At 33.5% G+C, this 144,179-nt stretch overlaps 3 protein-coding genes across 8 annotated transcripts; 2 read left to right on the forward strand and 1 right to left on the reverse strand.

Moving 5' to 3' along the window:
* Window positions 1-803: 803 nt before the first annotated feature.
* Window positions 804-48,757, forward strand: LOC129233157 (nucleoporin NUP35-like). Of its 5 annotated transcripts, none has more exons than XM_054867226.1 (12): window positions 804-846; window positions 961-1,058; window positions 8,004-8,128; window positions 11,656-11,780; window positions 17,443-17,545; window positions 24,996-25,029; window positions 26,299-26,401; window positions 28,247-28,300; window positions 35,970-36,039; window positions 37,818-37,946; window positions 38,611-38,769; window positions 48,488-48,757. In XM_054867226.1, the coding sequence occupies exons 2-12, from the start codon at window positions 1,016-1,018 to the stop codon at window positions 48,548-48,550; spliced, it is 1,008 nt and encodes a 335-aa protein (XP_054723201.1). In that variant the 5' UTR covers window positions 804-846; window positions 961-1,015; the 3' UTR covers window positions 48,551-48,757. The 5 variants fall into 5 exon arrangements, with proteins under 5 accessions (XP_054723201.1, XP_054723203.1, XP_054723204.1 ...); XM_054867228.1 differs by having other exon boundaries at window positions 807-822; XM_054867227.1 differs by having other exon boundaries at window positions 846-874.
* A 425-nt stretch (window positions 48,758-49,182) lies between these two features.
* Window positions 49,183-67,746, reverse strand: LOC129233159 (glucose-induced degradation protein 8 homolog). 2 transcript variants are annotated; one of them, XM_054867231.1, is made up of 6 exons: window positions 67,595-67,746; window positions 67,400-67,507; window positions 63,733-63,852; window positions 57,719-57,915; window positions 54,320-54,517; window positions 49,183-49,397 (listed from the first exon to the last, which is right to left on the reverse strand). In XM_054867231.1, the coding sequence occupies exons 2-6, from the start codon at window positions 67,449-67,451 to the stop codon at window positions 49,224-49,226; spliced, it is 741 nt and encodes a 246-aa protein (XP_054723206.1). In that variant the 5' UTR covers window positions 67,452-67,507; window positions 67,595-67,746; the 3' UTR covers window positions 49,183-49,223. The 2 variants fall into 2 exon arrangements, with proteins under 2 accessions (XP_054723206.1, XP_054723208.1); XM_054867233.1 differs by lacking the exon at window positions 67,400-67,507 and having other exon boundaries at window positions 67,595-67,744.
* A 550-nt stretch (window positions 67,747-68,296) lies between these two features.
* On the forward strand, window positions 68,297-94,390 carry LOC129233156 (carboxyl-terminal PDZ ligand of neuronal nitric oxide synthase protein-like). The gene is given in 11 exon segments (XM_054867225.1): window positions 68,297-68,416; window positions 71,521-71,592; window positions 77,669-77,695; window positions 77,697-77,762; window positions 77,838-77,896; window positions 84,333-84,441; window positions 85,414-85,561; window positions 86,686-86,778; window positions 87,746-87,921; window positions 93,183-93,332; window positions 93,749-94,390. Coding segments are annotated over 11 exon segments (1,650 nt in total). The 5' UTR covers window positions 68,297-68,308.
* The last annotated feature ends 49,789 nt before the right edge of the window (window positions 94,391-144,179 follow it).

Raw genomic sequence — 144,179 nt, forward strand, 5'->3', positions numbered from 1 at the left:
ACTTTTGTTTATTACATATGTTGCACTTGAATTCTCAGCAAATATGGGAAGAACATGTTGAATAATATTTGACAATTATGCATAAAATTAAATCTCATAAAAGTGCATTGTAACAGAGTTAAATCAAAAATCAACATTTGAAATTCTGCAATTCTAATCATTTGCATATCATGCCCTTTTACATTTCCTGCAATTTTCAGCTCACTCGCGTAAGTCCATCGTGATGTTACAATTTTCACAAACACAGGAGTGTATAATTATTTAAATTTATTTCTTTCTTTTAAAAAAGTGCAGTTAAAAGCAGAAACTGGCAGTGTTAAGCAGTTTTATCGGGCCCCCTAAAAATTCTGAGGGGAAGCTCAAGCTTCCCGAGCCTTTTGGGTAATCAGGACCTATTCAGAACCAGTTTTATTAGTATATCTGCAAATTTCTATCCCTTTCATTCCGAGTTTCAGCAGCAGTTTATTTCGTAGTCAAATTTTTCAAGGGAAAGGGAAGGTGGAAGGAGCTCCTCCAGAATTTCAAAAAAAATTTTGGATGGTATTGGATAAGTCTGTCAGGGGATTTATGGATTTTCGCCGGAATTTTTCCCGGAAATTTTCTTAATTTATTTCTTATAACCCTATTTTAGGTATGTTAAGATCGGGATCGCATTAAATTAATGTTTTGCTCATTGTTTAAAAAACATTTTCAAGTGATTCAGTTCACTTTTTGTTTTACTATCAAAATGAGGAGAGGAGAGACCGAGGTTTTAAATCTCTTTGATCATTGTTTCGAATGTAATGTAATTTAAATGAATAGACATAGAAGTAATGCAGTGAAGTGAGTGAAACCCACAAATCTGAAGTAAATATGCCGGAAAAATTGAAATTTCGTAAAAGCAATATTATTTCGGTTTAGTGTTATAACTTTGTGCATTTGATATTTATTTTCTACGTAATAATAATTTTTTTCTTCTAGTTATTAAAGCTGGTGTGGACGCATAAATAACAAGCTAAGACTCGTTCGACACATCATGTTTCCTCCATTTACTTTTAGTGAAAGTCACCGACTCAATGGTATGTAATGAAACATAATAATTATGTTGAAAGTTTTCTTTTCTTAAATTTTCTTTCCTTTGCCTTATTACTATATTTAAATCCCATGCATGCTTATATTTTATTCATGCTCACAGCAAAAATGACCTCAGGGCTCTTCACAGAATTAGATTTGTTACAGGCTGGATATTTCTGAAGAACAGTAGATATTTTGATACAGATGTGATATACCCCCCATTTGGCGATATCAGATTTTTTTTCACAAAATTGAAATCTTTTGATAATTGTTTAAGCATGGCAACCCTGGCAAAACCAACCTGTGTTTGGCAACCCGAAGGCGGTGTTGGTTAGATCTGTTCAAACTTGTTTACTTGTAATCGGTTCCATGTTGGTTAGATTCTTGTCTTTTTGTGAAATATGCCTAATAGAAAAGCTTATTTTGTGTTGGTTTAAATTCAGTAGTTGTGTTTTAATGAATAAGTATTAGAAATGCCAGTTTCTTCAAACTTGACCATTAATTAAGAGTAAAATCCAACTTGGGGTGTGTCTCGGTAAGGTAAGGCGCCATCCTTTCATATGTTGTGTGTCAGACTGAGTGTGAGGATTTATAGGGGAGTATTCGATAAAAGTACTTTTTCAAATATTGCCAAATTTTGGTGATAAATCTCTCTCTCTCATGGCAACCAAACTCCACTGTCCAAATACTACAGCAACCCTACTATTTTCCCCTTCCCTGGCGATAGACTGCTACTACGAGGATACTACGACAACCCCTTCATTTCTCTGCCCCTTCTACCCACTCTATGGAGCACCCCCTGCCTTTTTTCCCCCACCCCCACTTTTCGCATTTCGGATGGTGGTGCAGTGGTGAATTCGACTCGTGGCCAAATTTTCTTTTAATTAATTTAAATTGTTTTTTTTTTTTTTTTTTTCAAAAAACTAAGAGGATCTTATTGAAAACCCTGCAAGCAGTGAGTACAACTTTTTATTTTTTTTTAAATTTAAATTTGTAATAGTTTTTACAAAACGACATGGGATGCAGTTAAATTCATCCTTTCCAATCATTTTTTTTATTTTTTTTTCGGCCCAGATATAATTAGATTTTGCTCTAATCAGGCTAAACCTATTTGCAACCATGCCGTTTTATTTTTGTGATTTTACGTGTTTACCTTCAACAGTTGCTAAATTTTTTGGCCCTCGAATCCAGACGCTATTTTTTTTCGCTCTGCAAATGAAAAAAAAAAGAGGTAAATGTTTTTTTTTCTATCCTACTTCCGTGGAAAATGAATGAATTTCTCGTGTTTCGTAGTATTTATTTTTTAATTGCATTTTTAAAGGTTTTTTTATTTAGATTAGTTAAATAATAGTGTTTTTGAGGATATTTCCCAAATTGCTTTTTGATTTGATGTGTTTGTTTTAATGTTTTTATTACCGTTTTACTAAAAATATATCTATTTAGTTTTCGTAGCATTTTATTGTATTGTTTAGGGTTTATTTGTTTAGATTAGTTTATGATTAGTTTTTTTGTGCATTAAATTATTTAAATTAATTTCTCTTTTGATAGGTTAATTATTTGTTTTAATGCTTTTTACCGTTTTTTTAAAGAATTTTTTTTTATAGTTTTCATTGCATTTCAATGTAATTTTGAGGGTTTATTTGTTTAGATTAGTTCATATTTAGTGTTTTTGAGCAATTGAGTTTTTAGTATTTATTTCTCGAGATTTAGTTGTTTTTGAACCTTTTGTTTACATTTTGATTTTCCAATTTCTTATATTTCTGTTGCAAAAACTCCATTTCATTAATTTTCCTGTAGGTTAGTAAAAAAACATACGTTTCTCCCCCTTTTTTTCCATTGGCAGAGCGGGAAAAATAGCGCCTAGACTTTGGAGCCAAAAAATTTGGTGAACTTTGAAAAAGGTTCCAAAACGCACTTTTAGCGAGAACTTGCCTATTTATACAATAAGAACGTAAGTTTTTTTAGAATTAAAAAAAAAAAAAACTCTCACTTCCAAAATTCTTAATGTTTTCACGAAATCTCGAGGGTTTCTTGTAGTCTTTAACTTTATATTTAACTCATGTAAGTTTCTTTTACAAAAATAGTACGATTATTCTATTCTAAAAGTTAATTCTTATCGATGCAAAGAACTATTCAGGCATATTCTGTAAACGTGCCTCCTTTAGGTACTGAATTTCTGAAAAAGAGTTTACTCTAACATTTTATAAAAATATGAAGGTGTTATTTTATGTAAAATATAGAAGATATTTTTGGTAGGTGTTTTAAAAGCATTTCTGGATAACAAATTAATGTATGGTATTTTTGTATTGTTTATGTTTGGGATATTCTGTTTAGACATTTTTACTTTCATACATCAAAATTTGAATAACTGAACATTTTTTTTTGGCTGAAATAGTTATACTTTGGAGATGTTTTCCTCTTTAAACATCGCATATTGAATTGCTTTGATCTTTTTTAGTAGAGTATGAGAAAAGTTTTCGTTCAATGAAATGCACGTTGGAAAATAGCTTTTATTTCTATAGTTACATATTTCTGTGGTGAGCTGTGATAGTAATTTGTTAATTTAAGCATTTTAAATACCTTCTAGTAATTTTTCTCTATGTACAAAAACTTGCTGGTTTCTGGTATTTTTGAAGCAAATGTTCCCAATGATTTTTGCTGTGTTTTTATGTTGTTTTTCAGGGTTCGTACGCTCCGGGAATTCCAGGAAAACCGGGAATTGTCAGGGAAAATAACACTGTCAAAAATGTCTGGGAAAAGTCGGGGAGTTTTCAAATTTTGTCCTCCAAACATTTTTTTTTCCATTTTTTCCCAAGGAATTAAGTACCATGAGATCTAGTCTTCGTTTTTATTGTGATTTCACGAAAAAAATTGTAAATTTTTATCTAAACCGATACTGGCACTTAAAAACTGCAATCGAAAAATGAACGTTTTTTTTAACAACGAAAAATGCGCCTAAAGAGCGAAGATTTTCTTACACGGAGTTAGTGAGGGGAACGCATTTCTTTCTACTGCCTAAAGTTTTAGATGGGTTGCCACAACATTCTGTTTGTTTCAGGGTTCGTACGCTCCGGGAAAACCTGGAATTATCTGGGAAAATGACGTAGTGAAAAATGTCGGGGAATTTTCCAAATGTGTCCCCAAAATTTTTCTTTTCCCAATTTTTTCCCAGGAAATTTTGTTTTATGAGATCTAATCTTCATTTTTATCGATGCATTTAAAAAAAAATTGTAACAATTTTAAAGCAATAAAAAAAATGGCGACCCAAAAAATCTTCAGCAGCCGCCATTTTTGGCTCTCAGTAGTTCCCAAGGAAAAAAAAATCAGGTGAACAGGAATTATGCACAAACTCAACAGTTGAGAAGACAATTTACAGCTTCGGAAGCACAACCTGTAGATGGGAGGGTCGATCGGGGAAAATCGTTTTTTTTTCTTCTTTGATCGGAAAATCATTTCAGCTACGTGTGAAACGTAGTCGCCATCTTTGGTCATTCACAAGATGGAAGTAGATACAATCCTAAAATGCCTAAGTTTCTAAAACAAAGCAGAATTGGATGTTTTCTTTAATTGAAAACAGATGAAAATAACAGAAAATTGTTTTTCTATTATTATTATTATTTAAAATAATTTTCTTGAGAAATGAAAAATTTTGTTCTTAAAACTTAATCTTATCCTCACTGCCTCGGACGCAAATGTGATAAAAATTTTTCAATGAATTGTAGTTTCATGAAGATTTATTATTTTTTAATTGTCTTCATGCGACAAATTAAAAAAGTTATTTCTTATTTTTGGGCATAGCCCCCATATTTGGTCATTCCCAAGATGGAAGTACACAAGACTTTTTAAGTGCCTAAGTTCCTGAAAATGGCATTGGATGTTAATTGCAATGCAAACTATTGAAAACAACACAAATTGTGCCTTTTTTTCCGAATAATTTGTAATTTTTTTTCTGGAAAAATGCAAAATTTAATCTTCATAACATTTTTTTGTTTTAGACTCTTATGTGCTAAATACTGACTATTTTGCTTTTATTGTAGTTTTTTAAGGATTATTAATTATTTATTACTACTTTTTTACTACAAATCCAAAAATCTACTTATTATTTTAAATTTTTCACTTTGTCGCCATATTTGATCGTTTGCACAATGGAAGTAGACTTAAACTTCCAGAAACAGAATTGGATGTTTATATCAATGTGTACTATTGAAAATAACATTAAATGTGCAAAAAGTTATGAATTTTTGAAAATTGACTATTACTTTCTGGAAAAGAAAATTTGAAATTTTAATGTAAGCGTCCTTTAATATGTGAAAAAAAAAAAGATTATTTGCATTGGCCTAAAGATCCGCGTATGTTGATTTTTTGTTACTATGCATTATATGGTATGCCGATTGATGCAACAAGTTAATCATATTTATATTGAAATTTAGCTTTGCATTTTGCTCAATATGTTTTGTGTAACCTACTAATAAGAAAATAAAAAGAAGTATTGTAAACCAAAAGTGGATGCTAAAAGGTTGCTGCAGGACTACAGCAAAACGCTATAATATTACGCATGACATCGAAGAAACGCTAAAATAAGTTGAAAGTACTCTGTTTTCAACAAATAGTAAACAAATTAAAACAATTTTGAACAAAATATTTTAAAAAAACTTAAAATTTTGACAGACAAATCAAAGGAAAAGAAAATTCAAGTTTTTTTTTAAATCTAAGGGGAGAAGTTTTAGTTCTTCCGCACTGCTACTTTAAACAGTTTTAATTATTTGAAAATATTACTATTTAAACTTAAACTTTGAATGAAGCGAGTAACCTGGAATTTTCTTAAAAACAACCTGGAAAAGTCACGGAACTTTTTTTAACCAAGAGTGTATGAACCCTGTTTTTATATATATTGTGTTCTGAAGTGCTTTGATCATGTTTTCTTATCTGAATTTTTACTGTTGGCGCTAAAAAAGCATCGCTAAGAACGATGTATGACAAATGTTGTCATACATCGGTTTCTTGGCGACGCTTTCTTGGCGCCAACAGGAAAAAGTCGCCAAGGGTGGGGTATATGACATTAGTTCCGTGCCAACTTCAGTGGCAACTGTGTTGCATGTCTCATATGGTAAACTTAGCTAACTCTCATTTTTTGTGTAGTCCTAGCTTTTTGAGTTATCTTTCAAATGAGTGCTAAAGCTAACTTACTAACGGTACTATATGGATAGAGTGATATTTCAACCACTAATGCGTTGACTCATTGGAATGACCTAAAAAGAACCATTGATATTTAAAACCATTACTTTATGAAAAATTCATGATGTTGTATGATATTTTTTTCTTCTTATTGCAGTATAACTTCAATTTAACAATACCCAATTAAACAATTTCTCGATTTAATGATAAATTTCACTGGTCCGGATTTGACTGCATTAATGTCAATGCTCCTTGACTTAACGATAAAATTTTCCAGTCCCTTGACAATCGTTAAATCAGAGTTATACTGTATATATTTTAGGTTCATAAAAATCAGTTGTTAAAAAGTTTCAAGCTTAACTTTTCTTTACACTCATATACATTCATGTTTCAATATCATACTATGCACAAATGTAAGTTTTGTGTGAATAGAACTCACTGGAAAATAAATACCCTTTTTAGGTTTTATCCTAGTATATATTTTGTGTACCTATCCTTATATGTAAATACCTGTGTATTTTACATCACTAGTTGTCATAAGCGTCGGCACCAAGGACCAAGCAGGTCACCAAGGATACCATGGTATCTTGTCAGCAGAGAAGTGAAAGTTAATACAAAAATGGTTAAAAATACAAATGTGACGACCAGCAACAGGCTTTAGACCCAGTTAGGCTGGTCCTAGTCAATTTATTAGTCCCCAGTGAAGATCAATGGCCCTCTTGAAGCTATCCACCCCCTTGCTCATTAACACCTTTTCCGGTAAACTGTTTCAAGTGCCCACAACCCTACTAAAGTAGTAGTTTTTCCTAATTTCCAGGTTAACCTGAGATTTGAATAGCTTAAAACAATGACCACTCATCCTGCTCTCTGTGCAAAAATTCAATCCATTAACATCTTTCATTTTGATAAATTTAAACAACTGAATCATGTCCCCTCTGACTTTCCTTTGCTCCAGGCTATACATATTAAGCCTATTAAGTCCAGTATTATAATCTAAATCTGAAAGTCCCCTTATTAGTCTAGTTACCCTTCTTTGAATCCTTTCCAATACAGAAATATCTTTCCACAGATAAGGCGACCAAAACTGAACAGCATACTCCAAATGAGGTCTTAATAAACTCCTATATAAAGGCAGAAGAACCGTCTTAGATTTGTTTGCAATAGATCTATTGATAAACCCAAGCAATCTGTTGGCTTTGTTACTTGCAGTGCTGCACTGTTGAATAAACTTGAAGTCCTTATTTATTAAGATAACCAGATCAGATCAATAACATTTTCTGCTTGGCTAATGACTGAACTCTGTAAACGATAACTCATACGCTTATTTCCATGACCTAAGTGTAGCACTTGACATTTCCCTACATTGAGCATAAAGCTCTCATGTTATGGCCTTCAGTTAAAAGTCAAAGTTTGTTGGACGGTATTATACCGATGTACATCTAAGAAGGGAAATTCAAACATTTAAAAATTGCAGAATTGCAGTTATATGTGCCTGAATTTACAGAATTGGTTAGACGAAATTTGTTGAATGAGGAAATGTTTGGAAGGTCGCAAGGGCCTCCTGTGACTTCCCACTGGGACAGCCCTGTACATGTATGGCAATATGAAGCCAACATTTGTAATTTATTTTCTTTCTCTTTGTTTAAAAAAAAATCATTTTTTTTTGTGTATGTTTTTTATTACTTATTTTTGATCTATCACATGACTGTCAATCAGCATGTTTTAAAGTTAATGCAAAGTGAAATTTTCATTTTTTCCCCTTTTTTTATTATTAGAACATAACAGTCCTACCAGTGCAGAGCCTATGACCTTAGGATCTCCTGTGTCAAGTCCAACAGGCAAATCTTCAGCTCAAAATTATCTTCCTCCATATTTATTTGGCGAAGCTCCTGCTTCTCCTGTAAGTTCATTACTTTGTAAAATATATCATGCCATTGTTATTCCATAATATGTCATGCTATTGTTATTCCAAAATATGCCATGCCCATTCTTATTTAAACTTTTTTAAAAATTCATTTTTTTTCAAAGAATTATTAGTAAATTTCTGCTAGCAATATCCTATTGCAGAAAAAAGGGGGGGGGGATAGTTCAGTTTAAAAGAATGAAGCTGAAGTGTTTCAGAAAATTCGTTATATTATTTCTCAAAGATTTTTCTCGTGATAATGTCATAACTCCCTCCATTCTTAATCAGACAAATAAGTAAGGAATCATTTTAAAGTTGTTTCACCACATCTGGCAGAAAATAAAGATAATAAAACTTCATAAAACTATAAGTAAGATATCATTTTAAGGATTTTTTCACTGCCATCAGCAAAAAATAATCAAGTCACATTTTTGCTATTATTGAAAAGAGTACTTAAAACTACGGGTTTTTGAATTTCTTCTGTCAAGTGCAAATGCTTCGCACAAGTCAGCTAGTTCCTTATAATTATATTTTTTTTCAGCTCAGTTTTAATTAAATTGATTTTAAGTAAGTATTTTAAATATTCGGCTGCATTATGTCCTTGATGCAATTATTTTGTGAAAATAAAACATAATACTAGTTGATTCCACATAGAACACCTCTGCTCTAACTCTTAAGCTATTTCATCTCTGATCTGAATGCATTCTGACTTGTTTTATGCTTATCTGATGTAGTCCAGGATCTGACAGCACTTCTGTAAGAAAGTTTGAGTAGGGAGAATTTTTTTCCAAAAATGTTTAGTAGGTTCCTAGAAAGTATTTTGGACTTGAGTGGACATTGGCCATCTGGTCCATTCTCCTGCTATGACGCCATCAAAGATGGCGGCCGCTCGCTCTCATAAATATTCAGCATTTATGTTAATAATTGACCAATTTGACTGAAAATTTGGTCAGTATGTTGAAACTAGAGTTTTTAAGGAAAATAGCAATGTGTTTCAACTATTGCTATAAATTAATAAACGAATATATTTTTCATATAAGATTTAACAACATTACATGAATGTGAAAAAGAAACCAAGTTCGGTCGAAATGAGGTTTGGGGTAGATGGTGTCACTGACAAAATAAGTTCACATCTAAAGGGTTTCCAAGTTCCATAGCAGTTTTTCATAGATGTTGGATTTTCCCATGTTCTTCAATTCATTTAGAAAACAATTTTTTTACTTTATTTGATAATGGATTTTAAACTTGCGGCAAATGTTAGTCATCATTATTTTTTTTTTCAAAATTTAAATACCTTTAATAATGGTTGGGCCCAGTGCTAATTTCAATGGGCAGAAACCTCTGCAACTTGACACACATTTGCAGTAACCCCTGTAAGTCGACATCCAATTGCTATTCTAGTCCAATTTTTGCTATCAACTTTCTTTCATATTAACCTTTTCTCAGAATTTTATGCTGCAATTTCTTGGTCAGCCAATCCTTTTCTGGAAAGCTCTCTTAGAAAATTCCATCTTTTATCCAGGGGAGTCAGCCACCACTCTGTGCTGTTAGTGCAATTCTAAAGGGTTAGTATAAATGTGCCCAGGATAGTCCTCTAACGTAAGAAGGCACCATGACATGTTTTATCAAATAAGTGTGAGCAGGACTTTTTATCTGTAACAGACCTAACTGACAAGAAGCTTTTATTGCTTTTCAAAACTTCCTCACAGGGTATTCAAATAAAATTAGGGATTTTATTTATGCACTTTAATGATTATTTCACTTGTTCACATTGCTTAAATTTTATGATTATTTCACTTGTATAAACTTTAAAGTTTCAATTGAATTTTTCTTGTGCTTTATATTTTTATATCTTACTACTATTATATATGCGAAAGTTTGTCTGTATGGATGTATGGATGTTTGTTACTCTTTCACGCAAAAACTACTGAACGGATTTTCATAAAACTTTAGAATAATATAGCTTATGCATCAGAATAACACATAGGGTAGTTTTCGTCGCGTTATGGGGGGCAAAACCCCCTTAGGGGGGCAATAAAACACAATTTTTGTATAAATTCTCTAATATTGGGATGAAAAAATACTTGCACATATTTACATTATATGTCCATCGAAAGCTCTGATTTTTCTGCTGAAGATGGCACCTGTTCGAAATTTCTAAGTAGAATAAAAAACGAGTTATGAGCTTTTTAGTTCCATGTTCGAAGGCTTTCCTCAACTCAATACAGTATTTAGTGTATCATCTCAACTCCCTGTCGATAGCGGTAATTGTTGTATTGTTGACTATCTTTGCTTTTCGTGACTGTTCTAGGCTTTTCTCAAGTCAAATCTTGAAGTAAGATTTTTGCACAAGATTGACAAATAATACATGATTTGGCTGATCATTTTCCACTTAAACGGAACTTTAATGTAATTAATGGTTTTTATTATTATTTATGCTGATTGAACGCTTACTCATTATCCAATCAACCAGCAGATCGCCAAAATTTCCGTAGCTGATGCATTTGGCAGTTTTTTCAACGTCGCTGTTTTTGAAGCCGAAGACTACGTAATAATGTTTCTCAGCTTTCACCATGTGAACAAAATATCGCCAATCAAAGAATTTTCAAAAGACTTTTTTTTACCGTGTTAAATAATCCAGCAACTAAATTAGGCAAATCCATAAACAGCACAAAAACTACCATTAATTTTCCTTTTTGCACAATTTCAAACAATCACCAGATTTTACAACTTATTTTGGAAACATTTCGGATGAAACTGTTTAGCGCCATTTTATGGTGACCAAAAGTATCTCAGAATCTGGCGACGATATCTCTGTAACGAAAATTAATATCATATCGTTTTACAAAGGAAGGAAAGAAGGGGGGAGAATCATCGAAGGTACCCCAAAACGACTCTCGCAAATTCGGTAAAATCGCACCAAGAGCCCACAATGATTGAAATTTCCCAAAATAGCTAAAGCAAGTATAAGGGGATTACGAGCGCAGCTACTTTTTTTAAATCACTTCGTACTTCATTAGCCATACAGAGAAGGTTTTAGACTCCATGTTAAAGAAAAAGTATCAACAAATTAATCTTTTTAAACATGAGAAGATTAATTTCATGTTTTGGAAATTTGTATATTCTTAAATATAGTGCTTACGTTTCTAAATCAATACTATTTTGTTCTTTATACTTATTGCTATTTTAGTTTTATGGGTAAGGAAGAAATTCGATTTTTAATCACGTCAAAAAGATGTGTTTTAAATTCTTTCACTTAAAACAGAAAACAAAAGCAAGTAACGATTTTTTCTCTTAATTATTACTGACCCAGGCAACGCCGGGTATTTTCACTAGTTTGTAATATAATAGGAATTTGAATCAAAATATTTACTTAAATGTGTATAACGCTAAGAAAATGAATGAAAACTTAGCTAAACAAATTAAAGTGACTTTAAGAACCTAAACTGTGGTTGATTTGAATTCTTAACATTATTTTAAATTAAAAATGTTTAAGTAATGTATATCCTAATTTTTTTATTCAGATTGGATCTCCTGCTTGGAATACTCCTAGGTCCCACAATTTGTCTTTTGCATCAGTGCCAAATCCATCAACTCCAGTTTCCCATGTGAAAGAACAACACATTGCATATCATTCTTCAACGCCTTGGTGAGATGGGCTAAATGTTTATCCTTTATCTATTAAAATTATAAGATTTATCATGATTCCTTTAAATGTAAATTCAATTGCTGTTGCCAACAAATGATGTTTTAACAATGTATGTTTATCGCAGCATTATGTGAAACATCATGGCTCAAATATCTTAATTTGCCTTCAGAACTATGGGAAGGAAATCAGACATGTCATTTTCAATGTTTCAGGAAGGCAGGGCAGAATTTGGAAGTGTGGAGGCCCGGGGGGCAACGAAGGAGTGGAGGCCCCGAATCAGGGTTCAAAAAGATCATCATATTTTCTAAAATATCCGATGCTTTGATATTTATCCGAATATTTTGATACATATGTATATATCCTATATTTTCAACCTGTGAAAGTTAGGATATTTTGTAAAAATTTTATTGTAGGGCCCCCTTTGTTGTGGAGGCCCCGGGGCAGTAGCCTCGCCTGCCCTCTCTTAAATCCGGCCCTGCAGGAGGGGTGGGGGAGGTATACAGGCACAGGGTGAGTTGAATCGAATCTGCCACACAATCTTTACCCGTAACCGAGTTATGGTAGATATAAGGAAAATGAGTAAAAAAAAAATTCTGTGAAAAAGACCGATTTCTGAGATTTCTGTAGGACCTGCACACAAAATAAGTACATATTTGGAAAAAACAGAGTAAATCCTACAAAATGACATTTTCCCCATCAAAATAGTCGCATTTTACAACAAGCTAACAACAAGCTTTTACAACAAGCTTTGAAACTTTGGGCACACTCAGATTTGAAATGATGCCAAAGTTTTCAATCGACATTTTCAAAAACAACCGAATGAGCAAATCTACCAAAAATTGGCCCATTTCACTAGCTTTCACATGATACAGCAAAAAATCATATTGGGTTTTAAGTTAGCAGAAATTCAGGCTTTTGTTTGAAACAGTCGCATTTTTCAGTTTTGAATTTTCTGTTTCACGTAAGCATGTTGCTTTCCTCCCTTTCAGAAAATGATATTTTTATATCAAAATAATAGCAAAATAATAAATATAACATTTTATTAAGTGAAAAAACTCATGAGATAACAATAAGTAGAAACAAAAGAAGCATTACTTTTCCGTGCTTTTCACAAAGGAAAAATCAGTAATAAAAAAGTTACACTGATATCAATGTGTACATTTAATCAATCTTCAAAATTTAGATGCTGAAATTGGTCGCCACCACACCTGATACATGCTCTTGCCTTAGAGCATCGGAAACAGCATTGCTCTAAGTGAAATTTCATTTCTTAATTTTACTGCTGCTCCATCAAGTCAGTTGCGCAATTCCTGCAAACTGGCTACTTCTGTTTTGTATACTCCTTGTTTTAAGAATCCCCAAGGAAATCCACTGGCGTCAGGTCTGGCGATCTAGGGGGCTAAGGAATGGAACTCATACGACCAATCCATTGGGGATCCTGTTCAATCAGAAAATTCCGAACGGCTTTTGAAAATGAGCAGGGTTACCATCGTGTTGAAAAATGATTTCTGCTCTCCAAACCAGGGAAGGGGCCAGGATCACAGTTCTTCTGATGTTGAGGAGTATGTGCTGAACCAAGTAGTAGAAAACCACAAGTGGAAAGTCCACAAGTAGTGGACTTTCACAAAGTAAAGTTATGAAAGCATTGCAAGAAAACAAGTATCACCCTTACCATTTCACACTAGTACAAGAATTGTGCAATTCAGATTTAGAAAAGCGGGTAACTTTTGCAGATGGCTACTAGCCCGAGATATTGAAGAACATCATTTTCTAAAAAAGATACTATGGAAAGATGAGTCGTTGTTCACTAGAGGGGGCATCTGGGGCATCATAAATTTGCAAAACTAGCATCAGTATACTGAACATAATCCTTTTCTAACCTGAAACTCATCATTCCAAACTCAATTCAGCCTAAATGTTTGGTTTGGTGTAATCGAAGATCATTTGATTGGTGTTTCGAAGTAGCCTAACAGGAAACACATATTTAGAGTTCACTGAACTTCATTGCCTGGCTTACTTGATGCTATTCCTGCTCCAGAGAGAACGAAAATCATTTTCCAAGACAATGGAGCCCCTACGCATTTTTCAGATGCTGTTCAGAATTTTCTGGCTCAAGAGTATCCTCTATTGGTATGTCGTACGGGCTTCATACTTTGACCACCTAGACCACCAGACCTGACTTGAGTGGACTTCTTTGTTTGGGGATTCTTAAAACAAGGAATTTACAAAGCAGAAGTAGCCAATTTGCAAAAATTGAGCAACCAGCTTGACGGAACAGTAGTGAAACTAAGAAATGAAATCTCACTTAGATCAACGGTTGCTTCCATTCCCAAAAAGGCAAGGGCATGTATCAGTTGTGGCGGCAACCAATTTCAGCATCTATTGTAAATTTTGAAGATAAGATTGATTAAATGTACTCATTGATGTTAGTGTAACTTTTTCATTGTTGATTTTTCTTTTGTGAAAAGCACAGGAAAGTAATGCTTCTTTTGCTTCTACTTATTGTTATCTCATGTGTTTTTTCACTTAATAAGATGTAAAAAAAATTATTTTGATATAAAAATATCATTTTCTTAAATAAAGAAAGCAACATGCTTACCTGAAACAGAAAATTTAAAACTGAAAAATGCGGCTCTTCGCTAATTTTCCTTTTTTAACGAATGCAGATTTTTACACTGTTTCAAACAAAAGCCTGAATTTCTGCTGAACTTGAAGCCCAGTATGATTTGTTGATGTATCATCTGAAAGCTAGTGAAATGGGCCAATTTTTGGTAGATTTGCCCGATTGTAACTCATACGTTTTTTAAAAATGTCAATTGAAAACTTCGACACAATCTACCATAACTCGGTTATGGCTAAGGATTGGACTTGATAATGGGTGGTTCTATGCTCGGCTTGGGCCCTTCTATCACCCCCTTTCGTATGGCAGATTCAATCGAACTTACCCTGTATATCTATACATATTACATGAATTAAGCATCAGAATACAGATATATGTAAAAGAATTACATGGAAGAATTCTTTCGTGATTTTTAAAAACGAAATGTGTAAACTAAAATGGATCAATCAAAGAAACATGGGCATAGCCAGGATTTCCTTTAGAGAGGAATCCTAGCAATAGTATAGGATTCCTTGCAACCCTAGGTGCTATAAGATAGTGATTTTTAGTTGCCCCCTCCCTAGTATGGACTTGAAATTGCTTGAAATAGAATCGGTAGTTTGAAGAAGGGAACATGCACCTATGTATTGTGTGTTGGGGCTTATTCCCTTCTTAAAACTACCAATTCAATTATAGTCCTCCTCTACCCCTAAAAAAATATGCTATATCTGGTCAGATGAGGGCAGAAAAAGTGGTTTTGTGACTCTTCCTTGACAGTTTTTCAAAATGGACAATAGTTCCAACATTGCAATTTTTAATAATCTTTGGTGACATTTGGAAAGAGCGTGAGAGTTGAAGGTTCTCTTCAAGGGAAGGGCACTTGCCCCTCTCCCTACCCCTCTCTGACTATGCCCATGCACAGAAAGCATTTTTTTCTTACCCCCCCCCCTTTGTGTTTTGTTCTTATGGTTGGTAGATGGGGATATAACAATTTTTGCTGATGATTTTTTTTGTTTTCAGTCATGCCCAAGAACCACACGGAATATAAATAAAATTTTCTGTCTTGGAAACTGGCTTATGACACTGTAAGTGCACTTTTCAATGACGACTGCCTTTTTTCAACAAGGCAAAACCTAACATTGTTTATTTCATGCAAGAGATCCTGCCAGCTTATAACTGTTGTGTCATACTGTGATGGGTTGTATTAGTCAGAAACTTGATATACACAAACTCATTTTATTTACAATAGCACACATCATAACTATAGGCTAGCCCTAGAGTGGAAAAACTTAACTGAACCACATGCAGGACAGAGTTTAAATTGTAGAGGGGGGGGGGGGGCTAGAATATTCTCAATGATTCCATGCTGTTAGTACATTCTTAATTCAGATTAATTTACTTTGCTTTTAAATTCCTGGGGGGAAAAAAGAAAACTACTTTTGATGGAGAACTTAGGGCTGTTTAATGTGGCATTGGATCAACTTTTGTTCAAATATCCTAATAATAAGATAGTTATATTGTCAAATTTGGAACCTGCCACCCAGACTATTGGACCAAATTACACCCCTATGTCGAGGGATATTGAAGAGTGCCAAACTCTCCTGAAAAACCTCAGCACACAACAGCAGCACATTGTCTTCCAATGGATCCCCGGACACTGCAGAGTATATGGCAATCTCGTAAGCAGATATTTGGACCAAAAAAAAAAAAAAGACACAGATAGTACAGCACTGATACCTCTTTTTGCTCCACAAAACTTTGTGTGAATAAATAACTTCAGTAGGTGCGTACCAAGTATGAGTGACACCTGAGACGGTAATTTGTGGTATCACCCCCCCCCCCCCCCGAACTACAAATGAAAAAAAAAGGTTTTAATTTTAAAACATACAAAATTGAAATTCTTAAATCCAATTTAGTTTCAGCCCCTTCAAAGAGTGTTTCACAAAGCAAGCGTTTCCCTCTCCCCATGGTGATGGAACTACCTTTGCTAGAGTAAATATAATTTTGTAAAAAGGGGGGGGGGGGTTCTGAATTTAAGTATCAAAAATTTGCAATTCTACTTAGGGTGTCACCCCCCAGATGGATGACACCCTGTGTGGACTGCCCCCTCTGCCCCTTGGTAGTGACGCCACTGACTTCAGATTGAACTCAGGTTCCGTTGTTTCCTCGAGTTAAAATGACATTCTTGGACAAAAAGGTGCAGGTAAACCTTGTGAAAAGCCTATTGCGAAGTTCAGACTTGCAGTTGACCGCAACTGTCTGAGGAGTCACCTACATGGCATTGGCATTTACGACAACCCATTTTGTCAACTCTCAAAAAAAAAAAAAAAAAAGTTAGACATTTCAAGAAGTGCTTGGCTCTGCATAGTGTCTCTGAAGTTCAGAGGTAATGGAGTGTTAAATGCTACAGACCAACTTTTTCTCTTAAATGAGATGTTGGTCTTTTTCTCTTACCATTTGAAAAAAAATTTAAAAAAATATTTACTGCACATTTGTTCATAAACTTGTTAATATCAGAGAAATTATTAATGGTTATCTTAGAAAGGATTAACAATGTGCCATATTTTGGAAATTATAGGCAATTTTATTGAAAAAAACTTTGTATCTTTTATCAGTGGCATACCTAGCATGGGTGACACTCCAAGTGGTAATTTGTAGTGTCACCCCTCTCCCTACAGAAGCAAAAAAAAAAAAAAAATGTAAACATGAAAATTGTGCAATTTTCAGAAACTAAATTTGTGTAAAACAAAATTTTATGTGAGTTAATGTACAAAACACAAATAAAAAGAAGGGGTTTGGAGGGGGGAGGGTTAGTCCCCGGAAAATTTTCAAATATGTAGTCTTAAAAGTGCATTTTTTGCTTTATATTTTTTAAAAACTTGCAATTCCACTAGGGTGTCAGCCCTCAGACAGATGACACCCAGGGTGGACTGCCCTCCCAACCCCCGTAGTGACGCCACTGTCTTTTATACAAAGCTCCACTCACTATTTAAAATGCAAACCAATCTACTTTCATCTTATAAAGTAAATGAACATTGATTTTTTAAAAAAATTTCTTTGCAGTGCGTTATTGAATTCTTCAAATGTTGCAAAAAGTAGTGGACCACCAACGCAAGGACTTCTCTATTCTGCTTCCACACCTACAACCTCCTTTAATGTTTCAGAAGTAAATGTTGTTTTAATGTTGTTTACCTTTGGTCTGTATCTAGATCTATGCAAAATTTAAAAATATATCATGAGTAGTTTGTTTAGTATTCTGTTGTTCTAAAAAGGAAATAAAGTGATAAGTGTTTTTTTTTTTTAATTGATGCTTTCCTTGCATGAACTGCTCAGAACAATAAATCTCAAAATAAGTAGCCTTTCAAAGCAATTTAAAAATAATTTTTGTTTCAAGGTTTTTGGCGTGTTTATGAATTCAAATTTTCTTCAGGTTTCTTAATATTTATTTATTGATTCATTTACGATTGTTCATTCAGAAATCATTTTTATATTTCTGCCTTGCGGTACTATATATATATATATATATTTATATGTAATTCTTAGAACTTAAAATAAAATATTCTACATTTAGACAGCGCAAATGCAGCTAAAGTGTTAAATGTATATTATATATATCTCATTTAAAGTCTCACTCGTAAGTGGCACACTAGCAAGTGTATGAAACAAAAACAACAAAAAACATATAAGAATAACAACAGTATAAATTGAAAAGCTATGGGAAGTTGAACAATATGAACTTTAGAATGGGCAGTAACTGCTACGTTATCAAAGAGCTGGAGCAGTTGGCATAATATATTAATTTGCAGGTTTCTATAGAGGTCGGTAACGTACATGTCATATATATATACATACATATACATATTTATACGTAAATATATATATATATATATTGTTACAAATCCTGTAAATAGTAATTATTGTAGTAACGTAACCTGTAAATAGTTTCCCGTAATGAATATACAACCCCTTTTTCATATGGCTAAAATATACGACCCCTATTCCCTTTTTGTTCATTGATAAAATTTGATAACGGTCAACGCATTTCGAGGAGCGTGTGGAATATTTGAGAAAATTCTTTTCTGTGTATTTAAGCCGTTAGCGATGGATAAACAGTTAGTTTCGATTCAGATTTCGAACTGAGAAGATTTTTGCTCTGTTTATAGCGAGGCATTTCGCTGTGTTGTTTTCGTATTTGGAAGTAAATACGTGTGTAACCGTTGAGTTTACGGTGTTGTGTGATAATTGCTTAATTGCTGATGAATAATTTAGCAGTTGTTGAAGATCTTTCCTGTACATAGTGTAAATAAATTTCCTGTGTTTTTATCAAGAACTGTGTCTTCATTTCAAGAAAGTGGAAGTCGCACCGAATCCATTACAATTGGCGCCCAAACGTGGGGCTTCTTCTGCACTTTCTTGGAGTAAGTGTGACTTTGGACATTTTTTCATAAAGACTGTTTGAATTTATAGACTTTGTTTTTATGGTGATTACTCGCGCAATGGATAACCAATTAAAACAACTTCTGGAAGCAATTAATGCTGCGAAAAGTGACTTGGCTGAAAGTTTGGCGGCTAATCAAGAGCAATTAAAAAATGATATGGCGGCTAATCAAGAACAATTAAAAAGTGATTTGACTGCAAGTTTTACTGCAAATCAAGAACAATTAAAAAATGACATTGCGGCTAATCAAGACCAATTGAAAAATGAATTAGCGACTAACGAAGAACTGTTAAATAGTGATTTAACTGCTAAAATTACTACAAGTCACGATGAAATGAAAAGTGACCTAACGTCGATGAAAACCATGATGGAGAATCAACTAACCGCCATGGGAGATAAAGTCGATGCTCTGGAAGAAAAATTTGATACTGTGGAAGAGCGCATCGCCAATATGGAAAATAAGTTGGAAGAAGAGGACAAGAAATTGACTTCATTTAAGGAAGAAATAATTAAGGACGTGGAAAGGAGATTGGCGACCGCGGAAAGCAGCTCTGTACAGTTTGGCGCTCCCACATCGGTTGCTCGACCGTCCATTAAACTTGCCACATTTGATGGGAAAACTTCGTGGCAGGTTTACAAAACTCAATTCATGATAGTGGCGGAAGCGAACGGATGGGACTCTGCTACCAAGGCCTGCCATCTTGCAGCATCCCTGAGAGGTGACGCAGCGGACATTCTTCAGACCCTTCCAGACAGCCAGCGCCTGGATTTCGCCGCCCTCACATCTGCGTTGGAGCTTCGCTTCGGTGAGAAGTGCCAGAAAGACTTCAGCCGGCTCCAGTTGAAGTCCCGTTTCCAGAAAACCGGGGAAACCCTGCAAGAGCTAGCGGCGGACGTCGAGAGATTGTCTCATCTTGCTTTTTGTGACTGTCCTGCGGATGTTCGAGACAACCTGGCACTCAACTACTACATCGACGGGGTTCGAGATCCAGAAATCCAGAAAGCTCTACGGATGGCGGATGTCAAAGACCTGAATTCTGCCGTTGTGTATGCGATGAGATACGAGGCCGCCCAAGAAGCAACCCGTGTGGATCGCCATCTAATCCGGACTCAGGAAGCTGATGAGTCTGATTCCAGGTTGTCCCACCTCGCTGAACTTGAGAGACAAATTGGTGACTTGGCAAGACATCTGAGCACCATAACAGCCCAAAAGAAACAAGAGCAGAAGTGCTGGAAATGCGGTAGTGAAGGACACCTGCGAAGGAGTTGTCCGGCTCGCCAAGCTACGCGAGGGAAGGAAATCACCACCACTAGAGCTCTGCAGATTTCCTCTTCTAGTAGTGGCAGTGATGGACTTTTCATTTACGCACATGTAAATGGGAACCCCTGCAGACTGATTGTCGACACTGGAGCCAATGTGACAATCATTAGGACAGATGTGGCTCGTGAATTTGGATTGAAACTGCTGTGGACATCGCCACGCGTAAGTCTCCAGACTGTGACAGGTGACAAGATCGAGATTGACGGTAAAGTGGACTTGGAAATAGTGTTTGGGAATGCCACCTACCATCATACGGCATTCGTCGCTAATATCACGGACCCCTTCATTCTCGGATTGGACTTTTTGAAGAAATATGACTTCACTCTCGACTTCAAGACTAATGAGCTGCACTCGATGAGAGAAGACATAGCCGTTTTCCCTGCAGAAAGTGATGTAAAATCCGCTCATCAAATAATAGCCCAAACAGATTTATCGATTCCCTCAAGGTCAGAATCATTGATACCTGGCTCCCTTGAAGAAAGCAATAGTTTTCGATTTGGACTTATTGAATACCCTAACCTAAGCAATAGCCTAAAAGGAGTGCTGGTAGCATCTACGCTTGTGGACCTTTCTAAGGATGTAATTCCTGTGAGAGTCGCCAACGTGAGTGAAAGGCCAAGGAATATCCGGAAAGGTGAAGTGTTAGCAACTTGTACTCCAGTAAACTGCATCATTAGAAGAATCAATTCTCCCGAGACTGTGTCTTCTGAGTCCTTGACATCGAAGTTAATTGGGAGTGCGCCATTATCGAAAGATCAAAGAACTGCTGCGGAAGAATTGGTGGACGACTTCAAGCATCTGTTTTCATCTACATCGGAGGATGTTGGCCGTACGAATTTAACGCAGCACAGGATTTACACTGGAGAACACCCCCCCTATTAAACAGCATCCAAGACGACTACCGTTCGCCAAGAAGGAAGAGGTTGAGACCCTCCTGAAAGAGATGAAGGAGAATGATGTAATCGAACCTTCATCCAGTCCTTGGGCCTCTCCCATCGTCTTGGTCCGAAAGAAAGATGGCTCCACCAGATTTTGTGTAGATTACCGACGGCTGAATGAAATCACCAAGAAAGACAGTTACCCCCTTCCACGGATAGACGACACCTTGGACACTCTTTCCGGACACAAGTGGTTTTCGACCCTGGACTTGAAGAGCGGCTACTGGCAGGTTGAGATACACCCTGATGACCGAGAAAAGACAGCATTTACAACTGGACAAGGCTTATGGCAGTTTAAAGTGATGCCCTTCGGCCTCTGCAATGCACCAGCTACGTTCGAGCGTCTTATGAAGACAGTGTTAAGAGGACTTTCCTACGAATCCTGTCTGGTCTACTTAGACGATATCATCATCGTGGGACGCAGTTTCGAAGAACATCTGGCAAATCTTAGGAAGGTGCTGCAAAAGCTTAAGGAAGCCAATCTGAAGTTAAGCCCGTCCAAATGTAATTTGTTCCGCCGGGAAGTGAACTACCTTGGTCACATCATCTCTTCTGAAGGTGTACAAACCGATCCAGAAAAGGTATCTGCGGTCAAGAGTTGGAGTCGTCCCGAAAACATCCATCAGCTGCGAAGTTTCCTGGGGCTCTGCACGTACTACAGGAAGTTTGTAAAGGGTTTTTCCAACATTGCACGACCTTTGCATAAGCTGACGGAGAGCAAGCAAAAGTTCGAATGGTCCAAAGAATGCGAAGATGCATTTCTACGACTGAAGGAGGCTTTAACATCAACGCCTATCCTCAGCCTGAAAAATCCTTCATCCTGGACACTGATGCGAGCAACGAGGGCATCGGAGCTGTTTTATCCCAAGAAATTGACGGAAATGAACATGTCATCGCTTACTGGAGCAAATGCTTATCAAAGTCGGAGCGAAATTACTGCGTCACCAGAAAGGAGTTACTGGCCATAGTGAAAGCTGTAGAACACTTCCATCATTACCTCTACGGCCGAAAATTTCTGCTACGGACAGATCATGCCTCGTTAACTTGGCTTTTGAACTTCAGGAATCCAGAAGGCCAGATAGCCAGGTGGATACAGCGGCTCCAGGAATATGACATGGAGATCAAGCACCGAAAAGGGTTATCTCACGGGAATGCTGACGCTTTATCAAGGAGACCCTGTCCTGAGAACTGCCACTATTGTTCCCGAATCGAGAAACAGTATGGAACGACTAGCCCTACCGCCTATCAGGTGACAGTGACTCCAACATCATCAGAACCTGATCCATGGAGTGACGACCAAGTTCGAAAAGATCAACTTGAAGACCCCGACATAAAACCAATTTTGGAGTTCATGGAAAGTGACAGTCGACGCCCTAGCTGGCAGGACGTTTCCATCTTCAGTCCTGCAACAAAAAGATACTGGGCTTTATGGAACTCACTCCATTTACGGAACGGCGTGCTACACCGGAAATGGGAATCTGACGACGGCAAGACATCTAGGTGGCAGTTACTACTTCCCCGATCCAGGATTTCAGATGTTCTGAAAGAAATACATAGTAGTGCGACTGGAGGACATTTTGGTGTCTTGAAAACCCTCAATAAAGTTCGGGAGCGCTTCTTCTGGAGCAAGGCGAAGGATGACGTGGAGAAGTGGTGCCGTTCTTGTGACGCCTGTGCTGCTCGTAAAGGACCGAAGAAGAGAAGCAGAGGGAAGCTACATCTGTACAACGTTGGAGCTCCTTTCGAACGAATTGGGATCGACATCCTGGGTCCTCTACCAAGAACTGCTGATGGGAACAAATACATTCTTGTTTCCATCGACTACTTCACCAAATGGCCGGAAGCATATCCCATTCCAGATCAAGAGGCCACCACCGTAGCAGAGACTCTAGTTCAACATTGGATCTCGAGATATGGAACACCTTTGCAGATTCATTCCGATCAAGGGAGGAATTTCATCTCTGCTGTGTTTAAGGACCTATGTCAAATTTTCGGAATTGAGAAAACTAGGACAACACCACTACACCCACAATCGGACGGCATGGTGGAGAGATTTAACCGCACAATCCTGAACAATCTCTCGCTTATGGTATCCAGAAATCAACAGGATTGGGACAAGAAGCTACCTTTGTTCCTGCTGGCCTACCGCAGTGCTGTCCACGAGACTACCGGATATGCCCCATCTCAGATGCTCTTCGGACGAGAGCTTCGGCTACCTTGTGATCTCGTCTTCGGTCGTCCTCCGGATGCGCCTTCATCGCCTGAGGAGTACATCCAGGATCTCCAGGCCCGGTTGGAAGACGTTCATAACTTCGCACGAGAGCGAATCAACATCGCGGCGGAGAAGATGAAGACCCGATACGACACAAGGTCTACTGGACATGAATTCAACGAAGGCGACAAGGTTTGGTTATGGAATCCCATCCGACGGAAAGGTCTGTCACCCAAATTGCAGTCGCATTGGGATGGACCCTACAAAGTCCTTAACCGACTAAATGACGTCGTAGTGAGGATCCAAAAATCACCTAATGCAAAACCTAGGGTTGTACATTATGATCGGTTAGCCCCATACTATGGCCATAGTTCATGAGTATTACGTAAACAACCATGGTTGATAACATAAAAGTTGTAGATAATTAATTTTTGCTTTTAATGTTTAGTAATATTTCTTGTTATTATTGTATTTTCTGTATCTGTTAGTTATTAATTAATGTGTATATTTGTGAACATGTGATAGAAGTTTGGCACCCTTTCTGGGGATTGTACTGCCCGGGACGTGCAGTCCTTAGGAAGGGGGCAATGTTACAAATCCTGTAAATAGTAATTATTGTAGTAACGTAACCTGTAAATAGTTTCCCGTAATGAATATACAACCCCTTTTTCATATGGCTAAAATATACGACCCCTATTCCCTTTTTGTTCATTGATAAAATTTGATAACGGTCAACGCATTTCGAGGAGCGTGTGGAATATTTGAGAAAATTCTTTTCGGTGTATTTAAGCCGTTAGCGATGGATAAACAGTTAGTTTCGATTCAGATTTCGAACTGAGAAGATTTTTGCTCTGTTTATAGCGAGGCATTTCGCTGTGTTGTTTTCGTATTTGGAAGTAAATACGTTTGTAACCGTTGAGTTTACGGTGTTGTGTGATAATTGTTTAATTGCTGATGAATAATTTAGCAGTTGTTGAAGATCTTTCCTGTACATAGTGTAAATAAATTTCCTGTGTTTTTATCAAGAACTGTGTCTTCATTTCAAGAAAGTGGAAGTCGCACCGAATCGGTTACAATATATTTTTTTTTTTGAGCTGGGATATGTTTGAAATAAATTATTTCTTCAACATCATTTAAAACATTCTAGAAAGGTCACCAACTTTGGATTGAGTTTTCAGTGTTTCCCAAACTCAGAATATTGTGGGGGGAGGGGGACACCATTGTAGAAACCATGAAAAGGTTGGGGGGACCATGAAAAAGTCGCCTTTAAACAGAGAGCCAACTGTATTATTGTAGTTAGAATTGTTAGGACCCATTGCCATAGCACTATCATCATTAGATGGCTGCTGGATCCAGTAGCTACTGGGACATTTTGAGTCAGATGTGTTAGGCTGTCATAGGGGTAGTTATATTTCAGAATGAAATGTGGTCAATTGCAATCAAGTGCAAAAATAGTGCAATCATTAATGATGCCAAACAGTATTGTTTAGAAAATGCTCCCTTCTTCTTCTGTCTTTCTACTCCAAACCTTATAATTGAGAAATGGCACAATAACTTTTTTGTGCCTAACCATAACCTGGTGCTGTTGCTTTTAAATGCGTAGTAAATCTTATGTTCTTCTTTGAGAAAAAAAAATAGTATTTAATTTGGATATACAGCAGATTGTACAGTATAACTTTTACAAAATCTTTCAACTTTTTTTTTCAGATGGGCCCTATTTCGAAAATCACTCAAGACAAAGGTAATTAGGGTCTGACAATTGTTATAAATTTATATTTTGTAGGTTTTTTTATTTTGTGATTTAAAATATATACAGTGACAAAAAAGAAAAAAAAAAAACTCCATCACTTGCAAAGAGTTACATTTTAAAGCATCTCTCCAGAAATAAGAGAATAACTGTTCAGTAAGTTAAATAACTTAAATAAAAGTTATTTAACTTACTGAACAGTTAAGTTAAATAACTTTTGTTAAATAAAAGTTGTGCTTCTCTGGACATGTTTCAATAACAATGAAATCACCCATGCATTTAGGAGACCAGCATCAAATTGAAGAAACCAAAGACGTGTTTTGATCATCTTTCATCGTAAATAGCTGTAAATTTCAGCAATTAGTTTACTTATGTTCAATAATTTTATAGATTTTCGCAAAAGTACCACTTACATTCACAAAGATATAAGCATTTCTTTCAAAGAAGATTTTTTTCACCTGTTTTTCGCTCAGAACATGCAGAGTTTTCTGTCCTGGCTTACCAAACTTTCAGAAAACTTGACAGCATACAAGAGAATCATTGTACTAAAATTTAAAATAAAAACTTTGAGAATTTGATGAAATATGAACGTTTAAAGCAATTAATTTCTCATTGCATGCTCTGAAAGATAGCAATTATAACTGTCAAAATTTCATACCTTATTAGATTTGGCACCTTATAAAAAAATCCAGTCAGCTATCATAAAATTGTTAAAAAAATATGGCGACCTAATGAGCAGCATTTCCATTATGCAACAAACTGTAAGGGATTGTGCAAATTTGTAACACTTGCCTGCAATTGTTCAGTGTGATTCCTGATTGAAAGAACTTATTTGTGAACGATCCCAAACGATTCATCACCTATACAAGAATAATTGAAATACCGCTCATTAGGTCCGATTTTTAAAAGGAATTCTTATATCTTCGTGAATATAAATGATACCTTTACAAAATCTGTAAAATTACTGTACATTTTAAGTAATTTAACTCCTAAAATTTGCAGCTTATACCCAGCTATTTATGAAAAAAAAAAAAAAAAAACATTTTTGGTGCCCTAAATGCATGGGTGATTTAATTTTCGTTGATACTTGTCAGCATAAGCATAACTTCTATTTAACAAAAGTTACCGAACAGTTATTTCCTTTTTTCTCTTGAAACTCTTTAAAATGTGAATTTTTGAAAGTGATGCAGTTTTTTTGTCCGCCACTGTGTGTAATATAAATTATTTTATTTGTTTATTGTTGTTATTTTTATTTTTTTTCAGAAGATGCAAATTTTAGTAGTATCTTATCTCCAAATAAACTGTTTTCTGCCAACAATACAACTTATTTATCACCAGCTCAAATAGATCCTTTCTTTACTCAAGGGTGAGTAAAAATATGTGTAAATTCTTTTAAAAATGCATTAAACTTTCAAACAGTTTTCAGAAGTATGTTGAAAACGTTATGTTATTCCGATCTCCTTTGAAGCATAAATATTTTTTTTAAAATTTAGATAAAATATGCCACCCATTCCTTTCAAAGTTTACTGCTTATACAGGGAGGACCAGGATTAAAATGTTAACTTAATCATCTCTACCTATCTATTGTTTTGGTATATACAGTTTGAATTATTCATTTTGAAAGAATAGGTGGGGCAGTGACATGCAAAGTTTTTAATGGAAAAGAGAAAAATATATGTGGTACCTACTGGAATTGTATCGGCTAAATCTAAAGTAATTGAAATTGACTTCCTTCAGATTACCAAACTTTTCAAAAAATCAAGAGTGCTTAAATTTTGAGATGATATTAAATTAATTGAATACAATACATATACTGTATAAATAAAATGTATTCTGTTTCTTTATTATGTTCACATGATTAAAAGTGTTACAGCAAAGTAAAAATTCTTTAATACATTAGCAGACCTACCAAACCCTTCTACATTTTCCAGAAGCTTTCTGAATTTTAACCCTATCATTCGCATGTAAGAAAAACTCATCTGTATATTTCCTTCCACTTTGGAACCATTGTATTACATGAATCCAACGGTATCAAAAGCTGAGGCAGTTTATTTTCGTCCTTAGACAACAACGTTACAATGGCAGGGAATCTCTCTGGGATTTATTTTGATAAATAACAGAAATACTTATTTCAGGAAAACTAGAAAAATATTTTGAATGATTATTAATCAATATGAAATTGGTTCTTAGTTATGATTTTTTGGTATAGTTGAACTTGCTTATAACAAGCACGAAGGCACCGCAATATTTGCATGTATAACCGAGTGCTTGTAAAAACGGGTTTGTGAAAAAAATCATAAAATTTTATACTTGCTTGCTTTGTTATTTTTATATTTCTGTACAGATCCAAAGAAGTTGGTTATTTGATTTAAACTGTCTTCTTGTCTTTTTCTTGTTATTGGTTTTGAGGAACGTGGGGCTCAAAAAACATTTCCATTTGGAGCCTTGGCTTCAAAATAATTTGAAGTTTTTCTGCACTTTAGAAGCCAAGTATGTCGAGGGCTATTTAACTTCAAATTCTTCATTTGTCGTCATGGTGGTCACTTTCATTTTTTCTCCCCTTCCTCTTGAGTTTTGATTTTCAGCTACAATATCCTTGGAAGTAAATCTCAGAAATGATAACATTTTCTTCAACAAATATGTAATTTTTAAATGCTCCTCTTCTCCGCAAATTTGAAAAAAAAAAAAAAAGGGCCCTGTCATCACTTGTTCTTATGCCTTATCTAACTTTTGGTTGAATTCAAAATGTTAATGGAATTTTTCCAAAAATAGAATAATCTTTTTTGAGGAGGAAATCCACAGACATTTTATAAATTACAAAAAATATTGCTTGCTTTAAGCAAAGTTCGCTTGTTAAAAGCGAGTTTTGTTTCTACAAACTTAACGTTGTACCTACCAAATCTTTTTGATTTCCTCGCTGAATCCGAGTTCTCGTTAAAACGACTTGCTATGAGCGAGTTCCACTGTAATAAGTATAAAAGCGCACTTTTGTTAAATTTTTATAATGAAATGAATAATTTAATTTTATTATTAAAAAATGCTATGTAAAATCTTCTGCATTTTTTAAACTTTTGCTTTTCAACTTAAGAAAAAAAGTTTTATAAAAAATCACAAAATAATTCCTTGAAATATTTAGATTTTCTTTGACAATTAGTTATAAAGATTCTATCATTGATTTGTCTGATTCTTCATTCTTTTTTCACTGTAATAGAGAAGCTCTTAAGAATGGTGAGCAGTTGGATGAATCATGGGTGACTGTATTTGGGTGAGTTTTAATTTGATACTTACAACTATCTTGTTTATTTTGCTTACATGCACAGATATGTATGCTTGTATGTATATATAGACCCGATAATTCAAATTTTCAGTTAGCACTCAATGATCAGGAGCAGGCAGGGGTGTTTGTAATCCGAAATTTTTGGGTTGCCGTGCCCGAAAATTTTGCACATACATTCTAAAACTGAAAAATTATTTAAAAAATATAAAAAACTTTTCAAACAGTCTTTTTCAATGATTTAAAGGATTTTAATATACGTATTTGATGAGTTTTTACGGGTGGAAGGGGGGGGGCGAGCTTCCTCAGAGTTTCTGAAAATTTCACTGTCAGAAAATTTTACTTGGGTCCACTATCACCCCTGGTAGCTAGGCTTGGTTTTAAATATGGGCCCTGAGCAAAACAACATTGGGAACTCCCATGATTCTTGCATTGTAACATTGCCCCCACCCTCTATACATATTACATTATATTTAAGATTAATTGTATTGTATTGAAACCAAGTACACATAGGCAGATTTAGGACTGAGTTCCTGAAGGGGGGGGGGCAGGATTTTTTTTTTGAGCAATATTTAATGTAATCAAGGCTGGATTTAGACTTGACGTCGCCCTAAGCTACTGCAGGTTTTTGGTCTCTATTGTAGTCCGAACAAGTTTTTCTGTCGGTGGCAAAAAAAGGCCACTTTTTAAAGTCTCCCCTCCCCATGCATTATACCTATGGTACATGATGGGAAATGGTGTAGGGTATAGAATGTCCCCAATTTTAGGGGGTCCGGGGGTTTCTCCCGCGGAGGAATTTTCGTAAAATAGATATAAAATTCTGCATTTTGAAGCCTTATAAGGGGCAAGTGGAATTACAAAAATCTCAGTAAAAAATAGCAAAATACTCTTTTACGAGTTACGACAATACACAGTAAAAAAAATTTTCGGGATGGCAAATCAGTGACAGCAGTCCTCAGAGAGAAAAAGCGAGGGAGAAGAGAAGACTATGCATTGTTATTTGCTTACATTGGCTGTCGGTTCAATTGAATTAGTTTTTGATCACGCCTTCTACCCACCCACAAATACAACAATGAAGTAAATACAAAATGGTCAATAGTAAAAAATGATTTAAAAGAAATGGTGTACAGATTTAGAAAGTAGGTACAAGAGTAGGTAAACATGCTGCCCATTTGAACAATTCATAATTTATACACTTGATAAGAAATTAAAGCACCCTTTGCTGAGGAATTTCAAACACTCATCCAATCCATTTCAAGGACTCGAAAACAATTAAAATTATTTAAGGCACTTCATTTGCCCTTTCTAGTCTCTGAAATTAAGTACTAGATTGTAGTTTTACAGTATGTTCTAACTTGGTAAGAAACAACTACTTTGGTTACTTTAAGTTAAAAAAAAAAAAAAAAACTATAGATTTCTTATTGCAACAACTTTTTTTTCAATTACAAGCAGTGCAGAAAACAAAAAGGAATAGAGATAGTGTTTTTTGGTTTTTATTTTTTTCTCATGCTGAACAGATTAACAATATGCAGTAGAAGTAAGATAAAAGCATACAATACAAAAGAAGTTCCAAAATACTTCACTGCATTCGGGATTAAGTAACATGCGAGTCACAAAATTTGTCTCAAGAAATGTGTTACAGAAACGTGGGAAGCATGATTTTTTCATTTTTGAGTCAAGGAACTAAATTAACATATTTCAGAATTTTTCCCTCTACCCCCTCTCATTTGTTATATATGTTTAAATTTATGGTTGGTATCCACATTTTTCCAAATTTTTCAAGGTTTGCAAGCACTTTAAAATAAAATTTATTTTTTCAAGTGTTTTTTTTTTGTTAAGGTACAAATTATGAAATTTTCGGGAGTTAGGTGCCTTCAACAAAGTGGGTGCCCTAAGCTATAGCTTGTTTAGTTTATAGGTAAATCCGTTTTTTTTTTTAAATCTTTGTTTCAGTTTCCAATTTGTTGAAATAACAGTTGATTATTTTAAGTATTGCAGCTGAACACATAGCTCCTTCAGTCAATATATTAACTTATACAGGGGTGCCCACCTAATGGGGGGGGGATCATGGCGCAGGCTGCGGCATTGAAATTTTTAGGGGGGGGGGGCTCTTGCTTTTGGGGAGGGGTCTCCACGATATTGAAGGGGGTGAACCCTTGCCCTTAGAGGGGATGAGCACTAGGGTGGGGCGAAAAATAAAAAGTTTTTCCGATCAACTAGTAATAGTTGCCAAAAGTTGTCTTTGGTGATAGTTAGCAAAAGCGCAAAATTTGATGAAGATCGGATAATATCTTCAGGGGGCGCTGTGGTCACAAAGTTTTATTATAGATTTTTTCCCGGATTTCATGGTTAAAATACGAAAAATAATGCTGTTAACTTATATCATTGCATTTTTTTACTCATAAGATTTATTTATGCACTGAAAGCATATGAAATAACCCATAAAAGTTCTTTTATGTTATTTATTTATATTTCCAGCATCTTAAAAAGAAACAAAAAGTAAAAAATAGTGACTTTTAGGACAATACTAAGTAAAAACTGATGAATTTTACAAAATGTGACAGAAAAATTATGAAAATGCAAATATATTAGACAAATAAAATTAAACAGCACTATTGAAACAATAATAAACAATTTTAAAAATCTGTAAAAATTTACACTACATACGTGATACAAATTTATGTGTCACAGTTAGAGCTTTTACGAAAATAGTCTTTTTTACTTTCAAAGAAAGGCAGTTCCTTTCGAGCCTCTACACGTGCACGAATGAAACCATCCCTGGCTTCTATTCCACTTACGGCCAGAGATGCATCCGTCACCAACTTTACGCAGCGCTCCACAGATTGAGTATGACAAGGAAATTTGCACATGTTTTGAAGAAAATGAGGAACATCTCCGGTTTTCACTAAGTCATGTAGCTCATCCTCAGTTAGTATATTTGTTATAGGAGGTTTTGTTATAAGCACTTCTTCACACTGCCAATTGATCAAGTCGACATAGTCGGAAGAAGAAAAGTTAAGCTCAGGGATGGTAAAAGTACGGATATCATTATTGTTCACAGAATTAGTGTCTCGTACTCTCAAAATCCGACGAGCAGCTAACTGCCGTACATGCCTTCGATCATCATTTAACATCGCCAGCAAGATGTTTTCAGGATGTGCAAAAAAGGCGTTCCGCTGAATGACTGGATCGATGACATGTAACAGGTCGTCTGGCAAATAACGCGACAGATGAATAACGTGCCACAAGTTTCGTGCACCATCCTTGCATGCTGAGTTGCACTTAATTAGAAACTAGCAAGGTGTATAAACTTTAATAACGAATGAAACAAGCATTTTTAAATTTGCTGTTGGATATTCTGTGCCGATGTACAAACGCAAAATCCGACTGGCTGTCGTGAGCCATCTAGAATGACTCAAGGAACCAGGTACTCTTTCAGAAAGGTGTACAGAGCAGTTGCCACTAATAACGGCTTCAAATATTTCCAATAGATATTTCTGGTCAGTACTTAGGTCCGCTCGGTCGATAGTTGGCATGTTTTGAATATTGCACTCAACGGCTTTATATTTCACTATCGGTAGTGATTCGCAGCCTATCAAACATTTTGCCAATAGGACCGCTGAATCCTCGGGGATTAGTACTTGGTCCATCCAAGTATTCTACTAAATGGCGAAGCAGCAATTCGTTGCCATGAAGCTGGCATATTAACCACTGCAATGGTCTGTGAAAGAATGTTTCAAGGCGTAAAATCACGCCACTTTTTCTTCCGGTATTTACTGCAGTACCGTCACATCCGACGGCGCACAACTGAGTAATATCAATTTCGTTTTCGACAATGAAATCCAGTATGCCGTTTGCAATTCCTTCTGCGTTTGATCGATTTGGCGAAATATGTCCTAAGTATTTATTATCTGGCAGCATAACCAGTGTTACATGTTCTTCAATAATTATTTTTCGATGATAACTGCCGGACACAGATTGTTCCAAGAACAATGTACTATCCTTTCAGCCATCAAAGTACAGACCTTGTACATCAGCACATTTTGGCCCTTGGTGATGAGCTTGCAGATTTTTTCTCACTTTTTTACGCTCTCGTTTCACTTTGCTTGGATCGATTATATTTGAAGCTGTTTCAGGAGAAATTAAGCCCACGTCTTCTAATATGGATGATGCCAACGCGGCCGCTGATCTATTCGAAACACCATATCGGTCACACGTTTTAGAAAATTTGTTCAAACTGACTCGTGCTTGCGAAGTGCTTGCTTTATAATTTATAACTATAAATTCAGGATCCTTTTCGTCCGTACCTTCTATTGAATATTCTTTATCAATTTCTGTTTCTTCAGAACCTTCTTCACGGGTATTAACTATGCTTTCCCTCTTCGCTCTTGATTCTTCTTTCTTTTTTCGTTCAAAACTCAGTTTTAATTTTCTTGTGGTTTGAATATCAATGTTTCCAATAAACATTTTTCTATCACCACGCTGATCAAAAAGAAAAAGTTGTTCTTTGGAAGGAACTTTGCGAGTCTTGTCGCAGTTACACGCACTGAAACGGCATTTACAACAAGCGATGTCGAAAAGTTTTTCTCGAGCTTCGGATGAAAATAACTGCATCTTTGCGTTAAACGCATTTGTTTTAACAGATTTTTTGTTCATAGTTTTCTTCAGGTTTTTATATTTGCCGTGAAAATGTCGAATCATTTGAACGATTCGTTTATGTGAAACTATAGGAATAGAGGAACGATGCCATATCTCTTCTAACTTCGTGGCTACGTCTTCTGCTATCTCAGTCACTGTGGGGCTCTTTGGAAGAACTAAACTGTTTCTTTTCGTGTGCAAGAAATAAATAATACTTAAATACATCTTCATACGTAGGTAACACAGAATCAGACAAATTTTTTGGTGTTCCGAAAATGGAATCTTTTAACATTTTCCTTGTTTTTACTTTCAATCCAGCACAATAATCCTTCGAATGTTTTCCGCTCATTATGGTGTTAGAGATGGCGTTTCAATGCACTGAAAATATAAACATACACTGTGCTGTGCACTTGATGCTGTAGAAATGCGTCTGGAACTTTTCTCGGTTAGAGTTCCAGGTTGTATGACGTATTTAAATGGCATTTCACATGATTCTAAGAGCTCAACAGCAGCGTCTCTTCAAATTACAGAGTTTTTACAGCAAAACCATGCATTGCTTTCTTTTAATGCTAACGTTTAGTGACCAAATTTCTTTTGGAAGCTATTCTATATGTTCTTAATACATACATGTCCTTTAGAATTAAAAAAGGTGAAATTAAAGTTAGAAAAAAGCATGATTTTTACATTGAAACCATGATATTATAGGAAAAAAACAATGTTAAAACTTTGCGATCGCAGCGCCCCCTGAAGAAATTAACCGATTTTCGTCAAATTTTGCACATTAGCTAACTATCACATAAGACAACTTTTGGCAACTATTACTAGTTGATCGGAAAAACTTTTCATTTTTCGCCCCACCCTAATGAGCACCCCTGACTTATATACTTGCCCTAATGGTTTACAGTTCAAAGTACTAGTCGTTTTCAGCACATTTCAGTATTCCAGTGATCGCTTTACTACTTGTAATTAGGACTGGGCTGTATCAGAATTTTAATACCGCAATGTATCACTCTCCAAATAGCGATATTTTCGATATATCGATATATTCTTGGGAGGTTGGGGGTGCAAAGGTTATAGCTTAGAGCATAATATATCGATAAACAACAAAAAACATTTCCAAATGTAATAAATACAATTATTTCTCTAATTCAAAACTTTGCTGGATGGCATGCAAATGGTATAGCTCAATGCATGACAAAAGTGCTTCGCAACAAAAAAGTTTTAAATATTCAATTCAATATTTTGTTTAAATCTTTCAATTTGAGCAGTCTCAATAATTTGAATGTACTTTGAACTATATTTCGTATTGAAGTCTTAAATAGTTTATTTTCTGTCTTTTAATAGCTCTTGCTTTAAGATTTTTTACTTCTTAGTTGAGTAACATTAAAGTAAAATACTAATAATAAAGCTATAAATTTTGGAAACTATCACACCATACACCCATTAAGCACACAGAACTATGAAATTTTTCTCACTAGCTGCATTACACGACATTGCTAAGTCTACCTCGAAAATAAAAGTTTCCTCTAGTGACACATGTTTAACAATCAGGTTGAAAAAAGAAGGAAAAAAATAACATAAACATTTCCCGTCAATGTGTAGAAAGCAATTTTATGACTCAAAATTTAAATTTAGACATCATTGGATTTTTTCGTAATCATTGTGGATTTTCTGGCCAAACCCCCCAAAGTAGTTCCCATACACCCCATTTTGATAAAAAAAAACTTATGTGAATTCCTGAGCTTCAAAGGACCGCTGCTCCATGTTTGGGAAAAAATCCGACGAAAATTGGATTTGCATAAGGAAAACCCCTTGTGGGGTGTATTTGCACCCTCCCCCCTTTCCTCATAGGTAAGGGGGGAGGGTGCAAATACATATGCAGGTGGGTGCAAATACAGTGCTCATATTGTTATAGGTTCCCCCTATGACAATTCCTGACCATCAAAGAACCGCTGTGCCAAAGTTGGCAAAGATCCGACGAAAACTGGAGTTGTATAAAGAAATCCCCTGTGGGAGGGAGGGTGGCCCCCATTGAAGGTGCCGGACTAACAGTCCGTCAGCCTGTGCCCCGGGCTTACGGACCGCCTACTGCATGGGGCCTTAAATTTAGAATTTTCTACAAAAAAACTTTTTTTCTATAGATTTTTTTCTCAAATTGAGGATTTTTTTTTTAAATTTTCAAGTTGATTGATGTAAACAATGAAGTTTAATATGATTGTAAAAAAATAAAAATTTTTGCTCCTATGCAGAATTTAGGTTTCCCATATTGTACTCAAAAATAAGGATTTGTTAAAGTTAAATTTTGCATTATATGAACAAATTAACAATATTGAAAGGCATGAAAAATGCTTCTAACACTATTCCCGCTGATTGTTATTAAAATTGACTTCCTGAATCCAAATGTGACCACCGTTTTCCTCGATATCATACACCCACTATTTGGAAATGGTGCCCCCTCCCTATTTTTTTCAGTTTTTGACAATTTTATTGCCATCATTTTGATTTGGAAGGGAGCAGAGCCTTACATTAAGAATGTAAGAATGAAGGCATTCACGGCCAGTGTTAATGATGTTGTGAAATTCCGGGCTGTTGTGTTGTCAAACGTTTCCCAAACGTTTTGTCCGCATCTGCGGCGGTCATGTTCAGCGTTTACGTAGTCGAAGCTTCCAGGGAAGCAACTTCCTAACAACTGATGCAGATTTCGAAGTGTTGTCAATATTTATGTGGGAAGAGCTAGCTTTCCCTTCGTTTTGGGCCAGGATAGGTTGAGGAACATTTGTCCTTGTTTCTGGTTGGCTAAAACTTGACCTCTTGAGAGGTAGCACAATTACTGTTGAGCTACCTTTGAATATTGTTATGAAATCAAGATTATTCCATAAAAGTCCACCAGGTGACATAAACACACAATTGTTTCACTAGTTGTATTTATGATTAACATGGTAATAAAGGGTTAAAATTTTTACTGTTCAAAATTTTCAAGTGCGTAAGCATTTTTGTTACTGATTTGTTCTTCAATTTCTAGGTTCCCTTCAGCATCTAGTTCTTATATCCTTCAACAATTTTCTCAATATGGAAATATAACAGATCATAAGGTATGTTGTATAACAAATTTTCTACAATAAAATAATAGTCTAATCATTTCCCCCTCCCTTTTTATGTACCCTCGTTGTAGAATGTGCCACCTGGTAACTGTGTCATATATGTTGTACTGCTGACTGCTGGCCGCCAAGGCAAGGCTTCAAGTGCAGAAAAAGAATAAGTGAATAAAATGAAAATCGCTAAGAACAAGGTTGAGACTCTATGGAGGATGGTCAAAAACGCCCCAGCCAAACAGCTCCTACAGGGTTTGGTAGGAGTCATTTGGCTGGGATATCTGAAGTCTTTTCTTGGCAGTCACTGGTACAACATCAAACGTGAGCTGAAAGAACAGACATCTTTCTTCACGGTTGACTACAAAGGCGGCAGATTCTACAAAAACTAGGGTGTTTCAAAAATGCATGTAAAAAAAAAAAGTTTCTCCTAGATAACAGGACACCCCTCAATATTTTCAGATTTGTAGATAGTAATATACTCAAAGAATTTTAGCTTCCTATTTTAACTGAAAGGGGGTGCTCAACCCCCTCCCTCAAACTTCATAAGTACAGGGAGGGAAATTAAAAAAAAAATACATTGAACTGAAAAACAATGCTACATATTATATTATACTCTAGTAATATGCATTGCAAAAAAATAATTATTTACAAAAAAAAAAAAAAAGTTGGGAAAATTAAATGTTTCTAAATTTGTGGCATTTTTTATGCTACCGCAAATGTTAAATTAAGGGGCCATTGTGCGCCCTCTTAAAATTTAAGTAAGAAGCTAAAACTTTTACAGCATAATACTTTTAATAAGTCTAAAAAAAAAAAAAAAAATAGTGGGTGTCCTGGACTCTAGTTGAAAAAAAAAAGTTTTTTTTGAACCACCCTAAGGGAGAGGGTACACAAAAACTTGTACCTGTGTTATAATAAATGCCTGGAAAATCATGAGAGCTATGTCGAAAGATAGTGCAAGTGTAGTGGTAGATTTTTGTGCAATATTTTTTTTTTTGCTTTATCTGTACTTGTTCTTTATTCATTTTAATGATTTTTTAGGGCATAGTGTCGCCTGAGAGCAGAAATAAGATATCTTACTGTTGTTTTGAGCCTTAGTCGTCTTACTGTTTTGTTTTGGCTGACTATATAATTTGATCTCTAGTAATGAATCAGAGAAAAAGAAAAAAAAATGCTTGTCAAAATTAATTCCATTAATTTTTTTTTGCTTGTTCATAGGTTTGCTAGCTGCATTTCTAAACGCTATTTGGTATTATTTTAATATACTAATTCAATTCATCATTTAAAAGCTTTGAATCAAAAAAGAAAAAGATGAAAAACTCAAATCTGCAATTCAAATAAACTATAGGAGGCACTAGCCTCTGGCTAACGGCTGCTGAAAGAGGTAAAACCAAGATCAGGTCATACCCTTACGTAGAGTATGACCTGCCCAACGAGATAACTGACTTGTTTCCACTAAGTTGAAATGCTTTACCTCTTTTGCTAATTTCTTAAATCATTGCAAGGTGACATATTCAAGCTCTAGAACTGCAAAACACTCTATTTACGAAATAATTCTGTATTTTTTACTCTTTTCAGAAGTTAGGGATTTCTTAACTGTATAACTCTCATTAAACTTTAAAAAAAAGTAAGGATATTATATTTATTGCAAATTTCTAAAATATGCTTTGTATACCAATTTTATTTATTAGAGGTTACACAATCTGTAATGTGCATTTGTAAAAAACCTAACTGTTCTGAGTTTACTTTTTATGTCTTTCTTCTTTTTTTTTTCTTTTCAGATATCTCTTTCTGGTAATTGGATGCATATAAAGTATCAATCCAAACTTCAAGCCAAAAAAGCTTTGAGCAAAAATGGTAAAATTTTCAGTGGTAATATAATGATTGGAGTAAAACCTTGTATTGAAATGGTAAGTGCATTTTTTTTTTCGTTTCTCTCTCTGTACATAAAAATATGTAATCTTGTACTTATGTTTCGAGAAGATTGTTTTTATGTATGTGTGTGTGTGTGTGTGTTATGTCGCAATGTACACATGTCATGGCATTTTTAGTATATAACTATTTGTTAATCAAAGAATGTTATACTACTATAAAAGTTTTTTTTTTTCAGTTTAAAATGAACTGTTTACAGTTTTATTGCTTGGAATAAAGGTGTTGCTTATTACTCTGAAAGAATTCACCTATTTATTTCATGTGTACTCTTCAACATAAATGGCAAGTGACTTACATACAATATTACAATATATTATACTGGTAGAGCAAAAAAAAAAAAAAAAAAAGATTTGGTAATCTTATTTTTAAATGGGAAGCATTTTACAATTTTTTAAAAATTTAGCACAACAAATCAGATTAAATTATTTTTCTGCAGAAAAAAAGCACTCATCTAATGCCAAAATACTTTTCCCAGTTTTTTAAAGGTTGCCTATTCTTCGTCATGTGTGTTATGTTGCTTTCCATTACTTTTTTATATTTTCTTTGGTCTACATATATATATATATATATATATATATATATATATATATATATATATATATATATATATATATATATAAATTAAAAAACGATTCATTTCAGGATCTCATGGAGTCAACTAAAGAGAATTTAGAAGATACCAGTCTCCTAAAAACACAAGACAGTTTTCTCAACAGCAGTAGCATTGAGCCTTCAAAACCAAGTTTAAAAAACATAAGACCCTTGACGCAAGCATATCAAAGTCCAACAATTCAATCCCAGGTTGTGATGAAGTTTTAATAGTTCTGCCAATTTCTTATTTTCCTCTGTATCAATACAGTAGCCTCTGTTCTTACGCGGGGTTTTGTTCCACGAAAATGCCGTGTAAATCAAAACTGTATAAATCAAGACTAAATAGTAGGGTTAAGGTTCCATAGATGAAAAAGAAAAATACTTTATTCTAGTGATCAGGGTTGGCTTTCTGCCGGCAGAAACTAGTTTTTGCCGTGCCAGTGGCAGAAACTGGTTATAACCGGTAAAAACCGGCAGAAACTGGCAAAAACTTAAAAAAGTCTTTAATAACTCAAATAATTAGTAAATGATATTTGTTTAAGTAAACTAAAAAAATAAACATTATTTCATCATTTAAAAAAATAAAATCCCATGCTAGTAGTGCCCTTGATTTAGTTCAGAAAGGGAATTTTCCAATTACAGTGGCTCGTAGTATTTGTATTAATTTAACAAAGGATAAAAAATCATACAAGGGTGCTTAGGAAATAGGAGTGACATACAGAATTAAACAGGTATTACTGACTGTAATTTGCTCACTTATATGCTTCCTCTAAATTGTTTGTGATTGAAATTATCATGTCATGTGCTTGAAGAAGAAAGTGCCAGAATTTTACTTGCCTAGATCTTGTACCTAATGTCACAGCTTCGCAAAACAAACTGGCCCCATTTCTCAAAACTTATTTTTCCAGTCAAAATTTTACCACTACCCCCAGTTGCTACATGGTGGACCATTTATACAATAGATGAAAGTTTAACTTTTTTAACAATTAATTATTTTTTCCATACATTTTCTGTTGTATATCAAGAATTAATTTTTCATTTTGTGAGTTTTTGCCAGTTTCTGCCACAAAGTGGCAGAAAGTGGTTTTTGCCATGCCGGTTTTAACCGGTTTCTACCAGTGGTTTTAACCACCTCGGCAGAAACTTGCCAACCCTGCTAGTGATAGATAAATGTACAGGGTGTTCCATTTTAACCTGCAAAACCTCTATTTTCGCAATCGTTAGTCCTAGAGGCACACTTCCAGTTGCAAAAATGTTCAAAATCAGATGCGGAGTTATATAAGATATTGAAAGTTTGAAGCAAAAATGAGTCAAAAAATACAAAATTAAACTTTTTTATATGGGCCCTAGGTCTCCTAACTTATATTTAGGGAAATAATCTCCATTGCTATTACTAACACAAAAAACTTGACATTTGTGCGACTAAAACTCAACGAGATTTCAGTTCCAAGTTTTGAGGGACCATACAGATTGGAACTTATCGCCCTTTCCAAAGAATGACAGGTTGTTGAAGTAAAAAAAACCAAGGGATTTATACTTTTCATTGCTATTCAAAAATTCATGCAAATGTAATGCCATGACACACAAAAAAACGCTGCAAAACCTCGAACAATTTAAAAAACCTTACTCTGCATAAGTATAGTTTTTAAACATTTGTTAATTGCTATATTTTCCCGTAATAGATGTTATTGACGGCGAGTGTAAAGTGGTGTAAGTCACAAAACGCTGCATTTCATATTTCAGTGAATATTGGTCGTACTCATTTCAGACTTTTTGTGTAGGAAATGTTTTTCAATGGAAATCATTTCTCTAAATATAAGTTATAGTCCAGTCATATTATTAAAAAAAAAGACCTAAAATCACAAAGCACAATGTAGTTTTGATTTTTTAATATGTTGTTAGGGTCAGTTATGGTAGTGCAAATCTCAGTTTGCAGTTTTCAAAAACCTGTGCTCGCTGCGTAATTCACGAAAAACTGAACTTTTCGGACTTTTTTTAGTGTTTCCCTTATAACTCCTAAACTATCTAACTTTCGTGTGCATACCCGTTTTAAAGCACATTAAATTTTGAATAATTTGAGCTCAAGCTGCTCTCTGTACGACCAACAGCGTAGGAGATATCTTACTTCAAAAATTGGCCATTTTTTACGAAAAATAAAAAAATATGCTTTAATCACATTTCAGGCTAAATATCGACATAAATTCCTACTCTCTAAGAAAAATTGTGGATGTGATGTTACAGTAAATTTAATTGACTTTCATTTAAGCCAAAAACAAAATCTGCAGATTCAATAGTTCATCGCAAAACAAACAAATAAGCGGAAAATTTGATTTTCGAAGAAATGAGATAAAACACTTTTCAAGACAATATGAACAAACCTGTTCTAAAAAAAGGGAAAAGGAGAGTATAATAAGACTCTAATGTATGTTAAATATAAGTTACCTGTGTTAGGGAAACATACCGGTTATGAAGAAAAAAAATAGGCCAATAGTTGACAGCCTTATGAAGGTAATGCAAACATTCCTTCCCCTCTGTATCTTTCACATTGATGAATTTTCGGCCTCGTTTCGCTTTATGACTTTAAAGTTACCTACCGAGTTTTTTTTGAATAGAGAATAATTTTTATATCGAACAAATTTGTAGTGAGATTCAATCATCCGAAGGCGGGCGAGCAGAGAAACAAAGAATGAATGAAAATGAGAGTTCAAATTCGTTTTGCAAAAGAAAATGAAATTGTCCAGGTTCATCATATCAAATGTAAAGCTTTAGTGGGAAACCTAGAATGAAAAGGGCCTCCCTGTACACTTTGGGTGCGATATCATCGAATGACTATGCTTATTGTAAAATCATTCAAGCAGAAAGAATGGAAAATAGGGTCACAACTCGAAACATTAACCAAAATGCTTCCACTTTCTCACTTAGCAGGTTTCGTTTTCAAGGCAAAAAATGCTAGCCTATATTTACAAGAGATCTGAAAAAGGGAATGGATTCAAAGGATTTTTCATGTACACTGAAAAAAACTTCACGGTTTTTGCAAATCAATTCTTTTTGCAAAAGAAAATGAAATTGTCCAGTTTCATCATATCAAATGTAAAGCTTTAGTGGGAAACCTAGAATGAAAAGGGCCTCCCTGTACACTTTGGGTACGATATTATCGAATGGCTGTATTTATTGTAAAATCATTCAAGCAGAAAGAATGGAAAATAGGGTCACAATTCGTAACATTAACCAAAATGCTTCCACTTTTTCACTTAGCAGGTTTCATTTTCAAGGCAAAAAATACTAGCCTATATTAACAAAAGATCTGAAAAAGGGAATGGATTCAAAGGATTTTTCATGTACACTGAAAGAAAACTCCTTGGTTTTTGCAAATCAATAAATTTTCGCGTACTTTGTGAGCATACTTGAGCAATGAACAGGTTCTAATGAAACTAGTGGAGAATCTAAAAGGAGAAATCCATACTTGTAACATGTTAAACATTCAGCTGTGCGCTTTTTTGGCGAGTTTGATGAAATGTGTTCTTGTTAAACTTTATTGGAGAACTGGAATGACTCTGGGACGGTTGTATTGTCTTTGGATACACCAGAACGATTGCACACTAGAGCAATATGAGTATATTTGACTTCTTAACATCAGAGTTCTCCAGAAGAAGCGGTTTTCTAAATCATGTAATAAACGACGCCTCAGTAATAAGTTGCTCTCTCGGTCTGGACTTGAAAGCATTCGGGAGAAAACAAACATGAGAAACAGATTGAAACATTATCCCAACCAGTCATCGAAAATAGTACATCTCAGCAGATCGTGAATCGTGATCGTTGGTGGAGAAAATGTGGATCTATTTTTTTTTGCTGCTTTTGTCTCAAACAGTCAAAATATTTCCCTCCTGAAAAGAGCCAAAGTCCAGTTAGTTTGTAGTCAGCTTTATAATTTTTTTTTCAACAGATGAAAAATGGAATAGTTCTTAGATTCGTACTCTTCACGCAGTTAGTGGATGTGATACCATTTTTTTCCCTTGTCTGGCTAAGAAGAACAAAACTGTAAGGTGTTTTTCAAACGAACCGGTGTAGGGTTGACCAGGCCACCATAGCTTTCCCCCTTGAAGTGAGTTACGAAGCTGTAGAGATGAAGCGAGTTGCTCTGTATGGAAAGGAGGCATCCACCGATATCCTGTGACAGTATTTAGTTCCACCTGGTTGTCAAAGTTGCATGTAATGCAACTGTGAACCGTCTTTGATAGTCTTCAACCAAAACAATAGCTTCATTTAATTTGCATCACAGGTACCGACAAGTAAACAAATGGTTGGCAGAGGAGAAGGATGCCTCATGGTGGAGTTGGTTGAAGACCAACATAAATTTTGAGATTGGTTAATCACCAATCACAACATTCAACTAACCAGCCTTACCCTTTATTTTCTGATTTCTCTCATGTTAGTGCAAGAAGGGATACATGGGAGCATACTGTTGTTGCAGAACTGGTCTTAGCTGCTCAGCTTTGATCAAGCTGTCATTTGAAAAGACTTCCCACAACATCTTTGCCATTCTAATCAACAAAAACGAAAAAAAGAAAAATAATAAAATGAAAAAAATTCGCCCTTTCAATACCTTCTTTTTTTTCCGTTTGGGAGAACAATAGTACCCATCAAAGAGACTAAAAACCAAGATATTAAGTGTAGTTAATTTTTAAGATATGTTTTAATGAAAAAACTAACATGTAAATACAGTTTCTCCTTTTGAAATCATTCTGTTTTCTTTCTTTTGTCTAGATATCTCTTATTCTAATGTGAAGTGTTTTGTTTTTAGTCTTTTGTTGAAAAATATTATCTATTCAAAATCAAACTTGGTAGGTAACTTTCAAGTAAAAAACGAAATACGGCCGAAAATTTATCAATGTGAAATGTATACTAGAGGTGGGCAATGTCGTTCTTTTTAATGATCCGTTCATCAGAGGATTGTTCATTCTTTTGATCCGTTCATTTAACTCGTTCATTTAAATAAATTGCAGGTGATCTCTCTGCACAACATGCTCTCATACATTCGATATGTTTCATTATATCGGTAATAGTCTTCGAAGGAAAAATAACTAAAATTATCTAAAAGTAAGAAAATAAGACTATTAAAAAGGAATCAAAAAACTTTATTCAGGTTTAAATGCATAAAGCAATCATAGTTCATTTTGTAAAATATTTCTCAGTTGCCAAATGGTAAGATATGTTTTCCATCCTAAAAATCGCAGATTCCTTTTCAGCATTTCAAAAATTTAAGTTATTAAAATTTTCCAGCAACAACACTATGTATACTTATAGTATTACCAATAGACCATGTATAGCGAAAAAAGTAACAATAAATACATCTGTAGCTCAGCCGGGGTACCGGATAACTTAATTTAAAAAGAGACCCACCTAAATATTAGGGAGCAATTATTTCACAGTACCGATGAGAACAGAAAAAAAACTGCAACACTCTTTTAAATGGGAAAAAAAATTAGATAGCAATAATCCATTTTAAAATCTTTGGATATTGAATAAGCGACTTGGAAATCGTTATGTAAGTTAAAAATAAAGTCGAATCTATATAGATGGTAGTTGATTGAGATGTTATAGAAAACAAAAAGATGGCCAGAAAAGTGATAAAAGGTATTTTTATAAATAATTTTGGCAACAGAAAGCGTGAGAAGGACTTTAGCAGTTGCGTGGGACAGGAGGTGGGTGTTTGGTCATTAGCCCAAACATTTTCTTAGTAGCCTAAACAAGTTGCACAAAACATTACTAATGGATACATTGGAAAAGTGCAAATGAACTGAAATGGTTAAAGAAAAATGATGAATAAAAAGCAGAAAGGTAAAAATGTTTGAAATGAATACATCGTACTGCACTGAGAAAAAGGAAATTTCAGATGAAATGAGAGTTGAAATTTTGGAGATGCATGCAACTTTTTAAAAGAATGTTTTTATCACAAGTGAATCAATACAATGTGCCACACTGCTCACCGTTCAAAAGAACAGTAGTTCATTTTTTAAGTGAACGAACGGATCCGTTCATTTTAAGGATTCATTCTTTTTCACCCGTTCGTTCATGAACGACACATCTCTAATAGATATACATAGGTACGTAGGGGAAGGGATGTTTGCGTTATCTGCACAGGGCTGTCAACTATTGGCCTATTTTATTTTTTTTCATAACCGCCATGTTTTGCCAACATACATACCTTACATAAACATACATTAGAGTCTTATTATTTCATTCTTTGCCCCTTTTTTTAGAATAAGATCTTCTGTATTGTCTAGAAAAGAGTTTTGTCTCATTTCTTCAAAAATCGAATTTTCCGATTATTTGTTTGTTTTGCGATTGTAAAAGAACTATTGAATCCATAGACTTTGTTCTTGGCTTAAATGAAAGCCAACTAAATTTACTGTGACAGCAGTTCCAGTTTTTTCTTGTAGAGTTCAAATTTATGTTGATATTTGGCCTGAAATGTGATCAACGCATAATTTTTTGCCAAAAATGTCCAATTTTTGGAGTACAATGTCTCCTAAACTGTTGATTGTACAGAGCACTACTTGAGCTTAAAATTTTTCAAAATTTAATGTGCTTTAAAACGAGTTCGCATTTAATATTGAAAATGGTTTAGTTTAGGAGTTAGAAAGGAACGCAGTTTTTCGTGAATTACGCAGCGAGCACAGATTTTTGAAAACTGAAAACTTATGCTTACACTAACCTAACTGACTCAAACAACATATTAAAAAATCAGCACTACATTGCACTTTGCGATTTTAATGTCTAATATGACTGTACAATTAGGGGACTTAAAGCCTGTATAAAAAGTTAAATTCTGTATTTTCTGACTCACTTTTATTCTCACTTCAAACTTTCAACATCTTAACTCTGCATCTGGTTTTGAACATTTTTGCAATTGTGAGTTTGCATCTAGGACTAACGGTTGCGAGAATAAAGGTCTTGCAGTTCAAAACGGAACAACCTGTATATAAGTTTAATGTGTACATATTGAAATACATTATGCACTGCGTGTATAATACAGAAAACATGAATTAACTTAGTGTTTATATAAAAAGAGCTGGGTTTAGTATTCTTTTGGGAGTCATTAACACATCCATGATCACTCACAGCATTTCCATGACTGGATCTTTCTTCACTAACAAATCAAAAAGGTCATTTGCCCATTGTCAAGGAATGGCTCAAAATTTGTAAGCGTTTGGTTGTGCCTCATAAATGCCTGCATTCTCATTAGTAACATTATCCTTTGTCATTTCTGAACGCATTTCTTCCAGTGAGTTGTATGAGTTTAATACCTTTATTTCTGGAAAGAGCTCTGGAACCAATCACAGAAAATATCTCAGTAGCCCAAGCTCACTTATTAGCATGCCAAAATGCAGTTTATTATGTGTTATCTGCCATCTTAAGAGTTTGGATTCGGAAAGAGGGGAAAATTTTATGTTTTCAATGCTGCATTTGCATAAAATAAAAACCCATTGGCATGAACAAAATAAAGGTGTCAAACCTTAGACAGCGTATAATCAAATCCAGGTAAAATAAAACTGCATAAAATAAGGGTCTACTGTATTTTGATAAATAAATATGATAAAAGGCGTCAAATCTTAAATCGTGTAAAATAACACCGAATGAAGTGAGGGTCTTTTGTATTTTATAAAATGACTAGTGGCACCCGCACGGCTTCGCCCGTAATAGAAAAATTAAAGGTCTTTTGGTTTGCCTGTATATTTACAAATAATGTATGGTGAATTTTCTCGCCAATTGGCTTGTACCGACGTTACAGTTCCACGTTATGATAATTTCGTATCTCGCCAATTGGCTTGTGCCCATGTTACGGTTCCACGTTATGATAATTTCATAATTTATGATAGTTTTTTTTCTTAAAATTGGAATAAAAAAGAATCACATCAAATTTTCAAAAAATCACTTCGAGGTGCACACCCCCATGCTACAAACTAACTTTGCCAAATTTCCTGAAAATCGGCCGAACGGTATAGGCGCTATGCGCGTCACAGACATCCTACAGACAGAGAGACTTTCAGCTTTATTATTAGTAAAGAGTATGATAAAAGATACTAGGAATAGTAATTGAATTCAAAGTAATTGATCAACTGATGGGCAATGAAGTTGTCCAGGTGTAATTCATTCTGTTCTACATTATTTGGGGATTCCAGCTGTTCAAATTTGTAAAATGTCAGTAAGCAATTGTTTAAAAGTGAAAAAAAAATCTCATAAAATATGAACAAAATATTTCTTATTTATATGTAACTGAATGATTGAAATTGGAGAATATAAACTTCCACCTGTGATTCACAGGAAATAATCCGGTCTTTCGCCAATGTATATTCCAGCTATATGTGAATGTTGATATTTTCTAGGTTTTTGAGCTTTCATAGTAATATATACATTTCTATACCTGGGAGATAAAGGTACTATGTAAATTTTTTTTGAAAATCGAGATTTAAGCTCCATCTTACTCAAAATTTTATATTTTATTCAAAAGTATGAAGCATTAAGGTTTTGATTAAAAAAAAAAAACTTTTCATTTAATAAGCATATAAATAACAATCCAGTTACATAACTCACCCAAAAGAAAAACTTTAAATTCATCCCCTGGTTAATTCTGTTTTTGTTACTTAGAGCCCTTTGCCTCCTGTGTACAGATACATGGTGATCTCTCATGAATAGTATACATACTCTTTTATGTGCACTTTTCGCTGTACATTTTCTGCTTGGTCCTGGATGTGTGTTTTAAGTTTTAAATATATGCTATATGCTTTATTCTAATAGCAAGCTTAGCATTTGAGAGGCTATCTTAGATAAAATATTTAGAATAAAAAGTATTTATTGATGTTTACTAGGAATTCCCTCCTTAATCACTAAACATACTTTATTTAAGTTAAATGTTATACCTTTTTTTCCTTGGCAATGAAAAGAAAATCATCTTAATGAGATAGAGAAATAAGAACTGCAACAACATTAGTGTTTCAAATCTTATTTACTTTTTTGGTAAAAATATATTAAATGGCAGATGAAGTTTTACATTTGGTTGTTAGCAGTGCTGTAGTTAAGGAAAAATGCGGGTGGACGCCATCCCCAAAAATGTATGATTTTTAATTGCAAAAACAATGCAATTTCAGGGGTGCAAAATATGTCTGAACGCCCAAACAAGGTTCGGGGGAAATTTTTGCGAATAATTAAAGAACAATAATAGAGTAATTTTTTACTAAATACTTTAATGTCATGCAAGGATATCTCACTGAGATTTTAGGAAATAAACTTATAAAATGGATTTAAAAAAAAGTTTTAATTTTTGCAGACTTTTATGTAGGAAATTTGACATTGATTAGGCATATCAAACATATATTTTCACTGAATAATGTATGGGATTGTTAAGTTTCCCCGCTCAACGACTCTTTAAATATGAAGCAATACGGCATGGGGAAACTTTCAGCTCAAAATATTTTCTCCACCCTGAATTGGTTTCAAAACCACTTATTTTTTGGTAAGTTGAGTTCCCTTAGAAAGTGTTTTTTTCTTCAACTACAGCCCTAATTAGTAATGAATTATTATTAGCACTTTTTAAATAACTTCAATAACTAGCTACTTAAACATCAATTCTCATATTTTCTCTTCTATAATTATATTAAGGCAGTTCCTGTTTGTAGCTATTTTTTTTTAGATAAATTTGTAGAATTATCCTGTGTTCACAAAATTTAGGCAAGGAAAAATAATATGCTTCCATAATTACTTGATTCAACACATAAATGATAGCTTATTTTACTATTTTTTTTTTTTTTAAGAATGTAATTCAATGGTTATGCTTTTTAGTTTAATTTTTTTTTTTTTTCAAATTAACCAATGCTAAAATGTTTTTTGTCTGCAATTCTTTATAGCATTTTTATATTTATAATTTCAGGCTCTTCAACAAAAATCTGGAAATATTGTCTCAAAAGCTTTAGAGTACTTATGGAAATCTTGACGAACAAAAATTTGAATATTTCTAATTTGCACCTGTACCACCAAAAGGCTTTTGCATTATCATTTTAATAAATTTTAATATTTGTATTTATCGATGTAATAAATTGGTTCTTTGTGTTATTAGCTTGAATTGTTAGCCACTGTACCAAGAATTTAAATTTCTTCAAAATCATTGTAGTTTTTAAAAATCAATAAAACTATGCAAAAAACCTCAGTAATTCAACATTTGAGAAATTCATGTAACCTTTGCAGTAAATTGATAAGCTACACTACAGACATTGTGTGTTTTAGTTAATATTTAATTTTCATTTTTAGAAAGTTAAATAGAATTGCAATTCCTTGTGGAATATTAAAAAATTAAGTTAATAATACAATTTTAATAATAACGAGTATGAATTGTAAAATGGAACTTTTTAAAAGTAAAACAGATGGTTATTTCATCTAAAATTTTTCTCGAAAGGAGTTAACCGATTTATAAAATTAAGTTCCTAATCCAGTGAATAAAACCATTCAAAACTCAATCATTTAAAAATTTTGTTCTTAAATTCACACAAAATAAATTAATGTTAAGAGAATTTATTTTTATTAAAAGTCAAATATATATATATATATGAAAAAAGCAATATTTACAGCATTTTTAAAACTCAAAGTGTTTATACACTTTAAGTACAATTTTAATGAATACCCATGGATCCATCTGCAATATCTGTCATTTTTGGGTATTTCACTTTTTTCTTTTCTAACTCTTCTTGACTCCATAACATTAATTTCAACATAATAGCAAGTTTTGGAGTAGTCGACTCACTATTTTCCATTTCAAGTATTGCAGCATTTACTTCACTTGCAATCTATAAACAAATACAGGTTATTTAATTAGATTGAAATATTTAACCTTTTTTACTGCTTATGTATACTTAGAATATAAATATTTTATATGTTTTAAAAAGGTTAACAAAATTGACCTTTATTGTTGTTTCGTCATCTCTGAATAGTGCGGACGTTATTTGTAAAAGGTACAACTCAAAATAAAAATACCATATAAAAGTGACCCAGGTGATGAGAAGGACCCACTCAAATATGCGAGCATAATAGTATAAAGTTATATAGAAGAACACATTCAATCTCAGAGAAAATTAAATTTTCTTGATGAATAAAATTTGAAATTGAAATAATAAAATTAAATGTGAAAAAAAGGACAAAAAATACTCATAGTAAGAAGAGGAACATTTTAAGTGCCTATAACCACCAGTTTGAATGCTTAGTAATATTTTAGTTATAAATGGTACTTCCAAACTTTGGCAATTGATGAATGGTTCAATTTTATGAAATCATCCATAAGCACAATCACAGTTACTTCTGTGTCATGTAGAAATTTCAATCATCAAAAGTAATATAGCTTCAATTTAGTCTTTATTAAGCTTTAATTATGCCTTCCATTATCAATTACCACGAGGGATAAAAAGTGGCCAACTGGGCAGTGTAGAGACTTAACTATGTTCTTCTAAGGACCTTTCACTTTTGGGAACACTACTGATAAGCCACTGCTGAATTCCCAGAATCACTTCCTTGCTCCTTGCCTCAGGCTTTGCATCGCCTTTTATTTAATAATGGAGGGCTGTAGCGAAGAATACTAGGTGTCATCCTTCCTCCTTATCGCTTCATGACAAGGGAAGTGTTTCTTTGTCCAATTGACATGTATGTTAAGAAAATTCTACTTCTCTTCCAGCCAGATCGATAAACGTTAAGTTAGCCCTGCCTTTTTTAATCTTTCAATCAAATTCATATTTTTAATAGTGCTTTTCCATTTTGAATTAGAATTAAGTAGGTGCAGTGGAGCACCACAAATCCACCGACCTAAAATCCGCCAACGTCCAAAATCCGTGCCATTTTTTTTTTCCGTTTTTTTTCTGAGCTGCAAATTTCATCTTTTTTTTTAAATTTTATTTTTGTCTAAAATAATCAAAATCACTATTATTTGCTGAAACAGCTGTTTAAGCGGATAATATGTTCTGTTTTATTATTATGCATTATAGGCACGCCAATAATTTTTTGGTCCGAAAAATACTTTTGTATTTTTGCTCAGTTTACTTCATATTTTGTACTACTCAAAAAATAATAAGAAATATCGAAAACTGAAAGCAGATGCTAAAAGATTGCTGCATATTAACAGCAAAACGCTAATATTTCGTGTGACACGTGGCTTCAAAGAAATGCAAAAATATGACAAAAATACACAGAATTCAGCATGTCAAATGTGGATGATTTTGGACATTTCAAATGAAAACAAATGACTTTTAACTATTGAAAATAAATACTAAGTGCTTTCAAACTGGTACTGTTTATTGGTTTTTGTTTCCTTATGGTGGTGGTTACTCCAAGAGCAATTATTACTTTTGGATTTAAAAGTCTTTTAAGTTACAGCTAGTAACAGCTGAAAGAATTAGTTTTCCGCCCCCTCCCCCTTTATAGTTCATTCTTTTTTTTTTCCAATTTAGAAACCAAAACTAGAAATCTATATATATATAAAAATGAATGTTTGTCTGTATGTCATCCATGAACTCAAAAACTACCTGGCAGATTTGGCTGAAACTTTCACCGTTTGTTATTTTTGGTACTGGGAATGTTTATAGACCAGTTCGAAAAAAATCCGATCGATAGTTCCTTTTTTATTCCAATTTAAGTCACAATCCATTGGATAAATACGAATAAAATTATCGGCTGCAGAAATTAATTCGCGTGAAAGATCTCATTGATAAGAAGTTAGCTGTTGCCATTTTTCTTGAGTTTGAACAAATAAATTCTTTCTTTATTGTTTTATGGCTTTTCATGCAACGGGGGGATTTAAAACTTTTTCTATTTGATATTTTTAGCAATTGATTGATCTTGCAAACTTGTACAAAACTGAGTACAAAATTTGAGTATAGTCACGGCTTCACTTGATACCTGGACCGATTATTATGAAAATTGCTATATATATGTATTTTTCCACGGAGAAGGTGCATAATATGCTCATTGAAGCCACTCGCCACCAGGTGGCACTGCAGAGTAGCAACTTCTGCCCCGTTCAACCGATTGTCATGAAAATCAGTATAATGATGTATTTTTTTGTTGGCGTAGCAACGCGCGTCAGGTACAGCTAGTTATATATATATATTAAAAAAAAAAGCAGAATGTCCAAATTTTCAGATCATAGTTTGTTTTTACTTATGTATCTGCTTAGTAAACATTATTTAGCCACAAGCAGAAACTTTTACTTTATATATTCATTGTTTAGATATTAGTAAATGAATTGTTTTTCTTATACAAGCCATTCTTGCTTAATGAAATTGTTACCAAATGTTAGTGACATCTCAAAGTACTTTGTGGTAACTAATGTAAGTCTAATTCAAGTTAAAGTGTGTCATTGGGGAAAGTTATTATGTACATAATTCATCAAAATATTAAGAGAAAAGTGAGTTAAGCTGTTAGATTTGCATCAATTACCAGTCACATGCTCTCAAAACCAGCCTTAGCAAAATTTTGAACTGTTTTCTCTCTTTTTTTTTCTTTCCTTTTTCTTGCAGATGCTAAAAATCCTATGAATTTTAGTTGCTTTCTTTTTTTACCCCCCCCCCCCCTCTTCCCCAATTTTTAGTCCCAATCGCCTCCTTTGAAAATGATTATAAACTATTCAAATGTCCTAGGAAGTAATTCATAAATGTTTTTGAAGTTTTTATTGTTGCGACAGTAAGACATTTGAACCCAGGAATAACAGTAATATCCTACGACTATATCCACTAATGCTTTAAAGCTATAATTAACATGCCTTTTAGTTTCGAAAAAGTGCCCTTATCTCAAAAAAGTGCCCTTTTTTGAAAAACAGCACCCTGCCCTTTTTTAATTCTGGGGGAAGCTCTGAGCCAAGGTTTTACACTTTAATATTTGAAAAACAAATACTAGCACAAAATTAAATTTTCAACTCTATTCAAAAATATAAAAATAATGGAGAAATATTGATTAGATGTTGATTATAATTTCAAAGATTGCAATGTTTTAAAATACAGTAACATCTCATTAGGGTTCATAATTAGGTTCATTCATTAATTAGGTAAGGATGGTTTTGCCAATTTTTGACTCCCCCCCTTCCCCCATGTAAGGGTACATATGATTTTTCAAACCTCTCCCCATATTCTTACATAAGATTCTATTTCGTTTTTCAAAATTTTGTCAAAAAAAGATCAGTTACACTAAAACTCCTTGTTTGATGTAAATCGAAGATTTTTATTTTTCAACAGATAAGTTATATCATTTTATTGCTGTTGCTGAAGCGGTGGTTGGTCCTTGTTACCCAAGTACTTTAAGTGATGTTACGCACAGCATTATTAAACATGCTGCCAAACGTATCAAAAACAAACATCTCAATACAGTTCTTTGTTTAATGTATATAACACTAATATCAGAACAAGATTCAATTATTAAATTATTTATAAAAGCCTTTTTGTCTAAAGAAAAATTTACTAAAAAGTTGGAATTTAGACTTTTTTAGCCTTTTATTTATTTATTTTTTTGAATATGATGCAATGCAAATTAAAAATGAAACCTGCTATACATAGTGTGATTGGTTTATAATATTTTGCACTCTTCATTCTTTGTAAAACAAGTGTAAAACAGCTCATTCTAATACGTTTTACCTTCAAGACTCAAATGAAATATGATCCCCCCCAAACCACTTGACTGCGCAATCTTATATAATTAAAAACTGAGCGTATGTACCTATGTATGTATGTACCTATGTATGTCCAAGCTTCTCCAGAACGAGTGAACTGACCATCGAACCAGGTATCGATGGATTCGTAATTTTCCTGTCTTCATGTTCGGCTATTTAACATAATCCTCTGATAATAATTAGCGGAGATATCAATTAAAAACTATTAATTATGACTCTTAGATTTCGACATAAAATCCCTATTTTTCGAAGGCTTTTTCCTCCATTCAAATTGTTATTCAGTGCTTCATCTCAACTTTCCGCAACAATGCTTTTATCAAAATGTATAGCGTGAAGAAAATCATTGAGGTAAAAGATCTGTTGCCATTTTTTTCTCGAATATGGACAGGTAAAATTCTTTTTTTTTTTTGTTTTGAGGCTTTTCCTGTAATCAGGGGATTTAAAATGTTTACTTTTTGGGGTTTTTTCCTCAATCTGCTGCAGAATTTCACCGATTTTTTTTTTGGTTCAAACCTGAGTGTTGAACTTGCGCCATTTGACATAACTTTTATTTTCAAGGTGGACCGTGCAAAGCCGGGCGACGACACAGCTAGTTTCTAATATTAAATATCAATTTGGAAAATATCACGTAAGAATGGGCTTGACCCCCCCCCCTCCGGGAAGCCTTACATAATTAATGAATAGCCCCCTTACATTGCTCATGTGATATATATATATATATATATATATATATATATATATATATATATATATATCATTTTAAAAGGGCAATTGGTAAGCAATTTTTCTTTTGTTATTATTAAAAAAATCGTCCCAGTGTGATAATAAACTAATCTTTTTGTAAGTGTATATGTTATTAATTTTTACATTAACTAAATAGTTACTTCCTGTGGGCTTTTTTGCATTGCAATTTTTTGTTGTTTCCCGACAAGTGCATTATAATAAGGGGCTACTGTTCTATTGAATATAATTTTTTAAAATTAAAAAATGACTGCAACATTATCTTAGCAGTAGGAGTTATTCTTAAAGCAAAAAATGAGCATACTGCATTTATAATGAACTTACTTTTTGTCTGTGGGATGGATGTAAAAGATCACCAAATGGAGATCTTTCAGGTTCATCAAATGCTAGCAAAGCCAATGTCCTTTCCAATTCAGCTAATACTTCTTTATTTTCTTCACCACGTTCAGCTAATTGCTCTTGAGCATATTTCAAAGCTTCTTCAATATTTCGTTCTCTTATGAGTTCAATAAGATGTTGCTGCTGTAATTTTCAATCAAATAACTGAATAAAAATATCTTCATATCACATTTAATTTACAGACATTGACACTTAATCCCTAGTCATAAAAATTAATCTACAAACAAGGTGCAAACGATTTGGCTGCATGTTTTTTCCCAAATTTCAAAATATTAAACTGAAGTTTAAAAAAATTTGTCATACTTACATAAGCATAAGAATAGCTAAAATTCAATTTAGCAATAAAAATGGATATAATAGGCATTTAGAGTAAAGTGGATCAAGTCCAGTTTGACTTGATTCAGCATTCACTTGATTCAGCTCTGAACATACAAGATTTCAGCAATGAAATGTTATGTTCAAAAATGAGGCTTTCAGAGCTGAAGTGGATTAAAAAAGAAAAAAAGAACTTGATCCACTTCAGTTCTCAATACAGTCGACTCCCGCTACAACCCAATCCGACTTACGCGAAATAACTATAACGCGAGTTTTTCAGAAACAACGAATTTTAGAGCTAAAGCGAATTTTTCGCTCTCAACACGAAAATATTTGGAAAGGACTTGTGATGCTAAGTTTCGGCTTTGTCATTGACTACTAAACATTGAACTTCGTGAATGTACTTTCATCCTTTTAGCATCACTGACTGCGCAAGTTCCCACACACCACACTATAAACATAGCTTTATTAGTGTATGGCCATTCCTCATTTTTCATTTATTTATTCTAAATATGAAAGGTGATGAAATATTGTGGCACCTAGACACGCTGTTTCATTAAAGTTTGAAGATGGAAACAAAGAGCGAAAGTTTGTAAAAATTTAAGAAAAGGTAAAGATTCTTGATACGCTTGAACAAATAGAAAGTGGGTCGAAGGTAGCACTACAATTACATACTATAATTAAAAGTCAATCCGTATAAGTCCAGACCTTAAGTTTTATTATGAAGTTGGCAGAGTAGTGTTTAAACCTTGCAGTTTATGACGAGATATCTCGTCCATTTAACATGTAGTTCTGGGACTGTCCAACTGCAAGAGGGTTAAGCAAAATGCAATAAATATGAAATTGGAATCTACTCTTGTACTGTAGATTATAGAGACCCTGAAAGAGGGGCGTTACCATAGATGTAAATGTTATAAAAGTAAATGTGAAGCTTCTTTATTTAAAAATATATTAGAATGACGATCAGATTGCGCAGCATAAATTATCATTTTCAATTTATAAGTTATAAATGTAACTTATTGTATCTACTGTACTACTCGTACAGTGCATTGCTTTATTATTACTACATACTGTACCTACCATACTGTTTCATTTTTATGTCTCTCTCCCTCTCCCATTTATTATTGATTTTGTGCATCGTAACTGTATTTTATGCTGAATAATGCAGCTTCAGCATAATATGCAGCTTTTATGCAGCTTTTTTACAAATAATGCAGCTTTTTTACAAATACGGTAAAAATTCAGCTCTTTATGTAAGAAACGGTAATCAATGTTTACAAAATGGTCTAAAACAGTTTAATAAGTATTTAAAAATGTCTAAAATGATTGGGTATGTTAATAAAAAAATCATATTATGTAGCATATTTCCACAACACGAAATTTCGACTCACGCAAGGAGTCTTGGAACGCATCCCTCGCGTAAGTCGAGATCCGACCATACCTCATATTACCTTTTCCCACACCAAAGAACTGCTTTGCACCAGATGACGTGGTTTACTTAAGAAAAATGCTGAATGGTTATTGTACCATCAATAGTAAATATGATCAATAATAATCTAGCCTGTCTATTTGTACGAAAACAGAGAGATGGGACATGTGCAAACTCTAGTAATTTTCTCCTGTGTTTGACATGGGCAATTGCCTTAAATGGTTAATCAAATATACATAGCTCAAAATTACAGGCGGAATCACAGTTAAATTCAAGTGGCATCATGCGTAAAGTACATGTCATTTTATTTCTTTTAATGAAAATAAAAAGAAAAATTATTTATACAAGGTAATCAAATACAGTCGAACCTGTCTATCTCGAACCTACTTATCTGAAAAACCTGTCTATCTCGAAATTTTTTAATTTCCCTGCATTTTCAGCCAAAATTCAATGTATTTTCCATGTTTATCTCAAAACAAAATCCCGAATACCTCTATATTTCGAATTCCAGCAATGTTGACATTTTCGAATTCGAAGTCCAGCAATCTTCAAAAGAACAAACAACTTTCCTTAAACATATAAACAGTAGCATTGTCCTCAAGGGCAGAGAGGGCAGTGAAAAAGGGGAGAAATGCGCCCAGGTATTATTTTTTCCAGGAAGACTAACGAATAGACAGTCATTTCGAGCGCTTTGTTGGAAGCAAAGCAGAGGGCAGAGAATGGGACAATGAGAAGAGGGCTTTAGGATTGACAGATTTCACATGTGGGGCGACTTTTTCAATTTTTTGGTTAAGGTGTTATTGTGTTCATTCAAATTAAAACCCGTTTCACTATCTAGTTTAGGCACTGTTCCGTGAATGATCTCTTGCTTGAAGTTGTGATTGCGTTGAAACCGAGATGATAGGCGTGATAAGAAAACTAAAGATTTTTTCAAATGATGAAAAAGTGAAAATTATAGAATTTTTGACGGCAAGCCATTAATAAAGAAAAATGAAATTGCCGCCAAGTTAAGTATGTATAGGTCAAGATGGCTTTTCAGCCATTGCCAATCTCACAAGGATAGTTGAATCTAAAAAAATCAGGCACCGAAAAACAATAAAAAACCACATATTTTGCTCGCAAAAAGTATGCTTAAAATTTCATAAGTGTCAAAATGATTCCTTAAACTATCAATAAAGTGCTTAGTATAAAAATAGTAGAATAAAGACCTAACAAAACTAATACGAAAGAATTTTAATTTTTCGCATGCAGTCTTTGGTATAAAATTCAAATTTTCATCATCAGATTCCAAATTTCAATAAGTTTCTCAAAACCTCTGTATCTCGAATTTTTTTTTCTTTTTTCTTCCCGTGAAATTCGAGAAAGACAGGTTCGACTGTACTCTTCAATCATATTCAAAAAACTTAATGTCTTATTTTTTTTGGAGGGAGGGGGGGGGGGAGGAGGTATTTTGTACTTAAACCACGCCAGCTCTGACATAAAATTGTCTCTGAAAAAGGTAGTTCTATGTTAATGGTATAAAAAGTTAATTTTAAAAAAGAAAGAAATTTTTTTGAAATCAATGAGAAAGTAATACGTACTTGCAAATGAAAGAATAAATATCTGTCACAGTCTAAAAGTTCTGGATGTAAGTTATTGACTAATTGAATAGCATCTTGAATTCTTCCATTTTGTATAGCATCTCGAATTTTTATACGTTCATCTAAAGTGTCTAGTTCTACAGCAGGTTGAATGCCAGATTCAAGACGAAATTTTTCAGCTGCACCCTTAAAGCCTTCTGCACAAATGATATCTTTTTAGCAGTCACATATGATACATTTTAACAACTAATTAAAACTTGAGAATTTCATTTGTATACAAAATTATAGAAAATAATTATGAAGGTACATAAAATACACCACCAGCTCAGTTATATGCACGTCAGCTGGTGGTATATTTTATGTATTTCTGCCTTAGCCCTGGCTTAGGGCTGTAACTTACTGTAAAATTATTAAGGTGTTGACTTGCAGCAAATGTGAAAATTGAATAAATTATTCTATAAATATTTTAGTTTAGTATTGAGCTAAAGTGTCCTAAAGTAGACATTGTTTATTCAATGTGAATAAATAAAAATAGAGATGATTAATGTTAGATGTTTTTAATTTATCATGGAAGAAAAACATTAGATGTATTGATACGAATCAAAACCTATTATTAGTTGTCTTTTTTTTTTTTTTCACTTAAGATAACATTTTTTGATTTGATGCTTCACTTAATATAATTCTTACTTTTCAATATAACTATCATTTAGCATTAACAACAAATACTATATTATTACATTCAAGTCCTCTTTAATCTGACACCCTGTCACAGAACCTCATTAGCCAATATACAAATAAAGTTTTCATCTTTGTACACTGTATAAAAACATAATTGAAAATGCAGTTATTATTGCTATTTGTGAAACAAAGTTATTAAAAAAAATATTTAGTCATGCTATCATTTATATTTAGGTCATAACACATAAAATTCACTTAGATCTGAGTATCTTTTATGATGAACATCTAATACAAACAAATCCCTGAACATTTGACAATTTGTATTGACAAAGTTCAACTGTATTAAAATATCTAATATGATGAATGTTTAACACAAACAAATTTGTGAATATTTTACATTTCCTTTTAACAGAATTCAACTGTATTCAGTTTGGCACAAAAATATAAATGATTAGGACCAATAAAGCAGATTATACTGCTTAATTTTTTAAGGCTCCAAATATTAAATCTGAACCAAGGTGATTTCTCACAATAGATTCCATTACAGTTCACTGATGAAAACCCCTATATGCAAAATGAATGTGGACTCCAACATTATAAGCAGTGATACATCAAATGCTTTCATGGTGAAAATTTTTTGTGGGAGATCAAAATCCATTATTGAAGGATTAAGTTTTTTTGACTTCTGAACCTAATATTTGGAGCCTGCACACTTCACTTCTAATGCATCTCCAATTTGGAGAAATTTTAGCACCCAAATTTAACAATTCAAATTCCAAATTTTCAATATCCAATCAGATAAAAAAGCTTTATTTAATAGCATCTATTTCTCAAAGTGAGGTCTTGAAATAAACTGCAATGTTCTCCCCAAATTTCAAAATTGAGAAAATTCTGCGGATGCTATTTCGTTTGAATTTTCTATGTATCCAAATAGCTCTTAAATATACTTCCTCTGTTTCTGGAAAATATTTTTTTTAGGAACAATGGACTATAATTCTAAGTACATGAAATACACTGCCAGCTCAGTCAATTCCAGCTGAGGACTGCAGTTTTGTGCTTATCAGCACTCATCAGCCCGGCTTAGGAAGTGGCTGAGCTGGAGGTGGAAAACCTCTAAGGGAAGCCAAGAGTGCCAAACAAACTGGTAGCTAATACAGCTACCAGTTTGAAACCAAGAACCAAACCATTGTTTCGGTCACTCGTGTGGTCAGTGCTAATTCTGTATTAGCTACCAGTTTGATTGGCATTCTTGGCTTCCCTAAGAGGTTTTCCACCTCCAGCTCAGCCACTTCCTTAGCCGGGCTGATGAGTCTAATCAGCACGAAAGTGCAGTCCTCGGCTGGAATTGACTGAGATGGCAGTGTATTTCATGTATTTCTGCCTTAGCCCTGGCTATAGGGCTGGTAACTTACAGAATATAATTCCAAGTGTCTTTTAAGCAAAAGGAAATATTTCTTCTTTTGGTCAATATTTCTAAAGAATATGTAAAGTTCGCACTCTAAGGATATTATGATCTTGAACAATCCAATAGTAGTTTGTCCTTTTCATTGCAATTTCTTATTTACATCAATATATAGTGCTGTATGTCACTGAAAGAATTCAATGACACCCAAATAGGAAATTCAAGTTTTGGAAATTCTTACCTCTTTTCTGTTATAAAAATCACATTTATCTAAAAGACTGAAGAAGTTTAAAGAACCTGTCCACAACTCAGCAAGCAAATATAAAATTGTCAGCCATATGCATGTTCTACTGCTTGCAGGGTCTGGCCAGAGGATATTTGGGTCCGTTAACGGACCCTTCACAAAAATCCGATCAACCAAAACGGACCTTTCACAAAATCCCGATCAAACAAAACGGACCTTTCACAAAATCCCGATCAAACAAAACGGACCCTTCACAAAATTCTGATAAACAAGATCGGATCTTTCACAAATTGTTAATTGAAAGAGCAAATCTGAACAATGCATATTTCTGTGTATAAACCGATAATTTTTGGGACCTTTTTTGAAGTCAAATTAGAGGGATCAGCTTATACAAAATCGGCTAATTTTGAAAGAAAAAAATCGGCACTCTTGCAATGCTCCTGCAAGCGATAAATAATTGCTACTGCCAAATAAATATAATGGTTGTTTGTTTGTTTTATCACAGCTAATTAGCAGCGGTGTTGTTATAAACTTTTCTGAAAAGGCATTTGTAAGCACTTTTCTCCCTGCTCTTGATTTAATAAACAATAATAATATATATCTGCGAAATGAACTTAGAACTGCAAAAGGATAGTAAGGGTGGGGAAAAAATATGATCGCTTCAGATAGGGTTACCAACTTCAAAATTATCACCACTTAGCATCTGGCGTTGAACCTTTATAATGACTTGATTAGAAAATATTCTCATTTTACTAGCTTGTCAATATTTGCATTTTTACAGTGTGGTGCGATGTTTAATTGTTATTTTGGGAGAAAATTATATGGGTTTTGATTTTTCGATGCTAACAAGGATGATTAACTTTAAATAAACTCTTTTAATTACCGTTTTTTTTCTTTAGATGTCTACATTTTGAAAGATGCAATCCTTTAAATCTGATATGAGAGTCATATTTTGTTCTTTTTTCGAGCTAACTTTGCTTTATTAGGATGCAAATAAATGAAAAGTCTCTTTATTTCTGTTAGAACTCTCATTTCAAGTTTTTAAAGCAAAATTCCATTTTCTGTTATGAGTCAAAAATTAAAATGCTGAATAGATGGTTTATTTTATTTCATTTATTCATTTTTTTTTTTTTTTTTGCTTCAACTGTGTCCACAGATATTAATGAAATGTTTATCATAGGACTCTAAAATGCAATTTTAAAAACATTTTATCAAAAACATTTCTTTTACAAGTCGTTTTTATACTTTTGATGCCTTCACTTTGAGAATTGCGATCTCTTTGCATCCGCTATCGGAATCCGATTTTTCGAATTTTTGATGTTTATTACGCTTTGTTAAGAGGTTAAACAATTAAAATACCTTTTTATTTTTGTTAAAATCACGGAATTTATACGTTTTAAACGAAATTCTGTGCTTTTTAAGAGTGTCTTGGGTCACAAAGTTAAATGCTGAACCCTATTCTGAATTTTTTTTTTTTTTGTTACAATTATTTTAAATACTGGACAGAAATATTTGTAGTATAATTTAACAAAATGTAGAATGGTAGATAAATATTGATACTTAAGAGAGCGATACCCCCCCCCCCCCCCCGCCAAATATCAGAAAAACACTCCAGAATGATATTCTCGACATAGAAGAGGAAAACACTCAACTTTAAGTTTAATTGATGCAGTTTGTGCCATCTCTAAATTATAAAATTTGTTTTAACAAAAAAAAAAATTTTTTTTTTTGCAAAATTAATTATTTTTCACAAAATTTATTCATTTTTCACAAAATTATTTAATTTTTCACAAAAAACGGACCCTGTGAAAAATCCTGGACAGACCCCTGGCTTGTAACAACTTCGGGAACTAGTGAATATTTATAAAGTTCACAATTTTTGTTTATAGTGAACCTATGGCATGCATGAAATAAGTTCACTATCTCTGGTTTAGTATGAAGTTGAATGTAGAAATGATTTATTTAAAAGGAATATTGGTATATATGAGTGTATAGTTTGCATGTTATTGTAAATACATTGTTCAAAACCCTTTGAAAAATTTATTCATATTTTTTCCAAAGTTACGAAATTTGACGCAGACTTTATTTTGGGATAGTGATTTTGCTTTGGATACAAAATCACCTTTAATAGATCCCTCCAAAAAAAAAAAAAAAAAAATCAACATAAAATCAATTTAACTAATGCAAAGCTAGCTACCTCTTTTATAGTATTTTACTATAAAAGGGCAAAGCCTAGCAGATACCATGGGAATCTGCTAGGCTTTGCCCTTAGTAGAAATTTAAAAGGTCATTTGGTTTGTCTGTATATTTACAAATAATGGATGATGAACTTCTCACCAATTTGCTATATTCATTTGCTTGCCCATGTTACAGTTCCGCGTTATGATAATTTACTCGTCCACCTTGTGATAATTTGCTGGGAAAATTTTCTAAAAATTGGAATATAAGAAGAACAAAATCAAATTTTCGAAAAAATCGCTTCGAGGTGCACACCCCCATACTACAAACTAATTTTGTACCAAATTTCATGAAAATCGGCCGAATGGTTTAGGCGCATGTGCGCCACAGAGATCCTGACAGAGATCCAGACTTTCAGCTTTATTATTAATAAAGATTTATAGTGTTGGGGTCTTTTAGAGTATTACAATAAAAAAGTACAGTAAACTCCCGATTATCGGTGGTTGAATTATCTGGGGGTCTTTTCAACTATTTATTAATTAATTTTTTTTACAGGTGATGATTTACTGAATGTAGGAAAACACACCCATTTTACCTTTACAAGCGCAAAATCTATTAGACACTCTTATTTCTTTCTTCTCTTTCCTTCCCACGAAATGAAAATTCCAAAATTCTCTTGCAGTTCTTAAGCAGATTGGACCAATTATTCAATAAAAATCCCCTTCTCTTCCCTAAACGGTTTTTCGCACAACCTAACTTATTCCAGGAAACTAAGTCTTAGAATTCCAGTCCTATTCCAAGAAATCAATGGGTAGCATTTGGCTTTGGATCGACGTCATACCGAATGCCGAAACTTTGAAAAATTTCTATGCAACGACAGGGGGGCTGAGGGAGAACTCCTGACGTCAATCCAAAAAGCAGTGCAACTGATTTTTGTCTGAAATAGGGGTCTTAATCAGTTTGTGGTTATGTTTATTGTTTGTTTTTAGCTTTTACATATATTTTTTACAATCAATGCTCCTGTTTTTAGCGAAAATTTAAATGTATTTCTGAGTATTATTCATATTTTTAAGCTATATCATACACTAGTATCATTTTTTAGCTATTATTCATATTATCCGCGGTTACCATGACACCGAAATCCGCCGATAATCGAGAGTTTACTGTAGTTCAAAAATTTTTCATAATACAATAAAACCTGTAAAGTTAACAGGTTTTTTTCAGATACAGAATCAGTTCTATACCATATACAGTGTAACCTCAATTTAACAATTGCCAAGGGACTAGAAAAGTTATCGTTCAATCAAGGATATCGCTAAATCAAGGAGCAGACATTCAATGCAGCCAGATCCGGACCAGTGAAACGTATCATTAAATTGAGGAAATTGTTAAATCTAAGTTATACTGTATTGTGTACCAACCTCTATAAGTCGACCATACACTGCAAGTGGTCAACTTACATAGGTTTTACTGTATTAAGTACTGTATTATAAATATTTAAATAAAACTAACCAGTAACCAAATAGTTCATTATTAAGCGGTTCATGTCTGCACGCTGCATATGTAAGCTTTTAAGTTTATCTAGCCAATCGTATCTACTCACTACATCTACTTGTTCTATAACAGTTGAACCTGGAAAGAAAAAGGAAATTTAGAAATCTTTATAAACATATAATTACTGAAAACTGAAAAGATACACAACTCAATCTAAACTAAAAAATCCACGTATCGGCCTATCACACTATCAATAAACGAGTCCAATTTTGTTAGCTGAAAACAGGCTTGGGGTAGGCGACCTCCTAAGGCGGTGGCAAATTTCTAAGTTGAAACATTTTTTTTTTAAAAGAATGAATATGTATCTTGCCATAAGATACACTACTTTGATGTTAAAAAGGATGATTTAAAGTGCTTGGATATGTAAAACCCAGTTTGGAATTTAACTAGAAAGTTGCTTTAATTTTTAGCACTTTACTATAATTTCTATTTCATTAATATATTATTATTTTATATTAATATTATAATCATTATCATTAATATTATTCAATGTGGGTGGGAGCGACAATTGTCATCATCGCCTAGGGCGACAGTACTACTAGAGCCGTCCTTGGCTGAGAATGAACTTCGAAAGTTATAAATAAAATAAATAATAATAATGTAACCCAAAAATAAAAAAATAAAATAAATTAAAAAAACAACAACTAAACATTAATAAATAAAATAAAACTGTCTTTTAATTGTAAATGTTGTTAACAATTTTATGCCTAAATACAATTGAACTCATTTGATACAACCACAAATAATATGAAATCACATCTAAAACGAAGATTTGACTAATAAAGTTCGGTTTGCTGAGTAAAAATATCATACTAATACTTGCATTAAGGTGCAAGTTTCAGGTAAGACAAACAAAAATTTCTGAGCTTGTCATTAAAAATTTTCATGATTGAATATCTAAACTCTTGTTTATAAGTGGTTCAACATTTTATATTGTTAAATAAACCCAATAGGCATCGAGAAATGTGTATAAAAACTCTACAATGCAATACACTAACAGCCCGGTTATGCCATCTTAGAGACTGCAGTTTTGTCTTTGTTATGAACTCATCAGTCTGGCACAAACAATAACGGAGCTGGAGACAGACGTTGTCTCATTGAAGCATGAAACTGTTTAACTTTCATTGTGGACTGAAGTATCACTTCAGTACAGTTTTATGAGATACAGCCAAAAACTATTGATCTACGAAGGGACACTAGATATTCTATACAGACATATATGAACAGAGATATTTAATTATCTCAAAAGCAACTAAATGTAAATTTTTTTTTTATAAAAATGTTAAAGTAGACATTTAAAAAAAAAATCATCTCTGTATTTATTACTAGTGATGTAAAATTCCTCAGAATGTACACTCAAGGAAATATTCCCAAAATCCATATATTTCCAGGAATTCATGGGAAATTATAGTTTGATGCATAAATAGTTGAACAATATCTTTTTGTTATGCTAGTTGATTAAAATAAATGAAAATTTCATCGAAAAAATTATTCAAGTACAAAAGAATTCTACTTAACCCACAAAAAAATAAAATGCAATATACTGTTTCTAGCTAAGAATTGAAAAAAAAAAGTAAACTGGCAATTTGAATTCCTAGTTAAAAATAAAATTTGAATTTCTGAATATAATTTAATTTGATTTTGAAAAATTAGTTTGAGAATTCACTTTGAAAAAATACCTCACATATGGCACAAATTTCTCAATTTAATTTTATGATATGATTTGTCTTCAATGCCTTGATTGAATACACACACACTTATAGATGTATATATATATTGTGTTGTTTCCAGATTAAGAAAATGCAGGGCGTTTCCTTATATGAGGGAACTTTTTCAAAAGAATTTTGTAGTTCAAAAAGGTGCTTTTTAAAAATTATTATTAATATTAATTTTGTTCTTGTTATTATTCAATACTAAGTGTATAACACTAAATATTTTTCAATAGACATTGTTTTCTTAAAATAATAAATATCTTAAATTTAATAAATTATATGCTGGAAACCGAGTTTCTTAGGATTCATATTTAAATCAAACTGGTTCTCAATGGGAAAACCAGCATGGGCGGCTGGGCACACATATAGGAGGGTAAGCGGGGGCTCAAGCCCCCCCCCCTAGAAATGAGAACTTTCTGGCTTTTAGTACCTTTTTTTTGAAAAAATATAAAAACATTTCTTCTCCAGCCATTCATGAATAAGTTATTAAAAATGTCAATAATAATAATTCCAATCTGTACTGAAATCTCTTTTCATGGAGAAAATATCCCCCCCCCCCCTCCCTGAAAATTTTACATATGGACAGACATGTAAAACCAGTATGTGTGGCAAAATTTTCATCAGAAAAATTATCCTTTGAAAAGCTAATGAAAATTATGTTAAAGAAGGTTCTATCTGCAGAATTTGTAAGTTTTATGAAAAAAAAACAAAAAACAGAGTGTAAATACAGGACCACGTTAAGCATTCCCCACTGCACTGAATGCAATCATATCATAATATCGTAAATTTGGCAAAAAATTCTGATGTGGAAAATTTAATGGCAAACCGAAAATTCTTCAAAATTTCCACAGAAAAAAAAACCTCCACAATCCTCAAAAGATTGTCGAACATTCCAAATAGCGAAAAAAATACTGGTAAATAAGTGCTAGTAACTGAATCTTAAGTGCATCTTTAAAGCGTAAGTAAGTGATTGCATTTAATATTTTTGAAAATTATACTTTAAATACTTCTATGGAATATACATTAAAATCAGTTAAAACTCTTTGGCTAATACGTCTTGAAATTTGGCTATTGCTTTTAAAATTTGGCTAATTTACTGGCAAACAATTCGAAATCCTTAGAGCTGCCCCTGAAATACAAATTTACAAATCAGAAATAATGTTTTATTATTTTTGTACATTTAATTTAGTTACAATATCTATCCCTATTTCTGTTATTTGGCGAGTTTGAAGTGTAACAGAGGGGACATTAAACAAATTTTGTTTAAAAAATACATAAAATTTTCAAAGACAAAAAATTCAAAACATCTGTTATCTTAAAGAACAATGTTTGATACATTGACTTAGAATTGAAATTATATTCTTATTTTTCCTACATAATGTAATTGAAGGAATATGAAACAGAGGGGTAAAAATGTCAACACTAATTGACGAGTACTGTCCTCTCATTCTTTAGGGGAAAAAATAATGAACCCTTTCAACCTAGTAAAAAGTTTGTAATGATGATCCTTTATACAGCTGTTAGTAGGAGACACTTATGCATAACTAGTCTTTAGTGTTTATTATCAAAACAAATGTGAAAGTAAAAAAAGTTACAAAATTACTCGATGCACTAGTTCTCATTGTTTCATAGAAAGGGTACGGCGAACAAGTTTCGTTAAACCAAAATTATCATACAAGTTTGAAGCTAGATATTCTGCTTTTAGGTTACTAACTTTGAAGCATTGTTTCATATGAAAAATTCTTCATATGATTAACAGCAGCAACATTTAAACTTTATGAAATTCGACTTTTGAGAAATTATCGACAACTTTGTGTTGGATAAAACACATGAACTGAGGTTCGCAAATGAAAATAATAATATATAAAGTTTGCAAATGCTTCAGGAAAAAATAAATAAATAAAAAAACCTACGAGATTTAATTTGCTGAGACATTACTTCAAAACTTGGCAGGGAAGCCGTCATGAAATGAAAATATGACTCTATTTACATTAAATATGCGGGAAATCCCAAATCTAAACCTAAAAATAATACTCAATTAATATATTGATGACAGAACTACTTCCATTATTAAAGATTTTTTACTTTTCCGAAGATTGCCAGCTTACCATTAAAACGAGATCGCTGGAAGGTTGGATGTTCAATGAATTTAAAACAAATGAAAATAAGAAGCTTATCCGTTCAACAGAGATATTTTTCAGCTTTATTTATTTGTTTTATTTATTTATTTTCTTTTTGTTACTAATGTAAAGCTTCAAATAAACGCAGAACTTTTTTTTTTTTTTTTGTGCTCGTATTTCTTTTTTGAATGATGTGAAGTGAATTATTTGTTGTGGCGCCTTCAAGGCTGATTTGGATGGGAGCGATTGTTAAATCTGTGTTTCAAAACATTTAGTTTGCAAATATATGGTTGAAATTCTTCTGTTGAATGTGTTTAACTTGAAGAAATATATGTGAAATAATGTTTCGATTGAATGTTCACTCTTGCATAGTGATATATTAATAAATTTTATACATTAACGTTTTTTCTTCATTTTTGAAATGAAGTTGTTTCTTATGTTTATAACAACACAAAATGCTTTTTATTCACTTTGAAGACCCTGTGCTTTTGAACATGTATCGTTAAATGTAACAATATATTATTTTTTTCGAAATTTCTATCATTCTTGAATTTGTTTCCTGATTCATCAACGATTATGAACACATACGCTCCTGAAGGAGGAAAATCAAGGAAGCTTGGAGTTGTATTTGGGGATTTTTTTCAATCACTGGATATGGAATAATGGTTTTTAAACTGCATCAATCTCGAGAAGTATTATAAAATGCCCTCGAAGAAATTATATAATTTAGTTAGTGATGATGCTTATGATAGTAGGATTCCTTTATATAATGAAGAAGCTTTTCAGCATGGAATCACTTTTCATGCAAAAGTATGTACATTTATAAAATTTTATTTATAAAAGTTCTTCACATTGCTTATTTGTAATTGTTTGAATTAGTTAATCTGGTTTAGAATTGGAGACTTTTATTGTGAAACAATCAATTTAAGAAAATGCTACTTTACTGTTAATAGTAATAGTAATAGAGGTAAATGTAGGGACTTGCATAAATGTTACAGTTTAAAAGTGATGCATAACTCAGCTGTGGTATATCAGGGTAGAAATACACCCTATACCTAATGCATAATTAAAAGGAAAGAATTGGTTGAACTTATTGTATATCAACAGGGCCAGATTTATCCATAAGCTAAGCTAAGCAAGCTATAGCTTAGGAGCCCCAAAATTGTAGATTCGTTCATAAAAAAATGAAGAGAACATCATCGAGTTTTCTGTTAGTTAAAAAAAAGAAAAAAATCAGATTAAGATGGCAATAGTCATGGGCCAATGTTTGAACATCAGTGCTTGGATTTGTAGTCAATACGGTTTAAAGAAAAATTCTCTTGATTTAAAAGTGTAGGATTTACACTGGTGTTTTGCAATGCATCGCCCAGGCCTACCTGGGGTGCTCAATACCTCCAAAAGCTATGAGCACTGTAATCCTCATACCATTACTTTAGGGTAAAAATGGGAAAATCTGTATTTGAATCGGTCCCATACTTTCAGAGAAAATTTATAGAAATATTTTGTGGCATTTTTTGAAAATGAACATTTTACAAAGAAGGAAAATAAAATTTAAAAATGTTTACATTCTATTTTTTTAATGTTCACAGTTGTGTATAAAAAGGTTTCATATTAAATGTTTCATCACAAGGTAGTTTTTGCTCTTACTTCAAACTAACATTAATGATATGTAAGCTGGGGTCTGGCCAGAGGAAATTTGGGTCCGTTAACGGATCCTTCACAAAAATCCTATCAACCAAAACTGACCTTTCACAAAATCCCGATTAACCAAAATGGACCCTTACAAAATTCTGATAAAAACCGATCTTTCCCAAATTTTTTATTGAAAGAGAAATTCTCAAATCAAAATAGCGCAGTATATTTCCGTGCGTAGAAACGATAATGTTTGGAACCTTTCTTTAAGTTAAATTAGAGGGATCAACTTATACAAAATCTCCTAATTTTGCAAAAGAAAAAAAAATCGGCACTCTTGTGATGCTCCTGCAAGCGATAAATAACTATACTACTACAGCCAAATAAATATAATGCTTGTTGTTGATATCTTTGAAAGAAATTAACAGCTGAAAGTCAGTTTGGTTTATAATTTTGCTTGTTTGTTTTATGCAGCGGTGTTGTTGTAAACTTCTCTAAAAAAGTCAACTTTCTCTGAATATGCGTCGTAAGCACTTTTCTCCCCCTCCCCTTGCTCATGATTTAATAAACAATAATATACAGCAAAGTGAATTTAGAACTGCAAACAATAGTTGAAGGGGCGGGGGGGGGGGGGGGGGGGGGGGGGGGGGGGGGAGGGGATGTGATCGCTTCAGTTAGGGCTACCAACTTTAAACTTATCGCCACTTAGCGTCTGGTAGGGTGATGTATAACTTATTTTGGGAGAAAGTTTTATGTGTTTGATTTTTTTTCGATGCTTAAAAGGATAATTAACTTTTAAGAAACTCTTATTTACCATTTTTTTCTTTAGATGCCTACATTTTGAAAAAAGCAATCGTTTTACATTCGATATGAGAATCATATTTTATTCTTTTTTCAAGCTAACTTCGCTTTATTAGGATACAAATAAATGAAAAGTCTCTTTATTTTTGTAACAACACTTATTTCAAGTTTTTAAAACGGAATTCCATTTTCTTTTATGAGTCACAAATTAAAATGAATTGATGGTTTATTTTTTTTTATATATTTATTTTGCTTCAACTGTGTCCAGATATTAATGATATGTTTTAACATAGAACTCTAAAATGCAATTCTAAAGTAATTTTATCAAAAATATTAATTTTACAAGCCGTTTTTATACTTTTGATGCCTTTACTTTGAGGACTGCGATTTCTTTGCATCCGCTGTGGGAATCTGATTTTTCGAACTTTCGATGTTTAGTACTACGCTTTGTTAAGAGGTAAACAAATAAAATATTTTTATATTTTTGTAAAAATCATGGAGTTTATAAGTTTTAAATGAAATGCTGTGCTCTTTAATAGTGTCTTGGGTCAAAAAGTTAAATGCTAAACCCCTGCCTGAATTTCTTTTTTACAATTATTTTAAATACTATATATATAACATTTCTAGAAAATTTCTCATAATGTAGAATGGTAAATAAATAATGATACTTGAGGGGTGCCCATCCCCCAGAGAGCGATGCCACCTCCCCCAGAATACTCAAAAAACACTCAAGAATGATATTCTGAACAGAAAAGAGGGGAAACTCAACATTAAGTGTCAATGATGCAGTTTGTGCCATTTCAAAATTCTGAAATTTCGTTTTTACTTGATTTTTCACAAAATTATTTAATTTTTCACAAAAAAACGGACTTTGAAAAATCCTGGACAGACCCCTGATGTAAGTCTTCATTATTTTGCTTCTTTTGTATTCTAGTCTTAAAAATGGGCTTCAATTTACGCAGAGCCAACTATGTAAAAAATTTGAGAATAGAAAGTTTAACCTTCCCATCAATTTTCTTATGGGCAGACTTTAACTGTAATTAACATTGAAAATGAATGGTTAGATGATATACAATTATATCAGCATGTGTTAAAAAAATTTCTTTATTGTTTAAAGCAAAAAGTACGACTAAAATAGGGACATTTAAAAAAGTGGATTGTAGCAGAAAAGCCAGACTTCTGAAAATTTAACTTTTAAGAATCATTTTTGGGCTTTTTCCAAAAAATGCCGAAGTATTCCACTACCTACTAGAGATAATAATGTATGTGTGGGGAATAAAATAAAATAAGACATTCTTTCTCAAATATATAGCTTAGGCATTTCTTTATTGTTTTTCACAATTTTACTTTTAAAAATGTTTTATAATAAACTCATGAATTTTGACATTTCTTCTGAGTTAAACTGTGTTCTCTATTGTAAAGGATTCTGATCATTTTGACAAAATTCTCAACATTCCTTTCTTTATCTTTTGTTTATATAGTATATTGGTTCTCTGGATGTCCCAAGGCCAAATAGTAGGATTGAAATCGTTGCAGCCATGAGAAGAATTAGAGTAAGTAAAAAATTTTATATTTAAGGGTTACTTATATGCTGTATGAGTGGATCCATAACAACAACATTTATAAATTAACGTATTATTTCATCACACTAAAGCAACTCTAGTTTTTTTGGTAACACGCAAAGTTTGTAAAATTAAAGATTGAGAAATTTTTTTGATCAGCAAAAATTTTTTTCAGTCAAGTTGAGGCAAATTTATTAGTCGCCACTCCCTTTTTTTCTAGCGCTACTTTTTTGTTTGCAAAAAGAAAAAAAGGAACTAAGCAAAAATTAATTTTTAATTAGCTGCAAAAAACATAAAAATTATCTGTTTAAATAGAGGTTAATACAGTTGAACCTCATTAAAATGAACTCAATAAGACCTTTAAAATACGTTTGTCTTATTTGTAGTTTGTCTTATTCAAAAAACAAAAAATAACGTTACATGTAAGTACAAAAAGATGGAGATCACAAATGCAGTTCGTCTTAGTAGAACAGTAGGACCTCGATTATCTGAGTCAATTGGGACCGCTAGTGCTTCGAATGTCGGAAATCTCGATTAGTAGAAACTTTGTACAAAAATCTGTCAGGATCGCAAACTTCAATATGTATCAATAAAAAACACAATAGAATATTCTTAAAAGATGAAAATGAACGTATAAAAAGGAATGTTTTGCAGTTAAAAAACTAAAAGTGGAAATAAATTGTAAGTTTTAAAAAATTAATTAAATATTTTTACAATATCTAGTTTAATACAGAAAAATCATAAAACAAAACAAACTTCCAAAAAACATTTTTTTTTCCAAATTAAAAATTCATCATTTTATTAAATGTACCACATTGTTTTTTTAAAAGTACATAAAACGCCTGAACAACAGACAGGGTTGGCAAGTTTTTGCCGGGGGCGGAAAAAACCATGGAAAAAACCACGGTTTTTACCGCCCGGCAAAAATAGGTTTTTGCCAGTTTTTGCCAAAGTGGCAAAAATAGATTTTGTGTAAACAACTTACGGACAGTTTTTTTTTCCTTTTATATAAAAGTAAAAGCATGAAAAGATTTTGATAAAAGGCTTTGCCATTTTCTGTAGAGTGAGCTAGTATTACTAAAAAGTAGAGTGAATATAGAATGCACATATTGATCAGCTTTTTTTCCTTCTTTTTTAATTCTTCTCTTAGCTATCCATTTTCCCAGTAAGTGAGAAAAATGCATTATTTCTTTAATGAGGAAAAGTTAATATTTTTCTATATTCAAGTAAATATTCTGTTATTAATTAAATAGCTTAAAAATCTTAGTGGGATCAAAAAAGTGATTAATTAAATATATATATATATATATATATATATATATATATATATATATATATATATTTATATACTAGCCGCCTGCGGCGACCAGCTGGTTCGCCTTCTTACGTCATTCGCCTTTCTATGCAAGCAGCCACCTGCGGCAACTGTTCGCCTAACTTGTCATTTACCTTTTTGCCGCCTTCGGCGGCTGTTTAAATAAATTTGGCAGCAGTATTACTCAATCCATCTCTATCTTTTTTGTGCCATTCACATTTTTACGCCAAGATTGCCGCCTTCGGCGGCTATCTACCTTTACGATCTATCTCTAAATTTCCTTATCCATTTCTATTTATTTTACCTCCCCGCCCATTTCCTATATAGTAAAAAAAAAAGTTTAACATTGTTTGCGATTAAGATTCCATCATAAATATCGAATCGAAATCCTAGTAGTGACGTCAGAGGCATAAAAGATTGAAGAACGCATTTTTCGACCAATGCGTATAAAGACATAATGTGTTCAGCATTAAAAAAATTGTAAAAAAAAAACTATTGCGTATTTTTAAGAACTTTTTTCTTTTGAAGAGGGCGAAAGGTTTTTACTATTACCAATTTAAATTTTAGAAATAAGGCTTTGATACTTCTCGCAGGATGATATTAGAAAAAAATAAAGCGCAGGAAAAAATGCAAATTAAAGGTTTTTTCAAAAATTCATTAAAAAAATAAAAATTGCTCTATCTTCAAAATTTTTTAATTCATCATATTTAGAATTAAATTTCCTACACTATAGTACAAAAAATATTTGTGTGGTGCGATTGGTTCGGGGTCTGTGAGGTGGAAAGTACTAAAAAGTGCAAAAAAACACATAAAACATTAAATAACTTTTTTTCAAATAAAAATATCAAAAATCGAAGCCCAAGGTGCACATCTTCGGCAAAAACAGCACCTGTATACCAAATTTCATCTTTCTAGGCCTTACCGTTTTTCCGGGAAGCGCGCCACACACACACACACAAACATCTTATTTTATTATATGTATAGATATATATATATATATAATTAGAATTCAATCTTTTTATTTATTTACTAAGCTTAAGTAAACATTCTTTGTTTTAGCATTGAAGGAATTGGCTCATTCTGAAAAAATTGTTTTAGCAAACATTTAAAATCTTAAGTTTTGCAATCCCAACATTTGTTTTTTATTTATTTTTCACCTTATGAAGAAGTAACATGAAGAGACATATCTAAAATATTAAAGTGCATTATTTATATTATATTGTCACTATTTCTTGATTAACACTATAATGCTACTTTATTCGCAATTAGGTTTTTGCCGTTTTTTCCATTTTTGCCGGTTTTTTTCCATTTTTGCCATGGTTTTTTCCACGGCAAAAAACCCTACCCTGACAACAGAGAAATAAAACGTCTTATCTTTATCAGGGCTTACCTATCTACAAAAAATACACTTCATTACGGCTCGGTTAACAGAAACCTCAGTTAATCGAAGCTCGGTTAATCAAGGTTCTACTGTGTTTTAAGCACAGTGGTGCGGACTCCATGGGACTTGAGCCCCCTTAATAAATCAAGAAAATTATTAGTTATATTATGCTTTCTAAAATCATAAATTTATCTTCTATTTTCCTTGTTTGAAGATAGTTTACCTTGTAAAATACATTCAGTAATCAGTTAAAACAAATGACTATTATGGTAGTAAGCAGGTTAACTGAAGATGAGCTATGTAAATAATGATAGTGTTATAGTGCTGCAAACACAATTAGAATTTGTCCCAGTGCGTGAACTTACGGGTTAAGTCTGTTGCCGGTGGGCAGCGCTGTGGTGCGCTCATCTAAGTGTTGCTGATCTGGAAAAAATATATGAGGGTTGGGTTTGCATTTTGAACACCTTTGGGAGTTGTGTTTAAAAGAAAACCTTCATAAAATGATGATCTTTCACTTCCTTGGAATCGACGTATACCAAAGAAGTATGAAAACAATGAAACCAGCTCACAGCACACTTTCAAAATCCCAAGGGAGTACTACAAGGCAATAGTGCATTTGGGTTTGTGAAATTGTGCAATTTCGCTTTATGTATTGGGCGATTTACATCAACGGAACTCTCACAGGTCATTGCAGTTGAACAAGAGTGCTTGCTTTCATTAAACAGAGGTGAAACAAATTGTGAAAAATCAAATGAGTTTTTCAAAAATGACCTGGACATTGAGAGATTTCGTTTACACTTGAATATGTTAGTCAATATCATTAACGAAAAAACAACTGGTCTTAAAAAACATGCGTAAATTAAATTACCTTTTTACAAAAATATTGTGCGTCTTTGTATTTATTTTTCCTTTTTTCAAAGCCCAAAAATGCTTGTCATCAGGCCTGTCGAGTTTTCAGGGTTCTAATGTTGATTATATGACTTTAAAATGCTTTAAAAAAACTTTGAAATTCACTATTTTTCATCTCAAAATTAGAAAATCTCCCTCGGCGAGACCCCCGGTATACCCTCTTCCCCAATATATTTTTTAAGTCGGCGTCTCTGGGAGTGCCCTTCCGTGCAAATCAAGTGCCGTACCTTATATCAATGCCTAGCTACGACACTGCAATAGCTCCCCATAAGATAGAGCAAAAAAATGTCTCTTACTAAGACAAGTGACATGATCTAGTTGAACTAGAAAATTTGGATACCAATTTTTAGATTGTTTTACTTTGAAAATGCCATGTCACATATTGTTTGTTTGTTTAAATTATACACACCAGAAAATAAGTAAATTGGCATTTTCAAAGTACAAAAATCTGACCTTTACTGGGGGGGGGGGGGGGGGTACTACTTGGGGACATAACCCCTAAACCCCCAGTGATGTCTGCCCCCCCCCCCCCAATAATTTTTTCAAGTCGGCGACCCTGATTAAGCATGTTTGAATTAATAAGGTTTGACCGTACAACTAATTAATGGCATCAATGTTAATCAACAACACAGGTGGGGTTGAGGTACGTGGTGACTGATTTTGTTTAGTGACGAGTTGTGGACCGCTAATCTTGATCTTTAAAAATTTGGCAACCGTGTTTTCTTTGCAGTAAAATCAAGTAACAAAACGTTCAGTTCTCATCAGTATTTTTAAAAAATTACACATTAATTGTTTCAGTTATTTACTACATGCTTCAACTTTTTTTTTTTTAAATTAAATTTAAAAAGTGAATTATTTTGGTTGAAAGATAAAAACTCACTCCAGCATGACTTTGAAAGGTAACTCTCTTGTTCCCATGTTTACTGAAACGGTGTAGGAAGATTAAAACTTTGTACCTTTTTACTGCAAAATTCTTTTGAGACCGTGCCGTTTTAATTGCAGGAGTGCTCTTACATCAGGAAGGGCCCTGCCCCTTTTTAGGTCTAGGAAAAGCACTATCTTTGCATCTCTCTCATTGGAGTCTGTTTAATTTCTTACAAAATAGTACTATTCTTACCAAATATATTATTTTCCCCTAAGTAGTCTGAATTTGTATAATACAGGGTGTCTATAAATGATGGGCCCGATTTTAAAAAATCGTATTTTTAAAAGTTCTTGACAGAATAAAATAATCAATGCGTAAAATTAAGGAGAAAAGTACCAAGTTTTTTTTTACCTTATAAATGTTCGATATAGGACCCTCTTGTCACACAGCATATGTCAATTCGATAATCTAGTTCATTCCACACATTTTCCAACATGTCTCTGTTAATGGTTTGTAATGCTGCAGAAATGCGTTGCTTCAATTCTAAAAGTGTTTTTGGCATTGACTGTACAAAAAAACGGTCTTTTACGTAACCTCATAGAAAGAAATCACATGGGGTTAAGTCCGGAGATCTTGGTGGCCATGTGAATAACGTTAAATCATCGTCACCCGCACGGCCTATCCATCTGTGTGGAAGCACATTGTTTAAGTAACTACGCACCGACAAAGACCAATGAGAAGGTGCTCCATCTTGTTGGAAGATAAGATCGGGACTGTCCTCAAGCAGTTGCGGAAATAACCAAATTTCCAGCATTTCAAGATAATTGTCACCTTTTACAGTAAAAACTTGGTACTTTTCTCCTTAATTTTACACATTAATTATTTTATTCCATCGAGAACCTTATGATTTTTTAAAATCGGGTTCATCATTTATAGACACCCTGTATATAAAAATTCACTCATAATTCAACTCAATAGGAAAGTGTTCAATTTTTTAATTTTTTTTTTAATAAAGATGGAATAACATATGTGAAAAATTTTTGCAATATAATAAGAACTTCTTTTTAAAATAATTTTTGAAGTTCAAGCAATGGCGATGTTATCAGACTGCCTTGGACTTCATTGCTTTTTGACCTGAAATGACAGACATCCAATGATAACAGGTGTCATAAGGAGTCTAAGGAGGACGCGAGAAAGGGGGACTGGGGGGGTAAACAGGTTCTTGCAGCATTCACAGCGCTGCCCAGTTTAAGTATAGAATCAACAGTATGTGGGCTGCGGAACTTGGTAACAGTCACCAAATAATGCAGTAAAAAAAAATCAGTCTTGTTTTCTTCGATAAAGTTTAACAATACCATCAAGCAAGTCTAAATGCTTACTGGAGTTCTATGCTACTGAGAGCCACTGGCTCCTTTGGTACAGTGTGCCCCCCGCCCCACACTGCTGAGTCTGCAGGTTTGTAGTTCCGGGCCTGAACCTGAATGCTTGGATTTCTGCTTTACTTCATTTAGAACAAATATTTTTCATTATTGAACTGAATTTGTACAACTCTTATGCTTTAAAATAAATAAAAAAATATGTTGTGGTTCATTTTCAGTATGAATTCAAAGCAAAATCTTTAAAGAAAAAAAAAAGTAAGCATCACAGTATCTGTTGATGGTGTTAAAGTAGTGCTAAGGAATAAAAAACGAGTAAGTATTATTTTCATTTTGTGGCCCAATTTCATAAGGTATCTGTTTGTTGACCTAATTTTTTTTCTCTCTTAGACAAATCACTGGCCTTGGGATGAAAATAAATTTATTGTTCTTCATCATCCTATATATAGGTAAGGAATGTTTTATTTTACGTTTTCTAAAGATGTTATTTTGCTCAAAATTTTAATTATGTCATGATTGTTGTCTGGAACTCTAAAAATTTCGAATCTTACTCAAAGGAAATGATTTATATATTCTTTCACTTAGTGTTTTTTTTTTTTTTTTTTTATCAGATAAATCTTGCAAGTGGATTCAATAACTCTTCAAACACCTGAAATATTTTGAACAAACATTTAGTGATAAAACTCAAAAACTAAACTATATCCAGGACTCTGGCCAGAGGAGATTTGGGTCCGTTAACAGACCCTTCACAAAAATTCGATCAACCAAAACGAACCTTTCACAAAATCCTGATCAATCAAAACGAACCCTTCACAAAATTCTGATAAACAGAAACGGATCTTTCACAAATTATTTATTGAAAAAGCAAAATAACACATTCTGAAATCAAAATAACGCATATTTTCATGCATACAACCCGATAACTTTTAGAACCTTTTTTAAAGTTAAACTAGAGGACCCGACAGACATTGTTCTGTTCAAACTTTGTAAATTGAAAAGTTGAAAAATTTCAATAAACCATACATGCCAACTCTACTGTTTTTAACGAGAAACTCCTGTTTTTTGCTTCCATCTCCTGATTTCCCCCGTTTTTGCAGTTTTTTCAGTCAATCATTAAAAATTTCACTTTCTTCTCATTAGATGGCGCCCTTTGCTAGTCTACCAATGTCAGGGAATAAAAAAATTTATAACTCATTTAGTAAAAATTAATTTTTTAGAAGCTTTCCACATTGCATGTTCAACAAAGCACTTTTTTTGCCGAAAATTGCAGCAGATTTCAATCCTTTTGCATCCTGAAATTATTTCAATTATTTTTAATGTTTGAAGTTATTTTAACATATATATGTGCTACCCTATACCTACTTATTTTATATTGTATTTTCATTATATATTGATTTCCTTTTTTTTTTCGGATTTTAGTAATTAAATTTTTGTAGCTACTTTTCTGGTAAAGACTGAGAATACAAAACTTTAAGCAAATTCACCCCTCATTATTTAGCTTTTTCTTTGCAGTATATTTTTCTTGCTGCTACCAATTTGCTTACTTGTGCAAAAAATCCCCATTTCAGTTTAAATTTAGTATTTATGTTATTTAAAAGCATAATTTAATAACTCTGTAGTGAGGATATGTCGATGGTGAATCACCTATATACCTCTAGTAAAATCTCCTGGTTTTTTTCCTTCGAAGGTTGGCAAGTATGATAAACTATCAAGTGTTTGAACCATTTTGTTGAAAAAAATAAGTAAAAAGAAAATGTTTTAAGCTGCTTATTGTCAGAATGCATATATTTATTACAACTTGATTTATCTAATGGACATTGAGCAGTTGTTTTATTAACTGTTTTTTTTTTGCATACTTGAAAGATCTTCATAGATTGTATGGTTTGGGAACTGATGTGATATACCCCACCCTTGGCGACTTTTTCCTGTTGGTGCCAAGAAAGCGTCACCAAGAAAACGGTGTATGACGACATATGTCATACATCGTTCTTAGCGATGCTTTTTTAGCGCCAACAGGAAGAAATCAGATAAAAAAACATGATCAAAGCAGTTCAGAACACAATATATATAAAAACAACATAAAACAAAAAAAAAAACATCACGAATATACGTTCCAAAAATACCAGAAACTAGAAAGTTTTTGTACACAAAGAACAAGTACTAGAAAGTATTTAAAATGCTTAAATTGACAAATTACTATAACAACTCACCAATGAATAAAAGCTATTTTCCAACATGCATTTCATCGAACAAAAACTTTTCTCATACTCTGCTAAAAAAGAGCAAAGCGATTCAAATTGCGATGTTTAAAGCGGAAAACATCCCCAAAATCAATAACTATTTCAGCCAAAAAAGCGCTTAGCTACTCAAATGTATGATGTATGAAAAGTAAAAATGTCTCAACAGAACCATCCTAAACATAAACAATACAAAAATACCATACATTTATTTGCTATCCAGACATGCTTTCAAAATACCTATTATATTTTACATAAAATAACACCTTTATATTTTTATAAAATGCTGTCAACTTATTTTCAGAAATTCAGTACCTAAAGGAGGCACGTTCATAGAATGTCTAAATAATTCGTTCCATCGATAAGAATTAACTTTTAGAACAAAATAACCATACTATTTTTGTAAAATTAATTTACATACAGTAAAAATAAAGTTAAAAACTACAAGAACCTCTCAAGGATTTGTAAAAACAAAGAATTTCGAAAGTGAGAGTTTTTTTGAATTCTAAAATAAAGAACTTACCTTTTTATATGGTATAAATCCTAACACTCAGTCTAAAACAATACATTATATGACAATGGCACGTTACAGATACACACCACGTTGGAGTTAACTTTTAATTAACGTTCAAGTTTGAAGAAACTGGCATTTTCTAATGTTTTTACTTCAAAACACAACTACTGAATTTAAACTAACACAAAATAAGCTTTCCTGTAAGGTATATTGCACGAAACAACACCTATCTCTCCTGCATAAAACCGAGTAAACAACCCAAGCAAACAAGTTTGAACAAAATTGCCTTCGGGTTGCGAAACACGGGTTAATTTCGCCAGGGATGCCATGCTTAAAAAGTTATCGCCTCATTGGCGAGAAAAATATTTCAATTTTGTGCAAAAAATCGGATGTCGCCAAATGGGGGGGGGGGGGGGGGTATATCACATCTGTACCATGGTTTGTTCCTTCATCCATACTCAAAGAATAAAAATCGTCCACAGATATTAAGTGTAAAAAACTAACTAACCATCTAGAACAAACGGGAAATTCCGCTGCAACATCCCCCTTATGAAAAAGAATGAAACAATTGAAGGGATACAGTTTTAAAAAAACATAAAGGTAAAAACAGTTCCCTGTATAAGCAAAAATCACTCCCCCCCCTCCCCCAGATGTAAAATAAATACATTCTTCCACTAAAATGGCTAAACACTGTTTAAAAACCAAAAACAATTCTTTACAATTTGAAATATTTCGCCAAATAATCAAAGAATGCAATAAATTACATTAATAGCAGCTTTAAAATGTAAACAATTGATCACATAACTCTATTGTTTATGGTCAAAATCGCCAAATAACTTAAAATAAACTCTTGTATTTACCGTTTTTTTTTCTTTAGATGCTTACATTTTGAAAAATGCTATCTTTTTACACCCGATGTGAGAATTATGCTTTATTCTTCTTTTTTAAAGCTAAGTTTGCTTGGTTAGGATGCAAATATATTAAAAATCTCTTCATTTCTGTTACAACGCTTATTTCAAGTTTTAAAGCGAAATTCCATTTTCTTTTATGAGTCAAAAATTAAAATGCTAAATCAATGTTTTTTTGGCTTCAACTGTGTGTACAGATTTTTATGATATGTTTTATCATAGAACCCTAAAGTGCAATTCTAAAATCATTTTTTCAAAAATATTTCTTTTACAAGCCGTTTTTTATACTTTAGATGTCTTCAGCTGAGAATTGCGGTCTGTTTGCATCCACAACGGGGATCAGATTTTTCAAATTTTTACGCTTTGTTAAGGGATAAACAAATAAAATCTCTTTTTATTTTTGTTAAAACCACGTAGTTTATATGTTTTAAGTGAAATTCTGTGCTCTTTAAGAGTGTCTGGAGTCAAAAAGCTAAATGCTGAACCCCTGCCTGAGTTTTATTTTTTTTTTGTTACAATTTCAAATACAAAACATATAACATTTTTGGCATGATGTAACATAATGTAGAATGGTTGATAAATATTGATACTTGAGAGGGTTCTCATCTCCCAGAGAGTGATGTCATGCCCCCCCCCCCCCCCTCCCCCAACACTAGGAAAATACTCAAGAATAATATTCTCAACAGAAAAGAGGAAAACACTCAACTTCAAGTTTTAATGCTGCAGTTTTGGCCATCTTAAAGTTTTGAAATTTTGTTTTTACAACCAAAAAAATTTTTTTTACGAAATTAATTTTTTTTGTGAAATTAATTTATTTTTCACAAAAAGCAAACCTTGTGAAAAATTCTGGACAGACCCCTAATATCAAACAAAGGAAGAAAAAAGAAACCTTAGTTTATTTTAAAGTGCAATTTGTTTCTGTTTCCAAACTTGCAACATGAATATCAATATGGGTGTTACAAAGTTAACCTGTCCTGATTAGTTTTGTTACAGACAACATATTCTAAATGAGTGGTTTTTAACCATTTTCCTTTTATGAACCCCTTTTTGGACTCCATCCAGACACATATTAGCTTTGTGATCCATTTACAAAATTCCATAATGTAAAAATGGTCCCTTTTCTAAATTTTTTATGTTGAAGTGGCCCTTTCACAAAATTTCTTATCATGAAGTCGGCCCTATCACAACATAATCAAAATCGATTCTTTCGAACAGTTTCAGTTGTAAAAATAGTTGTTTCATGACTTTAAACAAAACAAACAATTTGGAAGCAAAGTATTTATCCTATGGGGAAAAGCCCTAGAAAGATAGAGGAGATTATAGGTACTCTCAAAATTTATAGAAATAGCAGCTTTGTATGTCTTATGATTTACTTCAAAACTTCAAACTATAGAAGTTATATATTTACTTGCGTGTTTCTTCTTTGACTTTAACGATTCATAAACAAAGGAGAAAACCATTTTTGAGTTGATCCGACATACATGTTTTGTTTTCTGTGTAAATTGTTAAGCATCTTGAATGTAATAATTTTTATATTAATAAAATCACCTAATCTATGGAACATTGAGTAAGGTTTCTTAAGTAATTTAATTGTGTTTATTGTCACACTTAATTTACTTATATGTCACTTTACCAAGAACACATGTAATTAAATACAGCTAAACTCGCTTATACCAAGCCCTGCTTTAACAAGAACCCAGATTTAGCGAGGAAATCACCAAGATTTGGTTGGTACCATGTTAAGTCTATGGGAGCATAACTCGCTTTTAATGGGCAAACCCCGTTTAAAGTGAGTAATATTTTTGTGATTCATAAAATTTCTATTAACTCCCAGCTTAATTTATCCTTTCTCAGAAAAATTCCTTTGTCACTCTGAAGTCAACCAAAAGTTAATAATGAGTTATCTTATATCCTGAGAAAAAATGGTTATGGTCTTTTTTTTTTAATTTGTTACAGAAGCATTTCAAAATTAAATATTTATTGACACCAATATGTTATCACTTTCGAGGTATACTTCTGAGGACATGGTAGATCAAATTCAAGCAAATGCAGATGAAAAAAAATATTGAAATCGATGACGATAAAAAGCAGGGCTACTAAGTTAGCAAGTGGAGTTCCTGATTTGGATTATCATTCTAGCTCAGCGGTTCCCAACCTTTTTAGTTGTGCGGCCCACCAGTTTTGTAGAAAACAACATTGAGGCCCACTATATGTTACTTGCACAGTCAAAACTAACTTTCTTGGGGGGGGGGGGGGCATTTGCTGATAACTGTCCTTAAGTGTTAATAATATACCGTTTTAGGATTGAAAGTGTGTTAAAACAAAAGTTCTTGATATGTTAACTCCCTTCTCCACTCATGTTGCACCACTGATATAGATATACTATACAAGAACAATTTTGAAAAATATTTTCAAGAAAGAAAATAACTTTATTGTATTCTCTTAGCTGGCATATCTGTAAACAAACTCAAAATCAAGTAATCAAAGCTAAAACTCCATGGGTTTTTGTTTTTCCTCTACGAGGGGGTTGATATCTGGATTGAAACTGTTTAGTTTTAGTCTCAAATAACTTGCAACATTCAATGCATTTCTATATATTTTTTTTAAACTGTCTTAATCAAATAGGTAGGTTAAGGAATTTCTGATTCATTAGATTTCATCTTCACAATTATAGGAGAAAATGTCCTAGGAAATATGAAAAATCTTAATCCTGAAGTTCCTTATTGGCTATGAGCCAGGGAGAACTTTTGAGTGACGGTACTTCTAATAAGCAAATTTTCGCATTAACGGGAAATGAAGACCCCAAGATTTATCTTGATGGTTTAGATTCTCGTCCAGTGTCCAAGGCCCAGTAGCCTCACGCTGTTCGCGGCCCAGATGTGGGCCGCGGCCCATGGGTTGGGAACCGCTGTTCTAGCTGAAAAGGTTAAAAATTGTTTTCTCTATCGCTTATTCTAGAAATTTTTATTTGAAAATATGAAGCCAGTGATTAATTTATGATTAATTTATGATTCTAAACAACTATTCTTAATAGTTGTAAAAGAATGAAAAGTCATCTGATAAAAGCCTAACATCCTTCATACTAAAGCTTATTCTTCATTGTGTTGAAAAAAGGATTCCTTGAAGTCCGAAAACAGTTATCTGCAAGTTTTATGTGATAAAATGTTGTTATATCTAATTTTACCGTTGTTATATCTATTTTTTAATAATGATCTTAAATTTACAGGATATTTTATGTTTCCCATGATTCTCAAGATCTTAAAATATTTAGTTACATAGCAAGAGACGGGGGAAGTAACTCATTCAAGTGCAATGTCTTCAAGTCAAAAAAGAAGGTATTTATTTTCTCCCATTTGCTTAGGTTAAGTTAATGATACATAATGATAAGTTAATACCTTGAATTCTGCCAGACAATGGGCAGATTGTTTTCCTTTTCTAAAATGGAATATTTTTAATGATATTTTTATAAATTTTAATTTCGAGTTGATAGACATTAATGAACAAATCTTTGTTGAAAACACTTTTTTTTTAATTTAAAAAACAAAACAAAACAAGAAAAAACCTTCAAAAATATTTTTCCCCCCAACTTTTATTATTTTTTCCAATTTTAAATGTTTAAAATTGTGAGCAATCGTTTATTTCTTGTTGAAAACATAGTACTTACAACTTATTTTTCCTTTGATGTGACGTGCGTTAGCGTTTTGCTGTAATTGCACAGTAACCTTTTACATCTGCTTTCGGTATACAATACTTCTTATTATTTTATCATTAATATACAAAACGAAGCAAATTGAGCAAAAATACAAATCTATTTATGTACAAAAATTATTTATTTGTTATAACAATCGACATATCATATAATTTATAATAGAAAACAACATCCATGGATAGTACACACCCATTCCAACTATCTCTGACTTTTTTCTAGCGTGTCAGAGCATGCTTTCACTGAAATTAATTGGTAGTACAAAGAAAAATTCAGCTAATTTTTTAAAAAATTGTCACATACATAGAAATTTTAGCCAATTTTTGTATCATGATCTAAAATTATGGAAGAATGCATCCATGAACGTTCCGGATTTAGAACCCCATACTGTATCTGCAAATAAATTTCAAACCCAAAGGCACATCAAGTAAGTGAATTACTTCAGGACACTGTTGTCACATGCCCGAATGAATATTTATTTAGATTTCTATTTATAAGTAAAATAAAAATTTTATATATGAGTATAATTTTTATTATATGTAATAAAAAGTATATTTAGTCAGCTATATATATTTACATATCTAATTTCTTTTTCTGCTAGAGTCAAGCTATGAGAATTGTTCGCACTGTTGGGCAAGCTTTTGAAGTGTGTCACAAACTAAGCTTAGCTTTAGCTTCAACATCTGCCTGTATAACTTCTAATGAAGATATTGAAGAAAGTACTTTACCTGATCATCATTCTAACAAAGGTAAACTTTATTACAATACTTATTTAAAGTTTCTTTCATCATATAAGTTTTATTTATTTTGAATATGTTCTACTTAATTGAGTAACGTTTTGTGTGCTATGTCAACTTGCCTGAAACATAAATTTATATGTGTGTGTTAGTGCAATATCCCCTGAAGTGCCTATCGTATTTGCCCCAAAAAGTGAGCTTACGCCTGCGTTGACTTCCAATAAAACTAGCAATGCTACCTAGCGCCAATGCAACAAAAGACGTTTCTATGGCAATGGATCCAAACAATTCAAATCAAATTGCTAATATGTTGTTTTCAAAATTTAAATTTAGAAATAAGCCAATTGTTTTCTTTGTTGTTAATTTTTAATACCTTCGATGCATGGCAGAAGCGTCCGTACCAAAAATTACTTATCCTCGTTCCCTCGATTTGGGTTTGTTTTTGCTCTATGTTAAAAGCGAGAAAGCGACAGGCATTTAGTATTAAGGGGGTGTTGGTTAGTGTATGTGTGTGTTGTGTAAATTTGCTGAGACATCAGTTCCATGCTTAAAAATTGAGGACTTTTTTTTAAAGCGGGATACAGTTTATGTTTTATTTTCCTTTTTAGACATTGAAGGATAATTCTATAATGTGATTCGTTACGCTATTGGTATATACAAGTACAAAAAATCGCTTAAAAAATTATTTTGTTTTATTTAACTTAAATATTCACATAAGATAAAATTATGATGTCTATGACATGTAGTATATGATCTATGGTTGACATGACAGATGTGTTTGGCAAACAACTTTTATCTACTTCATTATATGCATTTTATATACAATATATGAAAAAAATCAAAAATGGTGAAGCAACCAAAAATTTTTTATTTCACTGAAATTATGTGGAATGACCCATAAATGACGCAACAATTTCAGAGATGTATATTACCATTATTTAAAACCATCTGAAAAAATATATTGTAAAATGAAATCGTAAAAGTGGGGGGGGGGGGGGGGGGGGGGTCACATTTTTGAGGTAGGCAAATTTATTTCCTGAGCTGGAAAAATTCATTTTAAGTTTTTTTAGAAATTTGTAATAAATATTAAGCATTATTAATATTGTTCTTTTATTTATTTATTATTTTTTTTAAAGGTAAGAGTCAAGGAGATGGTGCTTCTGAGCCTAATAGTTGTGATACGCAAGAAGAGTCAAGTCTCACAAAAATCACCCGACATAGAGGCAAAAGTGAAAACAAAAGAAACTGACTTATACGAAAAATCTGATAGTAGGGTAAGTTTATTGCAAAATTTTGACTAATTTGATTTGGACAATATCGTCTTTTACATTGAAAAAGGCATTAATTGTGATACCAAAACATGTGTCTGCCAGACTTAGATAAAATGAAAAGCTTTCTGCGAACACAAATCCTAAGTGGAAATTTTTATGCAAATAATTATTTTGCCCTAACTCACCCTTGAATAAAAAATTAAAATTTATATTCAAATATGAAAGAGACAAAAAAAGGGCTTTAAATCATTTAATTTTTTTTACAATAACATATAATTTGCTTATTTTTCACTAACTGAAGAAAACTGCCAAAACCATTATTTTTTTCCACATGTGCTTTAAAAGGCTTTTGGAGAAAGGCTTTAACAGAAATAAACTCTAGGATTTTCTTAAAAATTCCTTTAAAAAAAAATCAACATAAGCAGTTTGAAAAAAAAATTTCTGCGCAGCCTAAAATTTTCTGCGAATGCTGTTCCGCCCGCGTTCGTCTATATTATGCAAGACTGAATATTGCACTTATTTTTCTGAAAATAAAGCAGTGCTTCGTAAGCATTCAGCACACAACCTTAATGTATTGTGTTGCTAAATGTATAAAGTAGCATGTATGATAATATTTAGCTGCAATACTTGTTTTAATATTTTTCAATTGAAAGATTTTTCAACGAATTAAATGCTTTTAGAATTAGATTATTGACTTGTGGAATGTGAGTGGGACAAAATAAGTGAAAATAATAGTGTAAATAAATTGTTGTGAATTGTAAATTTGAGAAAGTGTTAGATTTGATGGGTTGTAACAAATTTTTGCAGCTACAAAAAAGTCAAAATACTGATTTAAAAAATAATTTTGTGCACAAAGCAAAAATGTTGCATTATAGTGCAAATGAAACTTTTAGAAATTAACTTTTTTTTCCATAGACTTTCAAAGGTTCTGCTTCTGAAAATAATAAGAAAATTCTTGATTCTCCAAGTGTTTATCATCATATCCAGTTATTAAAAGAGCAACTAGAGCAACAGAACCAGCAATTACATACTGTTGTGGGGCAGGTACAACTGTTAAAGGATCAACTTTCTGCTGAAACTACAGCTCGTCAAGAAGCACAAGTAAATGTTTTATTCCTGATTTTTATTTCCTTCTAATTTTTTTTCATATGAATTAATTTGTTTTACTTAAAATCACATTAAATGATGATGAATCAGCGAACTGGATTTCATAAATAATTCAAAAATTAAATATTTAAGTGCAAATGTATAGGAAATGTTGTTATCTATATAAATAAAACAATATATATTATGTGTATGTATATACAGGGTGGTCCCGAATTCATGGTACAAACTTTAATGGTAGGTACAGGACATAGTAACAAGGATTTATTGTATAGGAATGTAATAGTCGCAAGTGACGCGGTAAGGCGTAAACAGGGGAAATAAAAGGAAAGAGAAATGTAGTGATCGGCTTGGTATCACTGCCGGTAGAGGGCAGTAGATCTCTAGCCGTCGTTGAACATGATGCATCGCAGTAGGGAAAAGCGCCATTTACAATTGTGCTGCCGTAGACGATGGGTGAATTTACGTATGCAGAGAAAGCAGACATGCATTACACGTACGGCCGTGCAAATGGTAATGCCAGAGCTGCGTTACGAATGTATCGCGCGGAGTATCCTAATCGACGAATGCCGGATCATAGAATTTTTCAACGGTTACATCGTCAACTTTGTGAAACAGGTGCGTTCAACGTCAACAGACATGACGCTGGTCGATTAAGAGCTGTACACACTCCAAGGCTGGAAGAAAGCATCTTGAACATTGTGGCTGATAGACCCGAGGTCAAGCATAAGAACTGTTGCGCGTGACGTAGGTGTGAGTCATCAGACTGTATGCATGTTGGCAAAAGCCATTATTTTGGTTCTTGGAGAGATTCCTAAAAGGCTTGAATGTATTTTAAATTGTTTAAAACTTGCCTGCAAATTTAAACCTATCCGAGAAAAATACATTCCCGGTTTTAAAAGACATAAATTATCCGGCGGACGTATGAAATTCCCAAGTGACTAAACACCCAACAAGTCAATCACGTGTTTCGCCCATCGGCGGACGTGACGTCAGAACTCAGAGTTTAGGATCTTTCTGCTGAAAGCAGTGAAGAAGATAATTTAAAAAATAGCAACAGTTAAAATAGTAACTGTGTTTTGAGTTGCTTTGAGATGCAACAGATGCAAATTTTGATGACGTCACGTCATTGCGTCGGGGAAGATGGTTTAAATAGAAAGTCAATCAATCAATCGATCTCTTGTGATTTGCTTCCGTTCTGCAGACGGTTTGTTTTGATGTGAGCATGTGAGCTCTGATTGATTTGTCCACGCAGGGGACGTGGAAGTTTATGAAAGAAATGTAAAATTAAAGTTCGTTTTGCCTGCTAGAAGTGCAGGATAAGTTCTAAAACAGTACCCTATGTTTAGAAGGCGGTTTTGTAAAAATAAAATTAAAAGAAAGAAAGAGTTGATGTATTGAAATAGGCTTAACAGGACCGGAGGACCGAAGCTGCTCATCCTAGGTTCCGAGCTGGTCGGACTGTACGGGTTCAGTTTAGGGTGAGGCATTTCTTCGAATGGTGAGGTGACCTCTAATAGACTCTACTACTGAATGTTCTCCTGTTTGGCAAAGAAACCAGGTAAATAATTTCCTGTACTGCATATGGTGAGGAATCCTCTACTGTGGTATGGGTGTGCCTGGAATGCAGTGACCATTGACAGAGGATGGTCTGTCGTCTACGAGTGGACGTGTGGTTTTTTCAACTCAACAGTTCATCCTTTTGATGGATGTGGCCTTCATGTTTTGTGTGCCAAGTGCTTGTGAGTGGACTTACATGGGTATGAAATTTTTCGCAATAGTTTTTTTCTTGGAAATGTGGCATGCTGTTTAGGGTTGTTTATTGAGGACGTTTTAGAACTGAAATTTAGAGAAAACGAATAATGTGATATTTCTTGTTGATGTATGTTGGGGGGAAATATATTTAATTTGTTTATGGGGATTTGATTTTATAAATGTTGAATGTTTGTTTTTCCTATTTACACATATACATATGTTTTAAATAAAATGTTGTTTAAATTGAAATTCAGTTTCCATTGCTTCATTTCTCCCGAACTTACCATTCCACATCTGTTGGTCCTTTTCCCAAGGGCCAACAATGCAGAGTGTTAAAGGAAAATCGCTTACACCCCTTCCATTTTCAGAAAGTACAAGCATTGAATCCGGCAGATTATCCTCTTCGCGTGAACTTCTGCCAGTGGGTGTTGCAGCAATGTGCGTTGCAGCCGGATTTCGTAGGTCATGTGCTGTTTACAGATGAAGCGACATTTTCATGCGAGGGTGTCTTTAATGCGCACAATTCCCATGTGTGGGCAACCCGATAATCCACATGCAACGCATCCACATGCGTTTCAACAACGTTTCAGTATTAATGTGTGGGCTGGTATTGTGAACGACTTTTTGATTAGCCCATACTTACTACCCACGCGACTCAGTGGCGGAAGCTATCTCATTTTTCTGCAAGAAGTGTTACCACAACTGCTGCATGATGTTCCGATCGCCATTCGTAACCGTATGTGGTTTCAGCATGATGGGGTGCCAGCACACTTCAGCATTGATATACGGAATTACCTGAATGCCGCGTTTGGTGCTAGATGGATTGGGTGTGGTGGACCAGTCCCTTGGCCACCCCGATCTCCCGATTTCTCGAGCCTCGATTACTTTTTATGGGGACATCTAAAGAGTCTTGTTTATGAGACTCCAGTTGACTCAGATGATGATCTCGTCGCTCGCATATCTGTAGCTGCTGCAGGTGTGCGTGAAATACCAGGCATCTTTGAACGTGTACGCCAATCGCTGCACCGACGCTGTCAAGCATGTATTGCTAATGGCGGACGTAATTTTGAACACTTACTGTAAACATGACACTTGTCAACAACGATTTCAATAAAATCTTTGTTTTTCCTTTCGGCCGTTATTTCCCCTGTTTACGCCTAACGACGTCACTTGCGACTATACATTCCTATACAATAAATCCTTGTTACAATGTCCTGTACCTACCATTAAAGTTTGTACCATGAATTCGGGACCACCCTGTATATGTGTGTGTGTGTGTATGTTCCCTATACAAATCCACAAATTCCGTCGACTCTCCACCAAATCTGGCAGGGAGGTACTTGGGCACCCGAGAAAGAATGTAGGGGGTTTTTATATATCAAAAAAGTAAGTCAAATTTTAATTTTAGGACTCGAAAAGAGCATTAAATGGCTCTTTTACCTGAAATATTTCTTCAATTTTCTTGTTTTGTCTCATTGGAAAGCCTGACAAAAATACTCTTGAAGTAAATTTACTTCCTTTGAAACTATAAAAAACCAAGGCTGCAAAATTACCAGGAAAAAGTTGTAAGCATTTTTAAGCCTAAGAGATCCATATCAAATCTGAATTTTATCCTTTGCCTATGAGCTCAGTTTAAATTAGTGTGAATAAAATCATTTTTGATCTGTTGCTATTTATTTTTCTTGGCTGTGAATAAATAAAACTCTTGCTTTTGCTTTGAGGTAACATTTTACCCTTTAGTTAATTTTTTTGCTCCTTTTTTGTTTTTTTTTTGTACTGCCAGTAGAAGATAATCAAGAATTTTAGTTCTATTAATGGAGGATTGAATTTAATTTATTCGAGACTTATAGATTTGCTGTTAATGAAATTTAAGAATCATTATTTCAATGGGAAATTTTACAGTATTTTTGATTTTTTCCTCTATTATTTAAGCCTAATTGTTGAATGCGCATCATTTACTGAACTTTTATTATCGAGGTATGCCGTGCAAAGCCTAGCTATGGAGCTAGTCTGTATATATTACATAGATATATATGTTATTTCTATGTAAAACTTTCAGCTCAAGAAATATTTCAACTGAATACTTTGTGTATCATTTGGCTTACTTTGAAAAATGGTCTAAGATTGTATTGTTAGCGCGCATACATTTTGTCTGCTTCTTGAAGTCACTTTTGTGGTAGACTAAGTATCTGACAAATCTGTCATGGAGGTCTTTGAAAAATTCTCTAGGTTGGCACACTATTGTCCCATCTGTCATTTTACCAGACAGTGGCAGCTCGTGGGAGGGGCCAGAGGGGGCCTGAGCCCCCTCACTTTTTTCAGACAATAATTTATTACTGTTTATTTATTTTCCTTTTTTTTCCATGCGTACGTGCTTGAAAATAAAAAAAAAAGGATTGTACTGTATTTTCCTGTGTATAACCGCAGATTATCTGTTAAAAAAGTCATCTGTATTTTTTCCCTCCACACCAACGCATTGAACCTCAATATTTACAGCAGGATTCGCCGAGACGGTTACCTTGCCTGTATGTTGTTTATTTTACACAGCTTGAATAGTCTTCTTAAGTAATTCAGGCTGTGTAAAATTTATAACAAACTGTAAAAGAAGCCATCATTTGCACAAAATTAGCTGGTTTGCTCCTTTCTTGACATTGGCTTCAAGTAATTAGCATACTATAATGACAGTTTAGAAAAGAAATCATTTTTTTTATTAGTTTTGAAAAAGCCTTTAAAAGTATTGTTTCAGGTTTTTAATTTAGTTGCTAAAATTTTATGTTAAATCAAAACTTCATTTTTCTGCATCGTATTATCCGCATATTATCCAAAGATTTCGTTTTCTTCAGACTGGTTGTAGAACTTCCATTTTGAAAAATATTCCAGGGAAGAGTTCCAGAATTCCTTCCCGTAAAAATGTTTGTCTACAGTTGCGTGTTTGGAACTGCTATTTCGAAAAATGAAGGAGGAGGTGGAATTGATTTCTATTTATTTTTCAAAAAAGGAAAGAAAAAACCGATCAGTAAGCTCCACTCCTTACCCGGTCTATTGCTTTTATATTTCTTGCAACATTCAGATGGGCTATAGTCTCCAGATAGTAAATTTTGTAAAAGTATTTTGAAACTCAGTGACATAGCCAAAGGGTCTGGACCCTAAAATGAACAAAGAGCTAGAAATGAGCAAGAAAATTCAAATTTTCACAAAGTTTTCCTGTTTATGTATATGTTACTGTAAGACTTTGAAATCTGGTAAATATCGACTTTAGCCGGTGTATATCAACAATGACATGAAAATCTAGCTATGCCACTGCATTGAAACAAATAACTAGTGTGTCTTTCTGTTCGAGAAGGATACATAAAATAAAATTTTATGTAAAAGAAAGAATGACCAACATATTAACCTACTTATTATGCTTATGTTTCGTTTATGTAATATTTTGTCTCATAATTGCTTTTTTCATACATTACTGGTGCTGAGTTATTCATTGTAATTGTATTTTGTACTTATAGTCTCAGAATCACCGTTTACTGGCTCATAATAAGGAACTTCTGGAGCATATTAGGAAACTTGTGAATCATATTCAGGAAATTGAAGCAAAAGTAAACTTGTCTGAAAGATCGGACGAAACCATGATTCCTCAATCATTCCATCCAACTCCTGTAAGTTTCTTTTTAAAAAAAAATTTATTTTTCATTGAATTTATTCAACATGAATACTTCACTGATCAAATATTTAATTTGGTGTATTCAAAAAAAAATGGACCAATAGCAAATTTGAGGGGGTTTTTTAAAATTTTTTTTTTTAAATTTTGAATATTGCTTTTTTGAATCTTGGGTGAATTTCTCAAACAGGAGATGAGTAATTAGGTGAAATAAGCTAAAAGGTCAATAGGAAATGTATTTTAACTGACTTAACCTGACTTTCTGTTCTGATCTAAGCAATGCTTGTTATTGATTATGTTTGCAATATGCAATTTCTAGTGTATGTTTGCTTTTTGTTGTAACAAAGTAGTAATTTTATATGAAAAATCTCTCCAGCAATCAGTTTTATCTAACAATTGATTTCATCTTTTTAGCTGCCTGCATCTGAATTTGATTTGTCATTTCTTCAAAACTCAAGGTACCAAGGAGAAAATGATAAAAGTAATTTCAGCTCTGGAGGTAGTTTCCTTCCATCTAAAAACATTTCTCAGTTTAGCAGGCAATTGTCGGTCCCTGATGCTACTTACCATAGCTCTCCTAACAGTCCAAAATTTGGTCTAATATCAAAGCATTCTGACTTTTCACTTCCATGCAGTCCTTCTCAAAGAGATTTTTCAACCAATTTGAACTCAATATTCAGTCCAGATAATTTTGTTTGTAGCAGCCCAAAGCAAATCAGGTCTGCAAAATCTGTTGCAGAATCTCAAAATAATTTGGGGCAACCAACTGATGCTGTCATTGAATCATATGTTTGTAAAAGTCCATCAAAAACTAAGAAGCAGCAGATATTTGATTTTGAATGCACAGATTTCACTTCCCATTGTGCCGACCAAGCCTTAAGGTCTTTTGATAAAGAATATCAGGATCATGGCAGTCGCTTTAACTTTGGTGTTAGCTCATTACAAGAAAAAGATGTATGTAGCTCTGCTGAATCAAGAACTGATAATTCTGACAGCTTCATAGCTCAAATCACAAAAGATTTGGCTAGGATTAGTACGTTTGAAAAATTTTCTTGATTCCGAAATAATCAGTATATTTATCTTGTGCCAATTTAGATTTATATGTTGAATGATTAAAATAACATATATATGATCATTATATTTTTCAAACTTTTTTGAATGAAAATATGCAGTTCTGAAGTATATATTTTATAATTAGAGCATTTGTAATATCAGAGAAAGAACATAACAGATTTTATTTCAAGACTGAGGGGCTACTGTCCCTAATCACTATCGCTTACCTACCCCCAGAATTTCATATGGATTAGTTTGCTATTGGAGCTCGCCACTCCCCTTCCTTACATACTAACTACATCATTAAAGTCTAGCAGGCACAGGTTCAATAATGCTCAAATTAATATATTTTGGGCACTAAATTCTTCAGCCATATCAATCTTGCCAGAATGAAATGATAGATGCCCGAAATTTAGCCATTGTGCCAAAATCTCAAGTATCAAAATATTCCCCACTATTGAGCACCTACTTTAACTTCAAATGATTCTGTTGAATTGGTGAAAAAAATAATGTGAAACAAATTAGTATAACAGTGCTTCTCTAATATTACTTTAATTACTGCAAATTATAGCATTTGATTTACTTCAGATTTTGCTTGAAATTTTAAACGTTCTACATAAAATGTAGCCCAATTTTTCTGTCATAAAGTATTAACGGTTTCATTGGTTGCTCCGATGCCATCATTAGATTTTTATAACATAGTAAGATTCATAAAAATAAAAAAAATAGATAAAAATTTAAAAAAAAAAAGTTAGTTGTTGATTAGGAGGAGGAGAAAATATGCTATCTGAATTTATACAAAATATAAAGTTAAATCTCACCCGCTTTCTTATCAAAAACACAAATATACAAGAGGAGAGATGAAAGACTAATGCAGAAACAAGAAACTTCTTTAAATTGTTATAGCGCGTTTTTTTCCATATAAATGTTTTTTACTCATTTATGTTCTTCTAGGTTTAAATTTGTCAAATGAATCTTGTTTTATAATTGATTAGTGTGCTCTTGTGCACTAATCCTTAAAGCAGGGATTAGCAACTAAAGAGAGCAAGTCTAATATATCAGTTAGGAAAAGCTGAGGCTTAGAGCCCAAGTCAAGTGGTTCAATTGCTACAAATGATGACACATTTTATATTAGACTAGTGAAAGAAACCCGATTCCTTAAAATGTTTACTTTAAATGCATCTCATGACTTGGAATCCTTGCTTCAGGAACAGTGAGCTTCATCCTCCCTACCTTCTATCTCTCCTCAGTGCTTTAACCTCGACATTCAATATTAAAATTTACATCTTTCTTTTCCACAGCTACTTACAGTAAAAATTGCATTTTGGTGCTGTAAGATTTCATATTGTTAGTATTGTGTATGAAACGTTTAATCATTAGTTATGGTTACATTATGTGCAATCTTGCTCCAAATATTATTAATGATTTTAACGGATAATCTGTTAAAACTGCCTCAAAATTGTTTTCATATATTTGGTAAGATTAGCAATTAAGTAAAAAGTTACTTTTAAAATATTTTGCTTCAAAGATCTCTCTCCCCCCCCCCCCCCCCAAGACACCAACGTAACTCAAAATTTTCTGCTTAAAAGGTTGCACTTCTTTTCACTGAAGTATTTTAAACTGAGGTAATTTTGAATTGAATTTTCAAATTTAAATTGCTTAACTTGTTTTCTGCACTTTTTGAATTTTTTTATGAAGTATCATGCAAATATGTCTGCAAGACCACTTTTTGCTCATAAAAGTTGGCATGTCAAATTTGATTGTGAGTTAAGTGACTTATCATGTGCTTTTTTAAATGGGGAAAAGATGAATACGGGGAAAAAGGGGTAGCTCTTTTTCTTTTTTTTTCCTTAGGGTAAATCCACCTACCCCCCCCCCCCCCCTTCCGTTATTGAACCCCAAAAATAGACAAGTTACAGTAATAATAATACGCATATTTATTAAAGCTAAATATCATCGAAAATCTTAGAAACATAGATTGATAATTTATTGTATCAAAAGTATGTAGAAAATTAAGTTAAAAAAATTTAGTGTCGAGCACAATTTCTATATGAAGGTGAACTTTATGAATCGAAGTTTTTATTTTTGTGTCAGATATATTTCAACCAACGTAATGCTTTTTCAGGGGCGTAGCTAAGGGGGGGGTTTTGGGGACAAAACCCCCCCCGAAAAGTTAGTCTCAAAAAAAAGAGAGAAAGAAGAGAGAAGTGAAAGAAAAAAAAGAAGAAAAGGAAAAAATTCCAAGCGATTATATATATATATATATATATATATATATATATATATATATATATATATATATATATATATATATATTATATATATATATATATATATATATATATATATATATATATATATATATATATTATATATATATATATATATATATATATATATATATATTATATATATATATATATAATATATATATTATATATATTATATATATATATATATATATAATATATATATTATATATATTATATATATATATATATATATATATATATATATATATAAAAGAAGTAACCCCCCCCCGAAAGTCGGGTCTAGCTACGCCACTGTGCTTTTTCTTCAGTTGTGGAAGAGAAAACTGCAAATTTTACTATGTTCTTAATATGAGAAGATTTTTAGTGAGTGGAATGCTTTGAAAGAAGTTGCACTTATTTTACCAGTAGAAATTGTTTCATGCTGAAAGTTGTTTTCCTGTTATTGATTTGTTTTAAAACTCATTGTTTGTTTTGTCACCTTGTTGCTTTGAGTACAGTATGTTCTGTTATTTTTACATATATTTTAAAAATACAACCATCATTACATTTCCTTATCCATCTGTTTAGTTTTCGCTGGCCAGTATATTATTCATTTGTTTGCACATGTGCCATAAGATCACCACCATGTTCTGAAGTGCTTCTTATGCTAAAATTGCTATATATTTCTTTTGATAACTGCTGCACAAAAGTAATATTTTTGCTACTACATGTGTTATTGTGCTATTGAACAAAATCTAAAATGCTTGTATAAACTCAAGGTGTTACCCCCCCCCCCCCCCCCACCCACCCACCCCCAAAGAAAATAAAAAGGTGCTATTTTTGTAAAGTAAATTACTAGCTGAAAATGTAGCACTAATGAACAAATTTTCCATTCAAGAAACTTTCCTTGCAGTATAAAGTTGAAACACTAAGAGATCTAATCCCGGAAATAACAATAAGATATCCTATTGTTCCTCTGAGGCGACAATGTATACATGGATACATACAGGGTGTTAATTATTGAGCTATATGAAATGATATTTAAATTCTTCAAAGAATAATGAACACATTTTAAAGTAGCACGAGCAAAGATCGTGGTCCCTTCTGTCTCGCTATAAGTGAGTTTGACTGTATATATATATATGTGATAGCCAAGGGATTAAAAAATTTCTGAAAGTCTTAACAAAGCGAATATTGGTACGATGAGAGTATTTAGGGAATAAGAGCTGAGAAAAAGAAAAAAAAATACTTAGCCTCTTTTGTTTTAGGAGATGGCTTATAGATATGTAATTCATATTAAATTTCGTAAAGAGTAGACAAAACATAATAAACTGTTTAACTACCAGATTTATTTATTTATTTTTTGACATGCACTTGTTTATTTCCATATGTACCAAAATCTTATAAACTTGAAATTTAAATAGAAGATGCTTTTAAAGTTAAACAGTATGATCATTTAAAACATTTCACCTTTTGTTACTTTCATTTTTCTCTTGTTTTCTCCTTCCATTAATTTGAATCTCATTTTAAGTTTGTTGTGGTTGTAACCATGTATTTTTTTACATAGCATTTCAAAAATCTCATTTTTATTTCATTTATTTTTTATTGATGTGTTTTTATTGTCTACTTAATTTAATTTCTTACATACATTGCTCAACTGTATGTTACAACAAGAACAATATGTTAATAGTTACCCATGGCTTTTTCTTATTTTTGGGTTAAAGCATAATTGACTTTCATTTTTTTATTGCTAGTAATTAAGAAAGCAGTTTGCTGTGGTATTACTAGGACCTTAAAGCAAGAATTAGTAAATGGAGGGAGCTAGTCCAGTCATTGGCCAAGCAAAAGTTTGGGTAATGAGCTCAAGTCAAGTGACTCAATAACAACGAATGGTTGACACGTTTTGCGTGAAGCTTGCGAAAGAAATCTGATTTCTTCCAATGCTTTTCTTTAAAATCTATCATGTGATTTGGGGTCTTTCCTTCACGAATGAAAGTCTTCACACCCTCCATTTTATCTCTTCTCAATGACTAAGAGTGTGTCACCCCGGACAGAGTAATCTGAGGTGTAATCCTCCCCCTAAGGAACCCCTAAGCAAGTTTTAAAGTTTATTTTAAACATGCAAAGCATACAATTTTTTGAAACAATTAATTTTTATTTTTGTGGTGTGATGAAATTTTGAATTAAAAGTCAAGTATAACTTACCAATGCATTTTAGCCTATGCTAATTTGCCCGAGACACATTTTGTAACCGCTGCCTCCCTGCAACATTGAGCTTTATTTTTGTTGAAATTTTATAGATTAAATATAGTTTAAGATACATTGTGAGTAAATTTTAGATTCAAATCATTTATATTTTTTAAAAACTCTAAAACCCACTTTGGGGATCAGCCCCCACCCCCCCCCCCCCCACCCCACACTCAACCCCTAGTGATGCTACTGCAATTTGTAAAATATTCTTTCCTTTTAGCTGCCATATTTTAAAAAAAATTAAATGTGTTATTTTTTGTGGCTATGAAATAGCTTGTTTTACTTGCTCAAATATCTATCTTGTTGCATTATTTTAAATTCTCATTTTGTAATTGTCCCCTTTATTTTCATGTTAAGTTCATGTATTTGACTTTTTTTTTTAGCTCAATTGTTTTGTATTTAAATAAATAGTTTGATTTTACAATAGAAAAATATTGCAATGCTTTGTAATGTGGATCAAAGCTGTTTTATTGTATGTAATAATTAAAATGTAATGTATTATAAAATGTGAAAGTGACATTATATAGTGCATCTCTTATAAATAAGTAATTACATGTTGAAGAGAGCATTGGTCATCACAAGTTTTGAATATTTCTAAAGTATTGAACATCATAGAAATGAAGCTATAAAAGAAAAATTTATTTTTAATTGAACCTGTATATTTTAGCAGTAAACGTTTTTCTTTTCTGTAAATTAATTTCATTGCAAAACATCATATCTGTATTTGTAATTGCTGCTCTAATAATAAATTATGTATTGGATTTTTATTATAATTATATGTTTTTAACAATAGTTTTAAAGTTAGAGCCTTTTAGAAACGTAACTTTAATTATAATTGCCCCGTATAATTACAAATATTTAATAAAAGGCTCAATTTATTATATTTTATTTATTAGGTTGTTTAGGTGATATCACCCCCCTCTCCTTTTTAGTTTTTTTTTAGATTCTCTAATCTAAATGGATTTTTAGCATTCATCTACCTCACAGACATTTTTAATAGGAAAATCCTACATAGTAAGCTAAGTTTATGTAGATATAATGTCATATTTTGTCTGTAAAGTAATAGACTGACATGAAATATTTCATATATTTATTTCTATATTTATTTTATTACCATGTAACATAATGTTCATTAACATGTATACCTGTTATGCAGAGTGTATTTTTGTAACCTTTTGACTTTAATTAATGCAATTATGCTCCTCATGCTTTATGTATAAGATTGTTTATGTTTTTCGAAAGTCAAATGTTAATTGATAGATATTTTTATGTATGTGTTGAATTGCAAAAAAAAAAAAAAAAACTATGAGTCTGGATTCAAGTTAAGGGTCGTTGGACACACACACATGCATACATATAAAAATATACTGTCACTCTTGTATAATTTTAAATGAATGTTCACAGAAAGGAAAAAAAATCTGAAATTTAAGATGATGGTATGGCGTAACTTTCAAGTTCAAATGCGAGTGGTGCAGCTAGGAGTGTGTGTGTGCTGGTGGCAACCCCCCTCTCCAGTACCCGTTGTTTCAACATATATTTCCCTTCCAAATGCAATAATTTAAATACCTGTAAAAACTGTTAAAACACCCCCTGCCCGAAGGTGGGGCTGTGCTAGTCTAAAATAAATTTCTGTTTCCTCAAGTTAAATACCATATTACCATAGGTTTAATTACCAAAGGTATATAAAAAAGGAAACCTCTTAGTTCTTACAATGGGATGTTAAAAAAAAGATTGCTTATAATTTATCTTTGGACATTGTTTACAAAAGATAAAAGACCTCGATGCAAGAAGGGGACAGCTTCACAGCAAGCTGCAAGAAAGCTCTTTTATATACAGTGGCTGCCACTTACATGAATCACGTTTGTTCCAAACAGTTTTTATTCCATAAAGCAGCTGATTCAAAAAAGCGGCTTCTTCAATAAAGCTGGATCTTGTTCGATTTTTGACGATTAACATTCACACACACACATTAAATCGGTTGATTCAATAAACTGCTGATTCAATTAACCGGTGTCCATTGTATTACAATTTATTATGCATATGTAGCATTATATTTTATTAAAATATCATTGAAATTGGTTTTAATGAGACTGATTCTAACACATGATGTATTTACTAATAATAAAGCTGAAAGTCTGTGTCTCTAAATGTCTGTTACGCTAATAGCACCTAGACCGTTCAGCTGATTTTCATGAAATTTGTCACAGAATTAGTTTGTAGCATAGGGGTGAGCACCTCAAAGCCATTTTTCAAAAATTCGATTTTGTTCTTTTTCTATACCAATTTTAAGAAAATTTTACCTAGTAAATTATCATAACATGGACGAGTAAATTACCATAACGTGGGACGCAAATGAACATAGCAAATTGGTGAGAAGTTAATCATACCAAATGACCTTTTAATTTTCTACAACGGGCAAAGCCGTGCAGGTATCGCTAGTTGAATATAAAGAAAATCTTTAAAAATGTATTTTTAAAACATTCTCTTTTTTTAGTGATTCTTCCCTCTAGTTCTTTAAATTAGGGTGTCCCCTTCTTGCACCAAGCAATTTTTTTACATTAGTTCTTGTTGGTTGTTCATTCGTTCTTTTTTTTTTTAGAGGCAATGTTGAAAAATGTAGATTTTTTTTGTTCCAAAATCTCCAAATGTGCAATCTCAACTACTTACATTGGTTTGTAAACAATAATGTGCATTTAAAAAATATGATAAGTTTAAAATATAAATATTGATGAAAATTTTTATATTGGTTGAGAAACTCAAATATTTGGATGAGATTACTACTTACAAAATGCGCTCCCACATGCTGCAGATGCGTGAACAGAATTGTGTCAGCTGTGGCTTTTCTCTCTGGCTCCTGTGCCTGCTTTTGTTCCCATAAGCTGGGTTTCAGGGCATTGGTTTTATTGCATGTGGGATCGAGCTAATTATATTATGCTTCCCAACTACGCAGTAAGTTACCTACATTGGTATCAAATTGGAATCAGTGTGTTTAAAATAGGGAAAGAAAATGTTTATCCTGGAAACATATAGAAATCTGGAGCAGTCTATTTAATATTTTACGAAATTCAGTAAATTTATTCCTTCTTTTTTCTCTCAGGGTTTCCCATACTCATGTGCTCAGAGGAGTCGCCATTATATATACTTATATGTATTTATATCAGGGATAATTTGGTTCCAGAACGCCTTCCTAGTGCTGGAAAATTTACAAATTCACCCCTGATAGATAAAAATATTTGTAACACACACACACACTCTGATAGGAATGTAGCCCTAAAAATTTTATTTTAAGCATTTAGTGGATTTTATTCATGTGTATTATATGAAATTTCTCGACCAATTTAAAGATGAAATTGGAAGTGAATTAAGTAAAGCTAGTACAGTATAACCTTGATTTAATTATGATCAAGGGACTAGAAAAAGTTATTGTTAAATCAAGGAGCCTATACATTAAATGCAATAAAATCCGGACCACTGAAATGTATCATTGAATTGAGGAAACTGTTAAACCCGAGTATTGGGCGGGGGGGGGGGGGGGGGTAAATCGAAGTTATACTGTACTTGAATGTTCAATTTTCAAACTTTAAGAAGAGTTTTAACTCTGAAAATGAAATTAATGTTTAATGTCTTGCATGTTATTTATTCATTGTTTTTTATTAGTATGATTTTAACTGTTAATACCTATTGACTCTCTTAAATCATCAAAAATATTTACATGTATTTGGATTTTGTGGACTGCCTAGTTTTAAATGAGAGCAGATCACATTTGACTAAATTACTTAGTCAGTTTGAACGCAAAAATATCGAGCTAGATCTTATCCGTTTTAAACCAAAATCCATCCTTAGGGTCTCATGTAGTCTTTTAACTAAATATATCAAACCATTTCTGCTTTTCCTTCTCTCTATTATGAAGCTATTTAATCCGTTTCTAGAAGTAGCAAAATATTTATTCAAAAATGACTGTTTTATGACTGTCAAAAAAAAATTTTTTCACTGAATTTATACCATGAGATGCCTTATGAATCGAATGGATTATCATGTGTATTTTCAAATGCTTGAAAAAACTGATCAGGATTTTGGCATGATTCTTTACAGGTGTCTGTTTTAAGTACTTTTCACTCTTCCGAGTAATCACAGACTCTTGCTTTTCTCCATTCTTATACATTTTCCGCCTTCATCAGGATATCAATCATGTACCGGATTAGGATGACTTTTACAACCACTCTTTTACAATGAGATATATTTTCCTTCTTATATTTCTTTATATTGAAATTCAATTCATGTGGCTCTTAACTTGGAATTGTACACTGCTTGACATTGAAAATGCAACACCAAGAAGGAGTGGTCAGAAAGTGATGATATTTGGAAAAAAGACTGAGACAGCAAGGAATAATAAATGATCTTAATTTCAAAATGATAGGCAGAATACAGAGCGAGAACGGCGTCGGCTCAGTAGGATGTAGGACCACCGCAGACAACGATACACGACGAAACACGTCTAGGCAAAGAGTCAATAAGGGTGCGGATGGTATCCAGAGGGATGGCTCTCCATTCCCTTTCAACCATTTGTCACAGTTCGTCTTCTGAACGAGGCAGGGACAGAGTCTGCAAACGGCGTCCAATCACATCCCACACATGTTCGATTGGTGACAGGTCAGGAGAGTATGGTGGCCAGGGAAGCATCTGTGTGCCTTGGAGAGCATGTTGGCAGATGCGAGCACTGTGTGGTCGGGCATTATCCTGCTGAGAAATTGCATTAGGTAGCCCTGGAAGGTAAGGGATTGCCACCGGCCGCAGCACATTATTCAAGTATCGTTGGGCCGTCATAGTGCCCTGAATACGAACTAGAGGTGATATGGAATTGTACACAATTGCGCCCCAAACCGTTATGCCACATTGTCGTGTGGTGGGAGATTCCACAGTTACTGCCGGATTAGATCTGTCTCCACGTTAATGCCACACACGTATGCAGCGACTATCATTTGATAAACAGAAGCAGCGGGATTCATCTGAGAACACGACATTTCGCCATTCTGTCATCCACGTCGCTCTGGTCCGGCACCATACTAAACGTTGCTGTCTATGTTGTGGGGTCAATGGCAGTCTTCTTAGAGGACACAGTGATTGCAGATCTCGTGCGACCAAACGACGGGAAATGGTTCTGGTTGACACGGGAACATTCAGGAATTCTTGCACCTGCTGCAGAATCGAGGAACAAGTGACTTGTGGGTCTGCTATAGCTTGTCGGTGGATGCGTCGATCCACGCGCTCTGACGTCACTCTGGCTGCCCCTGCACCCCTCAATCTTGCCACATTTCGTAGTTCCAGCCATCTTCGGCACAGCCGATGCACCGTGCTCGCATCCATATGGGTATCAGCTGCAATTTGACGTATGGACCAACCTCCTCTTCTCAGTCCGATCGCCATACCTGTCATAAAATCGTCTAACTGCTGGAAGTGCCTTCGTTGACGGCAGCCTGGCATTCTCTCGTGTTACACGTATAGTCCAAGACAAAAACTAAATTTCTTCGATAATTCTCCTGTCAGAAATAACGACACGAATATTGCCCATTCTGCAAGATCCTTCCCTTATATCTTACTTCACGTGCATCGGAGAGCTGCGCATTTCACATCATTTACATAACTCAGTGATGTACGTCCACTCTAAAATTTGCATAAATTTCTGAACACTCCTTGATGTTGCATTTTCACTGTCGAACAGTGTATATTGCAAATTTTCTTTTAACTACTATGCGTTGCTTCTGTCATTATTTCATTCTTCAATAAATGTTTCTCTTAGTATTTTCAAGGAAAGTAAAAAACTTCTTTTTCTAAAAGGGTATATGCCAGTACTTTTCAAGCACAGTACCAAAAAAAAAAAAAAAAGTATCCACTTTCCTTATTAATTTTAGAATCTCATTAAATGCAGTCTTGTTATAAATGATTGTGAGTGTATGCTTGTATGTACAATTTTTCCTTGTATATATTGTATGCTTTCATTACATGCTTAGTAGGAGTCTTTGAATTATCAATTACTCCATTAACTTCATTATTTAAAATTGAATTTAATGCATATAATTGTATTTAAACATTTGTATGAGAAATATCTAATATATATTTTTTCATTCTGACTGCTATAGTATTTATAAAGTTGAAATGCTAATATTTATTGTTAACACTTTTGCATTTAATAATACTGCAGTAAAGTTTAAATAATACCAATGTATCCATAGATTGATTCATCTCTTTGTCAGTATGAATATTTAGTACTATGAAAAATACTTGTTGAAAATACCTATCTTGATGAAGCTACAGGTATTTAAAATTTTATACAGTGTTAGAAATAAGCAGTCATTAGCTGCATTATGAAATCAAAATTTTTTATTCAGCACCTAGGTTTCTAACCCTAGCATAGTGTTTCGATTAATACAAGCTAGGTGCACTAAAGTCAATTTCAGAAAACATCATTTCATCTCACAAAATTAAAGTATTCCTAAATTCACATGATTTAATTGTGATACTAGTATAAATAATGTGACTAGTATAAATAATAGTTGGATATTATTTATACTAGTAAGTGCTTTTTTTTCTAGTTTAATTACCCCATCTGATAATTAAACAATATTAAAAATTTTTAAAAGATAAACAAAGTAGTTTTTGCTCAATTACAACCTTTCAAGTAATGGTAATGATTTTACTTGTTTGTACCCAGACTAAATTTTCTGTATATAATTTAATAGCTGCACTTTTCCCATTATTAATAAGGCGTATTATAGTCAGCGCACTCAAGTACAACATATTTTTTTCTCTAGAGTACTTTCTTTCGAATAGGGAATTCTTTGAAAAATGATTGAAGCACCCAAAGTTTTGGGTTAAAAAAATATGTTGTACTCGAGTGTGCTGTCTATAATACATCTTATTAATAATGGGAAAGCTGCAGCTACTACATACAAAAAATTTAGCCCGGGTACAAATGGATACAAGTCATTCCCATCACTTGAAAATTTTGAAACGGGCAAAAAATCTTTCGTTCATCTTTTAAAAAAAATTTAAGGTTGTATAACTATCAAATAGATTAATTAAATTAGGAGAAAAAAGAACTTACTAGTATAAATAATGTCCATCCTGAACAATAAAATCATATGAAATTAGAAACACTTAAATTTTATGTGTTAAAATGATGTCTGGAACTGATTTATTCTATTACAAACAGATACTCATCTTTGAACTTTATTACTCACGTGAAAGAAGGGAGTTAGATATAAACAAATAACTAAGTATCATGTTTTGATTTATTGTTTGCATTATCTCAGTATCAAAGTTTAGAATTTTGAACATGACTTTTGTCCACCTAGCTTCTACTAATCGAAACACTGTGCCTAGGTCCCAAATTTGACTCTAAAGTTGAGGATCACATTGAAGTTTTTCTATCCTGACTCATCATGATTAAGACCCGTGATTTATCAAAAATATTAATTTGCATAAGGTAATTTTGAAATACAGTTAATCTGTCTTTAAAAATTATTTTCTTTTATATATCATACAAATCTTTTTACTTCCTTTTGCAAAAAGGAAGTATTGTATTCGCAAAAAAATTTTCACTCAAAAATCGACCTTAATTTCCATTTTGCTCACCCCCGAATGAATAATGAGTTTTGTTTTGATTCCACCACAGGTGCATTTATACCTAAGAACATATAGACGCCCGAAATATCCATTTTGACGATTCCCGAGTTAATTACAACGAGTTTTCTCCTGACGTCTGTATGTACGTATGTGTGGATGTATGTCACATAACTCAAGAACGGTATGTTCTAGAAAGTTGAAATTTGGTATGTAGACTCCTAGTGGGGTCTAGTTGTGCACTTTCCCTTTTGGTTGCATTCGGGTGTTTCTAAAGGGGTATTTTGCACCTTTTTGGGGGGAAATCATTGTTAATTTCGATGCAAACTCAAGTGGTGTTATAATTTGGCGGACACTTGGCAATATATCACCAGTGTTTTGGTCGCCAACTTGGCCGTTTTTTTTTCTGAATCTGGTTTCAATTTGGCCATTGTTGGTGATATTTAGAGAGTTAACAATTGAATCACATTTAAATTGCGAATAATGGGGAAATAACATTAAATAGGTGCAAAAGGAAGTCATGTGATGTCAGCTCGTTAAATAAGCTATCAGCACAATAGCATTTGTATTCAATAATTTTTTTTTCTATTCGGATACATATATTTGACTCATTAAAAATGGCACCTATGTTGTTCGTTTTGACACTTAGAAACATATACTAGGCATCATCAATACCCATAGGGTTATATTTTCTTATTTTTAACACTTATTTTATACTTTAATTACTTTTTCTCTTTTCTTTCAATGTCTGTTAAGCTGTGCACAAATTATAAATCACTTTTGGAAAAATAAATTAAGTACTAATCTTTTCATTAAAAGTAATTTAATGCTTAAAAATGTAAAGAAATTTAAAATCTATATTTATAATGTAGGTAAAAATTTTTGCATTTAATATGCAATTACCAAGATGGATTCCTTAAGTTACATAGGATCTCTTTTTTTAAGGAATAAGTTATGTGTTTAAAAAAGACTAAGAATCATCATTTTATATATGTTGAATTTTAATTCATTTTAATCAAGATTTTTTACAATTATAAAATGTTCCTATTAAAATCAAAATCAATGTTTTCAATGTTTCTGTTAAAGATTGTTTGTAATTTTTTTTTTATACATGAGGATTGTTTGTACCATGAATTTATATTCTAAATAAATTATCGTTGAAAAAAATTTGTTTTCTCCCTTTTTGTAATGTTATCAATTTCATGACTTGAGTTTTTGATATATTGAAAAAAAAATCTTACATGTAAGAAAATGTAAGTTTCTTAATGAAAATCTTTTTATCTACTTTTATGAGACAGGCTCATACTTGTTCGCTAATGTTAAATTTTACTAAACTGTTCAAGGATTCCTGCCCCCTACAGAATTGTGGGTAGTGAAAAAGCTGATACACTGGCTAAGAAAGGAGCTTGGGTAGAAGAACCAGGGCTTCAGAGTCGGACTGATTTTGGTTAATTAGCTCACCATTATGTGTATGCAGTCAACCTGGAACTCCTGAACATTACATATTCAACTTTCCTCTAACCAGCTCTTTCCATTGCACTTATAATTCCAACTTTTCTTTCTCCAAAAATATTTCACACATTCTATCTCATCCAGTTACACGCAAGAATATCCATAAAATAATGTCGCTTCTCATTTCTCAAGCAGATGACTTTAAATATCCAGCCTAAAAACTTTCAAAACTGCGTGTTTACATTGTATTTACCAGCCATCCCAGTCTTATTTAGCTTCTTCACTTGTATATTAGTTCTTTTTATCGTTTGTTATCTTATTATTGTTGTTGGTTTTTGTAATTATCAAAATTGTTCCAGCGAGTGTCGCTCGTGATCTGTTATGTTCCGTCCAGTCACCACATCTGGTTAAAACCTCACCGGGGTTGGTATGGTGGTGATTGGTGGGGTTTAAATAAATAAATAAATACCTCGATCTAGGTTATAAAATAGTAAAAGGAATGTATCGCTTGAGCAAGTCCAGGAAACTTCTGATGGTGCTTGGTAAATTCAAGTAAGTGTTGGTACGAAAGCACAAATTCAAAAGATCCGATAAAATATAAATGTTTTTTTTTCTAAGAAAGCTTGGTTATCACTAAAAAGTACAAAATAAAATCAGTACATGATTTATTGGATACAATACTCTATAATTGTAGTTAATCCTAAAATCTTCACATTAAGGTTAATTCTAAAGCTGCCAGTAAAATTAAAATTGAGCCAAGAAATGTAGGTATAGTAAAAACTATTCGTACAAAGCTGTATACCACTGCATTTTGTGTAAAATTTGCTCCAGACATACATGCACATGCACCCGACCCAACCTCTCCCCGAAATATGGTGCAATGTTTTCGTTGAAATTTTTAAGATGAAATTCAACATTTATTATTGGGGAAAATTTTCAGAATAAAAGTTTTTCAATATTTATAGACTCTGAAATTAAGTTGAGGTGACACCCACCAGGTGGGTGTCATCTCAACTTCCTAAGTTTTTTGACCTATCAAAAAAGTTTTTTTTTTCTCTTAAGTTACAGCTTTGAAAAATTGAAAGCACATGATTTTATCAACATCTATTTGTTAAACATCAAAGGGAAACAAATTAATCCTTTTCATTTTTTTTAAATGGGATTTTTAAGTAATCTCACTTTAGAAATCTCAACTGTTGGATAATTTGGTTTTCAAATTGAACTTCTATCGTCGTATGCATCTTAGATTTACAATAAAGTACATCGCGAAAATTTTATAAAAAGGAATTAATATTTCAATCTGCCGGATTGAGTTCAGCATTGTCACAATAAAGCCTTTCCCTGCATGTTAAACATTACCAAAAAAAAAAAAAAAAAAAGGCTAATCAAATTGTTATGCTCTGGAGAGAGTGTAATTGTTGATGATGTCAGGAGCGTTACTCGATAATTCGCTATTATATATATGAGGATATTAAACATAGAGTTTGGCACTTTCAAATTTAAAGAATTTCGATATTATTTTGAACTTTAAATATTCAAAATCTGAAGAAAACCGCTGTATTCGTTTTGTAAGAAATGATGCATGAATAAAAATGAGAAATCACAAAGATTTCATTGATTTAGTTTTTAGGCCTCGGTAAAGATTGAGTTTTGAGTCTTAATTATTAATGGATTCGTGATTTTTCTATCAAACAAAGGCCCGGGCCAAAATCGCTGTGAAAATATTTTAATCGCATTCATTAATTTGTTGTGGCTCTAGCTCAGCCTAAATATAAACAAGCAACACGGAATCTTAAAACAGAAAGCCCAAAAAGCTAAGTCCGCGCGCATGCACAGTTGAAATGGCAAATTTGCCATATCCGTGATTTAACGTCTAGTATTGAGATTCAGTAACAGAATGTTTAAATCAAAATGTATCTCAAAATATTCAGCGAGAAGCTAAGGATCTTGGGATACAGTGGTGCAACTTCCGGCTTCAATTTCTTAGTATAGCGGGGTCTCTCTATGTAATTTCTTTACTCTGTGATCAGGACCGGCTCTAGTAATTCTGCCGTCTTAGGCAATATTGACAAGTCCCCCCCCCCACCATCGAACAATGAAAAAAATAATGATATTTTAATAAAATAAAAATGGTAATAAAGTGTTTACAATTAAAGGGCGAGTTTCTAGTTAAATTCCAAACTAAGTTTTGCAAATCCAAGCACTGGTACACACTTTAAATCATATTTTTATTAACATTAAAGCAGTGCATCTTATTCGCAACTCCAGAGCTCGAATACACTACCTTGCGGTGATTAACAGTACTAAAGAAAAATGTAAAAAATTCCATTCCACATGTTTTATTTGGGGTAAATTACAGGCTTCAGAAAGTCTATGGTGCAATGTAATTTCAGAAAAATAGAAAAGAAAGTTTCCCACAAACACGATGAAAAATTACTGTCATTCACTAAGCGTCAAAGCAAGTTATAAGTTACGGCATTTGTTTGTTTTACCTTCTTCGTCCGCCATTAGACAGTGGCTACAGCCCCCCCCCCCCCTCCATAGTTTATTGGAGTTGCGAATGGCGCTGAAACAGATATTAATATTTTCAAATGATTTTTTTAAATCACACAATTTGCAGCCTCTAAAACTAAATTGAATTTCTAGTTCAATTCCGAACTATGTTTTGCATATCCAAGCACTGGTACACACTCCAAATTATTATTATCATTATTATTAATATTTTTTTCAGCATTGAAGCAGTGAATCTTAAGGCGCTGAAACAGAACTTCATACTCTTAAAACATTTTCAATTTCGAAATTTGCCGCCCCTAAAATCTGCCGCCCTAGGCGGCCGCTTAAGTCGCCTACCCTAAGAGCGGGGCCTGTCTATGATTAAACCTAAACTCCAGCAATTAGCGTTCTTGGTATCATAGTTAACATTTTTTATTTATCCATTCTCCTAAAATGACAGCCTTACCAGTAAAAGATTTAAGTTACCGGATACAGTTCAGCCTTGTCAAAATTAAGTTTTTCCCTGGATATCAAACGTTTCCAGAAAATATTATCAAATTCTCTTGCTATGGTGCGAGTTTTATTGTTGATAACATCAGGAGCGTTACTCGATCATTCACTATTATATATATGAGCAGGGCCCGATTAACCTCTGAAGTTAGGGGAAGCTAAGTCTCATTTCAGGGCCCCACGCTTTTTGTTTTCATTACATATTTTCTAAAAATTCTGCGCACATGGAAACAAAATTCACTAATGCTATAGGTATTATTTCCAAAAACGGCCAAGCAGACTTCCAATTAAAGTTTATTTCCTCCCCAACCCTCCGGCATATTGAACTTTTGTATCATTACACGTTTTCGTACTCCCATTCGCAGCAGATATGGGTGGTTAATTGTTTCAGATTTATCACTTTATAAAATTTATCAAGCGTCATAAAAGTATATTGTAGCACGTTCGGAAAATTCCACAGATAAAAATAGCTTGCTACCACATTTTATGAACTGTGTCCTCGCTTTTTAAAATTCGTCCAACATTTGTATTAAGCGAGTTCTAATATTTGAATATTTTAAAAAATACATTCAAAAGCAGAAACTAAAATTTTTGAGTCATTTTTGGGCCCCTGTTAATTCTGAGGGGAAGCTCAAGCTTCCTGAGCCTTTTGAGTGATCAGGCCCTGTATATGAGGATTTTTCGTTGAAAATTGGATATTCCATTAAGCAGGCTCGACTGACGGGGAAAAAAAAAAAAAAAAAAAAACTTTAACACTCCCTGCATTTCTTGAAATCATGTAGGGAGCGTGGAAATAGTTTCCAGGATTAAACGGCACACGTGCCAAACTTGGTACAGGAGAAGTTTTTCTTTCGCGCCGGAAAAATTTAACAATATTTAAAACAGTAAGTAACTAGTAAAGTAATTGGAGAAATATATTTTTTCGAACTCACGAAATGATTTTATGATTGAAACCGCTAGATACTTAATTTAGACCGGATCTTACACGAAACATGTAGCGAAACTTTCTAACAATTCTTCATTGAAACATTTATGTAGAATTTTTTGTATTGAATTAATATTGTACTTTATCACTATCTTTTCCTTATAATTTAATACATGTAGTTACATAGGTGCAACAAATAAAAACCTAAGGTATTGGCGCTCGAAAAATTTCTTAGTTAGATTGCCACTCTGCTCTAGGCAGTTGTCACTTTTTTTTTTTTTTTTTTTGCCAAGTTGCAGAATTTCTTGTTCTAAAAACGAAAAAGAAAAAAAAAAGAGACAATCATTAATAATATTGGTTTGTTTCGGTAGCACTCGCCAGGATTTTTTTCAAAATTAAAGGTCCAAAGACGGAAGTGTAGACGATCTTTGATGATGCTAGAGGCACACGGTTCGAGGCTGTTACCTGGAATTTTTCCGAAATTAAAGCTCGGAAAGCAAAATTGTAGGTTACCGGGGACGTAAAAGAAAGGGATTAATTTTGAGATCCCTCCCTCCTCCGCCTTTACTACGTCTTCTATCATAGTAAGAAATAAAAGAGAGAAAAACATACCCCAAGTTTTTTAACTCCAAAAGTCTTTGACTGTTTGATTTTTTTATACTTAAACTTTCAATAATATTTATAAATAATGCTGCAACAAAATTCAACTATTATTAAAAAATACTTAGAACAATTATTTGTTTTCCATTTTCCAAATTCAATTTTTTTATTTTTGCTTTTGTAATGGTTACATATTATAGGAAGAAAAATACTTTACTCCTTTTAAAATGTGACAAAGTTTGTAATTCCTTCTTTTTTCCCACAACACAATTTATTCTTTAACTGGTGGTACCCGCACGGCTTTGCTCGTAGTCGAAAATTAAGGAATCATTTGATTCGCTTGTATATTTACAAATAATGGATAATGAATTTCTCGCCAATTTGCTATGCTGATTTGCTCGCTCACGTTATCTTAGCTTCCTCGTCCATGTTATGGTAATTTGCTCGCTCATGTTATGCTGATTAGCTCGTCCACGTTATGATTATTTCCTCGGTAAAATGTTCTTAAAATTGGAATAGAAAAAGAACAAAATCGAATTTTCGAAAAATCGCTTTGAGGTGCTCACCCCTATGCTATAAACTAATTTTGTGCCAAATTTCACGAAAATCGGCAGAACGGTCTAGACGCTATGCGCGTAACAGACAGCCAGACAGAGATCCAGAGACACAGGCTTTCAGCTTTATTATTAGTAAAGATTCCGAAGAAAGAGCGTTACAAACGTCTTGCATACTCTTTGAATCTGATCTGATAAACTTAATTTATTAGAAAGTTTTCCGGGAAGGGGGCTTTCATTGTAGGGTCCATCTGCTGAAGCACTTCTTTTCACATCCTCTGTTGTTGACTCTGTATCAGTACTTGAAACGCCTAATATATTACAAAAACTTCATTTGAAAAAAAAAGAAAAAAAAAAAAACCCCTCCATTGGCTAATGTGCAAAGAGAGATAAGGTAAGAAAATTTTAGATGAAAGACAAATCGCTAAGAGAGGGTTGCCTGATCTCTCCTGGAGAACTTTTAAGTTCTCCAGGAGAGATAGCCTAAGAGTTGACAAGAAAAAATAATCGGTGGCTTGGAAAATTGGTTGTTAACTTAGGTGGACTCTGTATAGAGGTGTCGGCATTTAGAAGTTAAACTGAATTTATTTATTTACTAGTTGTACCCGCACGGCTTTGTCCGTAGTAGAAAATTAAAATGTCATTTGATTCTCCTGTATATTTACAAATAATGGATGATGAATTTCTCGCCAATTTGTTATGTTCATTTGCTCGCCCATGGTATGGTAGTTTGCTCGTCCACGTTATGGTAATTTGCTCGTCCATGTTATGATAATTTGCTCGATAAATTGGAATAGAAAAAGAACAAAATGAAATTTTGAAAAATCGCTTCGAGGTGCACACCCTCATGCTACAAATTAATTTCGTACCAAATTTCATGAAAATCGGCCAAACGGAGAGATATTCCGACAGAGATCCAGATATTCAGACCAACTTTGAGCTTTATTATTAGTAAAGATAAAGATGTACTTTTATTTATTCATTTTTTAAAGCTAAAAGTATAAAAAATATTTGTGAGCAAACGTAAAACAAATAATAATAATTACCTTTATTTACCCCCCCCCCCCCCGATCAATGTTGCATCTCTAGTTCAAAACCAAGGGTTTAAAACTGAGGATCTGGGGTGTTTTACTACCAAAGTATTCCTTTATACATCAGACTGAAATTGGGGTTCACTAATTAATCGATGCACTTTAAAGAGGAAGCAAATGAATTCAGATCATAGTAGAGTTTTCTTTTAATTTTTTTTTATTCCTTCTATTTTTTTCTCGCATACGTGCATACATTTTTTAGAACTAGCTAACATGCTCCAGAGTAGGAAAGTGTCTCCCCCTTTATGAAACTGATGACGTGATTTCCAATTGTACATTTCCTATTAAATTTGATCAAAACACTTGTTACAGATCTTTTCAATTTTAGAAATGCTGAGGTTTTATGCAATAAAAAAAACTTGGGATATTTACAAACGGAAACTATTATTCAACCTCAGAGGACGGTTCAACCCTTCACATTAGTTATTCCTCGTTCCATTAATTTAGGATTTTTTCTTGGATGACTACCCATGACCATGAAAAAAGGCTTCGTACATCAAGTCAAATCATTCGAAACGCCAAACGATTTTATTACTAGCTCTCTGGGTTACTAAAATAGGGTCTTACATAAATTAACACAAGTAACTCCTGAAGTTATTTCACAGAGTGCGCCGCCGGTGTCATTCACGCTCGGTACCCACGTGGGCACTGGGTGTAGCGGTGTTTTTGCTTGATCACGTTGTCATGGATACAGCGGGTTTGTTGTGATGGTGCAAAGTTCGAAACTGCGTCTCACCTGGCCTCTCATAAGACTACGGAATAGAATGAATTCGATTGTCTGGTGGGTGAAAATACTTTGTTTCCAATGATGGAGGCAGGAATTAGAGGCGAGGATGGCTCGAAATGGTCTCGTACATTCTGCAGGTAAGGACTGTCTGTCATGACTTGTTTATGATTGTGTGGTTAATCAACTGATAGCGGGAAATCGTTTGTTTAACGCTCGAAGATAACGGGGCGAACGCTAAATGATAGCAAATTGAAGTTTCAGTAATGAATTCATTTCAATTGGAGAAAGGGTTGGGATATACGAGTATATTTGTAATTGAGATTTACAGTGTGGAAAAAAATCACTGATACGTATATTCCCTGCTAAAATTTCCGCCCATAAGTTTTTATTGCTTTCCCTTCATTTAGGGTGGTCAGGATTGGGCAATTCCCACCCTGACTTTGAGAAATCAATGTATTTATCTATATGCATGTGGGCATCGTTTATTGATAGAATATGCAGTGAGTATGTACGTTTTGACTTCCTGGAAAAATTCGAACTGACGGGTCTGTTTTAATGAATTAGTATACCTTATTCTCAAATTTCTTCGCATTCAGAGTCATGTTTACGCCATTTATTAATTAACTATTCTTTTCATTAAATCATCACATTATGAACGTCTGCTAAATTAAAGTATTCAATTGCTAAGATGAGTGTACTTCATGATCTTAGAATTCCAGATTTCGTATTAGATTATGCCAGGCCCCTGATGACGATGGCAGAATAGTACATGGGCCATCGGAATGTATTTTTCGACGCTCCTTTGTCTATCATAGAGCTATGTTAATTATTTATCATGTGTCATGTGCATTTATGAATTACTGCCGAGGTCCCTTTCAAATGGGGGCCCAAGCTAGTGCGACATGGTAAATCTGCTTCTGGCAGAATTTATAAAAATTTCCCTTTAGGATTTTTTTTCCAATTAATAACTCATTATTTTACGAAAAATTACATGAATGGTAATTTGTTTTTTATATTAGTTTTAATGCTATGCCTAACTGTTCAAAAAGAATTGGGGCCCCTTAGTAGGATGGGGCCCCAGGACCAGGCCTTGTAGGTCAGTGAGATAATCAGGCCCTGGATTATACTGTCATCAGGGGCGCCCAGAAGCAAAAGTTCTGGTAGCGAAGAAATTCTCAATTTGCAAAATGAAAGTTCAAATTTTGCCGAATGATAAAATAAGGGTAAGCACACATAAGTGGATCTAACGAGAAGGGACCTACGGGTGTTTAAAAATTGTGATGTTTTAATTATGTCTCCTGCCGAATCGTCAGACAAGATTTGCCGGATAAGGAACATTTTTGGAAGGTCACAGTGACCTCCCGCGACTTCCCATCGGGACACCCCTGGCTGTCATATTCGTGAAATAACATTTAAGACCTCAGTGCATGATGACGACAGCTCCACTTCATAAAAACCTTCAAAAATCATTAAAAACACGTTTTAAAATTTATTTTTAAAAATTTTGTTTTTATGTTTCACATTTTATGTTAGAATTTTCTTCAATGAAACCGATTTCAACGGTGCTTTTATGAAATACTAATGGTACCCGCACGGCTTTGCCCGCAATAGAAAATTTAAAAGGTCTTTTGGTTCGCCTGTATATTTACAAATGTATGGTGAATTTTCTCGCCAATTGGCTTGTACCCACGTTACGTTTCCACGTTATGATAATTTCGTATCTCGCCAATTGGCTAGTGCCCATGTTACGGGTTCCACGTTATGATAATTTCGTAAATTACTCGTCCATCTTATGATAGTTTTGTTCTTAAAATTGGAATAAAAAAAGAACCACATCGAATTTTCGAAAAATCGCTTCGAGGTGCACACCCCCATGCTACAAACTAACTTTGTGCCAAATTTCATGAAAATCGGCCGAACGGTCTAGGAGCTATGCGCGTCACAGAGATCCAGACATCCTACAGACATCCTCCGGACAGAGAGACTTCCGGCTTTATTATTAGTAAAGATAATGTTATGTAATATAATTGTTTGTTTAATGTATTGGAGCTGTCATTTTTGCTCCAAATAATTAAGTTTTCAAAAGAAATTCGGATATTTAATGATGGTTTAAATATTATTTGGCACTCTAATAAGAAAACAGTACAAATCTTATGAAAAATATGCTTTAAGTTGAAAGTAATACACATGGGCTTCCTGATGGGTGGTCACTGTGACCTCGAAAAAACGTCCTTATTCGACAAATGTTGTCTGACAATTCGGCAAACTTTCTTAGAGTAGTGCAACATTGTTTTCATTTTGCCAAAAGTCTCTAAATCATCAGATGCAAGTCTCTGAGTATGCTCATATTTCATCATCTGGTACAATTTGCAATTTCATTCGGTAAATTGGGAATTCCCCCCTCCCAAAAATTTACATTTGGGGTAACCCTGGTAATACAATACAGTAAAACAGATAACGTCGTTTCTTCACTTGCTCCTGAAACGTTGCCGGTTACAGCTCTTTTTACTTCCTTTTACAAAAAAGGAAGTATTGTATTCGCGAAAAAATTTTCACTCAAAAATCGACCTTAATTTCCATTTTATTCACCCCCAGTGAAGATTGAGTTTTTCCTTTTTTCGACTCGACCACACGTGGATAAGTGCCTAAGAACATATAGACACGCGAAATATCCATTTTGACGATTCCCGATTAAATTACAACGAGTTTTCTCGTGACGTCTGTCTGTACGTATGTATGTATGTGCATATGTACGGATGTGCGTATGTGCGTATGTATGTCGCATTACTCAAGAACGGTAAGTCCTAGAAAGTTGAAATTTGGTACGTAGACTCCTAGTGGTGTCTAGTTGTGCACCTCCCCTTTTGGTTGCATTCAGGTGTTTCTAAAGGGGTCTTTTGCCCTTTTTTGTGGGGAAATCATTGTTAATTTCAATGTAAACTCAAGTGGTGTTATAATATGGAGGACACTTGGCGATATATCGCCAGTCTTTTGGCCGCCAAGTTTTGTCGCCAACTTGGCGACCAATTTGGCGATTTTTTTTATTTTTATTTTTTTAATCTGTTTCAATTTGGCCACTGTTGGTGATATTTAGAGATTAAACTATTGAATGACATTAAAATTGCCATTAATGGGGAAATGACATTAAATTGGAGTAAAAGAAAGTCGTGTGATGCACACATCAGCTCGTTTTATAAAAAAATATCTTATGAAATATTGGTTGGAGATGTCTTCTTGTAGATAATGAAAGATAATATTTTTCTTTCATCTGGAGCCGTTTCCCTTCTTGCGCCGAGGTCTTCCATTATTACCCCTTCTCTGTTACGTAATCTGAAAAATTAACAAAAACACTTTCCCTTTAAAATCACTAATTTAGGTAATCCACAAGGCCTGAGTTTTAATGAAACTCACAATCAAGACAAGATTTTGCACTGAGCCATGAGCTTTTGAGAAACGTTAATGAAGTATTTCAGATAGTTCTGGTAAAAGACATTCTTCGTTTATATGCAGCAGAAATAATTTGCGAATTGAAATAGCATTACAAATGGAAGAAGCGAAAATGCATTAAGAAAGGTTTATAGCTTCACAAACTTGGAAACTTTTTTTTTTTTAAATGATTATTGATATCTGGCAGTTTTTCGACAGGAGCACAACAAATGAGCGAAACAGCGTGTGATTCTATTTCTGAGGGGACAGTGTTACAAACCTTTTACTGTTAATAAAATTAGCCCCAATTTTGGTTGAATGTCAGTTATTCTGAAGCTGTCAAAAATCAGAAAATATCAATTGCTAACATTTCGCAGATGCAGTTCGAATTTCAATTCTGAAGAAAAGAGCTGTCGTTTGGTCATTTATTTATTTTCTTTTTCAACTCAGCTAGTTACTTTTTTAAAGAGGAATTTTGCATTCTATGTTTAAAAAAATACCGAACCATATTTTTACACTGCGAATTTAAAATTCAATAATAGAAAGCTTTCAAAATCACAAAATTTAAAAATTACTTATATCTGAACCCAGGGTTCGTTGATTTAAATCAGCTTGATTTAAAACATGATTGATTTGAATCAAGTGATTTTTTTAAACAAAATCATTAATTAAAAGCAGTTGACTTAATTTTTATAAATTCATTTTGCATTTTTAGAATGTACTGCTCTTCATTTAACTACACAGCATTATATTATCTTAGCTTAACTAAACTAAACTAAATAGATCCCTCTTTCTGTGTGTGCAACAGACTTTCACTCTTGCAATGTTGCTTTTACTCAAAAATTACAGTTTAGAACAAAACAAAAATTTGCAGTTTTTCTCATGCACCATGACTGATATAGTTAAGAAAAATAATTGTTCAACATATTTTACACTAAAAAACGTATTTTAATTTTAAAAGTAAGCTGAATGGATTCATCCATTGTGTGAAATATATTATGTTTATAAATATTAAGTAATCAAATCTACAAATTTTTGAACATTAAAAAAAATTAAAAAATCTTATTTATTATAAATAAAAAAATTCGATTTAAACATTAAAAAAAATCCGATTTAAATATTAAAAAAAATCCGACTTTTTTTAATTAAAAAGAAAAAATGAACCCTGTCTGAACTGCACATGAGAATAATTTTGAGTTTTTGTTTGTTATTTTACAAAGTAAAAAATATATTTTTATATTTACTCTAAACTGAAGCAGCTTTCAAATAACTTTTCGTTCCTAGAACTGCTTTAGAAGTAAAACAATGCAACAGCTTGAGATTCTAAAATGTTTGTGTGAAGCTAAAATATTGCTCCTTTTATGAAAACCAAAGAGCGCTCTTAATGTACTTTACTAACCGTTATTCAGACATGGAGGATGAAATACGTATGTAAATATGGATAGGAAATGTTGTTGGTTTTATGCGAGACAAAATGTATTCATTTAAATAAGGGGAGATAAGGAAATGCAATGAGGAAGCTACACTGTAAAAAATTCCGAAATGTTACTGAGTATTTCCGTGGAACGTTTCGGGATTTTAATGATTTTTAGCCACTTCCTGGAAAAAATAAGTATCATTGTCAAAAACGTTCCTGAATACCCACAAATGGCACAAATACAGACTTCTCACCATTGCGAAAAATATTTTTAGCTTCCAGTTTAAGGATTAACTGAGTGAATTTATAAAGTGTCTCGGCTTCGTTTTGAATGTGGCCCGTCCAGTCTGGTGAGATTCCCCAAGGGTACAAATAAGTCTATGGACTACTTTGCAAGAATCGCAGACGAGTAAAATTCCTGATTTTTACTTGAAATTCTGTTTTAGCTTTGGCCTTGTTTGCAATACTGCTTTTGCAACTTTCTTGATAAATCAGGAAGATACCAAGCTATTATATTATACCTACTTAAGTTTGTTCTAAAGTTATAGGGACACGATGGGCTTTAAGATTTTTGATTACCTCAGAAAGCTTCCAGGATAATTTCAGGAAGGTTACTGAATTTTAGCGGAAAAGGTTCCTGGCTTTTGTAAGATATGTTACAGGCAGAAATTGGGCACATCAGCTGCTAATTATATTCCAGGAACGTTTCTGAATCGTTTTTACAGTGTACTTGGATCCAATCCAAAACTGTCAAGTGGAAATAAATAAATAATTTCAAATTTTAACAAAGAGGATTAATTTTTTCGACGCCAAATTTGAAATCAAGAAGATCCGGAAAAAAAAAAAAAAAAAAAAACGAGCTGATATGTGCATCACATGACTTCCTTTTACTCCAATTTAATGTCATTTCTCCATTATCGGCAAATTTAATGTGATTCAATAGTTTACTCTCTAAATATCACCAACAGTGGCGAATTTGAAACCAAATTAAAAAAAAAAAAATCGCCAAATTTGTCGCGAAGTTGGTGACAAAACTTGGCGACTAAAAGGCTGGCGATAGGCAAGTGTCTGACAAATTATAACACCTCTTGAGTTTACATCGAAATTAACAATGATTTCCCCCCAAAAAGGGGCAAAAGACCCCTTTAGAAACACTCGAATGCAACCAAAAGGGCGGTGCACAACTAGACCCCACTAGGAGAATACGTACCAAATTTCAACTTTCTAGGACATACCGTTCTTCAGTTATGCGACATGCATACGTACGGACGCACATACATACATACGTCACGAGAAAACTCGTTGTAATTAACTCGGAAATCGTCAAAATGGATATTTCGCGTGTCTACACGTTTTTAGGCACTTATCCACCTGTGGTCGAGTAAAAACACTCAACATTCATTCGGGGGTGAGCAAAATGGAAATTAAGGTGGATTTTTGAGTGAAAATTTTTTCGCGAATACAATACTTCCCTTTTTGTAAAAGGAAGTAAAAATATGAAGACACGAAATTTTTACATGAGCTGTATAGTAAACTCATTGGTTATGGATGAAAACTGGTTGTATTTAACTCATTTATCAAAAATTTGGGCCCAGAAACACGGTCTCTTTGGATAAATGTAATTAAGGTTTTACAAGATGAAGATAATCACCAACACCAAAAAGAAGAGAAGAAAAATTCGGCTTCGGTCAGAATTATTTTCATAGCCAAATCCTAACAGAAAAATAATAAAAGTAATTTCTTAAGTGGTTCTATCTCCGCTTTTTCTTTTCACTAGAACGGAGTCTCACTGAGAACTATTACTCTTTTCCACTATTCCCTACCTTTTAGCATAAGGCTTGGGATCGCTGAATAATTATAGATGTAGCTGCCGTCACAACTTTTATACAAACTGGGTTTTAGCTCCATTGATTGTTGCCTAAAGAATTAAAAAATGTTTTTATACAATGTCAATGAGCTGAATTCGAATTTTCAATCTGTTTGCTTCTACCAAGTCAGATTTTCTAGCAAAATCATTTAACATGCATCGTATAATTATGAGAATTTCACCCCAAATGTATTCATAAATCTTTTTTTTTTGTAAAGAAAAAACAATGTTTAATATACACAACTTGCCGAGTTAACTTTTATAATTATTCTTTGAGCATACGCGAAATGCGCTGTTTGGAAAAGAAATTCAATTTAAGGGTGAGTAAATTTAATCAGATGCAACAGAAAAAGCATATTTGTTATAATTTGTTTTAACGGCACAGTAAATAAATATTTATTTGCATAATTAATTCATAATAAAGCAGCTTCCTCATATATGTATAAATAGCGAATGATCGAGTAGCGCTCCTGACGCCCTTAACAATGAAACTCGATTCTCGGCATGATAATTTGATAATATTTTTTAGTAATGTTTGACATGCAGGGAGAAGGGAAATGCTTGATTTTGACGAGGCTGAACTGGATCCGATATTTTTAACTTTTTACAAGTGAAACTGTCATTTAAGGAGAGTAAAGAAAGGAAATAGTGGTCAACAATAAACGCTATCTACTGGAGTTTAGGATTACTCCACTTGAGTTAGGGTTAGAATTTCAACCATCAAAATATCGCCAAATGGGCAATTTTAAATTTCACATGATCCAGTGATAAGTTATAAAGGGCACGTAATGAAACTATTTTTTTGTTTTGAGGCATCCTCGGAGTTTCTTTCAATGGCTCATTTCTTCATAAAATTTAATGAAAATTTCACAGAATGTTCTTCAAATGTTACTTTATTATTAACTATGACGTCAAAAATAAAAAATACCGAAAATATTTTTTTTTTCATATCGAACTAATTGTACTCCCTGTTTTAAAAGTAAATGGTACGTGGTTGGAACTTTCTGGCTTCGAATTTAATTTCAGCACGCTAAAAAATCACTTGATTTAAATCGTGATTTAACTCATAGTTTAATTGAAGTTGATTTGAATCAATGAACCCAGTGTATTTTCCGAAATAAATTGTTAGATTTGAATCTCTCCATCAAATTTTGAGTTCGAAAAAACTAGATTTTTGAGAAACACAAATATTCGCAATTTTACAGCTTGAGAACGCTACTTTGCTGTGACTTAAGAAGCTACTGAAGGAGGTATAGCATTCCGTTCTACGTTTTCCCTTCGTGGTAGAAATATAGGCCTTAGACACTTTGTGGTGTAGCGTAATTTCAAAAGAACAGAAAAAAACCCCCCCAATAAACATGATGAAAAAAATACTGCCATTCAACTAAGCTTAATAGCAATTTAAAAGTTACAGCATTTGTTTGTTTTACCTTTTTCATCCGCCCTCAGCCAGAGACTGCAGCGCCTCCTATAGGTTATTGGAATAGCAAATAAATAAATAAAACATAATGAAAATGTATTTGGGCCATTCCATTGTCACGTGCGGGACAATCCGACTCGATAATTTCACCAAAATTTTTTTTATAAATCTTAACATTTTAATTAAACAGAGGAAAGCACTTTTTTTAAAACTAAAACATTTAATACAAAGATACTCGTGACACAGTTATCTTTTTTCTTTACTAATAATAAAGCTGAAAGTCTCTCAGCCCGGAGGATGTCTGTAGGATGTCCGTGACGCGCATAGCGCCTAGACCGTTCGGCCGATTTTCATGAAATTTGACACAACGTTAGTTTGTAGCATAGGGGTGTGCACCTCGAAGCGATTTTTCGAAAATTCGATGTCGTTCTTTTTCTATTCCAATTTTAAGAACAAAAATATCATAAGATGGTCGAGTAAATTACGAAATTATCATAACGTTCAACCGTAACTTGGACACAAGTCAATTGGCGAGATACGAAATTATCATAACGTGGAACCGTTACATAGGTACAAGCCAATTGGCGAGAAAATTCACCATACCTTATTTGTAAATATACAGGCGAACCAAAAGACCTTTTACTTTTTCTATTACGGGCAAAGCCGTGCGGGTACCACTAGTAATAAATAAAATTGTTTCTTAAAATGTAATTAATTTGCCTGAGCCACGTGTGGGACATCCAAAGTCGACGTCTTGTAGTTTGCTGATGCATTACTTAATATTTTTGCTGTATTAATATAACGATGACAAATCAAATTGTAGGTTTTGAAAGCTAAGGTTCCAACATAAAGGAAGCATATCTCATTTGTTAAGAAATAATAATTTAAACCGTTGAAAAAAAAATGTATATGGCTAACTGTCATTTTGTCCCGCAAGTAACGGTTAATATATTTCATAAAAACGAAATACTTTTGAAAGGTAATGGACGAAATTTTTTGCTTAAGAAGTCACACATACGTTTGTGACTTCTTAGGCAACAAAATTTTGTTCACTACACATTTAACTTATTATTTTTAATGAAATGTGTAAAGCGTCACTTGCGGGATAAAATTACCATTTTCCGTGGAATGGCCCACTACACATCAATTTTTAAGCCTTTACATAGAATGAAGTTGTTTCCTTCAATCAAAAGTAGTATTTTTAGTCACTGAAATTGATAGAATAAGCAAAAAATAAATAAATAAATAAATAGAAAAAAAAATAATAATAACATGGACCCAGAAAATTCTTTCATTTTACCAACATTTATTTTTTAATTAATTTTTTAAACTGTCCGATTTTTCAAAAAAGGCGTGGTCTTGATGACGTCACAAATGATGCTCTTTGGCGCATCTTTGTACCGCGTTTCCACGTTATGATAATCAAGAAGCGAATTAAAATTGCGCTCAATGCTTGCTATCAACCATATCGTTGCCAATACACGTGAGTAAAGATGCGAATTAAATATTTTGCTCTGTGAATGGCAACACAGAATGGCATTTCGTCATTTGTGATGTCATCGGCAAGAAATGTAAACAATTAAAGCGCACCGATTTAAGTAATTTTTTAAAAATATTAAACTTAAACAAATTATTTAAAAAATAATTAGATCCTATGTTTTTAAGCATGTTCTTTCAGAAAATATTCCTTTTAAAATTTGGGAAACAACCCCATTGATCCGCAGTACTACCCGGGGATTCGTTCAAACACGATCCGAAGTAGCGAGAGGCTACTGTAACAAGAAGAGAGCAATCACTTGAAAAAAGAATCTTTTACGCACACCGGAAAGTATATTTTTAGATGTTATCCACATTATTATCCCAAGGGAGTCGGTAGGCGGAAGCTTAGAATGCATACCAAGGGAAAATAGTTTTTCCTGCAATAAAACATGATTAATCGCCATGACAACGTACGCTTGTTTCAAAAGAATTGTCTAGGGTTTAGTCCATGAAAAAGAATTTACCTTCAGTGAAAATGACGTACGCTCAATTTATGCGCTGCAAAGGTCGGGGAATCTGACGTTTTAACGCTGTCGATATTTCTCCAGCAAAAGATTAACTGTAATTGTAACATTTTATAGCGATCGAACATTTGCGAAGATTATGTAATATGAATGTCACAGCCAGAAACAACTTTTATTTATTCATTTTCTCTCTCCAGGGAGTGAAAATCGTTACTATAACCTTTTCATTGAACCAACGTTTAGAATGATACAATAACCTAAGAGAATAACCTCAAATACGTTGACCATGAGTAAATTTCAAGTTATTGATGGTGTCTGCTGTTTAAAAACGATCAATACGTTACTTGAGAGAACGCTTGCACAATTCAAAAATTTTCAAAATTTTATCAAATTAGCTTGGGCATTTTATTGATAAAATTTTTAAAAAAAATCGAATTCTTATCGATGCGCACCTCCTTAAACGTTACGGGGCATTCTCCCTCCCCCCGTTCAATGAGATTAGTGAAAATAAAACCAACAATGTTAAACATGTAAGCCTCGTGGCATACTTCGTGGAAACGGGGAGTTAAAAAAAAAGTTAACTATGCATAAATTTGCTAAAAAAAATTGCAGACACGTGTTTCGAGGCTGCAAGGAACTCCTTTTTCAACGCAAAAAGAAGTAAACTTATGTAAGGTAAAGCGTCTGACAAGAATTTTTTATTGGAGGCCGTAGAGTAACATGACTAAAACTGACAGTTCTTTAAAAAAGACTTAGTTTTATCACTCTGTTACGGGCAATAAAAGATAAAGCTTTTTTCCTACTACTATAAGGAAATAAGGTAATTTTACTCTTCACTAAAAGCTAATTTTATAAGTATAAGTAAATATTTCCCTTACTGCAATATTTGTGAAACACATTAGCAACTTTGTTTTAGATTAGGAACAATATTATCGATATATCTTAATAGGTGAAAAGTGGACAGATGTGAACAATTTTTTTTTATTTCTAAATTTCTCAAAAAATATTATCAATTTCTCACGGAAAAGGGTCTGCATGATTGAATAGTCCTTTCTTAGTGCCATGGAATTTTTTTTCAGGTTTTTAAAAAAATTATTTCTTTACTTTATAGAATTTTTAAAAAATGTCTTCAATTGTTCACATGTGCCCCCATAGGGGGGTGCATGTGAAAAAGCTTGGGGCACATGCGAACACGACTGAAAAATGCAAGATGAGCATCATATTTAAACGAAAAACTCGTTATATAGTGAAGCATATACAAAAAAAAAAAAAAAATCATTCAAGGGTTTGTAACCTATACTGTGTCAGTTTGAAGTGTACATTTAGAGGCTTTGTATGGCTGCTTTCTATGTTTATTAGAAAATTGATTAACTTGTTGCTGCAAATCTCCTTTATGCGTTCATTATGATGTTCCATGCCATCGAAACATCATTTACGAGCAAAATGCGTTTAGCTATTCAAATATCTTCGGCCGATGCCCAAAATAGATTTTTACTCGTTCAAAAATTAAGAGAAACGCTAGTTATTTTTGCTTAGCTCGCACAAAATGATCGATTGAATTAATTTATCTGTAAGAAGGTCGATATGTCCCGCAGCCAAGTATTTATTTGTTTTTCGGGTTAACACCACAAGAGAGTAAGTAAGACTGCTACTTTTGATTTCAATTTTGAAAACTTTTCGGGGGAAGATCCCTGATCATTCCTCTGACGTCATCAAAGACAGACTGAAATTGCGTTTTTAGAGCTCGTAATTTTCGTATATATATATATCCTTCAAGGCATTAAATTGCACATAAATAATTTCTCGGTATTAAATTTAACGTTTTATAATTTCTTCTTATTTCTGTGTGTGTGTGTGTGTGTGTGTTTTTTTTTTTTGAATTAAATTAAAGTTTGAAAAGGAACTGAATGAAGCTTGGTGGAATGTTGAATGCTTGAGGGGAATTTTTTTTAAAATTTTATACTTTGAGGATGTAAACTTAAAACATGGACGGATTTCTATAAATAATTCTTTTTGTGAAATAAATTCCAAAAATAGGAAAATGATGCGAAGAAACTCCTACAAGATGTCACTAATAATGGAGCTGCAGCTTCCAAACGTATCATAAATGAAGATAACTTACGCCGGTGATAAACCTAACAGTACGCCTGTGTAGCAGAGATAAATTTCGTATCCCCACTTTTTACATAATTATCGACTAACTTATAACTGAGGGTAAGAAAAGAATTGCATGATGAAAGAGCTGAGAAAGGAGGTTACTTTATTGAACGATGAGCCACATGTTCTTTCTTCATTGACTACCGCTGAAAAACATTCTCAGTGCCGTCAAAAGTTGATTGATGTTTACCCAGAAGACTCCAAGGGCACTTTCTCTGATGAGCTTGATCAATTTTAATTATACGTACGTCATAAATGCAGTGTAACAGATATTATAAAAACAAGAATTAGGAACGCTAAACGTTTACAATAACTAGCAGTACCCGCACGGCGATGCCTGTGCTAAGAATTTAAAGGAAGTCCGTTGAATAAAAAAAATCCCCCCACCTTTCTGATGTGAAATGATCATTTTTCTTCAACTAAAATGTGCACACACCTTTTCAAAAAACCTATTCGATTCTCTTTGAAATTTAAAACTATTCGCCGAAACACATAAAAAGATTAACAGTAGCTTTAAAACTCAAAATAATCCTTCAACTGTTTCGTTTGTCGCTTAACGTGCCAAGCAACCACGCTACCGTAACCCTGCCCTTAAGCGAGTGAAGCGGTTTTTTTCTGCAATTTAAAATGGTTCGCCAAATAAACAGTTACTGTAATAAAAACGTTATAAGGAACCATGACAATGGAATAACACAACAAATCAACTTATTTACTTAGATAAGTAACTATCTTCAACCATAAGAACAAAAACAAATATTAGAGAAGTAAGGTAAACAAATCCCTATGGGAAAATCCTAGAAAATCTATGTACCTCAATGTCGGAAGAAAAAGAAAAAAAAAAAACAGCAGTAAAATGTCAGCTGACCACAATAGCATAGCGTCTTAGCCGCACGGCATGGTTCCTCGCAACTATCGACACTGTCGTCTAGCGCCCTCTCGATAAGTTAACTTACCCCGCCATCTATCAGGAATTCATAGAACTAAACAATTAATTAAACATTTTATTAGCAATTACAAATATTTCGGTCAATCTGACTTTTAAAAAATATATAGCCTATAGCCTTCCTCAATAAACGGACCATTCAAAACAAAAATAATTTTTCAATTTGAACCAGTAGTTTCTCAGATTAGCGCGTTCAAACAAAAAACTCTTCAGCTTTATATTATTAGTATAGATTTTTTAAGCATTATGTGTGCTTTTTCAAACGTTAATACTGCTTTTTGTATGTTTCAAACACTAATGATCATAAATTGCAAATCTAAAAATTTGCTTTCAACAGATGCACTGTTGATAACCAGCAGCGAAACATAGTGATCGTCACGCCGCCTGAATGCAATCCACGCAACCACGGACAACGAGAAAGAAAAAAGAGCGCATGTGCAACGTTTCTTACACAAAAACAACTACGTCACTTCCGTCATACAAAAAGCTGGCTGATCAGAATTTCAAAGCCCTGGCATAAAATGTTTCACTGGAAAACTTTAAAGCTAGAATCGAGAATTTATCAATGGAGAATCATGATTTTAAATTTATAATGATAAAAAGATAATCCAAACTAAATAACAGGAAATATGTTGCGCGGGGTTGATGAAGAGGATTTGATCAGAGACTTCGGAAAGAAAAGTGAATTCAACTCAAAAGGAAATTAGGCTTATATAATTAGTGTAATTTTTGTTAGTTTAACTTGGAATCAATCTTCTAATAAAAAAAAACTTTTTAAATGTTCAATTGTTTGTATTTTAAATTATACAAATGCATGTAAATACTAAAATGTCTTGTGATTAGTATATCTAAAGATTTTAATTCGGCTTTGAACGACACACACAAATATAGTGTATATTTTTCGTCTGCTGAGCTCAAGCCTAACCTTGAGACAGTTATTTTTGAGAAAAGCAACTAATTAGAGGAGGATTTCACTATACTGGCGTGGAAAGGTAAAGGGCAGTAGGGTAAAAGTGGGAGAGACTCCATAATGAGGTGAGACGCCATACCTTCGGAAATTCAGTAATTAAGAAATAGATGGCTAAATTTCTCACTTTTTATTTAATCATAGACGCATCTTTCTTAACGTGTCAGTTCTTGTTCGACTGCGCTCGAGTGTGACGAAAAGATCATTTTAGTGCGAGCCTTTTTCAACGAAAATTTTGAGTCGCTTTCGTTTCAATGTGTTAAATGTAAGACGAAGACACCATAAAGTAAGAACTGGGGGGGGGGGGGGGGGTTAATGTTTGATTTAGCATGTTATTAACTTATTTCAACTACATTTAGCACTATATGTTATTATTTACGTACTTTATACCTTTGAGGCATCCATCCGACATGGAGCCGCTATATATATATAGGGGCCTTAATCCGACATAATGAGGAGAGATGCCAAACTTTTCAAACGTTTAAATGAAGGGGTGTTTTTTTTTTATTGTATTTTTTTTTTTTTTTAATGCCGAGAAGATATGCGAGGAAGCATACGATAATCAGGGGCAGTGAGGTGGAAATAACTTAGTTCTGGCTATTGGAAAAAGTAAACAAAGGAGAAATATCAAAAATTGAAGCTCAGAAACGTTATGGAATATCATGGGAAATGCTACATCAGGTATTACAGCTTGTGGAATATTTCCACGCAATCCTAATGCTTCTTTTCTATACCTGATTTAATTAAAGTAGCAACTCCTGACATTTTTCTTGAAAGTGTTACCACTCCAGCTCTGTCTCAAAAAAAAAAAAAAATTCTACGAAGATTCTTGAGAAATCTTATCCTATCCCAAAACTACTTAGCTCCACAGTGAAGTGAAAACGATTTGCTTGTGTGCACGGAATGTTGGAAAAATGATTACTTAACAAAATAAATAAATAAATAAATAAATAAATATAAAAAAAAATAATTTGAACTCTGAAATTTTGAATTCAAATTATGTTTTTTGCAATCACAAGTTGCGACAGGACCCTACTCATTGGTTACAACTCTACTCACTTGTTTCTAGAACACGGCTCCTGTCTCTCCAAGCCTACCTCTCCTCTTGAACGGAGATGTGTGTACTAGTTGTGTATGTGTAGGCTTTTGTGTGTGTGTAGACCTGTGTGTATGAACGTTGGCGTGTGTATGTGTGCAAAGGCGCATGTGTATATGTGTGTGAGTGCGTATGTGTATGAGCGTGCATGTGTGTGGGACATGGACGCTACCAGACCAGGAGCAGCTACCGGAGGACCGAGTCGGGCCTGCAGGTGACGGTGGGGGGGGGGGGAGAAAGGCACGGACACCAAAGACGGTCAAATGAGAACAATAAGCAATCGTGATTGCTCAAAAAAAAAATAAAAAAAAAAATAAATAAATAAATAAATAAATAAAAGACTGGGTTAAATATTCCTTATGCCAGAAATGGTTGCACGAGTCATGCACAGTGTGCCGTAAACTGTGATTGGGAAATAATCCGAAAAAAAAAAATCAAAGACAAGGGGGGGAAAAAAACATAGATGGCATCTCTCCCACTAGTTATGGGAGAGATGGCCTGTTGTCAACCTACAATTCTTATTTTTTATTTCAGTCTAATGGTAATTTTAATATTTAATAACAGTGTAACTTTAAAATAAAACATTAAGGGTTGATTTACATTGACCTTTTAATATTTTATCTAATTTCTACAAAAAGTATGGCATCTCTCCCACCTTTACCCTATTCCTATTCAGAGTCACAACTGACTGCAAGGGCCGTGGTAGCCCGATCGGTAGAGTGTCGGATTCGGGGCCGGAGAGTCCTGAGTTCGAACCTCGATGGTCGAAGACCCACCGTCGTCATTAAAGGGGACTGGGCGACGTTAAATATGCTCGTGGTCTCAATGTCCTCCAAGTGAAACGATACCTCTGGGGGTGCTAGCACCAGGTAGCTATTAGTTCCTGGACTAGTTCTAAATTCTCATTAACTGTTCGATCCGGTAATGGTGCTGCCATCTATCGGTATAAAAAATAATGGAGGCAAGGCACTTAGTATGCAGTCCTCGACATAAATACAGTTGTAGTCAGTTGTGACTCGGAATCGAATCGAAACTGACTACAACTGTATTTATGTCGAGGACTGCATACTAAGTGCCTTGCCTCCATTATTTTATATACCGATAGATGGCAGCACCATCACCGGATCGAACAGTTAATGAGAATTAAGAACTAGTCCAGGAGCTAATAGCTACCTGTTGCTAGCACCCCCAGAGGTATCGTTTCACTTGGAGGACATTGAGACCACTAGCATATTTAACGTCGCCCAGTCACCTTTACCCTAACTGCAGAAATGAGTTTTTGAGATATTAGAAGAAACGCGTTTGGATTCTCCAGACACTAACAACAGGAAAATGTTGGAATTTGACGTTTTTTTTCGTTGTTTTTCCCCAGCGGGAACCAAACAATCAATCTTGTGCAATAAAGCTAAAGTACAATAGATGATTAAACGCAAAAAAATTAAAAATTTACAGACATACTGCGATTTACCTTCCCACGGCAGTATCAGAGAGCTGGGTCTCTATCTCAGCTTATCTTGGCGAGTAAATTCTAAATCTCTTGCTATTTCTTACATGAACCTTGTTTGCTGCGGGTGTTTTTTCGAGTCTGCGTTCTATTTTCGAATAATATAATTTATTCTTTATTCACTACGCCTAAAAACGGAAAGGTAATTCATTCTTAAGAGCATAAGGGTAATGTAGACCGTACTGAATGTTTTTGAAAAGGGAGTGACTTCTAACTGTATTCCAGGTGAACAGGGCGGTCATTCCAAGCCCGTCAGCTTGCGAGATCGAGATTCTCGCTCACGTGATCGGTTGTGACGTAGAAATGTCGCAAAGTAGTATTTATTATTAGTAGTAGGTTCGAGTAGATTAAAATACTCCTTTGTGACATTTCTACGTCACAACCGATCACGTGAGCGAGAATCTTGATCTCGCAAGCTGATGAGCTTGGAATGACCGCCCAGATCCGGAACCATAATGATCGCCAAATGTGCAATAACGGGGAAAATAACGGCAGCTAATTGAGGCAGTGAGAAGCAAAGGGATGTAAGTGGACATTTTCAAGTTTTGAGCAAAACGCGTTTAAAGACAAGGTCCTAGGTAGGCTTTCATTGAAAGGTTTTTTTAAATTATGCTGTATAACAGCATCTACCAGGGCTACTAGTAGAAAAATGTGGGGCGAAGTGAAACGGTGAAATATTTACTCTGATTTTTGCACCACCTATCTAGTATCTAATATTTTAACTATGTTGTACCACATGTTGTCTATTTCACTCAAGAAAAAAATACGTCTGAAAATCAAAGCATTCGATAATACAACCAATTTCCAACAAATTGATACTCATATTGTAATATTTTGTTGTTAGCCAAAAATTATTTTTGGTATTATTAAACGATTAAGTTCTTGTTATTAACATTTGAAATATTATTTGAGACCTACTAATATTCAGTGCAGTATTTATTTATGGAGCAGTCACGATTGCTTATTGCTTTCATTTGTCTGTTTTGATGTCCTACGATTTTATTTTTCCGCCAGCACCCTCTGCAGCATCACCATCAACCGGCTCCTCACGATGCTGCTCCTATAGCCAAAACCGTTTCCAGGTTGCATCCATATCCTACACACACGCGCATGCATACACAACTACACACACACACACATACATACACCTACACACACATACACAAACTCAAACACATACACACACTCAAACACATACAGACACCTACACATACACACACAACTACCCACACTCTCATGCCTGCACACAAACACAAACACATATGCCTACACACGTTAGCCAAAAATTAGCCCCCTACACACACATACACATACCCCCTACACACAAACACACATACCCCCCCCCCACACATAAACACAAACGCCTACATACACACACACACACACACTCGTGATTGCGAAAAACATAATTTGAATTCAAGATGACAAAAATTCAAATTAATTTCTTTTTTTCAATATTAAGCTCATTTGTATTTTAAATGCTTTGTACAGTTAGTCAAGTGTATGCGGGGCAAAGTGAAACAGTAGATTCCATTTACTTCATCAGTTTTTTTTTCAAATCACTTACGTATTCATTTATTCATTAGTTCATTTTCATTCCTTTATTTAGCAATTCACATATTTATTCATTCATTCAGATATTTTCGTATTCCATTCAGTTATTCACTCATTTATTTTTTCTTATACGTTAACTTATTTATTTATTATGGATTCGTTTATTGTTTCATTTCTTTTTCATTTATTCATTGATTCCTTTATTTACTCACTTATATGATCAAAAATATCTTTTGTGACCGAATAGAAAAAAAAATCATTGGAAAAAATATTTTATTTTTCACTTTGCCCCACGAAAAAAAAAGTGAAAATTTTCCACCTTTTTTTGGAGGTGCAAACTATCTGCCAAAAATTTAAAAATGATGTTTAAATTCAAGTTTTACTGTAAAATACATTGTTCTTTCTTTATGTACCGAATTTTCAGAACCAATTTCCATTTTAATCATTTTAAAAAGAGTTAGTTATCTTAATTATTTCCCTTTGCCCACATTCCCCAACTATCTCTTGCCCAAGACAGAGGAAAGATTCACCTACCATTTGTACGGATTATCTCTAAATTTGTAATTTTGCCATTTACATCCCTTTGCTTCTCACTGCCTCATTTGAATAAACATGCACGGCCTTTCTAAAACTACCAGTAATTTTTCTCATTCCCATTCTAACTAGCAAAATTGTTAAACATTTCTTCCACTTTAATTCATCATATTAGAGCTTAACTATATTAACATTTATAGCTCGAGATAAATATTTCATTCTCGAAGCACATTCGACGATCTTTGAAATCCAAACATCTATGTAAAGGGCGCTTTAGGTCTCTAAACATTTTTCCTACTCAGCCATAAACAATTTTGTATCATGGCATATCCATCACAACCATAGACTAATAATAAGAGTAGACCGAGCTTTCTCATTCTTGCTGATGAAGAAAATTGGTTCATAGATGTATCATGTGACTGGTGGAAGGGCTTGGCGAAGACTTTGGCAGCATGGTTGCTAGATGGCAGCATTATCTATAGTTTGACACTCGACATGTATTTTAAGACGTAATGTGTTTTCATTATAATTTTTTTCCAGATGCCGAGATTGAACTGTTTTTCTTTTAGTTATGAATTATTTTGACATTGGCAATTAGTTTTTGATCACAGTTTTCAGTAACTTTTATTTCATTCGGAACTGCTACTTCAGCGTTGGCGTAAACGTAATGGCGTAAACGTTTTGCGTTAACACAAAAATGTACTAATCGGTATCTTAAATTGAAATTGTAGGTAAAAATCTTACCGTTTTCCGATTCTTTTTTGGGCGATTGCATCTTTAATTGCTTAGAGAGTTATTGAAATTGAATAAAGAAAATAAACAGTACTATCTAAACGAAAAACTCACTACATTAACAAAATATTTACAACTTAGAATAACAAATTTACGAATTGGACACCATAAAAGATCATTCTTCCGTATTCCATCAATTCTATTTATTTTATTTCTCGCGGACGTTGATCGTCTGAGACGATCAACGCCCGCTGTTGCTAGGATATCCACCAGTCACATGGTTTGGTTTATGAGCAGCAAAAGGGTTGCCATAGCTCAGTCTATTCTTATTATTAGTCTATGATCACAACTGAAGACAACTCCTCCACTTCTCCCCCGAATGGTAACAAGATCTTCTCGGTTTTGGTGGGAGATTTGGAGTGACTTTCCAACGCCATCCAACCAAGAAACCCGGAACAGCAGCTGACATGATTGAAATTTTGAAAAAATACAGTAACACCATCAAAATCAACATTTTGTGTACATAATTAAGGTTGACTATTTGAAGAAAACCATATCAATATTTTTTTAAGGACAGTTTTGAAGAGAAAATGATGTTACTTTCAAAAACATAAATGATAAAGAGAATTAATTACAAAATGATTAAAAGTTATTTAACATTTTAGAAACAACATATTTTTCAAAAACATATCCATGAATATAATATACTACATCAAAGCCTTTTTTATTCCTCAGATGCTTTTTCATAAAGTCAATCATTTGTACACTTCCCTCCCTCCCACCAAATGTACGACATCTGTATTTTTGTTAAAATATTTTTTCTAACCCTCAGTAAAGATTTTATTTCTCATTTGCAGCACGCATTTCACGTTTTTTGTTTCATTGTAAGAAATGCATTTTTAATTAGAAATCTGCACCTGCGTATACAAGTGTGCTTGTACCCGTAGACGATTTCGCAAGCATAGGGGTCTAAGTTAGAACCCTTATGGGGACATTCATTAATTACGTAAGGGTCCCGAGGGATAGGGGGTTGGAAAACTCTCTACATGACCTTACTTTGGGGGGGGGGGGGGAGTAAAATCCATTCTTACATAATATTTTCCTAGTCGATATTTTACATTAGAAATCGTGCGGTCAAGTGGTTTGGCAGGGTTTATAGGCGGGTTTGGTCTGTGGATTCTGGGGCTGCAATAATACCGGGGATCGGGGGGGGGGGGGGGGGGGGGCAGGGATGCTGATTGTGACTAAGGCTACTATTTTGACGGTAAAGGGCGACTAGGGTGACGATTTTAGTAAAAATATGGGTAGGAAGGCTACTATTACGCAACCGATTGTAAAAAGAGGCGACTATTTTAGAAATGTAACTGAAATACGTAAAAACGATGTTTTTTTCCCCTCCTAAGAGAAAAAATTTTTGAAAAAAAAAAAAAAAAAAAAAAAAACAAAGAAAAGAACATTCTTTTTACCAGGATAAGAAAGGAAAAGCTTTACCGCGCTTAATTTTTGAAAACAATCGTTTAAAAAGTGGAAAATGAAATGTTTAAAAAGTGGGGAAAATGAAATGTTTAAAAAAGTGGGAAAATGATATGTTTAAAAAGTGGGAAAATGATATGTTTAAAAAGTGGGAAAATGAAATGAAAAACCATTCACGGCCAGAAATGTGATGTTCGCATTTTTATACCAAAAGTTTCGTTTTTGCATATGTATTGTTTCTGAGGCAGCGATTTTTGTAAGGGGTTAATTTTTGCATTCACAATTTCAGAACAAAGTTTGTTTCCACTACTAATTCCTTTCTATCTGTTTTTACTTCCTTTTACAAAAAAAGGAAGTATTGTATTCGCAAAAATATTTTCACTCAAAAATCGACCTTAATTTCCATTTTAACTCACTCTTGAATGAATATTGAGTTTTTTTTTTCGACTCGACCACACGTGGATAAGTACCAAAGAACATATAGACACGCGAAATATCCATAAAGACGATTCTCGAGTTAATTACAACGAGTTTTTCTCGTGACTTCTGTATGTACGTACGTATGTATGTATGTGCGTATGTATGTCGCATAACTCAAGAACGGTAAGTCCAAGAAAGTTGAAATTTGGTACGCAGACTCCTAGTAGGGTCTAGTTGTGCACCTCCCCTTTTTATTGCATTCGGAAGTTTCTAAAGGGGTCTTTTGTCCCTTTTTTGGGGAAATCATTGTTAATTTCGATGTAAACTCAAGTGGTGTTATAATTTGGCGGACACTTGGCGATATATCGCCAGTCTTTTGGTCGCCAAGTTTTATCGCCAACTTGGTAACAAATTTGGCGATTTTTTTTTTTAAATCTGTTTCACTTTGGCCAGTGTTGGTGATATTTAAAGAGTAAACTATTGAATCACATTAAAATTGCCAGTAATGGGGAAATGACATTAAATTGGCGTAAAAGGGAGTCATGTGATGCACACATCAGCTCGTTTGATTTCAAATTTCTTGCATCCGAATTATTCTTTTTTGGTAACGAGAGCTAATATTCTCTCGATTGGAAGTATCACGAATGCGACGCTTCTATAGTTGGGGGCAAACCTAACCTGGGAGCGTCGCAATGCTGTGATTAGGATCTGCGTAGCCTTTACAATGCTGCCAGGTTAGATTTGTCCCATCTATAGCTCTTTTTACACAGTCATTGCTTTACTGTTTTCTTTAATTAACATCACTCTCCGGGGGGTCCTTGCACCTACCACCGAGGTTACTTGTCAGTGTCAATGTTTTTTAAAGTTTTCTTTTCCAAGGGTTGTTAAATAAAAATTTGCCCTACGAACAGGTCTATCCCACTGCTATGAGTGGTGGCTATTTATTGAAGTATCTTTGCATTAATAATATGATATAAGTGCTATTTTTTAAAAATGTGTGACTATTACAGAAACTATTTTCTGCATCTGACAACTATTTTGAAGACTATTTTTCATATTAAAGGCTATAAAAACAACTATAGTAGCGGTACTCAGTGGCGGCCCTGGGAGGCAGAGTCAGATAAAAATACAAAGTATCCGCGCACACAACTCAAAAGTATCTGCAAGCTAATCGTTGTCTATCAAGTCAAAAAAAAAAAAAAAAAAAAAAGGAAGGGGGGATTTTATGGATCCCCCCCCCCCAAAAACAGAAAAACATTTTTAACTATAAGAAATAAATACTTGCAGGTATATGCTTTGAGGTTACAAAAAACTAATTTTCATGCCAATTATGTGAGCCTATGGATGCAAAGACCTAAGCTAAATTTAAAAAATTTTAAAACTGAGCTTCTTTTAGCAGATATCTTTGCATTCGTAAGCTCACATATTTTTGGGAATTATATCTCCACTGCCGATCATAAATTCGTGGGACCCTTTCGCTTCTTAAGCTGTCGAGCTAAGAAATCAATAGGATACCCAAATTTCTAAGAATGAAGGAAAAACTAGCAACTCGCTGCTTCTTGAAAATGTTCTGTTGAAGGAGGAGACAAAAACAAGTGCTATAAATCTAGTAGCAAAAGTGTTATTTTCGAAGATGAGAGATACCACTAGGAGCAAGTCCTCCATCTGCCTTTGGTCCCGTAGTAACCCAATGCACACAAGGATTCCAAAAATATACTGCATTTTTGGACATGGCGCAGCGGCACTTACGAGAAAAAAAGTTTATTAATTGCCGATGCGGCGGATACAGCAGGTGCGACCCATATGTTGGGTTTATTTTTTAGTTTACAACATTTTACAGACAATATATTATTTTGAAAAGAAGGAAAAGGAAATGTTTGGAACTTTCTTCGAAATGATCGGAAATGTCTTCAAAATGTGGTTTGAACAAAAAATAACAAATATTTTTCTTTTGAATTTCTGGTAGCATTATTAAACACGCTTTTTTCCTCCAAGCGATCAACTATGCAAAAAATTGATGAATTCATAATCGGCGTGTTCCGCCTTTTCGCACAGTTTAGCTTCTACTGTAATTTACTGTCTTTTTTAATTGACGGGAAGATAATATAAAATTATGCCAGAATGTGTTTTATGTCTTTAGTTTTTAGTTAAAAGGATTGAGCTAAAATCGAAAAAATGTCCAAAGTTTCGAGTGAAGATCAGGAAAATTTGCGGAATTCTTATTTCGCGGTAAGTCCGAATCTCCTCTCTCATTCTTTAAGCATCGTTTTTTGGACTAAGGTGCTGAAATTTAAGCGAGTTTATCCTGTAATTATTTCAAAGTAAGTTCATAACTTTTTTAAACATCCCTAAAGGCAGATGTCTTCAAAAAACAAAAAGAGGGAGAAAGGAAATACAAAGCCACATGGAAAGAATTGCTCAGTTGTCACCACTTGATGCACAGGAGAAAAGGGAGGATTAACATTTTAGTAATTTTTTAACAGAAGAAGAAAAAGGATAGGTGGAAAACTAGAATGTTACTCGCGATTATGGCGAGATGCACATGTCCGCAGTGAATGTACCCGCAAATATTTTCTTACAGCAGCGAATGTATCTGCTCCCGTCTATATTATCTAGCTATGATTACTACGTTTTACATTAGCAATATTAATTTTAAGGAAATTAGAAGTAACTAGCTGCATTGCCTGGCTTTGCCCGGTCCACCTTGAGAATAAAAATTGTGTCAAGTGCCGTATATTCAACAATGAAGCTTAAATAATAATAATAATAATAATAATAAAACTTGAACTTTGACATATTGAACTCAAATTATGTTTTTCGCATTCACGAGTGTGAGTAAGCGTGTGTGTTTGTGTGTGTGTGGAGGGGGGGGGTATGTTTGTTTGTGTGTGGAGGGTATGTGTATGTGTGTAGGCATGTGTGATTGTGTGTGTGTGGGTGGGAATATGTATGTGTGGGTAGTTGTGTGTATTACTTTTATCTATGAAATAAAAAATTAAAATGAATGATAATAACAATGCAGCAAAGATAGCACAGTGTAAAATAGAGTAAATCTAAGATTCTGTTGTTATTGTGTCCGTAATAAACTACTACGGAAAGATTAGTGCCATTGTCTAGAAAGGTTGAACTTCTTTATTAACATATAAGACAACACGAGAAAGATTTACAGCACATAGAGACGAAATAACACCCAGGGCACCGGCGAGAATCGAGCCTACAACCTCCGGCATGTGAAGCGAATCTTCTACCATAGAACCACGGAGGCCCCATTTAAGATTCTGCAAGCAACAAATTGCATAATGCGCTTATATAAACATTTGCATTATATTACTGAAATTTGAACAGGAGTAACTGTTAATCATATTCATTTCTTGTTGTAAACATGATAAAAAGCAGATTATGAATACATAATTTTAGTTGTTTTAGATAAGAGTTGTTATTTATTGACTGTGAACACTTAAGAAAAAAATATAAAAAAATTAATTTAAAAAATAATAACAAATAAAAATAAAGAAAGGAAAGAAGAAAAAACCCCACAAAGAATATTAAGAAATATGGAAAAAAGAAACAAAAGTATTAGAATTCAAAGATGTTTGGAGATTTTAAAATGTTATTTTTTCATAAAAATCATCTAATTTTCTGCTTAACTAAGACTTGTGGGGTTTATTTACTTCATATAATGGGTCTTGATAAATTACTGTCGTATAATCCTTTAAAAAAGTAATACCTAAAAAAAAAAAAAATCTTTGCGATCGTTCGTTATCCAAAAGAAGTGATCAAGAAATGACTTGATTAAGGGGTAATTCCTAATCACAGAAAATTTGAAACATTTTGAATTCTATTTTAATTTTCAAGAGAAAGATGGTTGCACAGGACTTGCTTGATTAATCTTCCACCAAAATTAAAATCCTGCTTTGAACAATTTTTTCACAAGATTGATGTTTGCATTTTTTTGATGAAGAGATTACTTCGGTGTTGCTCTAATAGTAGTCGTAGTATACTTATTCATTTACTTCCGGTAATAATTCTTTCAACACTATTGACTCAATTCGCCTAGAGCTGCTTACGTCACAAAATGTGCAAATATGACGAACAGTCATTGCTGTAGTTGGAGAAAATGTTTGGCAGGACTCGTCAAAAGAAAAGGTGGTTGGGTACAAATTTGCATTTCATTTGCATTGTTTTTACAATCAAAAACCAAATATTTCGGGAACTGTGTCCCCCCTCCCCCCACAAGTACATTACTACGAATAGGGATAAAAAGATACAATTTACATTCATTTAATACAATCAAGAATACTAAGATTGTTGTTTTGACTTTCCAGTATAGAAGCTTTGGGGAATCCTCAAGTGTGTTCAAATCTGTTTAAATTCACAATCTGGCAGACCTAAGCTAGAAACTGTTTCTTTTTTCTCTTGATATCAAGAGGAGAGAAGACAAGATAAGCTTTTGTAATTCTTTTGAAAGCATTGACTCTTATTGCTTGAAGCAGTTCCCTTTCCTACAACTTTGGCAAGTTCTTATCTAGTACTACCTATGTATTCTTGTTGACAATACAAGTTGCGGCTTTATCTTAGATTTTTCTACATCTATCGATTAATCGATTTGACTTGTTTCCTTTTGTGTTCTTTGATTCTTGTTTCGATTTGCATGTGCTTTTCTTCACCAGAGATTTCTAAATAGTTTTCGGAACTTTGTAGAAAGAGACTAAATAAAATACTTTGAATTTTTAACGACTAGTAAAATCCGTTTACGTTTAACGCCTTTTTGGTTTTGTATGTTGAAGAATTACTTTAATATTCGTGTTCTAACTTAATTCAGAGTTTCATTGCTGCAACTTTTTTTTTTTCATAACCGACCTAAAATTCCTTTAAAAAAATAGGCAGCAGGATTGATCTTGTTAAAATTTAATGATAAATACATTTCATCATAAAGTTGAAAACATTTCTGCTGACATTTATACATTTTTCACAAAAAATTGCATGATATGCAGATTAAACTTTAATATTTAAAACATCAAACTGATCTTTTGCCCAAGAAAAATTTATCTAAAATTGCGCCGAAAAGGGAATAATCAACACTTGCTCCATGTCTCTATCGATAAAGATTGCCACACCTCCAGACCCCTGACATGACGGGGCTGATCTTGTTATAGTATTTCAAGTTATTTTGTAACACATATATCTGTATAATGGGAAATCAGATGGTGCAATGTCAGGTGAGTATGGTGGCTGAAGCAGTCCACCAAAACTCATTAATATTTCAGGGGTTTGCTTAGAGCAGTGAGGTCTTTTATTATCATGTTTCAGGATCACACCTTTTCTGCTGATAATAATGTATTCTCACCACAAATTCCACCATCTGATTTCCCTTTCTTCCAATCGTTAAAATTCTTTCTATGAGACAAAAACTTGAAAAGTTGGCTTGTATCAAAGATGCCATTTCCATATGTAAGGTTGCCCGAATGAAAAGTGGACAGGTTGAATGAAAATAATACTTTTAATGTAAATCAAAAGAAATCGCCACGGACATTGAATCACAGGTCCCAGGGTAGCAGGTCGACGCCTTTGCTGTAGAAAGATCAGGACTGATTCCTGAGTAAGTCCTGCATGGTTTATCGTCTGAATGGAAACTTTTCTTTTGTAATTCTCTCTTAAGTGGCCCAATGATGTGGAAGTCACAGGGTGACAAGTCCGGACTCTACGGAGGTGCTCTAAAACGTTCCAACGGAATTTTAGGGCGGTCTGGGCTTCCTGGGAGACGGGTAAGCGGGTTAGTGGATGATAGTGCGAACTGTTCCTTCATTCAGGTTGAGTTCGTCACAGATTTCACGGGTCTTAATCCTTCGATTAGCTCGGATCATTTCATTAACGAAGGCAATAAAATCATTGGTGATCACAATGTTTGCTTGGCCAGGTCTCGGTAGATCCGATGTGGTATGCCGCACTTCTCTAAAACAGTTCCACCACTTGTTTACAGCCGTATGACCTAAACAGTGGTCGCCATACACTGCTACCATTCCCGATAGATGTCCGCCTTACGGGCAGTTCAGACATCGGCCACCCGTCCCATCCATCCAGTTTTTTGACGTGACGGACTGCCGACGAAAACAGGGTAGCATTCACATACGATCACGTACATCAATCACGTGGCTGAATTCACCCACCAAAGAGAAGAGCGCGCTGCTTGGCGGAAACCAATGAAAGGCTGTCCTACGTTTGACGGCAGTCTAGGCTTCTCTGATCGAAACCGGTCCCGTCCAATATGGCTTGCTGTCATGGCAACCAACAAAGAAAACCTGTTTCGGGTGAAAAAAAACGAGATGGACAGGACGGAAGGCCGTAGTGTGAACTGCCCCTTATGCTCACCTTCCGCATCCAGAAACCGTACTACCGCGCGTTGTTCCGATCTGGAAGCATTAGTTTAGATCAGTTGGGCGCATCCATGGATAGCACGCCTTTCCTTTTGTGCAAATTACTCTACTGCAAACAGATTTCACCGCTGAACGACATTTGAGATGCATACCTCATACCACCCTTTATATACTTATGCATTGGTGCTGTAATCGAATCATTCATTCTGACGTTATCGCAAGTGTCCACTTTTCATTTGGGCAACCCTTATATTTTGCTCCAAAAATCAATTGATTTTTTATTTATCCAGGATTGAAAATTTGCATACTAGATGGCAGAAAGCTGCTCATAACAAAGACAATTACATCGCTGATTAAAAATAACTTTTTAAAATTAATTTGTTTGAAAAAACGACATTACTTTGCAGTCCCCGTAATAACTACTTCTGAGTACCTCGAATGTAGCGATTGATCTTTCTCATTTCCACTGAAATAAATGAGGAACTTTTGATTATGTTTTTGAGTTTATCAAAATAATGTGGTTTAATATGTTTTTATTTTAGCAATAAAGAATTTTTTGATTTTTTAAGTTTGATAGTGCTTTTTGATGGTTTTTAGGCTTGTCCTTATTGAGGAGGGGACTCATGTTCCAAATAAGGCCGAATCACCATTTTGTAAAAACTGCTGGAAAACATAATTGAAAGATGGAGTTTTCACACGGAATTATTTTTTCTTATTTTTTATGATTCATGTGATGAATGTGCAAAATGTGGGGCTTATTTTCTTTAACTTTACTAATAATGAAGCTGAAAGTCTGGATGTCTGTGACGAGCGTAACGCCAAGACCGTTTGGCCGATTTTTATGAAATTTGGCACAGAATTATTTTGTAGCATAGGGTGTGCACCTCGAAACGATTTTTCGAAAATTCGATTTTGTTCTTTTTATGTTCCAATTATAAGAACATTTTATCGAGCAAATTACTATAACATGGACGAGTAAATTACCATAACATGGACGAGCAAATTATCATAACGTGGACGAGAAATTCATCATCCATTATTTGTAGATATACAGGCGAACCAAATGACCTTTTAATTTTCGACTACGGGCAAAGCCGTGCGAGTACCGGTAGTTGAATCATAAATTAGGGAGACACAAGGCCATGAATCTTCGAGTGACCCCATTTGGAGCACTTACCTTATTATGTTACTAGATACTACATGAATGAGTTTTCATGGCTAAGACGCTTTCTCTGTCAAATTTCACATAAATAGTGCTAAAAGTAAAAAAAAAAGTTTTAAATGATCATGTTACTTTAAAACGGGGTATTTATATTTTCGACGAAAATAAACTTTGCTCTTTTGAAATTGCTCTGTTGCTTCTTTGTGCATTCTAGTCGTTAAAGAATTTTGTTATCTATAAAAATTTGTAATTTGTTTGACAATAATTTA

This window comes from Uloborus diversus, unplaced genomic scaffold, assembly GCF_026930045.1.
Source record: "Uloborus diversus isolate 005 unplaced genomic scaffold, Udiv.v.3.1 scaffold_217, whole genome shotgun sequence".
Lineage (NCBI taxonomy): Eukaryota > Metazoa > Arthropoda > Arachnida > Araneae > Uloboridae > Uloborus > Uloborus diversus.

What these genes read in the sequence shown, in the direction of transcription:
- LOC129233159 (XM_054867231.1), bottom strand. Translation starts at nt 67,451, where the DNA reads ATGACGGCTTCCCTGCCAAGTTTTGAAGTAATGTCTCAGCAAATTAAA. An exon ending in AATGAACTATTTGGTTACTG is followed by an intron (nt 57,916 to 63,732) that starts GTTAGTTTTATT and finishes TCATTTGTGCAG; the next exon opens with AAGGCTTTAAGGGTGCAGCT. An exon ending in ATTTATTCTTTCATTTGCAA is followed by an intron (nt 54,518 to 57,718) that starts GTACGTATTACT and finishes TGAAAATTACAG; the next exon opens with CAGCAACATCTTATTGAACT.
- LOC129233157 (XM_054867226.1), top strand. Translation starts at nt 1,016, where the DNA reads ATGTTTCCTCCATTTACTTTTAGTGAAAGTCACCGACTCAATG. An exon ending in GCGAAGCTCCTGCTTCTCCT is followed by an intron (nt 8,129 to 11,655) that starts GTAAGTTCATTA and finishes TTTTTTATTCAG; the next exon opens with ATTGGATCTCCTGCTTGGAA. An exon ending in TCATGGGTGACTGTATTTGG is followed by an intron (nt 28,301 to 35,969) that starts GTGAGTTTTAAT and finishes TTCAATTTCTAG; the next exon opens with GTTCCCTTCAGCATCTAGTT.